General features: G+C 33.1%; 1 protein-coding gene across 1 annotated transcript; it reads left to right on the forward strand.

The window, feature by feature from the left end:
- Positions 1–5,876: 5,876 nt before the first annotated feature.
- LOC129218537 (rho GTPase-activating protein 100F-like) lies at positions 5,877–108,236 on the forward strand. The gene is given in 11 exon segments (XM_054852831.1): positions 5,877–5,966; positions 41,669–42,118; positions 50,505–50,825; positions 55,623–55,757; positions 57,824–58,131; positions 69,763–70,148; positions 74,926–75,095; positions 82,602–83,535; positions 93,673–93,833; positions 105,362–105,560; positions 107,160–108,236. Coding segments are annotated over 11 exon segments (3,303 nt in total). The 3' UTR covers positions 107,309–108,236.
- Positions 108,237–132,117: the final 23,881 nt, after the last annotated feature.

Raw genomic sequence — 132,117 nt, forward strand, 5'->3', positions numbered from 1 at the left:
CTATAAATATATAACCGTGGGAAGGTAAAGCGCAGCGACTGCAAGTGTATCATTTTTCTTTCCTTTCCTTTTCTTTTTTTCTTTCTTTCTTTTTTTTTGCATTCTTGTAATCTATTTTACTTCAGCTTTACTGTACAAGTCTGCTTATTTGGTTTGAAAATAAAGCACGAAACAAACGTCAAATTCCAACATTTCTCTATTTTTAGTACGGAATCCAAAACACGTTTCTTCAAATATCTCAAAACCTCCTTCCTGCAGATACTGAAACCTTCCCACGGCAGTATACTCCTCCACAGCACACTTGGATGCTCATCACGCCACTTGATTGCAATTATTACAAATGGCTTCTGTACTGATATCGATCGATACCACCTTCACCAGCACATCCTCACCATAACTCAAACCGGGCCCCCTCAAAATACGGAAGGTTGGTATGCCGCACCTTGTATATACAGGTTGGTTACCAAATAACATGAGGTCCCCAGAGCCCTCCAAAGAATTAGATGAAACATAGCCAAATCCCACAGACGTACATAATAGACCATAAGATTTTGATTTCTAAAATAAAAAAAATGTATCAAAAGTAGCTACCAGAGGAAATTTTTCAGCTATAAAACTGTTCTACTGTGAGTACTTAAAGGTTAAATGATAAAGTACGTATCAATTTTATTAACCACAAATGATTGTTACTCAGAAACGAAATTCAATGTGATCATTACCATGATGCCCCCCATAAGATACAAGACACTTTTCGCTGCGACTCCCACCATGTCCGAATGAATTTGTCTCACCAATAACGTTATTTAATTTTGCAAAGATGCGAAATCGAGAACAAGTCCTCTATAGACAACATCTTAAAGAACTAAGTCCCCTGAACCAGAAGTCACAAGGATTGAGATTGCGCGAACCCGCTAGCCATGCCATAAGTAGTACGCAACTCACTCTGCTACAGAGAAATATTACCGTTATCCATATTGTATTTTATGTCCAATACGGGGTCGTGCATCTTCCTACATGATTTATGATCAAATCGAGACAGCGTCGATACCGCGCGGATTTTTTTTTTTTTTTTTCTGCTGCGACTTATGGTTCGGATTTTAGTGTAGTGGTTATATTGAACCTCACTGGTAAGCAACAATTATTTGTTGCTAATAAAATTGATGTGTTTTACAACCTTTGGCATTTATCCATTCAGTATTCACAGTAATACACTTTTGCAGTGCCGAAATTCCTCTTTTGGTGGACTTTTGTAAACTAAAAATTGCTGACTTTTAGTACTACTTTTTCAATTTACAAATTGGAAGCCCATGGACTGCTAGGTATGTTCATGATATATGGTTGTGTTCCGTACAGTGCGTCCAATGCTTTAATCGTTCAAAGGCTTTGAACACCTAATATTATATACATTTTATAACCACCATATATATATATATATATATATATATATATATATATATATATATATATATATATATATATATATATATATATATATATATATATATATATATAATATCCGTTTTTACACAGAGCTGGAGCTGAAATGGATGTTGATTACAATTCCAACGAAAAATTAGATCCTGATTACGGCTGTATTGTACGAAAACGTAATCTAGTACAGTCAATTACAATCACTAGTTGAAATTATTCTAAACTGAATGCACTGCCTTTGAAAAGCATTTTAAGCAGTTCAGTAAAGGAACATTTTGTGTTTTAATGAACTCAAAACAGCATTTAACAAACATGTGTTAAACACTCCCACGAGTAATTTTGAAATGACCGAAAATACTATGTTTAAGTTTATGAAAACGTCAAAAACTTTGTTTCGAAACAGGAGAAGCAGACTGACGCAAAGTAATTAAAAGTACAAGAAAGAAGAAAAGAGACATAATTTATTTTTTTCCCCCTTTTCATTTGTACTTTTCATTATTTAGTGTCATTTTGCTTCTCACTCCATCTGCGAGTAAGTACTTGAAAAAATTGTTTTAATCTGTAATTGCTGATCTTTTTAAAAGTATTCCTTAAGATTAAAGTTTCTTGTTAAAATATATAATTTTCCTTGCCATTCTTCGTCGAGTAAAAATAACTATTCCACTAATGAGTACAAAAGGGTTACATTTCGTTGTCCAGGGAATGAAGTATCTTCACCATTAGAGTGGCTCAAAAATACATGTAAAAAAAGTTTCTACTAGATAACTGGATACCCCTCAATATTTTTAGACTTGTCGATAGTAATATACTGGAAGAATTTCAGCTTCTTATTTCAACTGAAAGAGGGTGCTCAACACCCTTCACCAAATTTCATACGTATGGGGATGGGCGGGGGTTAAAAAAGTACATTGAACTGAAAAAACGATGCTACATATTATAATATACACGAGTAATGTGCAATTTCATTGCAAGAAAATAATTGTTTAAAAAAAAAAAAAGCTGAGAAACTAAATGGCCCTAAATGCTTGACATTTTCTATGCTACGACTAATTTTAAATTAAGGAGTCATTGAACACCCTCTTAAAATTTGAGTAAGAATCTAAAACTTTTGCAGCATAATACTATTAGTAAGTCTAAAAAAACTACACTGTAAAAAAAACTGTAAATTTTGAAGAAGTTATCCGTATTTTTTACAGAAAAAAACTGTTCGTAATAAAATACAGGATTTCTCTGTTTTTTTGAATCTGTAACCGGTTATATTTTGTTTTTCTTCGAATCTTCGAAATTTCGCCCGCGTGTTTGGATTTTGGTTCTCGTGTTCGAGTTTTTGATCTTATATTTATTTAAAGCGAGTAAGTCTTAAATCGTTTGCAACTTCCATTTCATTGCATCCTAATCAATATTTCATTATTATGTTTTTTTGTCATCTGTTACAGAGGCATATTCGGAAATTTACCTTTGTATACATGTATTTCGTAGTAGTATAATAAATATTGAAATGGATTTATGAAAGTATAGTTTCATTTTTTAATCTTCATAAAATAATAAATCAGCTTGAACAAATAATAAAAATACGGAAGATTTCTGTAAAATAAACGGAAGAAAACTGGCGTCCTGGCTGACAGTTTTTTTCTGTAAATTTTACAGATTTTTTTTACAGTGTAGTGGGTGTTCTGGACTTTAGCTAGAAAAAAAATTTAACCACCCCATTCACCATAGAATATAATTATAAATTAGTAGTTTTGTTCCCCTGAATGTACAGATTAATATTAAAAAAAACATGTCAAGCAGTGAAAACATCTTTAAGTCCGATAAGTACGTGTTATAAGAACACGGATAAGGATAATTGATTCAGATATATTGAATGGAGGGACAAGTTTAGTTGAAGTGCGCTGCATTATAAATTGTTATACTAATAATGACTAGTAATGAAAAGGAAGAAAATTCTCACTTCTTCAAAACGGGCCATTCCTCCCCCTCCCCGGCTGAACGTATGCAATATGATTGATTAACCATGAAGAATACTGAGAGCAATGTAAGAAAAATATCACTAACATGAAAAACTTGGATTCTATCATGTTTCCTAATTTTAATAGGAGGTTTTATGTATTTTTTAGAGTTGAATCCGAAAATAATTTTCAAAATTTCCGGCACCTAAAAAAAAATTTAACCACCCTATTCACCATAGAATATAATTATAAATTAGTAGTTTTGTTCGACTGAATGTACAGATTAATATTAAAAAAAACATGTCAAGCAGTGAAAACATCTTTAAGTCCGATAAGTACGTGTTATAAGAACACTGATAAGGATAATTGATTCAGATATATTGAATGGAGGGACAAGTTCAGTCGAAGTGCGCTGCATTATAAATTGTTATACTAATAATGACTAGTAATGAAAAGGAAGAAAATTCTCACTTCTTCAAAACGGGCCATTCCTCCCCCTCCCCGGCTGAACGTATGCAATATGATTGATTAACCATGAAGAATACTGAGAGCAATGTAAGAAAAATATCACTAACATGAAAAACTTGGATTCTATCATGTTTCCTAATTTTAATAGGAGGTTTTATGTATTTTTTAGAGTTGAATCCGAAAATAATTTTCAAAATTTCCGGCACCTAAAAAAAAATTTAACCACCCTATTCACCATAGAATATAATTATAAATTAGTAGTTTTGTTCCCCTGAATGTACAGATTAATATTAAAAATAACATGTCAAGCAGTGAAAACATCTTTAAGTCCGATAAGTACGTGTTATAAGAACACTGATAAGGATAATTGATTCAGATATAGTGAATGGAGGGACAAGTTCTGTTGAAGTGCGCTGCATTATAAATTGTTATACTAATAATGACTAGTAATGAAAAGGAAGAAAATTCTCACTTCTTCAAAACGGCCCATTCCTCCCCCTCCCCGGCTGAACGTATGCAATATGATTGATTAACCATGAAGAATACTGAGAGCAATGTAAGAAAAATATCACTAACATGAAAAACTTGGATTCTATCATGTTTCCTAATTTTAATAGGAGGTTTTATGTATTTTTTAGAGTTGAATCCGAAAATAATTTTCAAAATTTCCGGCACCTAAAGATTTTTCCTAATTTCAAAACATGTAAAATATGAAAAAAAATTACGACTTCAAAGTTGCCTAAATGAGTGAGGAGTTTGAAGTAAACGGAGAAGGACATATTGATTCGTTAGTTTTCAATGAAAATTGCAAAAAAAGAGCCTATATTTCTTTTCTTTCCTTGATTTTTTTCAAAGTTGTAGTTGTTATGACCTAAAAAAACTTGAAATTTTTTCAAAACACATTTCAGTTATTTCATTTCTGTAAAGGTATTTTCAAAGCAAAATATTTAACATTTTCAGTGTGAGAGATTTTAAAATGTTTTTTACACTCATAAGTAAGGCGATCAAATATGTCGAATGGTGTTAAATTCTTTCACTCTGTTTCCAGAGTCAACACTAAAAGGAGCACCCGAAATTCGACTAACGAAACCCAACTATTGTAGTTCAGTGTAATGCATAATAACTAATTAATACATAATAAGCTGAAAAAGATAATTAAAGCAGAATAATTAATTTCAAAAGACGGATATATTCAGTGTATTTTTAAAAATCCGCTCTTTCGGAAAAATCCTGCGGTTACCAGATGAATGGAACGAATGAGACGCTAAGGAAGAACATCCTACTAATACATTTCAATAAATATCTCTTATTAACAGATACGTAAATAAATTAATATATAAAGGTGTAAATGCATAATTAGTTGCGTACCTGATTAATATGTATGAGAAAATTATAAAGAAATTGCGAGAAATTAAGAGGGAAATGTGTCGTAAATTTATGCTGGACTTAAAAGAGGTGTTGGCGGGAGTCTTCACCTCAAGAGAGGCATCAAAAGAGAAGAAAATAATCGCTATCTATAAGGATAGGTAACATTAATGTCTCACAGCTTAATTCTATTTTATGTTGTAAATACGAAAATAATGCACGTGTTTTCAATAAGTTTGTACATTAAAAGAAAATTTAAATTACAATTCTTGTTCAATCAAAAATTAATTTGGAGACCGTTCAAATCAAACTTGATAAAAATGGTATTTTGATAGGGATCAACGTGAAAACTAATTAATTGTTGAAAACGGTGTCATTATTCACAATTTAGGCTGCAATTTGTGAATAATAATAAGAGGTAAAGTTTATAATCATAATGAATATATTACATAAATTAAGCAATACTTTTTGTTGTGGATATGGATTGGGTCCAATATCGACCTCAGAACTCCATAAATTGAAAATGTTAATTAACAAAATAATAATAATTATTATATATGTTGAAAATTTTTCAAGTCGAGAAAAAATATATTAGTTACCTGTTTATTAAATAACCTCATTTTCTTTAGGTTTTGAATTGCAAGTTACCACTAGACTGCCCACATGTCCACCTCCATTGGTCATCCCCCGCGTCTACGAAACAAGGTGAAGCATATACTCAGCTCAACTATGCTCTGTTGTGGTCGAAAGAAAGTAAGTGCATTCATTATTTTTTTAATGTTTCATATTAAATCTGCTAAACATTTAAGTATGAAAATGAATAATCCTTACCTCTCCCTTTTAACAGTATTTTGAAACGCGATAGCTTACGAAATTATGAATGTTTAACCACCAATTTAAGGAAACTTTCACTTATAAGGGTTTTTCTTCTTCTTCTTTTTTTTTTTTTTTTTTGACCACATTTTGGCAATAACATTTCAATATAAGAACCCTGAGGTAAGGTTACTTCCGTACATCAATTAAAGTACTTCTTGCCTTTTTGTTTATAACTTAGTAATTTCAATTATGTTTCTTTACCTTTAGTAAGACATGGTGATTACGAGTAACAGTAATTCTCTGTTACTGAACAGCAGGAACAGTATTTCTCTGTTACTGAACAATAAGGTTATAACTGGATATACTACTTGTCAAGCATTTTGCCATTATTACTTTAAAAACAAGTGAGATTACTTACTTGTTTAACTCTTAACCTTGAAATATACGCTTGATATAAATCGTTAAACCTCCAACCTATATGAACATTTAATCAACTGTTGGTTCAACATTTGTGTTTCGCATTGCTTATACTGATATTGTGGTTTGAACGGTTAAATAGAGTAAATTTGCATAAGGCAAATCCACGGTAGCGGACGCATCAATTTTGCACAAAACACCTTACAAAAACTCCGAATACGTTAGGAAGGTTTCTCGTCGCACGAACTGTTTGAAGAACATGAACTGTACTTCTATAAAACGCACTTAAATTTCAAAGATTCTCAGAAACAATATTTAAATATCATTTTAATCTCATTAACAAATGTATTTCATACGATACGTCAGTCACTGATTAAAAAAATAACATTTGAAAGTTATTTCCGGAAACATTCAAAAATATACTGCATAATATAAAAGTAGGGTCTTAGTTCCTCATAGAGTTCGGGGGTTAAGACAACTATCCAACGCTTTTGGAGTTAATAGGGTGCTTTGTGCAGCCAATGACACTTTTATTAAAATTAAATTGCCCAAATCAAACTTCAAGATTAGGGTCAAGAGATTAAAAAGACTGGAGACTCAATTAAAAACTTAAATCTTAGCTTTAACATTAAGGACAAATGCTCTATATTCCCGTAAACTAGGGCATTTCAGAATATCTTGTCATTAAAATCCATAGGCCATCCTAAAAGCAACATTCACTTTTGCCAGTTTCAAAAAAAAAATAACCGTCAACCCTTTCATTTAAAAGAGTGTTTGTATTTTAGAGCAAAAGCGTTGTCACGTTTTGAATCATAGAATATTAAAGTGCCCCCTTTTCTTTTCTCTCGCTCTCTTTTAGCATTTCTCATGCTCAACTGTTCATTTACAAAACGCACACATTTCTCCAAGGAAAAATGTCAAAGAAAACCTTTCTAGTTAAAATGGACTGCTTTTTGTAAAAAACGTTATTCTTCCTTTCATGTATTTCTGACAGATGGAGAAAAAAAATATTCATTTTCAAATAATGTACGTTGAACAAATCTCAAAAAATTCTCTAAACCACTTGAATGGTAGAAAAATAACCTGAAAGTGTTCATTTATTTTTCTGTAAATTCGGGCATTTCAGATTATTTCGTCATTAAAATCCAATGGCTATTCAAAAAGAATCATTCCTTTTTACCATTTTCAAAATAATATTTCTCTACCCTTTTATTTAAAAGAGTAATTTAATTTAGTATTTTTTAGTATAAGTGTTGTCACTGCCAATGAAGAAAAATAACTCTAAGTGTTCACTTCGGTGCAAAAGAAGAAGAAAAGAACTGCCAATAAAGTGATTTTTCTGGTTAGGTGAAATCTGGAAAGAAAAGTTCAATGTTGCGAGAAAAAGCTGAAGTTGAAGAAAAGCAAAATCGTTTCTTGGAGAGATAAAGCACGAAATGCTGCTATGCTCAAACACTTGGTTATAAGTTATAGTCAAAAAGGTCATTTTCTTCTTCACTTTTTCCTGCAATGCAACTTCTTACAGCTTTTTTCTTATAACTTATAAAATATTCGTTGGAGATGTGTCTTCCTCGTAAAAAATTAAAGAGTTTTCTTCGTATATTTGAATGTAAAACAAAACCGGCAAATAAGGGAGATGTTCCCTTCTTACACCGAGACCTTTAACTTGAATAAGCTTCTTCTATTGACAGTAAGCTGTTATCTAAAACTTATTTATAGTGTCCGTATATTGCGTGCACGACTTACGTTACATGTTGACATGATACTCACATCCTAATTATTGATTTCATTCAAATATAATTCATAGAAATTTTTTAGTGCGTACATAAGCACACGCACTTTATTTTTTTTTCTGCATTATATATCATTGAATTTCCGTATTTCAAAGCTTGCTAATGATCAACTAGTCATTTTGGAAGTGCATATTTGATCGAAAACAATTATCATGAGTTTGTTCATGGTCAAAACAAAACATGGCCAAAATTTAAAATCATGCGCTAATTCGAGATCACATATAGGATTATTTTAAACTCTATTACCATGAAAATCTTACCATGGAGTCATACTTCTAATTTAGTGCAAAATAAATTATCTCGAGTCAATTAGTATCATCAGATGACGGAATAAAGAATACTTCGTCGGTGTTCAAGCAAAAGACGCGAAGTTCACAAATCATATTTCGCGTACTACTGTTGTCGATTAGAATTTAGAACTTGTGATTTCTTGACGTGAACTAATTTCATAGATCTAAAGTTATATCAGAAAACCCAATGTAGGAGCCAGTTCAGTCTATATAATTATTATTACTATTTTTCATAATGATTCAAAAGTTAAAATACTTACTGATGAGGAAGAGTTTTTCAGTTCCAAACTTCTTTGGATTTTCGTTTTCCTTTTTTTTTTTTTTTCATTTTTTAAAATAAATGATTTGTTCATTATTATTAAATTCAAATCTGTTTGAAACCTCAATTTCAACATTTCTTCTTTTAAGGTTTTCTTAACATCTCATTTGTACCTTTATCTTTTGCTTTCACTTAAAATCTTTTTCTCGGCGATATTTTTGTTTCACAATAGTTCAAGATAGTTGATGTTTATAGCTGCGATCATTATAACGGCTCAGGTTAGAGCAAGATGATTTCCTATTGCGTGTTAGTTTTATAAATACATGTTTTATTGCAATGATCAAAATAAAACAGAAATAATATTCGGGATATACTTTTCAGTTTTACATTATCAGCCTCTAAACCCATTTTAAAAAATACAATAATGCATTTTTTATCTTTTGTTTCTTTAATTTAAATTATGCAATTTAATAAGGGCAATTCCACCGGTAACTGACTGACATTTTTAGAGCAAAATAGTGTGTACTTAGCAACATTCAACGCAAAATATGCGATGAGCAAACGATATTTTCTCCTGTATTACTGTATTTTTTAAGCTGAATTTAATGGTTTAATTAAATTCTTGAATTACATTTTGGTTAATTTTTAAAAATTTCTTAAAAAGACGGTAATTGACTGACATTTTAAACAGCAGCATGTCCGTCAGTTACCATGCTTTTGATATTATTTCTAAAATTATCCAAAATGTATTTCAAGAATTCAATTATATCAATAAATTCAGCTTAAAAAAATACAGGTTTTACTATAATACAGGAGAGAAGATCGTTTGCACAAAGTATATTTTGCGTTCAATGTTGCAAAATACACACTTTTTGCTCTAAAAATGTGAGTCAGTCACCCGTGGAATTGCCCATAGATTATTTTTGCAACCAAAAGAAAAAAGCTAATATAAAGCTTAAGGAAACGTGCAGAAAGAATAGTTTCCATCAAAAAATCTTATAATTTGTAAACTAGAAAGTACTTAAAAAAAGTCCAAAGCATTTTTTTCTACGACATGGATCTTAAAACAGAATCAATCAGTATAATATAAAACTCTATTTTGTCTGAAACTATTTTACCCGATCTCTTTTGTAAACAATTTACGAGATTACTAAATTTCGAGGGAATGTTTTTTAAAATTTATTTGTGCCTCGAAGTATATTTTTTTCATTTATAAGGAACGTGATTCCGCCATTCATTGAAAAAGTGCCTCTTATATTTACAATAAAAGCATAAGATAGTTTTTTTTTAAATAAGTTATAAAAATTGTTCCAAACAATCAAACCTCGTATCATTTTCATTGCACCTAAAATCATGACTTCGAAGGAAAATCACACAAAATTATATTTCTCGACAGCCTAACCCTGTAAATTACGTTTCTTGGTTACATTAGTCGGAACGCAGTGCTGCTGAATTGCAGTTCTGCCATTTAAATCAAGGAAAACAGCTGCCTCCCAGCTCAGGGGGGAAAAAGCATGATCTTTTGAAATTACTGTTAATTGTTGCAGAATTAGATTTTTTTAAATTAGACTGTATTTTTTGCGTCGTAGCAATAAGTGACCGCTTCTACAACTTTTCAAATGAATCGGTTATTTCAGAAAGGGCGTAAGTCCAATGGATTATCGTAGGACTTGCGCTCTTTCTGAAATAATCGATTCAAATATGAAAATAGGACAGGATTTCTTGAACAAAACTATAGGGTAGGTTGTTTCGTACTTTATAGTTTGTCGTTGACGGTTTCTAACAGGAATAATATCACTGGTAAATCCAACCCAGAGTTTACATAACTGTAGTGAAAGAGAGGCTTAATATTTTTTTGGAAACCAAAAGTAGTACTTTTAGAGTATGTACTCTAGACTGAATCACATACACATGTACAGCAAAAATAAAATAACTTGACGCTGTGCGTTTCTTCATTATTTTGACCGAAGATCTAATATAATTTGTAGGGCTCTTAAGAGCAAATTCAAACATGGAGCTAAAACACTCTAGAAAGAGGTTTTTAAAAATGTCTTTAATGATTGTGTGCTGCAATAATTTCATTCAAAGCAACAGATAAAAGATTGTGATCTCTTCAAAGCAGCCTATCTTTCGGTGAGTTACCAAACGTGAATACTTAACTATTTAGTTAATCTCGGTTAATAGACAGACAAAGCGGAGGCTAAAAGTTTTCAAGCTTTATTCCGTCTTGTCACGCAATTTCATTCAACTCTCATTCCCACGGCTTGTTATTTATTCAGGAAGTTTTGGTGTTAAAAACCTCATTCTGATTACTTTCTTTTTTATTTGCTGTCGGTGAACAAACTATTTTCCCCACTTGATCTGCATAAGTAATTATTATTTACGTTGGAAATACTCACTAAAAACTTTTTATATTATCCTAGGAGAACGTTTTTAACACTAATTAGTTTAAGTACGCTGCTCTGCATTGCGATCATTTACCGAAACATAAGAGGATTATTTCAAAGTTTGTTCCTAACATTTAAGACAGTTAACATATTTAGCCCTTAACTATATGCACGATTAATGAAGTTCATGATCTTTAGTTGGTCAACTAAAACTCTTTCAGTTTCTTTCATTATATGTTTCTATTGTATTTTTTTTTTCTTTCTTTCTTTTTCTTTTTGAAATTCTCAATTTATTGATATCTTGCTTGACCCGTAAACTTCGGTCATTTTGAAAGAGATAGTAAGCAGCCATTCATAAGTATGCCCATCAAAAGGCTGGTTTTGCAAAAGAGGCGGACGTCACTTTCAGTTGCAAGAAAAAGAAACAATAGACGACATTTTAGTGTTAAAAAATAATCCGAATATTATGAGGCATATTTCACGGTCATAGGATAATTATTATTGTTTGTTTTCATCTTTTTAAGAACAAGATAATTGACATTTAACAGTGCTAAATAATACTTATTTATGTGGAGGCTTACTATACGTACTAAAATGTCATTATCATCCACTGTTTCTAACCAAACTTTCGGTCTTTAATAATCTGCTTAGACAAAATAATAATAATAACTAAAACAAATCTCTAAAATGGATTTCTACGATGCTACAAGTATCTAATTTGAAACCAAGTTTCTTTTTGCTTGATTGCATAGATTGATATGTTTCTTACGTACGTAAAACTTGTCCGCAGAATTTTGTGTCATTACCATCCAACATTTTTTACAAGCTAACCACTACGTGCGATTGGCAGTTGAAATAACTTTCAGTTTTATTAAGAGCCATCATAACTTCGTTAGCAACATACGAATTTTGTGTGTAGAAATTTCTAAGCTTCTTGATTAAGTGTATTAATCCCAAAGTATATAAGAAAAATATACGTCAATCTTACCATCCTCGCTCATAATGAGTTAGTTTTAACACTATTGTTCAATTTTGTTCCTTTTATGCTTAAAAATAGTGATTCTTAGTTAGAAATTTATGAACAGTTAAGGAAGGTAGCCATACTTTATGTCTTGTCAAGTTAAATAAATTAAAGTGCCATTAACAAACCAGTGCAAAAATTATACATGCGGGTGGTAAAGATAGACTGTGGATAAAGTGATACTAAGTGCATTATTTCCATTAATTCAGATTATTGAAGTTTTGAAAGTTACTTTTTTAAACTACGGACGTTTAATTCCTTAAGTTTGATCGGAGCTCATTTGAAAAATTGATTATGAATATTTTTTAAAATCTTCAATACTTTAGTATTTTTAGTGTCTTTGTTTTGATTGTAGATAAAAAATTTAATGAAGTATTAATTAATCATTTGATTCATGAACCAAAATCAATGAAAACTTAGAAATAAAATTGAATTTATTAAATTTTCCAAAGTTACAAATTTAACTTTACATCTCCGAGAATGAAGATGCTTTGTGAACTTTTACAGTTTAACAAAGCCACATAGGTTGGCTTTCTCAAAAAAAAAAAAAAAAAAAAAAAAAAAAACGGCATTCCTTGCAGAAAGTGGAAAAATTGGTAAAAATCGAAAACTCGCCTAAATCCTTTACGCAGACGATACACTAAATATAAAATATAATTGGCGTGAGAGATTTAATGTTTGATTAAATTGTATCATGTTAAATGATATTAGGGGTGTTCAAATGAAAAGGTACCCCCAAACGTCACAAAAACTTAACCTTTAACATATTTGCGATGCCGCTATGGGAGAATGTAGCGAGACATCTAGGGATGGGATTGAAGTATCCAGCGTAGATCGGAATGATGCTCAGGATACCTGAAATTTTTTTTCAGATTTTACGCTAACACGGAACTATTTTCAAATGTGTGTATAAAATATTAAGATAAAATTAACTTAGGGTACACCGGGGCACGTTTACGCGGATTTTTTGCAATGAATTTTCTAAATTTTGTGCTTTAATTTAGAAAATTTTAGACATTGCCTTTTAATGAAGCAGTTAATGGAGTCAAAATTGGTATATTCAGTTGTTGCTCACCAGTTTGTGTTTTTAACCGTTAAAAAAATTATTTTAGAGCCCAAATCGGTTGCGTGAACTTGCCCCAGACACGGGGCACGTTTACACATATTTATTTTGACACCTAACATAGTTCTGTTAGTGTTTTAAACATAGTCTTATCATCGTTAAAATAAAGCAAATTTATTACAGTCTGAATAGTGAATAAAGTAAAAGCTGAACGGGCATGAAGACAGCACTACATGTTTTTAAGCTATAATATACGAATTTATAACTCAATTAAAAAGTAAATAGTGATTTTCAAAACTAAATAGCCTGAAAATACTAAAAAGGTTTGAGACAGTTCGGAGCGAAAAAAGCGTCAGGGCATGTTTAGCAGTAAGACACAGAAAGTACGTACGTAAAGGTATATTCAGACGCCAATGCGTAAACTTGCCCCGTCCCCAAATTTGGATTTATTTTGAACGTGCAAAAAATGTAATTACATTTCAGTTCGTACAAATACAATTCTGAAAAAAAAAGGATAAAATTCTGCTAATTTTCATATGTTTGTTCTTTTTTAACTAAGTATTATTTATTCACAATAAGCTTCAAAACGTTCAACTCAAAATTTACTCGACTTGGTAAGAAACAGATTATTCTTTCTGCATCCTAGATCGAAGCTTGACTGATGCCCAAAAACTTGTGAGGATATTTGCTAGGGAGCAGCATCAACCTGTTATGACTGTTGGCTCTCCAGTTATAATTCGTTTTGAAAAAATCGCATTGCGTAAACGTACTCGGTCTACCCCATTGTGAATGTCTCTAAAAATTTTGTTAAAATTCTCTGGAAATTTTTGAGGCAAAACTAAATTTTCAAAACTATCTTGAGATTTCTGCAGAATTTCTCAAAGAAGTGGCATTTTCTAGATAAAATTTTGAAATCATTTTTAGTGGAGTTCCACAACATCCCGAGTTCCCCCCTCGGGAGAAGGAGAAGTAAAAAATCGATTGCTAAAAATATCATCTACGCATTTTTTTGCTATGCGTAATTTTTTAAACACATTCCATGTATTTCCAAAGAATTTTATTTCTGATTTACTGACGTCTTTTTTAAATTGATACTGATAACCATGCCAGAGTGAGACTTCTGCATGCAAAATGGCAAAACAAGCGTATTTAATATTCAAATTCAACGCAGTCGTTTCTTGTGTCCTGTGGCAGAACGCATTCATCAATTGTCTGAAAGTGCTAAAATGAATAAAGATACTTAGGAAATATTATTAAACATTCTTATCTTCTATTATTTGTCTTTTTAACGAGCTCCGATTGTCCTTAATAACGAAAACTGGTAAAGTTTAGCTCAAGATCGACTTTTAATTAAGCTTTTAAAGATACTTGGAATAAGTAACTGCGTAACTTACATGCCTACTTCCAATTTTACATTTTAGTGAGATCAATTTTACATATTAGTGCACGCATTTAATAACCAAAATTGTTGAAACTTTGAAATCATTTCTTAAGAAACTTCAAGTTCCTAAATAAAAGTTTAGAACTAAAAGAGCACAGACCGAAATATTTTTCAGAATAACATTTATTATTCTAACTGGTCGACTTTTCAGATTATTACAGTATTTCTTCAGGTGACACAAGAAATGTATATTATTCATTGAATAGCAAGCTATACAATAACTAAAAACTTTCTCTAAGACGAAATAAGGCATAAAAAGTTTAAAGTAAATATTAGACTTTTCAATGTTAAAGAGTACGTGCTGAATTCTTTGATACAGGAGAATAGATACATGTGAATAAATACAGTCTGTAAGAAAATACAAACTCAAAAGAAGCATAGAAAATACTTATTTCAAGCAGATTTTTTTTCACCTTCTTTGTGGCTATTTTTCGTTTTGGTTTCGCATTTCAGTTGAACTTGGATTTCATATAAAATCTTGTTTTGAATCTAACGTATGTTGGGTTATAATTTTGTTGTCTAGTTTTACTCCAGACATGTTCGTTATATTCGGTTTCAGAACTCTGAATCATCTTTAAGAAATCTTCAGAAAAGTAAACTAATATGACTTTTGCGAAACCAAACTTCAAAAGCTCTGAGCATCATTCGCCAAAGCTGGCAACAAAGTGGACAGAATTTTTGAACTAAATAAAAACTTCAACATGATAAAAATTCTTGTAAAAGCAAATAACAGTATTTGAAATGTGTATAAAAATTAAACAAGAAAAAAAAAGCACTTTAAAATTAAATTTCTTAATTGCGTTAAAAAACTATAATAAAATCATTACACTATTTGCTTGCAAGTTCTTTATCTACAAAACACAAGCGCTCATTTATTAATCTTCAGTACATATACTTTTGTCTCAGTTGGAGGGGTAAACTTACAAGCTAAGTTTACGAAAACAAACTATACACAATCAAAAGAAACTTGCTCAATCCTTTGTAATAAGTTGTAAATAACGTCACATATGAAAGAAGGTAGTTCGTTTTTTCATATTCATTTTCCCATTCATACCGCAACTTTTTTTTGTATTTACAACAATCATTCGTAATGAGTAACGATCGTACAAATCTGTCGACAGAACCCAAGAGCTCCATTTGTTAATCTTCAGTACCCATACATATGTTTTAGTAAAATAGGTAAATTTGTAAGTTGCGTTTATGAAAACAAACAATTCAGAATCAAAAGAAATTTGATCCAGTCATTGTAAAAAGCTTTTAAATCATGTCACATATGAAATGTAACTCAATGTTGTTTTCAGTTCATTATCATTGATACTTCAATAATCTGCTCATTTACAACAATCATTCGTAAAGATTAACGATCGCATTAATTTGTAGACAAAACCCAAGAGCTCATTTATCAATTTACAGTACCAAGACAAATGTGTCAGCAATACAGGTGAATTCATAGTTTAAGTTTATGAAAATAAACAGCACATAAGAAAGAATCTCCCTCAATTCTTCGCAAAAAAAACCCCCAGTAAATGCAATGTATATATGAAATTTAGCTCATTTTGCTATTTTAATTCTCTTTTCTATTGATACTTCAGTAATCTGTGTACTTACAATAATCATCCATAATGATTAACGGTCGCATAAATTTGTCGACAAAATCCAAGAGCTCATTTATCAATTTACAGTACCAAGACAAATGTGTCAGCAATACAGGTAAATTCATAGTTTAAATTTATGAAAATAAACAATGCTTAAGAATGAATCTCCCTCAATTCGTCACAAAAAAAAAATAGTAAATCACGTTACATATGAAATATAGCTCATTTTGCTTTCTTAATTCCCTTTTTTTTATTGATACTTCAGTAATCTGTGTATTTACAACAATCATCCATAATGATTAACGGTCGCATAAATTTGTCACTAAAGGACATACAATAGCTAGGACATATTAGTCACCGCATGCTCTAAACAATCGAAAGCCTCTTCGCATCGAAAAAAAAACCATCATTTAAAATCGAATCCCGTCTCATGAATAATGCATCGGTTGCTCCCCGGTGGGTTTCAACGACACTAACGTCGCTTTTATTTATTCGAAGCCGTGCCTGTGTCAGCCTCCGGGTTTGCTAATATCACTTAAACCGCAAGGAATTGTTTATATTTAGCGCCGCCCACCGCGGAATAGGGTGGTTTTCGAGAATCCTATTTTTAGTCGCTCGGGGTTGATTATTCTTATGAAATACAAGTCGGCTCATTTTAATTCAAATTGAAAAGGTTGATTTAGCATTTCGACGGGTTAAGCAAGCTCTGTTTAACATTTTGTATTTCAACTTTGAGTTGACAGTCGCTGCATTGATTTTTACTTCCTTTTACAAAAAAAGGAAGTATTGTATTCGCGAAAACATTTTCATTCAAAAATCGGCCTTAATTTCCATTTTTCTCACCCCCGAATGAATGTTGAGTTTTTTTTTTTTTTTTTCGACCCGACCACACGTGGATATATGCCTAGGAACCTACAGACACCCGAAACATCCATTTTGACGACCTCCGAGTTAATTACAACGAATTTTCTCGTGACGTCTGTATGTACGTATGTATGTGCGTATGTGTGTATGTATCTCGCATAACTCAAAAACGGTATGCCCTAGAAAGTTGAAATTTGGTACGTAGACTCCTAGTGGGGCCTAGTTGTGCACCTTCCCTTTTGGTTGCGTTCGGATGTTACTAAGGGGGTCTTTTGCCCCTTTTTAAGAGGAAATCATTATTAATTTCGATGTAAACTCAAGGGGTGTTATAATTTGTCGCACACTTGGCGATATAACGCCAGTCTTTTGGTCGCCAAGTTTTGTCGCTAACTTGGCGACAAATTTTGCAATGATTTTTTTTTTTTTTTTTTTAATATTTGGTTTCAATATGGCCACTGTTGGTGATATTTAGAGAGTAAACAATTGAACCACATTAAAATTGCCAGTAATGGGGAAATGACATTAAATTGGAGTAAAAGGAAGTCATGTGATGCACACATAAGCTCGTTTTTTTCCTTTTTGAATGAAACTGAATGTGAAAGACTGAGAAACGAGACAAGAAAAGTTGAAACTATGGAGTAAGGAGCAGATGCCTTTGTGAGGCAATAAGGCTCTAGAGGTGTATGATGCCACTGACAAAGTGCATTGTGGGAGCTCAGGGCGTACATTTCTCAAATTTTGAGTTGTTGAATTATCCTTCAACCATGATTGCTTTTTTTTAACTTTTTGCGTAATACTGTTAAAAATAAGTGTTTTCATCTCGGCAAGATAAAATATTAATATTTAATCTAACAGTCAGTAAATAATTACATTTAAAACTAAACGCACACGCTATAGACGTATACATGTACAGATCACCTTCGTACGAATGTGTGTGTGTACATACGTACGTATATTTAAGTACACTCATACTATATAAAGTAACAGTACGTATGGTACGTATGTACCATGGTACATACGTACGGCATGGGTACATATGGGTACATATACGTACATGGTACGTATGTACCATGTATGTACGTACCATGTACGTACATACATGGTTTGCGTGTTAATACGCATAGGTATAGTCTGCACACTTGGCGAACAGTTTTGTATGTCTTACGCACATTTCTTATGTGTGCTTCTTCATTCAAAGCTAGTTAAGATGGGGAGAGAAAGGGAATGTATCTGAGAATTCAAAAAAGATTTTGTGCATCTTAAAAGTATTTTATGTTGAATAACACACCGTTTCTTTAAATACAGTATAAATTTTGTTCTTTAGGTAGAAAACAGTAATATATAGTTAAGAAGTGGTATAAATACTCTTTTTCACAACGCACAAAATTTTGACTTCTAGGGGGAGGGAGTCATGGTACGTATCCAAGACCCGTAAGTCAAGAAATATCTGAATTGTAAGTCAAGAGTCTGATCGCGTAAGTCAACAGTTTTCTGAATATATCGTGACCTCAAAGCAACAGTAGGAAATCTTACTGTTATTCCTGGGAAGAGATGTCCTTAATACATTATATCATTCATGGAAATAGATCAGTAATTTAAAAAAATAAGGCTCCTTAAAATTTATTAACTTACTCGATTTAAAACGACGTTCTGAAAACAAGTTTCACTTTTAAAACTATATTTTTATGTGTTTGAGACATTTTCAGTAAAAGCATTTATGTTTATTAAACACAAGCTCTGTATCTTGTTCATTTAATCGTTTCCCCAAAACTTACCAGGACTGATTACATGCAATCTACAGAATCTGAATCGTGAACATGTAGTATGGAAATTTATTAGCCAAAACGGATAAAGATAAAGCTTAAGTGCAAAACAGACACGAGTCAGCGATGTAAAGGACGTTATCTGCAAACAGGTAGCAAAACAAAAACCACGTTCTTTACTCCTACTGAGGCAAAAGAGGATAAATGAGTAACTTTCATCAAACGATACAGAACATTAAGCTTCAGAAAATGTTTCTCTGGAATTGGTCTCATTTGAGTAAACTTTCTGATGCATATAGTAAAGCTAGAAATGATCCACGGAAGTTAAAATGTGCACGTAGAAAGGAGCCACGGATAAAAAAATCCAGTTATGTTGTAAAAAATATTACACAAAATGTGCACGTAGAAAGGAGCCACGGATAAAAAAATCCAGTTATGTTGTAAAACATATTACACAAAATGTGCACGTAGAAAGGAGCCACGGATAAAAAAATCCATTTATGTTGTAAAAAATATTACACAAAATGTGCACGTAGAAAGGAGCCACGGATAAAAAAATCCAGTTATGTTGTAAAACATATTACACAAAATGTGCACGTAGAAAGGAGCCACGGATAAAAAAATCCAGTTATGTTGTAAAAAATATTACACAAAATGTGCACGTAGAAAGGAGCCACGGATAAAAAAATCCAGTTATGTTGTAAAAAATATTACACAAAATGTGCACGTAGAAAGGAGCCACGGATAAAAAAATCCAGTTATGTTGTAAAAAATATTACACAAAATGTGCACGTAGAAAGGAGCCACGGATAAAAAAAATCCAGTTATGTTGTAAAAAATATTACACAAAATGTGCACGTAGAAAGGAGCCACGGATAAAAAAAATCCAGTTATGTTGTAAAAAATATTACACTACATGCGCTACAATTTAACAGTCGAATCAAATGGCAAAAATATGTTGCTTTTAGAATTACAATTTAATTTTTATTATTTCAACTAAAAAATATTAAATATTCCTAAAAAGTTCCAATTGGTATTGTGGAGTCAAAATTTATTTTTCATATGTTTATTTTCTATTAACAAAGTACTCATCTGAATACGGAATTATTCAACTTGAATTCTTCTCGTAAGTGTACAGTAAACTAATTTGCTGTTTGTTAAAAGGTCTTTCGTGGAACAAAACTGCTCGTAAAAGTTATGAGGCTATATGTCTTTCTGTCCTAACTTATCTGTAAGCAAAATGTCTTGTCATATGTAGATTCAGTCATCCCACATAGTGCGCAATTAATCATAAGCGAATATTTTTTAATTAAAAACATCAAACATGAATGCATGAATTTTGTTAAGTTGAAAACAGAGTTTTTTTTCTGAGCAAGTTCAACTTTTTAATATATTTTCACACACACACCTTCCGTTGTTTTCATTCTATACGAGCTGTTCAATTACCAATTGCAAGGAAAAGTACACCAAATAAAGACTCACAGTGAGTAAGAACACTAAAAGACAGGGGTTCTCAACCTTTCAGGCTCTGTACTCCCCTTTGAACATTGATGTGAAGTCACACTCGCCCCCTCACCATTACCATATGCTTTCTATTAAAAAACAGTACACTCGGAATGTGATACTGAAGCTGGTTATTAATGTAAATTAAATAATTTCGTATGCAAAATTTGACATTACAAAAACAAATTCATTCTGAACATATTATTACTGGAACATACAAAATTGACGAATCAAGGAACTAAATGGGTGATTCTTCAAAACCCTAGCAATATCATATCCGAGAAGGAAAACACAAAAATTGTTTAACTCAGAAAGTTTTTATTTTTTAACTCCTTTTATATTGTAAAAACAGTATTGCAATCGTAGTCCCCCCCCCTCAGATTTTGGCCTAAATTTTCATTTTACTTGCCCCCGGATGAATGCTGATTAATTTTCTCCGCTCATCCGCACGTGCAAACGTATCTAAGAGCGTAAAGACAGCCGAAATATTCATTTTGATTCTTCCCGAGTTAATTATTACGAGTTTTCTCGTGACGTCTGTGTGTGCGCATGTATGTACGTATGTATGCATCTCGTATAACGCAAAACCGATATACCAAAGAAGGTTGAAAGTTTATATGCAGACTATGGGTGGGGAGAGCTAGTAGTGTACCTCCAATTTTGGTTGCCTTCGAAACTTCTAAAAGAGATCTTTTACACTTTTGGGGGCAAAGGAGCGATAATTTCATTGAAAATTTCAGTGTAGAATAATTTACCGATACTTGGAAACATACAGCCAAGCTTTTGGTCGCCAAGTTATAGTCATCAACATGGCGATATATCACCAAAACTTCTGAGGGACACCCCACTCCCACCCCCAAGTACCTCCACTATTGTCTCTACCTCCTTAAGAAATACTACTTACAGAAAAGGTTAAGACAGAAAAATATATCGACTCAAGATTTTGTGTGAAATATTAATACCATGCATAAGACACAACTTCAAGCCGTTTCAATCTTTTTATAGTTTCAAATGAATTAAATCTTTTAGTGCATGAAGAAATCTTTTATTCAGACACATTTTATTCTAATATCACATAAAATATAACGCTAATTATATTAAAGTTAATTATGTTTAAATATGTATATGCTTCTCTACTCGTTAAAATTTCTTTTTGCATAATATTAACGCGAATTTTGTACAGTGATAATAAACATAATTTCTTTTTGTAAAATATTCAAAAGCATATTATAGAAAGAAACAAAAGTTTTATTTGACTGAAACTAATGCACTTAGATAATCATGTACGAATAGGTTTTGTGCCTGATGAATGTTGAAGTTTTAAAAATTTATGACCGAGGAAAAATGTTTTCTTTTATCCTAAAGTGAAATTACAATAGAAATACACTTTGTCATCTCGCTTGATTCAATTTTGTACACCAAAAATGTACCCATATTTGAAGCTGTTTTCCATACATTTTCAAAAGTTACCTCTATTTATTGTATTTTAACCATCTTTCTCTATTTTCTTCATTTCCAGAAAATTTCTGATTCCATCCAATAACTGAACGTTACGTCACGCTGACTTTGGATGCATTTTTAAAAATTGTTAAGAATTGGAAGTCCAATAAATAATGAATTCATATCCATCTCACATTAGTTATTAAAACTCATTCTTATCAAATACTTTTTAGAAAAAAAGATAGTCAAATCATATTATTCAATTGAAATTTCTACAAAAAATGGCGATGCGTTTGAAATATGATTCACTTTTAGAACAATAAAAGGTACACGGGAATAATAAATAAGTTATAAGTGTTTAACCAAACTCTTTTTCAATATAACTCAGAAGAACGACACGATATATGATAATGAAGATATTAGCCATTTATTTTCTAAGAGGAAATGTCCATTTGTAATAAAAAGGGTGATAACGATAATTATAGATCAAACTTAGTATGATATTCTCTTTCGTAACAATTTAGAGATTAAAAAAAAAACCTGAAAGCAGGATTGGCAAGGTTTTTCCCACCCTCGGTAAATACCATGGTAAAAACCGGTATTTACAGTCTTGGGGGAAATACTATGTTTTTCCCACATGGGAAAAACTGATTTTCAGAAACATAAATATAAATTCAAAACAATCTTTAAAAATATCTAAATTGAGTTCTAAGTAAATAACAGCTTGAAAGATTGAAAAAAATTAGAAAATTTACAGAACTGGACAATGAAGCGGATTCATTTACAAATATTTACCCAATACACAGATTACAAATCATAATCCTATTCATATTCTTCGTCTTCTACTTCCACATTGGATTTTAAAATCATGTAACAAAACACATTGCTTTTTGCAAACCCAGTCTATCTCTAATGTTGTTTTGGATGAATGAAATTTTTTTAAAAATACATTCAGCAGATGCTTTTAATGCAGGATGGACATCCCTTAAGATTTTTCATTAATTGCAGAAACCTTACTTAAATTCTTTCACCATAGTGCTGATGAAATAGTGTTTGTAATGCCTTCAGAGAAAAATGTCTTCGGCTGATTTTTCAAACATTCCATTTGAGTAAGCAAAAAATCTGGCATTAACTGTTACTGATGATGCAAAAGAACATTTTGTGTAAATATCACTCAAAACCTAAATTAAAAAAAAAATCTGCTTAATAGGTCTACTTAAAATGTAATAAAAATTTGATTTAAATTAAACAAACTACCTATTGCTTCTCTTGATAACCCTGGTATTTTTAAGTTAAATTTTTTTTTTTTAATATTTTCTAAAATATTTATTTAGGAAATTAATTATTGTTATTGTGAGCAAATTTTATGTTTTACGCAATATAATTCTTATTTATTTATATCCCTTTCCTACAGAATAATTTTAAACCCAAGGGAATTTTGCAATAACTATTTATTTTTAACTTCCATTTAAAAGATTCAGAAAGCCAAATATTCCTCACATATTGTTATTTAGAAGTTTTTACCAGTTATTACCATTTTTTCCCGGTATTTACCACTTTTTCCCAGCGGGATGGGAAAAACAAGTTTTGGACGGGAAAAAACCAATCCTGCCTCAAAATCCTAATATTTGGTAGATGGAAGTTTTAGCTCTTCATTATAAAAACTAATTACTAATACGTTTTACCTTTAACATTTCGCAATAACAAAAATAGATTTCCTCCACATTTAAAACGAACGGTTCACATTACGTTACTATGAAAAAGTACGTGTGACAGTTTACTGTAGTACATAGGGCCGCCATTTTCAGAAGCAGTGCCGCCTTACTGGGCATTTAAGATAAATGCCGCCTTCTGGGTGCTAAAAGATTAATCGTTTTTATAGCGGCAACTGATAAGTGGGAAAATATTGATAAATGGATCTGCAGTAGGGCGAAACAATAATTGAACCTTTTTGAAATACTTTTATCCAACAGATTGCAATAGATTCGTGAATGTCTTCTATGGTTGGTCAAGATAATAGCTTTTATAATCCTCCAGCCATCAGCTACTGAAACACATGAGGGAGCAAATACATAAAAACACATTTTTTGATGAATTTTGAAAAAAATGAAGGAAAAGTAGCATCAAGGCTTGAAATGATTTGTTCATTTGACTCTCTGGCTGTTTATTTCTTGATTTCCATGGGCAAGTTAAATGAAAAGAAGAAAATACTCAAACCAAGATTTAAACGATTTTTCTCGTATATTTAAAAAATTATCCCTCAATTTCGTTGATCACAAATTTTTTGAAGTATCTAGAATGACAGTTCGTGTTTTGAAAACCATATACCTTCTGTCTCAATCAACAGTCAGGCAGACAATGAGCTGTTTTTTTTGTTCTCAAAAAAAAAAAAAAGGAAAGAAAGAAAGAAAAGAAAAGCAGCATCAAGACTTTGAAATGATCTACTGGTTTGACTCTCTGGCTGATTACACCGCTATTTCCATTCGCAACATAAATGTCACCCTTAGATTTCCACGTGCATGAGTTTTTCCCGTAGATTTAAAAAATTATCCCGCTATTTCATTGTTTAAAAAATGTTTTTAAAATAACAGTTCATCATTTTGAAAACCACATACTTTCTTTCTCATTCAAGAGTCACGCAGACAGTGTGTTCCATTTTTCGCCAATAAATAACTAAATAAGTAAAGAGAGCAAAGAAAGGAGGAAAATACTGAAACTGGAAAAAAATTGCAAAGAAACTTGACTTTAGAAAAGTACACGAAGCAAGACTACGATTTAAACTTAAGTTTTGAGATTCATCTTACTAAGCGCAAATTTCAACTGAATTTAGTTGAGTAATACATATTATTAGTAATCCACATGCTTTTACATTAGCTTTATCTGAAAAATATGCATCATTTGAAGCAAACTTCGATAAAAAAAAAATTGAGCAGTCAGAGGGTTAACCTATGAAATAAAATGAGTTAAGTTTATGAATACATCCATTTCAGGGAGTTCTAAAATTTTTCAGCAAAATTTTTATTCGATTGCAGAATTTAGCCGCTACCATGTCAATGCAAGCTGTATTGAAACTAACCGGGAAGTTGTTCCACATAGCTGAATACTGAACTGCTATATTGAGATATAGCAATATAAAGATATTGATCTGCTTAAATAAAAAAAAAATAGTTATTTGTATTTTTACTGCTCACTGTTTTTTTTTTAATCTTTGAAATAGAGACGGCTAATTCACTTTCTGATGCAAAATAATTCTCGATTCCAAAATCAAAGCGCAGTCCTTAGATTAAACTCTAAACTTCTCAACTGAAAATATATAGAATCGACTTTATCTCCCAGCAGTGCATTTTTTAAGGGAGACCAAATTAAGCAGACCTAACAGACAATCGATTGAACCTTAAATTCGTATGAGCAAGTTATTTAACCAGTTAAAATTGCCACATGGAAAATGCAATACACCCCACTGGAAAAACTGTAAAGTCTGTTTGGATAAACAGACTTTTTACTGTCTTCCGATTGAAGTTTAAGCTTTATTGAAGAAAGCAGAATAACCCTCTTCAAAATCGAGTTTGAAACTTAGTGAGGGAAAACAAGTTAAACAGAGTTTATGTCGCTTTCTGCTTTAGTTTAGATTTTTCTGAGAAGAGGTGGCTAAAGGGACTTCATTTTTGTTTTTCCTTTGCCTTACTTTCTGTCTAGTATGTTTTTCGGGAGTACTTTCAGCTTCTGCGTAAATCCCATTCCAACACACTTTCTTAGAAGTTAAAAAAAAAAAGATGCGTAATAAAATTAAATTAAGGTCGTAGTTTTTAACCCACTAACAAGAAATTGACTTTTTAATGGAAATTTAATAAACTGTTGCATAGTTGAATTTACATATCAGTGAAAATTATAATGCCCTTCACAACGAACGCCTATCAGTCCCGATTTAATTTCTACTAACATTGCTTGAATTATATTACAATAAATTTTCTGTTACAAAGCACAAAATTTGAGGTTCCTTGACGTTCGTTGTAATGAGATTTCACAGTATAGACAAAATGTTTAGTAAATACTGTTAAACTTACCATCTTACTTTTCAGAAAAATATGTTATTAACAACCTTTAATTGATGAAAGAAAAAATTGATAAAGTGAAAACACATAATTTTTAAAGTTACTAAAAACTCCAACAGCTATTAAAAGGGCATTATAATATTAAATAATGATGATAATTGATGTAACCCGATGCCTAGATCTGTTTGGAACCTCTTAAGAATGTCATCTTTCCAGGTTCCATTCCAAATCCTCTTCATAGCCGATAGATCTTAGCAATTGCCACCCATCATATTCCTAACACTTCTATATCTCTTTATCCTCTTTCACTAATTCCTATTTTTTTTTCAGCTAATATCTTTCATTCTGAACATAAGATGGCTTATCTTCATTTTCTTCTTTCGCGTATCATTTTGACGTTCCTAAGTTGCTAAAACAACATTTTTTAAAAAAATCTTTCGAGACAGCTTGAAATAAAGAGACTTTATCTCGATTTTCAGAAGTAGCGTATTGAAAAGAGCAAACGAAATTCTCTGTGAAAGATGACAAGGAAAGAAAGAAATATAGAATATTCACAGTACGTCATCGTTTTGAAAAGTCATGAGAAAATAAAGGGACTTTATAAACTGCATTTTTGAAAAGCTTGCATCCGTCTTGATTTTGTACCATCAGATTTCGTTGTCTCCAAGTTTCCAAAAAGAAATATCCTAAAAATCCCGAATGTAAATTAAGCGTGAAAAAATTAGTAGGGAACAAGCACCATACTTGTACTTAACCATAAGGTTTACTGTTATCTATTTTATTTATTTTTTTTTTACCACGGAGTTATTGAAAATTGAATTTTTCATCTCTTAAAGAAATTTTACTTTTGGCAACCTAAAACTACAAAAAGATGACAACCTTAAAGATTAAATTTGTAATTCAAGCTGAAAAAAAAATCATTTTTGAAGCGTATGGCTGCAAAAGTAGGAATCTCTAAAAAAAACCTTTTAAAGAAAAATTCCCAACGCACTACAAAAATAGTATAACAGTTACAATAACTATTCCTGTTTTGTTTTACCACTTAATGCAGCGTTTCTTAAGTTGTGTTCCATGTAACCGCATTTTTAATTTATGAATTGACTTTGTCAGTACTACAATATAAAACTTTTATTGAAATAACATCTGATTTGTCATTTTAACATAAATTTAAAGCAATGCCATTATTTCAATTCCGATGCAACTTAAAATGTGAATATTCTCAATAGTCACGAGAGGCCGTGTTGGCAGTTCTACCATTTGCAACGACATATCATTTATAGGAAACGGAATATTCAACTTATGTAACAACAAAAAATAAATACTGCAACAGACTTGATGCAAAAGCTGACATGAGAGTTCAACTTTAATCCGTAAAGTCTGATATTAAACATCATTATCTGCAATAATAAAAATAGATGACATTCATCTCATTAAAACCTGGATTTTAAAATTTTGTTTTAATGTACTGTTTAGAGTATTTTTAAGAAATTTTCTGTTCCGTTTTTGAAATTAATATTTCATACTGATAAATATTTAATTCAAATAATTTTCGTTTTCATTGCAACTAACCCATTCCCATAATGATGCGTTTAAGCTATACTATTTATGAAAATCCTGAGATTCCACGGAAAAAATGGAGATTAGAAAGGGCTCTATTCAAGGTAAAAATGAAACGCTAATTTAGAAGACCACTTTGAAACTCTGCGGTTGCCTGAGGTTGTTGGCCTACCTGTGTATTGCAGTTAAAAGTCTAAAACAAAAAAATTATTTGCAAAAAAATAATAATAATAATAATAAATGGAATAAAATTGGAGATTTGCAGCAACACGTTTTATTCAAAAAGTGTCTGAAGTAGTCAGCGATTGCTAGTTGCCACAAATTTCATAAAGATTGATGTTTTGAAACTTAAGTCGTAATAGTTGTCGCAGAGGGAAAATATTTGTCCAATTTCATATTATTTTCAATTTAATGCTTATTCTTTGGCATGACTACATCACGTGCTGACACATACAATCATAAATCATAGTATTATAGCAACCAAAAACGTGTCATAATTGTTGTTTTTCTCGACTGAACTATGCTAGTAACTATGGATAAAGCTATGTACCTATTCAAATGTTAACACAAGTGATAAATTTATTTTCCTCACACGCGAGTCACAACTAATTTACTCATGAAAAAGGAACTCTGAGCGTCAAGAGCCGACCTTCGTGATTGCATTAATGAAAATTATTGTTAGTTGCATTCATCTCGGCCTATCAAAAACCGCAGCTGCCTCCCGGGAAAAGTATTCGCTTCCCAACAAATCATTCTCACCACAATAAAGACTGGAGATTTCTTGTTTTAAATTGCTTTTGGGACTCTTGCTTTTATATCATCAAAGTCTTCTTATCTTCCGCGACCAGAAGTGGCGCTCGTATTTAAATCGAAGGACATTTCAACGAGACTGGAATAATTCTATTAACGATGGTTGCTTCACTCTCAACATATCAGCTGAGCGTTGTTTTCTATTAGCAACGCGTTTAATCTGCAGAGCACACGTATTTTTACTTGCTCATACGAATGAACTATTGTATTCACGAAAGATCTTCTACTCGAGTGTCTAGTATTAAAATTTCCCTATTTAATTTACCTCCGAATAAATGTGAACTAGTTTTTTCTCCACGATGTCTTTGCATGTGTATCTTCGAACGTTTAGCCGACCGAAATGTTCATTTTGCCATCTTAGAGTTAATTTTAACGAGTTTTCTTGTGTCGTTAATGTGTAGGGGAATGTGGGGCAAAGTGAAATGGTAAAACATTTGCTCTGCTTTTAGTGCCACAGATCTATTAATGTTTTAACTATGCAAAAACATACGTAGTCTATTCCAGTCAAGAGCAAATTACCTCTGATAGTCAAAAAACATGATAGTACCACAGATCTATTAATGTTTTAACTATGCAAAAACACACGTAGTCTATTCCAGTCAAGAGCAAATTACCTCTGATAATCAAAAAACATGATAGTGCCACAGATCTATTAATGTTTTAACTATGCAAAAACACACGTAGTCTATTCCAGTCAAGAGCAAATTACCTCTGATAATCAAAAAACATGATAGTGCCACAGATCTATTAATGTTTTAACTATGCAAAAACACACGTAGTCTATTCCAGTCAAGAGCAAATTACCTCTGATAATCAAAAAACATGATAGTGCCACAGATCTATTAATGTTTTAACTATGCAAAAACACACGTAGTCTATTCCAGTCAAGAGCAAATTACCTCTGATAATCAAAAAACATGATAGTGCCACAGATCTATTAATGTTTTAACTATGCAAAAACACACGTAGTCTATTCCAGTCAAGAGCAAATTACCTCTGATAATCAAAAAACATGATAGTGCCACAGATCTATTAATGTTTTAACTATGCAAAAACACACGTAGTCTATTCCAGTCAAGAGCAAATTACCTCTGATAATCAAAAAACATGATAGTGCCACAGATCTATTAATGTTTTAACTATGCAAAAACACACGTAGTCTATTCCAGTCAAGAGCAAATTACCTCTGATAATCAAAAAACATGATAGTGCCACAGATCTATTAATGTTTTAACTATGCAAAAACACACGTAGTCTATTCCAGTCAAGAGCAAATTACCTCTGATAATCATAAAACATGATAATACAAGCAATTTTTAAATAATTAGACTCATATTGTAATATTTTGTTGTGAGTCAAAATTATTTTTGTTATTATTATATGATAAAGTTTTTGTTATTAAAATTTTCAATATTAATTGAGACATACTAATAATCGGTGCAGTATTTATTTGTTTAATATTTTGCTTAGTTGTATTTTTAATGCTTTGTATACCGTTAGTCATGTGCATGCGGGAAACGTGGATGGGGTAAAGTGAGATAGTTCATTTCATTTAATTATTCAATCTTTTGTCAAACCACTTACGTATTCATTTATTAATTTATTCATTTACATCCCATCATTTAAAAATCCCTTTATTTATTCATTCTTGCATCATTTTATAAACTGACTTTTTTTCTCATTTCTTAACTCATTAATTCATTAACTCATTTATTTATTTATTTGTTTTAAGTTTCACTTTCATTTCATTCATTCATTAATACTTTTATTTACTCATTGATTTTATCAGAAATACATTTAACAATCGACTAAAAATATTTTATTAGAAAAATATTTAATCTTTCACTTTGCCCCATGAAAAAAGTAAAAAATTTCCACCTATTTTTGGAGGAAAAAATTTACAGCCGAAAATAAAAAAGAATGTTTCAATGCAAGTTTTATTATAAAATATATTGTCCTTTTTTGTGCATCGTAATTTTCAGAACAAATTTCCAACTTGTTCATTTTGAAAAATGTAAGTTATCACTTTGCCCCCACATTCCCCTACGTATGCGCCTGGCATAACTGAAAAACGGCATGCCGCAGAATGTTGAAACTTCATATGAGTGGCTCTTGTATGGGATCTAGTAATGAGCCTCCTTTTTTAGTTGCAATTGGTAGCTCAAAAAGTATTTTAACTCGACAAACCAATATTAGATTCAAGTTTGCGACAAACCAATATTAGTTTTACTGCAAAATAAAATGGCGTCATAAAGTGGGAAAAAAATGGCGATAGATTGCTAAATTGTTATCTCCAATTCTTTGTTGCCAAATTCGTGATTGCCAAATTCCAAAAAAAAAAAAAAGCGCTGAATTTAGCGTTAGGTTGACAATATTCATCAATATTCCCTTTAAACCAATGTTAAAATAGTCAATATTTGTTACACAAATCATTGTAAAGCCGTTTATTCTACATCAATTGACAACAAACAAGGGGTACTAAAGGTTTTAAATGTTTCTCTGCTAAGGAAATATTTTATCGTAGTTTCGTTACACGCTGCACTTAACCCTTTTTTGCTACAATATCAGATCTCAAACGCCATCAAAAAAAACATTCAGATCCGATTTCGTTACATTTAAAAAAAATCAGGGTTTTTTTTCAATTTCAGGTCTTGGACTCCAACAAAAACATTAAATTTATTCAAGTTTGAAAGATATGGATGCCATTTTTGAGATCACAGACATCAACAAGAACACTAAAATTTCTTTTGTTTGAAAGTGCGATCTTCTATATTTACCATATTTTTATAGGGCGTTTAAAATATTACGCGTTTAAGAAGTATTACTTCCAACGCGCAAAGTAGTGCAGACTTCGCATCAAATTTCATCTATAAAATAAGGGTTTTTGAAATACAACCATCAAGTCAAGCGAAAATGAAGGCAATTATTTTCGTGAGGATATGCAGGCATTTATACATTTGTTTAGACTCCTAATTAAATGCTACGCGTTCCCAAAAACTTTTTTCAGGAATAATCAGTGCATGATATTGGTCATTTTAACTTCTTGATAAATGTTGGCAAGAGTTTTGATTCAAAAAAATTTTGAAAAAAAATTGAACCGACTTCAAAATTGCTCTAAAAAGTGAAAAATAATTTTATTCTTTAAACACCATCGATAATACTTTGAAACATAATTTTTGAAGTTGGCGCAAAAACGATCGATAAAATCATTCACAGCCATAACTCAACCACAAGTATAAATTTAACCAGGTCCAGTTTCTTCACTACCAAATGCATTACGCATTGATGACAGCATATTTGAGTAACGATATAAATGTTTCGTTCCTAACTTTGGATGATTTTTTGATAAAAATATGAACGAAGCATGGTTACAATGGATTTTACTTTTTGTTTTTGCGCCAACTTCAAAAATTATGTTTAAAAGTATTATCGATGGTGTTTAAAGAATAAAATTATTTTTCACTTTTTAGAGCAATTTTGAAGTCGGTTCTATTTTTTTTCAAAATTTTTTTATTTCATTCTTTTAAGTGTAAATGTAGATATTTCAGTAAAAGTAAGAAGTTACCTAGTAAGAAGTTCGGCCCTATATCACTGTATTGCTTTAGAAAAACCTTTATTCAAAATTATCATTACAATTACTATTAATGTTACTCTTATATGGCACCAAACTTTTATAACAATGAGTTTCATGTTGTCGCGTAGATGAAGATAGCGAAGACAATGTGAAAGCCAAATGAAGCGAATACTCAAGCGCCTTGGAAAGATACATAAATTAATAGAACATTCGAGAAAATACGGGAAACAGTAGAAACGAAATTTTAGTAAAATTCACTTTGACCTAGTCGGGATTTGAACCCGGGTCGCTCGTGTGGGAGGCGAGAATTCTACCACTGAGCCACCGTTATCCACGGATGAAAAGTGCGAAGTTCGCTACAATTTAATAGGGAAATTGCATAAAGTTTACTGTTTTTTCCCCATAACTTTTTTCTAAAGAACAAATATGGTCAAAGTAATGGGACCTAAGTTGAGCCATCCCCTATCCATCAAAAAAAGAATCATCAAAATCGGTTCACTAGGTGAGACGCTATGAGTGGAAAAACAAAATAAAAAACATACATACGGTATGAACTGATAACCGCCTCCTTTTTGAAGTCGGTTAATAAAAATCGATTTAATCCGAATGGAAAGCATCACTTTGAAAAATAAAAACGATCTATCATCATCTGAGAAAATCATTTTACATAACTGCACAGCTATTGAACAGTTTGATGAAAGCAAAATTAGTGCGTGAAAGTGTTATTGAACGTTTACATGCTTTGTCTTCACGACGCATATCGACCAATATCAATAAAACCACTACCGTAAGTTTTATTTATAGCGATGCGATCCAAAATATTACGCTTAAAATTTTATCTGGATTTTTCTAGGGAGAAAAGGCAAAACATTAATGAACTCATCTCAATGGGTATAAACGTGTGTGTTCAAGTAAATAATCGTAAAATTCAGATGTATATTTATTTTAGCAATAGATTGATTACTAATAGTTATTTTAAATTTTCGAATAGTTTTTTGGTCCTCATTAGCCTTTCCACTTTTTTTTCATCAAACATACGTTTAAATATTTTTTTACTGATTAACATGAACAAGCACAACTTGAATATTAATTCAGAATAATCTGAGAAAACTGGTTAATCCAAAGAAAAACACTTATTATAACATTATAAAAGTACATACAGATTATTCAAGCAAAAAATGATCGTTGGCAGACTATTTTTAATTGTTACATTCATATTTGCTATTTTTTTTGGTCCAGTGTAACTACATCTAATTTTTTTATTTAGTTGTATGTCAACAAGTATCATTATTTCGGAATGTAAGAAATGTGGCTACAGATTCAATCCCGTTGTGATTGCTTACACGGCTGATACATCGCATCGAATTGACAAGACAAAAAGCGTTGGAGAAAATAAAGGTTTTAGGCAATAGTAGTTTTGATTTATTTAGTCTCAAATATTACAATTTGCGCAAAAAAAAAAGATGTAACGTTTACTGGTTAGGTTTTGCTGTCTAAATTAATAATACAACTCAAAGTTGGAAAGGGATCATTCCACGAAAAAAGCAAACCGCTTGTCCCGCACGTGACGGTTCATATATTTCATTAAAAAATAATAATTTTAAAGGGTAATGACGAAATTTTTTGCTTAAGAAATCGCACATAAGTTTCTTATTTGTTAAGCAGAAAAAATTGCTCATTAATATTTTTAAGTATTATTTTTAATGAGGCGTCACGTGCGGGACAAAATGACCGTTTCCCAAAGTCTTTCTTCTAACTTATAAAATTTTAATAATGTGTCACTATTGATTCTATCGTTTTTACGCCACCACACACCAGCTATGCAATGTAACTTCGCACCACGTTTGTGGCAAGAAAGAGCCTTTAATTTAGATTTTTACTCAATAGGTAGTACGTTTTCCCAAAGTTTGAGTTTTGGTCGGGGTGCGATTTTATGGATTTTTAAAACTTGAACAGAAACATGGATTTCGAGTGCAAAATATCATGTCGACGATCATTTCAACTGCAAACTCGAATGTTTTTACTCTGAATCTACACTACACATTTATGTATGAAAGTTGATTTTGTCTCTCAGTCTGAATTTCTGATTGATTGACGGAATGAGAGTTAAACCCCTCATTAATTTTATATGTAGGTTAAGAGTAAAATGATATCTAGAGATTGAAAGCACATTTACAATCCATGCATAAAATAACTCGTGCGCTAAAAGGGAAAGCAACATTATAATGAAATGCAGGGGAGTGTGGGGCAAAGTAAAAGGGTTAAGGTGACTGAGTTTTTTCAAAATGAACAAATAGGAGATTTGTTTTGAAAATTACAGTACGTAAAGAAAGAACATAGTATTTTACAAAAAAATTTGAGTTAAAACAGTATTTTTGACTTAATTAGAGCTTTCAAAAAAATGTGGAAATTTTTCACGTTTTTTTTTCGTGGGGCAAAGTGAAAAATAAAATATTTTTCTAATGAAATACTTTCTATTCGATTATAAAACATATTTTTGATCAAAAAAGCAGTTAATAAAAGGTTTAATGAATAAATGAAAAGATAATGAAACAATAAACGAATAATTAAATGAATAAATCAATTAATATATGAAGGAAAATAAATGTACAAGTAAAAGAATGTATCAATAAGAAAATTAGTAAATGAATGAATGAATAAGTAAATTACTAAATGAAGGAATGTAATTGAATTAATTAATAAATGAAAACGTAATTGATTCATATTGAATGATTGAATGAGTAAATGAAACAAACTATCATTTTGCCGCCTATGCACTTAACTAATTGTATAATTTATTTAAAATACAAATAAGCTAACTAAAACATTAACTAAATTAATGCTGCATTGGATATTAGGAGGTCTCAATTAATATTTAAAATGTTAATAACAATAACTTGATCATCTCATAGCTACAAAAATATGTTTTACTTACAACAAAATATTACAATATGAGTATCATTTTTTAAAAATTACCTGTATTATCAAACGCTTTAATCGTCAGCGATATTTTTTTCCTTACTGGAATAGACTACATATGGTACTATATAGTTAAAATAATACCAGATAGGTTGAGCTAAAGGCAGAGAAAATATTCCACCATTTCACTTAACCCCGATAGTTCACTTTGCCCAAAGTTCCCCTACTACTAAACGTATTTAAAATAGTTCGTGCAATGAAAGTGAAAGCATATTTGGTTCTTCTAAAGAAACGTATCTAAAGCAATGAGTGCAATGAGAGTGAAAATACTTTTAGTTATTCAGAAGAAACGTATCTAAAGTAATTTGTGCATTGATAGTAGTTGGGGTTGTTTTAAAGAAACCTATCTAAAGCAATATGTGCTGTGAGAGTAAGAGCAATTTCGTTTGTTTGAAAGAAATGTATTTAAAGTAATTTGCAATGAGAGTGAAAACAATGTCAGTTGCTCTAAAGAAACGTATCTAAAGCAATGAGTGCAATGAGAGTGAAAGTACTTTTGGTTATTCAGAAGAAGCGTATCTAAAGTAATTTGTGCATTCAGAGTGAAAACGATTTCTGTCGTTCTAAAGAAACTTACTACACGTTTGCTTCCATCAAAACTATTCGTATTCTATGGTATACTATTCGTATTCAATAGTATTAAGAAAATAATAGTATATACAGATGGAGAGCTAGTTACTGATTCGCAAACTCGATGCAAAAATGAATAATTCTTCAAAAAAAAAAAAAAGCATTTAACTATGATGGTTGATCAGAAAAGAGAACAGCAAGCTGCTGAGTTTGTGCCAAGAGCTCGACATAATCTTCACAAGCGTGTAAATATTGTTTATGGGTTTGTGAAAACCGACTCAAAGAAATGATACAACGGCGCCATGAGATTTGAAATCAAGCCAAACAGTCTTCGGTATCATTATTCAAAACACGCTTCAGCATTTAATCAAAATTCTTAATAAAAATAAATAAATGCAACAGCATTGCAGTTATTTGAGACAAGCGTAATGAGAGAGTCCGATTCTTACGCAGATTCCTTATTATGATAAATTGTCATTTGGTTGTTTTTAAAAGAAACTCGTTTATAATCGCTTGAGAGAACAATTTTCAAAGCAAGTATTACTAATGACTTGCAATAGCATGTAAAGACGTTCAAAAAGTACACATGTACTCTAGCACTAGACATTCAATAAATACTAGTACAAGTACCTCAGCTTTGAAATAAATTCTGTCCTTAAAAACTTTACCGCATCCTTCAAAACTTAAATGAAGGGGAAAACCTAAATTTGCCGAAGGGTGGTGACTCTCCAGCAGCGGTGCGACATCGTTGAAAAACATCGATGTTTCAAAGCATCGATGGGATCGATACATCGACTCAAAAACATCGATGTTTTGAAACATCGATGTCGTGAAACATCGAGCTTTTCAATGTACCTCTCAATGAAACCTCAATATAAGTAGTCAATTGGATAAGTGGTCACTCATTTCAAGTCGTCAATTTAATTTAGCCCCGACAAGGACTCATTCACAGTAATGTAAAATGATCCTCCTTTACTAGTCACTAAATTTAATTTTACTCCGTTTAACAAGTCACACAAATTTTTTTTTTTTTCTAAAACTCTCAATAGTGTAGACGTTTTTCTTGATCGCTTCTGAGTGACTTCATTTTATAACGAGAAAGTCAAACTAAACTATAAAGATTAAGCCAAGCTATTTTTTCTCTTGAAAGCTTCGTATTTCGATTAAGATTTTAGCATGTCAGGAAAAATAAAGCTTATCTCTTTATCTTTTAAAGAAAAAAAGTAAGCCTTGTTTTTTGAGTTTTTAAAAGACAAACAGAGTAGTTAAATTGAAGATAGCGATGTCGAGAATATAACTAAAACTACACCCAGCAAGAAGGACAAAATGTACAGTAATTGCATTGCAATAATATGTTATTAATATTATTTAATGTAAGTAAGAGAAAATAAAACATGGTAACTATTACGAGTGGGTTTTTTTTTTTTTTTTTTGTTTTATTCCTTTTTAAGTGTCCACTACTTTATAGATATTGACTTCATAAGCTATTATTTTTCTCACTGAATTCTACAGCTATTCGTGAAAATATTTCAGTAATTTTTTAAACCGTTTTATTTTTTTATTCTTCAATTTCACACTCCACATAAATAGGCACTCCGCATAAGTGGTGAAACATTTTTAGCCCCTTAAATGACGACTTAACTAGGTTTTATTATATATTCCTGCCTAATAAACTCTATAAAATGTTTTAGTGCTAGAACTAAATTCACAGTACCTAATATATTTATAAATTGAAAAAATTTTTGAACTGTCAAGGAAAAGTTAATAACAGTAATAATAATCAATGAGTAACATTCCAAATTAAGTAATGAAAAGGGTTACATAGTTTTAACACTTAAAATACGAAAAACTGAAGCATTAATACAAATGAATTGGAATAGCTTTGTAACCTCTTTTAAATATTTACCTAAATAATACAAAAGTTGAAAGAACTAAGTTGCTTAATTATTAATGCGGATATACTATAGAAATGTGTACAATTTTTCAAAGTTGACATCATGCACACGCGAAAAGAAAGTGAAGAAAAGAAAAAGAAGTATAATACGTAATACAGTCGAACCCGTTTAGTGGAACAGCCGTTTTGCTACGACAAAATATTCTAATAAGCGGGGTATTCCATTAACCGGGATTAAAATAACACATTACACTGGTTTGGTACATTGAAAATGAACTATATTAAGCAAGAAATTCTTTTAACCGATATTCTAATAAGCGGGCTCGACTGTAAATGATTGTCCTATAGTTGGGGAAAACCTATTCTCATAGCGTCATAATTCTGTGACTAGAATCAGCGACAATCCAATCAGTGTAGGTTTTCCCTAACTATAGAATACTTACTCCCGATGGAATTACCCGAAGAATTGTACAAATTATATTTGTAACTCAAATTACAAAAATTTCAAAAGATTATAAAAATTTGTAGCGATTGGAAATGCATACTAAGCATAAATTTAAGGTTAAATTATAGCATTTTAAATAAACGACTTATTGAGAGCGGAGAACAATAGTATAGAATCATACGTATCCTAGAGAGAAAATATAAATAAAAAACGCTCTAAATAAAAACTCCTTAACAAAGAAAAATGTTTATATTTAAGGAAAACATTTAAAACGCTCGATATTATTTTTAACGGTGCGCAAAAGGAGCGGTCTCTTATAAGTCTACTTCTACTGACAGTTAGCAGTAGAAAACTGTTTCCGATGTGATAGATCTTGCCAATAACTACTTAAAAATAAAGCTTTCATCATAACCGTACCCATGTTCACATTTTTGAGGATATTTTCGGTTCAATTATAAAACATCGATATCGAAAAACATCGGACGCAAAGCAGTGATATTAAAAAACATCGATCCTCAACTATGATAAAAACATCGATGTTTCAAAAACATCGATATTGATGTCGCACCAACCCAGTAATGGGAACTTTCAAGTCCCGTTATTATTATTTCAAAAGTATTGTTAAGAAAACATTTCCTTATTCATTTACTTTGTAAGTATGACTTCACAAAATTACAGATGTTGTTCAAAACGAAATTACTTCAAATATTATTGATTTTGGTATTAAATGTATCTTATTATTCTTAACGAAGTTTATTGGGCATTTTTTAAATACAGACGAATGATTAATTAAAACATAATCAAGAACATTATAATTTATTGAGTTATCAGTTATTCTACTTTTCGCATGTTATTTAAAAAAAAAAAAAAACAAACAAAGAAACAAATATGGTATTTCACTGGAGAAACATAATTTGAACCCTGTCTTTCAGTTTTTCGTTCTTACTATCATTTAAGGATTTTAGCTAAGAAAAACGTTCCTGAATGCCATAGAGTATCTACAGAATGTGTAGGCATGATTTAATTGTTTTTATGTAAATACACCTAGTTTTGTTTGTTATAAGAATATTGAACTGTAGGAGAAGTTTGAACGTATTTTGGCTTTATTTGTTAAAAAGTTTCCCTGCCGACCCCTTCAAGGATTCCTGAAATTTAAAAAATAAATTGAAATCGAATTATTTTGTTTAAATCTTATGAAATATTACGTCATTTTTAATTACTGAAGAATACTGTGAAGCCTAATTATTTCAATAAAACTAAGTTTTCCTTACCCATTCCCTTCCTCACCATACTTTATTGAATTAATCATCATGCGATACTTGTTTTCCACAATATAATATTGACTTTTTGCACATTGTAACATGTAAAATGTATACAAAACCACATTCAAATATACATTTAGATAAATATATCCTAATGATTAAAGTATTTTTGTAGAAATGAAAAGAAGATAAAACATTTTTTTTCCAAAGGAAAATTCTGAAATACCAGCTGCAAAAAATAATTAATCCAAATTGTGGAGTAAAATGATAGGATATTGTTATGATTTTGTTTAAATATATTATAAAATATTTTAAATTTTGCGTATGTTCTAGTATTTGAGAATAGATCAGATGAGTCATTTTCAAAGTATTTATACATATACTGTCTCACATAAGAAAAAAAAAAGATACTCATATTATTCTATTTGAAACTAACTGTAAATCTTATTTTTTTTAGGGTACACTACACAACGTTTACCTAATATAAAATGTATCCTTTGCATACTTCACCTTAAAGATACAGACTTCTGTATCTAGTAGGCGAAAAATATAACTCCCTCATCCATAATTTATAATTCAGTAATATTTTTTAAATTTATTTTTTACTGTGACAGGAAACTAATTAGAACATTTTAAGAGGTAAATCGCCATTATTTTAAACTTCTGAGATAACTGCTGAAAAAAGAAAAAAAAAATCAGGATATTTTACGATGAAAAACCATATTTGGTCACAAAATTGCATTGAATTATTTATAAGACATTGAGAAAAATAAAAAAAATTTCGTATCATTTCTTACGAAAGAACTTGATCCACTGCCTTCTGCTTTAAGCACGGGTGGAACTTGAATAAATGAATCAACCACGATTTCGCAAATGATTAACATTAATATATCGAACTAAAATCGAATGTCTAGCTTATTTATAATTACGTTCTTACTATCATAATTAAAAATTATCTACGTCAACATGGAATTTGAAACAAGGCTACAAATTTTATCCGGATAATCCGGATCAAAGAGGGCAAGATAAACGAGGTACTATTGTATTAAATTAAACCGTTTATTTCAAAAATCAGTCAAGCACCAAATTTAAAAGCTTCGTAAAATTCTCAATCCATTTGCCCAGGCGTGATATTTTTACGCATATATTTGCACTTTATTCTCAGAATTTTAAACTTTGGCTTTTAACTCTGATATATTCGAATATTAGGAACCATTATATTTTATAATATGAAGCATTTTCACTTCCTGAAAGAAAATTTTGTGCTTGAAAAATAATGATCTTTATGTGTCTTCGGATGTGACCATACCAACCCACACGCAACATACACAAATCATAAAATTTTAAATAAAAAATATGTTTTTAACGAGCTGATGTGCGCATCACATGACTTCCTTTTACTCCAATTTAATGTCATTTCCCCATTATTGACAATTTTAATGTGATTCAATTATTTACTCTCTAAATATCACCAACACTGGCCAAATTGAAACCAAATAAAAAAAATCGCCAAATTTGTCGCCAAGTTGGCGACAAAACTTGGCGAGCAAAAAACTGGAGATATATTGCCAAGTGTCCGACAAATCATAACACCACTTCAGTTTACATCGAAATTAACAATGATTTCCCCCCAAAAAGGGGCAAAAGACCCTCTTAGGAACATCCGAATGCAAATAAAAGGGAAGGTGCACAACTAGGCCCCACTAGAAGCCTACGTACCAAATTTCAACTTTCTAGGACATACCGTTTTTGAGTTATGCGAGATACATACACACATACGCACATACATACGGACGTCAAGAGAAAATTCGTTGTAATTAATTCGGGGGTCGTCAAAATGGATATTTCGGGTGTCTGTAGGTTCCTAGGCATATATCCACGTGTGGTCGGGTCGAAAAAAAAAACTCAACATTCATTCGGGGCTGAGAAAAATGGAAATTAAGGCCGATTTTTGAGTGAAATTTTTTTCGCGAATACAATACTTCCTTTTTTGTTAAAGGAAGTAAAAAATGGATACTTCATATTATGATGCAAAACATTTCATTATATTTGAATATTTCAGGAATAAAAGCCAACGTTTAAATTCTGGGAATGACGAGAAAATATAAATGTCTCATTTCTGCTAACAGATTCAAGAAAAAGCATTTTTATCATGAAATATATTTTTTCGAAAATGTTTACAGCATTTTGACGTCAAAGGAATACACATTTAGGTTTAATTTTGTCAGTAAAAAGCTGCGTATTCTCTATTAAACAATTTAATAGGATGATGTCAGTTTCCCTTGATGTTAGAATTTTTGGTGTCTGAAATAAATGACGGAATGTATTCGAGTGAAAAAAGATGAGCACCTCGGATTGTTTGAGGCATTTCTGCTAATAGATTCAGCAAAAAGCATTTTTATCATCAAATATATTTTTTCGAAAATGTTTACAGCATTTTGAAGCCAAAGGAATACACATTTAGATCTAATTCTGTCAGTAAAAAGCTGCGTAGTCTCTATTAAACAATTTAATAGGATGATGTCATTTTCCCTTGATGTTAGAATTTTTGGTGTCTGAAATAAATGACGGAATGTATTCGAGTGAAAAAAGATAAGCAGCTCGGATTGTTTGAGGCTGCTCTTGAGAGCGTCTCGTGATTATCTGTTTTGTGTTGGCAGGAGACTCGAGAAGTGGAGTCGCAGGCGATGTGTGAGGAGGCGCCCCGGCGCCCGCTCTTGCGCGGGGGCGGCGCCCGACTCATGCCCGAGATGGTGGTGCAGAGCGACTTCCGGAAGGTGAGCGGCATCTCGACCGAGATCTTCCGCCAGATCGAGGCCGTCGAGAAGGACTTCGACCCGCGGGCCGCAGAGGCCGTCGAGAAGCGGGGCGAGATGATCATCCGGCTCCTGGATCCGGCCTCGCTCGGACGGGTCGGCGCCGAGGCCTGCCGCCGCTACCTGCGATTGGCCGACGCCGGCCACGTGGTGCAGTTCGTCGAGATCGTCAAGCGGCCCGGACAGACGCTCGGACTATACATCCGGGAGGGCGATCTCCTCACCCAGAGCGATGGCGTCTTCATCTCCCGGATCGCCCTCGAGAGCGCCGTCTACAGCAGTGGCCTCCTCAAGGTCAGTGCCTTTATGTCACGCTTTTTCCGTTTCAGAAACTTCGGCCGACTTCAACGTCCCGTCTAGGAATGGACCCCACTACTAGACTCATGTCCATGTTGCTAATGCATTGTTACTACGTCAATGTCGTTCGTGTACTCACTAGCGAAAATATCATCTTCTTCAGGGCTGCGGAGTGAAAGAGAATATGATCGACTCTGACTCTTGAAACTTTAGACCCCCCCCCCCCCCCCCGACTACCAGATCCCAGAATGAGTCTGACTCCACAACTCAGGTTCTTATTCCGCAGCCCTGGCAGAGCTACGGAGTCGGTGGAAAAATGATCGACTCCGACTCTTGGAATTTTTAAGTTTTCCATTCTTGACTCCGACTCCATTACCCTAAAATCAGTCTGACTTCACGACTCTGACTCCGCAGCTCTGACTTCCATATACCTCGAGTAACAGAGTTTCCTCCAGGCCTGAGAATACAGTGAAATGGTCGACAAACTTTTTTTCAACTGCAATTTTGGAGTTTTCGTGTCACATTTCATCAAAATGGGAGTTCGTTGGAATTAATGAGTGAATTCTATGGACATAATGGTTCGTTTTCTGAACGCGTCACATTTCATTGACAATACAATGTGCGTATTGAAGAAAATTATTTTTTTTTTCGACAAGTTAAGAATAATATATACGTGCTGAGTTTGTGAACAAACAGAAATTTTCAAACATAGGAATTTAAATATTTATTCTAGACGAAAGAAAATAAAAAACTACAAATTGTGATGTCGAACATTTCCACTTCTAAACCTGAGTTTTCACTAGAAAAGCAGCATTTTGTGACCATTATTGGATGTAAAAACAAGTAAGTCACACACTGAAATATAAAACTTCAAAAAAGTTGTGCAAGTGCATATTTAAATGCAAAACATTTAGCACATTATTAGTACTATCGTTTTCAATTTTATCGTAACGTTTTTTAAACGAATATTTTAGTCTTATTAAGCCTATGCTCTAACTGCATTTAGTTCTTTGGCTCTTAAATATTGAGAAGCAACACAAAGGCTTTGTGGCCCAAACGCCTGGCGTTTGGAGAAATTAAACAAAATTTTGTCGAGCAAAACTTGAAACTCTTATTTTGAAGTTTTACGTCCAATTGTATTGTAATGAAATCAGCTTATGAGTAAAGAACACCACATTAAACTAATTTAAAAATATATGCCACACTCTGAAATTTCATTGATATTGAACAGTTGTTTAGAATCCATGAATAATGTAAATAATAGAATTGAGATAGGTTCATTCAAAAATACTAGATTTAGTCACGAAAAGAGGACGTCGGATCTTTTACATAAATTTCCCTATCATAAGAAATATTTCGTTACTTTTTAAGCTTAAAGGACTGTATTTAAAATGTTTAACATTTTCATTAAAAATTTAATTACAATCTCAAAGCTCCATCATAGTGTGGCCGTTGATAACACTGTTGTCATGTTTCTTTCTTCATTTTGAAAAGAGTCTACTTGCACATTGTTGGGGTGCTTAGTCCTGATTAACAGAACCTGCAACTGCGAATCAGTAGTTATCTGTCTTTTGGACGAAAAAAAGGTCCTAACCTAAAGTCCTACCCGCTTTAGGGCTAGGCTTAGTATCAAGTAGCCATCCCCTGTTGAAGGAAAATTTGACAAATTCGCTTCGGCAAATATGACGTTGATATGAGATGGGATTCAATGCTTCCTCAACAATGTAGTAGAGAGCAGGTATGGCAAGGGCATTAATACGAGCTGCTAAAGTGAGAACAGAAACACGGAGACCAGAATAGTGTTCTTATGAAAAAAAATAGATAGATGTTTAAGATTTGAAGTAACATAAGCTGTACTTTAAAACAGCATTACTTTAATATGAACGGAAAATTGAAGTCTTTGCTTTCAAACTGCTCATTAAAGGTTTCTGTGATGAGCCATCCCATTTCCAATTAGGCAGGGCGTGTCACATGACCATCACAGATTTTTTTTTTTTTTTTTTGGAAAAATTAGAGTTCTTAAAACAAACTAAACGGATTTTTAAAGATTTTTTTCCTCCAGTTGCAGTTTGTCAAAATTCTGCACAAAATCGGCTATTTTGAAAAAAAATCAGCAAAACACTCTTTGAAATGGACACTATTTTAAAAGTATTTAACATTTTCAAATAATTCTTTTTTCTACGATAAACAAAAACCAATATAGTATCTAGACATCCTTTTTGAAAATTTAGTTCAATTTATTGATATTTTTAAGTTATTATAAAAGTTTTTTTTTTTTTTACTAAACAGAGATGGCAGTCTGAAACCTTCGCGTGGTAGCCTATTTCGTTGTAATCTTTAGATGCACACTGCCTATAAAATCAAAAATTTGAAATTTTGAAAAAATAACTGATTTATTCAAAGAGCTCATTTTTTTTTAAATCTAAGAAATGGCTCATTTGAACCCATTTCAATATTGAACTCAATCAACAAGTGCACCAAATCCCCTGCTTTTTTTTTTTCAGAAGACGTGTTATGATTTTTAAAAGTGATATTATTGCCCATGACGTGCATGTAAAGTGAAAAAAAAATCCCAATAATATCAGTAACTGAAATTCCTCTGGATTTCTTCCAAACGTAAAAAGGATTTGGCCTGCAAAAGATTTTTTGAAATGTGGATATTGTTGCGATATCAATCATAAATAAAACACTAAGGAAACATAAAATGAATCGCTATGTTTTAGTTTGTGTTCGGAACTCAGTGATTTGAACATCTCTTTCGTTGAACGTTAATTTTTGGTGCACAAGTTCATTTTAAAATGTTATTTATCAGTTAAATATCAACATTGTACAACCTTAAAGAGACTAAAAACTGAGGCAAGGACCGAATGGAACAAAGATTATATGCTAATAACAATCAGTGTTATCAGAAAATTACATTGGCAAAAATCGCATCTATTAAAAGGCTTAAAATATCTATTCTGACCCACTAATATCTGCAATCAAATAAATATTTCACAGAAAGTGTGTTCTCTTCATGCACTAACTGAATAAGTGTAGGCTGGAAGGATTAAAGGAAAACAGAAATTAAGCTAACGAAAGCTCTGCAATTTAAGTATTAATTTTATAAATAATCCTTTTTGTAAAATAACGGGCGTAATGGTACCTATCGAAACGAGAGAATTTTACCATCCATCTTACGGCTTAAAATCCACTGGGAGCGTCCGACAGAGTTAAGTTAATAACCAAGTTCCGCTGTTAGTAGAGAAACAAAAAAATCCTCATATTACTTGTTTAGATCAGAGAAATACTCATAATATATTATACTCCAGATGGCGTCTAATGAAGCCAAAAAAGTTTTTTCTCAAGCTTTTGCAAGCTTAAGCAAGCAATAAAAATAAATCATTTTAAACTTCTTTTGGTATGTCTATATCAGGTTGTAGTTAGTTCTTTGAGAAAAAAAAAAGAAGATCAACTGTTTTACAAAGGAGATTTTTTTTTTTTTTTGAAAGAACCTAGTTAAAGACATGTACTACTATCTTTTTTATTATTATTATTTCGATTTTTTTTTTTACTTTTTTAAAAATAATCATTAAAATATGCGCAGTTGCTGATTCTTTTGTATCCGCTAAAGCGCTTTATTTCACAACTGACGATAGCTCTTAACAGCAGTAGACTAATTTTCTCGTTAAAGAAAAACAAGGTTGAAAATCAATGCCCTTGTTGTCTTGTGTCGTACCAAGATTTTAATTTCCAAATGATCCTGAAACAGTTAAGTTTATTAAAAGATAATAATTTACGATCCTATCTATACATATAATAAAATAAGATGTTTGTGTGTGTGTGTGTGTGGCGCGCTTCCCGGGAAAACGGTAAGGATTAGAAAGATGAAATTTGGTATACAGATACAGTTTTTGCCGAAAATGTGCACCTCGGGCTTCGATTTTTGATATTTTAATTAGAAAAAAATTATTTAATGGTTTATGTGTTTTTTTGCACTTTTTAGTGTTTTTTACCTCACAGAACCCGAACCATGCGCACCACACAAATATTTTTTGTACTATACTGTAGAAAATTTAATTTTAAATATGATGAATGAAAAAAATTTTGAAGATAGAGCAATTTTTGTATTTTTTATGAATTTTTGAAAAAATCTTTAATTTGCATTTTTTCCTGGGTTTTATTTATTTTTTTCTAATATCATCCTGCGAGAAGTATCAAAGCCTCATTTCTAAAATTTAAGTTGATAATAGTGAAATTATTTCGCCCTCTTCAAAAGAAAAAAGTTCTTAAAAATACGTAATAGTTTTTTTTTTTTTTTACAATTTTTTTAATGCTGAACACATTTTTCCTACGCATCGGTCGAAAAAAAAGCGTTCTTCAATCTTTTATGCTTCTGACGTCACTACTTGGATTTCGATTCGATATTTACGATGAATCTTAATCGCAAACAAATGTTAATCTTTTAACAAATGTTTTTTTTTTTTTTTTTTTTCATTTTATGACGTGATGACCACGTGTTTTTCCGGCAGCGCTTGCTTTTTTTCTTTCCTTTTTTTGTTTTATTTAGTTATTGCATTTATTTCTTTTTCCATTCCTCCCCCCCCCCAAGCTGGACGTTTTGCTGTATCAATATTAGGTTACATTTCATAGTTGTGCGCATTTAGTTCAATAAAAACAGCGAGAATTTTTTTCTTTGTCAAACGCTACGTTTTGCACACTACGGGGAATTTAGGAGAGATTTTTTTTTTTTTTTTGCTCTACTTAAATAAAAAAAACCGGTATTTTTCGAGTGATCTTTGTTTTTATTAGGAAACGGGCGGGGAGGTTAAAATAAATAGAGATGGATATGAAAATTAAGAGATAGATCGTAAAGGTAGATAGCCGCCGAAGGCGGCAATCTTGGCGTAAAAATGTGAATGGCACAAAAAAAGATAAAGATGGATTGATTAATACTGCTGCCAAATTTATTTAAACAGCCGCCGAAGGCGGCAAACTTGAAGTAAAAGGTAAATGACAAGTTAGCCAAACAGCCGCCGTAGGTGGCTACTTACATAGAAAGGTGAATGGCGTAAGAAGGCGAACCAGCTGGTCGCCGCAGGCGGCTAGTTTTCAATAAAATGTGTTTATCAGTTATTAAAACCTATCGGAGGAGACAATTAGCTTTGACTTTTGTAGGATGGGTTTCTTGTAACCCCGAAACACGTGTCTGCAGTAATCTACACTTTGTGCTAATATTTGTTGTTTTTTCTTATTTTACTCTTCAAGCACAAAAGTATTTATTTAATATTATTTAGAATTTTGTTATAAGATTGACCTTAAAATTTTTATGCGTTTGGAATTCACTTTTATATATTTTTATATGATTCACTGAGGTTAACATAAGAAAATGTTATAGACGTCAGTGACAATATTTTCAACTTCAGCTCAATTGTTCAACAGAAATTATAAGTAATATGGATTAGATTTTACACATAGAACAAAAAATTGGAAATGCTGTATTAAGATGCTAGTTAAATTTTACGAATCTCTCGATTGCTGACTATGCGCTCTTTCCTGAATAATTCAATGATTAAAATTAACTCCGTGGCGAACCAACCCATGAGACCAAAGCCTACTTTGCCCATCTCAGTTTACGAGACCGAGGGCTCTGGCAAGGCCTCGGCTCTGGTGTGAAAGGTAGATGCTTCGGTTAGGAGGGCCAACTGAACGCGGAAACCCCAGGATTTAGTTCCGAAGCACTATTGGTACTCATTTTATCTGCGTACAGAAAGAATGACAGGTTGAGTCGACCATGCCCAATCGAAACCAGGTTTGCGGCTTGAAAGCGCGAAGCGCACCTTCACAGTTGATTTCGAGGAGTAAAGTTCACATAAGAAAATACAGAAAGTTTTAGGAAAAGTGAAATAGTAATTGAAAAGTTTTAAAAATCATTATTTTTTCTGGTGCGTTAAAGCAATGAAATGAAGTCTTTCCTAAGCACATATTGGGAATTTCAACGAAAAAGCTGACATTTTGTCCTGCACATGATAGCTCTATACTTCAATACAATGGAAAGATATGTGTGACTACTGCGCCAGATACCGTCCAATCAATGAACTAGTTTTCTAAGTCGGTGTAAAAAACTTCCAGCCTTGTCAAACCAACATAATCAGTTGTGTTTCAGCTTTGTCCGTTCATTCTTTTCTTGTGTCATTATACAGCCTCTTTCACACACTTCTTTTACACACTTTTTCATTTCTCAAAAATTTCTTTTTTCTTTTTTTTTACTATGTCATAAAAAAAGTCTTGAACTGTGAAGTAATATGGCACAAACCACATATTCATACGACAATTGGCTAATTTTCTATGAATTTGTAAAATGTGTCAAGGACTTTTCGGATGCCCTGTACTTCATTGGTTTTAGCGTATTTTAAGATTCCGAAAAAAATCGGATAATTGAGCGATTTTTAACTGCACAGATATCCACATTCAGACAGTTGGAAACTCAGATTGACTTTTTAACGATTAGCATCCAGTCATGTCGCTTGTATTTTCCTCCTTTTTTTTGCTTCATTGTGTAGCCTCCGCTTAGAATTACATTATTATTTTACTTATCAACTATCTACCATTCACTCAACTCTCTTAAAATGACTACAAACCTTTTTCTCTTTCTTTAATTCCTTTCTTCCTATCTTTGAAAGCCATTCTGTTTTAGCTTTACCTTTGATTCCTTTGATGACCTTTCGGGTGCGGGTACTGTTTCTTCTATAATGATCGAAACTCGGATTTCTTTTTAACCATTTTCTTCTCTTATCGTTCCATTAGCGTCGTTTGCTGAGCATGTTCCCTTTTTGGAACACTATCTTTCGTCTACAAAAGGATATCGACATGACACCGCATATCATTATTTTTCACATTCCTATTCCTCAATGCGCAAAGTTTACTATACACTTATCTCTTCCTATTACAGTTGGACCTTAGTTTTACCAACCTCCATTTCTATAACTCTTCCTCGGATGTACGCATATTTTTCATATCTTCCTTGGAACATTCAAATTTTATCTAGCGAAATTTTATCTCGCTATAAAACATTTTTTCACGCGATTTCTCAGAATATTGAACTGAAAGTGGTTTTCGAAAAATTTCATTTTTCAGAAATTGTTAATATAGCTTTAGCGATTTCTCAACCCTTCTGTTCAAATATAATATGACAGTATTTATTCACAAAGGATGGGCTGTCACTGAAATAAGTGTCGAATAGCACGTATTCTTAAAATGCCAGTTTTTATTAACTCAGTGTTACTAAAAACTATTTAAAATTAAAAAAACGTTTTCTGAACACATTTTTTCAATTAAAAACGAAGCAGGTTTTTCAGTTAAAAGTTATTACAGCAATCTCTGTGGACTTACAATATCACCTTGATTCTTCCTTACGTATTTTTATAAATAGAATTACAGTAAAATCCCTCTAATGCGGACACTAACATAACAATTTTTTTTGTCCGCAATAAAGAGGTGTCCGCAAGACAGGGATTTAATAATGATATTTGCATTGGAACTGGGGAATTAAAAATTGTCCGCATAAGAGGGGTGTCCGTTAGGAGGGGTTTTACTGTACTCACAAATGGAGAAAATATTTTTTTAAATATTATTTAATGCGTTTTGCATCATAATTAGTTTTCTTCAATTTAAAGTAAATTTATAGATATTATCGCATTACAAAATGAGAATATCTAATTACAAAATTTTTAGTGCAATAAAAATTATTGCCAGGCTTTTTGAGGTTTGTCTAACTATTCGTTTCGCGTGTCATTTTTAACATTTTTCAATACGCCGTAAAGTTTTAGGTAAATAAGGATGATTCATGCGAAATACACGTGTCCTTAAACACAAAAGAAAGACTTTAGCGCCTTTACATGATCTAAGACAATATATTTCCCAGTTTTTGTTTTAAACGTTTCGACTTCGTCCAGTAAGTATGGTCGCACTTGTCTGAATGTAGAATCGGACAATCAAAAACTGTTCTCTTGCCTAGAAGTCAAACTTGAAATTCAAAACTACATTCTGAATGATATTACCTAACAAGCAAAAATGGCATCGGAAGAACTAATTCTTTTTTAATAAAGTGTGGTCCGAAAGTTAGGTTAAGCACTCCAATTTGAAAGTATTCCATAAACAGTAACATGATCGTTTGGATGAAAACCATTTCATATATTTTTTCGTAATTATTTAATACATTTCGAATAAAATCAATGCAAAGACCCTTAAAGGACTTTAAGATATATCATAAAGCATAGAAAAAGACATGTATAGGGAATAGTCATTTCAGAAGGCATCAGAGAATATTTCTTGAAGTTAAAGGGTATTGAAAAATTGCGTATAAAAGATTGCAATGGCTTCAATGTTGTATTCCTTCAAATAGGTAGAGGATGAGATCCTAGCTGTAAATCTGGTCGATGTCCGGCATGTGAGCCTGGATGACGTTGTCATCATCATGTCCATCCCTCGTCGTCTTGTATTGACCATTCGGTCTCGCATCAGTGGCCGAATGACTGCTGCCATGGCGGCTCGACCAGCTCTGGATGAAGTTCGACCCCCCGTGGTGGTGGTAAAGAAAGAATTCGTCGAGGAGCCGAATGATGATTACAATGCACCGAATGACTGGATGCGAGTGCCGCCTGCTAGGACACAAGTCATGCTGGAATCTCATCATCAAGTACCAAATCAAAGGCAGCAACCTGATGTAAGTTCCCTTTTTGTGAACATCTATTTTTAACTAAAACTATCACTTTTTTGATGGGAATTTTACTTCATAAGACAAAGGTTGTTGATAAGACAAAGGTTGTTGACATATCAAGAAAATCTTTAAAGTTCTGGAACAAGTAAAATATGAAAATAATAAGTTTGGAAATACTATTTCATGTAATTTCTCAGTTTGAAAATGAATGTTTTGAAATCATTTTTCCTTAGATTTTGCATTACTTCAATGAGATTTCTTTCATTTTGTTTCACTCGTAATTCGCCGGAATAAATAGTTAAAACAGCAGATTTTTTTTTTCACGCCGTTCTTTTTTTATGTGGTATTTGCAGTCTTGCATGTCGCTTACATATTAGGAAATATACTATTCATTTGTTTTGAAATTCAAAAGCAAGAAAATTTTCAAACACAGTTGAAGTTCAAAGTGCAAATTAGTGATATTAATTTTATTTTATATTTAACCCGTTGAAAACTTTTTTATAACTCATTTTTGTGTACAAATATTAGAACAATTTCTTACATTATGAACTTGCATGTGAAGTTACTCATTTACTTTCAAACAAAATCTCTGACGTAAATCAATTTAAAATATATGAAATGAATCTATTCTTGAGACCAGAGCTTCTGTGGTTCAAAACTTGTAGTGACGTATTCGAAATTTAGTAACAACCATTTCAAAGTGGTTATAAATATTAATGAAAATGGAATAATGTTCTTTGATTATTAAAGTTCTTAACTCTGTTATAAATAATTATGTATTTAATTCCAGGAAAAAATTATATCCGTTTCACATTTGCAAGTCAAGTTGTTTTAGTAAAATAAATATATGATACATCTTAGGAACACGAAATTTTTACTTTGTTTAAATGTAACAAATAAATAACATCAATTATGTATTTGGATACATAATTGATGTTATTTATTTGTTACATTTCAATATCAATATACAGTCTCTGCGATTCACTCCTTGCTCGAAGTTTGTTTAGTAACAGTATTTGTCACTTTTATGGTGTACCCCAAATGCAAAAATGCTTTAAAGTAGATCCACTCCGTGCACAAAGTTTGTCTGGTAACGAATGGTGCACTTTTATGGTGTACCAAAAAGAAAATGTTAGAAATATTTCAATTTCAATGCATACAAGGAATGTATAGTAAAATAAACACTATACAACACAAATAGGCGAATGAAGTTGTAAAACTTGGATATTATTTTAATCTTGTTATAACTACATTTGTTAACCACCAAAAGATAAAATATTTTACTTCAAGTGGAGACATGTTTTGAAAATATTTTATGTAAACGTTACCACGTAATTATTCTTTTTTTTCTTTTTGTAGATTGAATTTAACTCTCCAATGATACATTACTACTAACTGTTCTTTACATCTCTTTCCGATTTTCTCGTTTCTATAAATATTAGAGATAATCAGCGATATCGATCTCATTGCCTAAAAACCAGCATACTTGAAAAATAAGATCTCGCGTATTTTTTAGAATTTTTGTGGACAATGTCTGTAACCAAAACGCGGCTCATTAGAATATCTTAAATGAAAAATGATCAAGATGCTTTGTTCTAAAAGATGACATAAATAAAAAAAGAAGTAAATAAAATAAATTAATACTTCATATTATGATAAATAATAGTGCCTTACTATCGAATGCATCCCAATTAAAAGTCAAAGTTTGAAATTCCGGGAATAAAAAGTGCAAATATGTGATTAAAAATTTCATTCGTGAAAATACATTGAGCATAATTAATAAATAGAGTAAAAATCCATAAAGCACCCTTTAGCATACAAAATTTATGAAATTACGTTATTATTGTTTAAGTCCTAGGCTGTGAGCTAAGAATTTTTCATGTAGGGTATAGGGTCAATGACTCATCATGGGTTAAGGGGTTTGTTGTTTGTTATTTTCTTTAAATTTGGATTGTTGTAGAAATGTGATGTTGAAGTTTTAGTTCATGGAAAAACTAATTCTTACGGTATTAGAGCTCAGGAGTTTCACTTTTATAAAGTGAAATTTTCATTCATTTTCAGCTATGATTTATAAATATTTCTTGACATAAATTGGGATACACTGGTTTAACCAGCTATGGGCATACTAAAAACTCATTATGGTCTTGCTGGCTAAATTCATTTATTTTCAAGAAATACACAAAATAAATAAATAAATAAATAAATAAAAACGTATTCAACCATGTCGAAAAATTATTGTTCTTACAATATAATCAAAATTCAACTTATCGATTTTAGCAACAATAAAATTATTAAATGGATAACTGACAAATCGCTTTTGAAAGCTTTGTTTGAACAACAACAAAAATATATAAATAAATAAAATAATTAGAACTATTTTACTGCTGCATTTTTATTTATTTTTTGCCAAATTTAACTTACGTTTTATCATCAACTCTAAACAATAAAATCAAAGCAAGAATGGCCAAAAAATCAGTTATGGTCCTATGTGCCCACAACTTAGTTACGGGCACATTAGCCTAAAAGGATCTTAAGTATCTTAATCAATGGAAAACACACAAATATGATAGAAAAAAAGCCAAGGAATGAGTAGGTACCTATAAAATAGTGATCTGATAAGAAACAGCACTATCAGGTCCTTAAGAACAGAACCTTTCAAAAACTTAAATTCAAAGAAAATTCACAATTAGTGATTGAAAAGCATTAAAATATTGAATTACACTGCACATAGATAAAAACTTATGTTTTGAAAAAATGTGGTGGAAAAGTTCTTGAAAGGTGCTATTTTGAGAATCCACTGAAGGTGTCCCCGGAATATCGATTACAAACATGATATTGAAAACGCAAGACAAACCTGCCCATTACTATTATTTCCTCTATCTAGGTTTCCTTGTAAAAAAAACTCCCTCTAGCGAGTTTCGCCCCCTTATAACGACAAACTTTTTAATTTGAATAGTTTTCACAATTCGTTCATATGGCAATGTGTCTTCCTACAACGAAGTTTCTCTTTTCAACTTTTGACTTAGAACATTTCGAACTTCTCCGACCGTTCGTCAAGACCTAACATAAAGCAAAAACATGTCGTTTTTGGGGATACAACTCTCACGAAGAAATTGGCATGTAAGCTTTATTCTTGAAACCATCTTCAACTGCAAAAAAATGGAAGAAATGGAAGAGAAACATTTGATCAACTAGTTCCCGAAATTTTGGCAATGCATACAGGATTTTTAACTCATTCTTATTCTACGGATGAAAATATTTGAAGCTTTTAAACTCATGAAAAAAGTGATAGCGAGTGAAAAAATAAAAACTAGGGGCGTGGTACAGCCAAAATCCAAAACGCATGGAAATGATAACAACATTAGAAGTCATTAAGTGAGTTATGAACCCAACAAACTCACCGGTTAGTATTTAAACTCGCTTTTGAAAACATGACTTTCTATCAACACATAAAACCACCAATTGCAAGGCAGCGTAACATAATAAACTTTTCAAATCAAACATGTGAAAACATAAGCACCTTAGTATTCTTTCAATTTACGAATTGTATCTCGCTTAATCCATTTTCACCAATGCGACATTTTTGCGCATATACTGGCTAGTAGTTCGGCGTTGCACGGTCTATCTCGAAAATAGAAATTGTGTCAAGTGAGGCATTTTCAACTATCAGGTTCAAACAAAAGAAAACATACATTGTAAAATTTCACGTCAACATGTAGAAAGAAGCAGTTATATGACTCAAAACTTTTTAGATTTTTTCAACATTCTAAAAATTCAGTCGTTGTTATTGTTAGGCGTTAACACTCCATTTATATTCTGGCAAAAAACTTCTAAGGGAGGCTTCTCCCCCTTCCCCCAAAGGGGGAAACCTCCTTATGTGAAATCCTGATCATCACAGGATCTCTGTGCTAAATTTGGCAAAGATCCGACGTTAAACTGTGAATTTGCAAAGAAAAATCCCTTAGGAGGGGGTGTTGCCCCCCATAAGAAGGTGAAAAACTCCTATGTGAGCTCATGAGCATCAAAGGACCTCTCTGTGCTAAATTTGGCAAAAATCCGACTTAAACTGGATTTGCATAAGGCGCACACACACATACATACATAGAACCATTTTTACACATATAGATTTGCACTTGATTTCCGGAGTTTTAAGCTTTGGCTTTTAATTTTCATGTCTTCGAATACAAGGAACCATTATGTAAATAAATATGGAGTACTAGCTTTTGAAGATTAGTATTTTTCTAAAATGTTATCTTAGATTTAAGAAATAATGAATTGAACGTGTCGCGGGCGTCATGATATAGTCGTTTCCGCAACGCGTATTAATCATGCTGATTTTTTAAAACTAGCTCCGCCTTCTTCTCTACCTAAAGAGGGTAACGATAATAACTATATTTTTACCTCTGAATGTCCGGCCCTTTAAGGACTAGAGGGATGAGACGCGGCGGAATGGCTTCCCCTGGATATCCTGCTTTCAACGGTGCCAGTATTGATCTGGTAGAAATCGACAGTCAGTAGGGGATAGTGTTACAGACACACAGACAGAAGCTCACAGGTTTTAATGGTATAGATAAGAAAATGTTCGAAAAGTTGCTAATTCATAATGGTTCTGTATATTCGAATATATGAAAATTAAAAGCCTGTCGTTGAAAAATGCGAATGCGAAGTGTCTCAGCTGAGTTGCGGCTGATTTTTGATTTTAAGTCATCATTAACTACTCGTGGAGGCGAAGGTTTTAGTATTTACCTTATTATACAATTTCGTTCTAAGTGAGCTTCACTTACGTGAAATTCGTTCTTTCAGGTGGCACCTTACTACTCACAGCTAAGCCACATGGGGACTCCGAAACCGCACGAGATCTGGGGAGATCCGCAAGCCGTACTCACCAGGCAGCCCAAGCCACAGCCCAACTTTCCAACTACACTAGCTGAACATACGGTAAATACCAAATACTCCCGAAAATTGTTCGATATTTTTATAAATTATTCAAATAAATCACTGATTAGGGGTCTTATTGGTTACATTTCGATATCAGACATATTTGTTTTCAACATAAATCCACTCACATTGGTATCAAACTTGATTACTTCCTGATCAACAGAACAAAAAATATTTACGGTTTTAAGGACCGTCGTATTTTTTAAACTACTTTACAGGTCGAGTTCTATGAAACAATGAAACCAAGATGTTTTCTGAAAACGTTGACAGATATATTACATGTTAAAATAAAGTAAGTTTTCAAATTCATCCTCAAGAAAAACTGTCTTTGTTGAAACTACTTTCAGCAAACAGATAAAAAAATTTGGAAAGAAAAAAAAGGAAGGTTTATTACATATGAGGCAGTGAGAAGCAAAGGGATGCAAGTGGACATTTTGAAGTTTTGAATAAAACGCGTTTAAAGATCAGATCCTAGGTAGATTTTCATTGAATTTTTTTTCTAAATCAAGCTGCATACCGGAACCTACCAGGGCTACTTGTATTATATCTTGCCTTATGATATAGGAGGGGTTCACCTACCATGTGTACCGGTTATCTCCAAATTTTTAATTTTGCCACTTGCATCCCTTTGCTTCTCACTGCCTCATATTAGGAGCAGTCAATGAAGGACGAGTCACAGGCAATTCCACAGTAATTATTTATTAAAACACAAAAGTATTGTGTTCAGGCGTTTAGGCATTTTTATCCCATCGTGACACTAATCGTATAATGCCGTTCTCGTAGAAATCTTTTGGTTGCTGTTTGAAACATTGTGCACTCACTCCTTGACTTAATCATCCGTTTAAATTCAGTGTCACCGCAGTGAGTTTTTGATTTCACCAAAGATGTGGAAGTCACATGGGGCTTAAGACTTCCGACTTGAACTTCTGCAGGGTAGCATTCCTGAAAAAAGTTTCACAATACCGCTGAGCATTGACAGTAGCTCCATACTCCAGGAAATCGCCAAAGAGAGGTCCCTTACGATGGAAGAAGAGCAAATATAGAAACTCGCCTACACTAGTGCGGAGGGTCTTGAATTTCTTTGGCGGAGCTACCCCCCACCCTATAGTCCAGATCTGTTCCCATATAACTTCAACATCTTCCGTTAACTAAGAAAAGTTCTGCGAGGTCACGGGTTTTAAACGGACGGTTAATCAAGGAGTGTGCGCACAATTGGTTCAAATAGCAACCAAAGGATTTACGAGCACAGTATTATACGATTGGTATCTCAATGAGATATGTGCCCTAAACCCCTATGGACAATACTTTTGAGTTTTTTGAGTTTTATCATATTAAATAATTACTGCGAAATTGCTTCTGACTCGTTATTAATTGACTGCTTCTAATATAATTTAGTGTCAGGAACGATTTAATTGTATAGGATTTAAATTCTAGTAGGAATAATCTTGCATTTTGCCTAAGATACTAACAAGAGGCACCTTTTTTTTGCGATGCGTGTCTTCTTGCCCTGTTTGAGGAGTATACTTAACGTAAACTACAATTTCACTATCCCTCGTTTAAGGAAAATCCACATGTAATAATTATTTACTCAAAATTTTATGGAATAAAATCAATTTCTCTTTCGTCCATTTTGAAAGTAGGATTGGAGGAGTCTATTTCGGGGCCCAAATGCTCATCATTACATTTTCTTTGCGCTTATCCATTTCTTATCCAAAACTCAGCAAATTTTAATCGGTAAAATGAAACATGTTTTGAAAATATCTTTTCCCTGGACCATTTGTTGACTCATCGAAATAAATTTAGACATCGTCACTTTAATATCAAATAATATAAAACTATGATATCAGGAGTACTTTACATTTAATTTTGTTCATATGTCTAAATGAATGAACGTTTGAACCTAAGCTCCGACAACCTAGCGGTATATCTTTTTTTTTTTTTTTTCAAGTTCCCAAAGTAAGCTGTTTTAAAAGCAAAATTTTTTGGAAGATTGTTTGGCATTGGAGCTGTCACATTTTAGAATAGCTATTTCTCTTTTGCTGTATTTCTAATTTCAACATCTGAAGAAATCTGTTTCCATGCTTTAGGTCCATACGTTCCATGCGGAAGCCACTGATCCTCGTCGGTTGTTCTTCCCGCCGCACCAACAGCAAGTCCATCCTCGGAGTGAACGCAACTTACCGGAACGGTACCGGTACCTTGAAGACCCATCTTTGAGGACTCGGTCCACGAGGTTGCTGAGAACCGAAAGCGAGCAACGTATTTCCACACTCGGTTCAGATGCCTATGACCGGTACTACTCGCTTGGAAGACCTCTGAGGAGATCTGGTTCTGGATTGTCTGTCACGATGCAACGCCGTGGAAGACCTAGAAGGTTGGTCCATTTCGCGTAGCTTCACGATCAATGTCTCTAAGAGATAGTTTTTCATCAGGAACAGTCATGGAAAACATATTCCAGTGAAACTTACTTAAATTCTTAATCATATATCTCTACCTGGCAAGCAAAAGGCACTAGATCCAGTTTTTTCAAAATCAAAATTTAGAGATCATTTTATTCAACTTTTTATACTTTATTCAAAGGTACAAAGCATAAAGATTGTCAAAAAGAAATTTTTATTCTTTAAGCCCATAAGTCACAATCCATTAATACAAACTATCAAAAAAGAAGTTTAAACTTATGTCCAGGATTTTTTTTTTTTTTTTTTTTTTTTTTTTTTGTGGCTTAGTGCCCTTTACCTCTCAGGTACGAAAATGATGCTGAATGATTAAGAAAAAGGAAAAATCACAGAATTTCACAGCAATGCAGAAAAATCAACAACGCCACATTCACATTCAAACTTATTGTGGTCACAAAAAGAAATTTGCAGGCATAAAAACAACAGACATCACTTTCTACAAGATTCTGCTGCACCGTACAGTGCGACTCTGGTTTGAGCAATGAACTTGAAAACATTTACCTCTGGGAAAGTTCAGTGAAAAGAGGACGTCGTTAATGGGGCAAATTTGAGTCGGAATATATTCTCAAACCTGCTATACGAAAGTTAGTCGACTCAATTCAGCGGCAATGACTCGTCCCTATTTCCCCAAAAAGAAGTAAGCGCTGTCAAGGTCATGGCTCCACTTATCAGAGCCACAGTACAAAATATTTTCGAAGCTCTATCTATCCTTTGGCTCCTCAAATGGCTAAAAATATGCGATGCTACAACGTTGGAGGCTAGAACCAAACCAACATTATAAATTTCTCGGAATGAAACTGTGCTTCAGTATTCATTTACAGGTCACAGACAAGTTACTGCACGGCAGAGATAATTCCTTTCCGAATCCTCAGAGTGGTATCGGAAGCAAAGCCAGATTGAGGTATTGGAAGCCAGATTGAGGAATTGTTCATGCAATTGAGTTGGACAAAATTCAATTGCATGAACAATTAAAGATTAACAATTGATTAATTGATAAACGTTACCACAGCAACTAACAATTGACCAATTGTAATTGTGGAAAATTACAATTAACGATTAATTAATTGTTAATTGTAGTTTACTACAGTTAACAATTAATTAACTGTTATTTTTAGTTTGCTACAATTAACAATTATCAATTGTTTTGTGAATTTTAATTAAAACTAACTCTTAAAAAAATTACTGGTTTTGTATAATATACTGTGCAGGCGACAGGTCTACCTGGGACGTGGACGCTGGACGGGTACCATATTATTATCTATTTAAATACACATGTTAGCAATTAATAAAAGATCAATGCTCAACAGTAACTTTATTACGAGCAATAAATTATTTACTGCAGCATATGACTTTTCCCAAAAATTCTTATGGCTCCATCGAAATTTCCTCAGAAAAGGTATATATTCCAATTAAAAATTCAAAAACATTTTTTTCCTATTTTGTTTTACTAATAAAAGTCTTAATAACATCTGAGAGAAATTTCAGAAATGTATCTTAATTATGTACATGATTTAAATTTTTTTTTAAAAAAACAGAGCGGTCTCTGAGACCTCACGTCCCCTGTTATGTCCTTCTTTCACACCTCCCCTGTTGTGGGTTAAACTAAAACAATGATTTACACAAACTTAAAACACTTAATTAAAACATAAACATTTACGTGTGGAAAAAGCTTGCCTAGACGAGATTAGTTCACGCGGCGAGCAAGAAATCACCACTGAACGAAAGTGCGAAATTGAATAATACTTTTGACTCTGTACTCTGCGCTATACCTATTGATACATAAAGTTAATTGTTAGTTTTAATTGTTTCATAAAAAAAATTAAAAAATTAAATGCAATTATTCTAATTGTGAGAAACGACTAACGTACACTAATCCAATTAAATTAATTGCAAAGTGCAATTAATTGCTTAATTGCAATGAATTTAATTGCAATTACTTTTTTAATCAATTAACAAGGCAATTGAAAAAAATAATTGATTAATGCCCAGCACAGATTGGAAGGCCCTAGGCCAAACATTTTTTCGGGGCCCCCTGCATTCAAACCTTACAATTTTACCCTTATTAGATCGTTGACTAAAGCAATTTTAACAATTAAAGCCCTTAAAAAAGCGGTGGTCCTAGGCCGAGGCCTAGTTGGCCAATTCAGTAATCAGGCCTTGATCGGAAGTCATCATTCCGAAAATCCTTCAGCATTTAGTGCTGGAAAGTCAGTGCTTTCCCTAATAACCAGTTCAATTCGGTAAACATGCTTCTTCAGGTAGTTCAACATTTCCCCGAGGATCACTTTTGCTTCATCACTCCGCGGCATCGTGCCATTGTATACCGTCTTTTCTTCCTTCTCCGAGATTAATTTCAGACGTAATACGAGTAAGAAAGCGGAGAAGTTCGGAATTAAGAAAAAGTTCCCGTCTTTCATTTCATTTAAGAATGTGTTTCCTCGGTCTCCAGTTTCTACTAAGAGACCTTTTATTAAAAGTCTTTCCCTATCTCCGAATTCTTGCCCAACCGATGTGTTCCTCCGGATTTGAACGCCGGCCGGTTCTTGGCATAGAGCCAAAAACATGGCTTAAATTCGCATCGATTTTCGGAGCTGAAGAAAAGAAAGAGGGTCAGGAGATAAATCTTCTCATTTTTAATGTATTTCGTGTTTTGGGAATGAAAGCAATAAAAACGCTATTTCTTTCTTATTTTCTTTTCCCAAAACTATTTTCTGTTTTCCGGAAAATTTTCAAATAGATTAGGATCTCCGAGCGCAGATAAAAATGGAAATACATAAATGAATATTAACTTAAAACTGCTGTAATGAAGACGTCAATCAATCGATGCAGATTACTTAATAGCTTCTGAAGGAAAACGTTTAAGGAGTGGTATAACATTTTGTTGGATTATTTTAATTAACATACTCATCCATTAATATTGCCTTCATTATTCTGATTAGTGTTTTAAATTCGCTATCGTATTGGAAAAATGTTTGAGCATACATCTTGCCTATTAAGCCTTATCCTGGACCATCATTTCGAATTTTTCCAGAAAGGAGGGGGGGGGAGGGAATAGCTTGTGTACTCAATGTAAATTTGATCCAAAAACTACCGAAACCACACTCACTTTTATATAAATCTACTGCTTACGTCAGATCTTTACTAAATTTTGCACAGTGGTTCTTCGATGCTCAGGAAATCACATAGTGAGAGTTTCGCCAGATAGTCCATGAAACGGAATATTTGCGCTTTTTAGTAAAAATGATTGACTTCTTGGAATTTTGAGCAAATCCGTAGAGGTCAAAGGCTGGATTTTGAGACATAAAATTCCTCTTTTCTACGCGTTGACGGGAAAATTATGCATTATTATTTTTTTCTTTTATTTAAGTCTGATTACTGAACTTGTGTCACTTGACACGACTTTTAATTTTGAGGCAGACCGTGACGAGACTTAAGGATTCAACCTAAACCAGAACCATAGAATATAAGTTAGATTTCCAATCCTAGTACAGTGATGTTGGCCCGTAAGGCCATTAAATTGTTTTGCCTCAAAACATTAGAAACAGATTTACATCGCAGATATGTTCTCTTGTTTATGCAACATCATTGAAATTAATATCATGAAATCATCCTTTTTACTTCCTTTCACAAAAAAGGAAGTATTGTATTCACGAAAATTTTCACTCAAAAATCGGCCTTAATTTCCATTTTGCTCACCTCCGAATGAATGTTGAGTTTATTTTTCAACTCGACCACACGTGGATATATGCCTAGGAGCGTACAGACACCCGAAATATCCATTTTGACGATCCCCGAGTTAATTACAACGAATTTTCTCGTGACGTCTGTATGTACGTATGTGTGTATGTATGTCACATAACTCAAGAAAGGAATGTCCTAGAAAGTTGACATTTGGTACTCAGACTCCTAGTGGGGTCTAGTTGTGCACCTCTCTTTTTGGTTGCATTTGGATGCTCCAAAGGAGGTCTTTTGCCCCTTTTTGAGAGGAAATCATTGTTAATTTCGATGTAAGCTCGAGTTGTGTTATAATTTGGCGGACACCTGACGATATATCGCCAGTCTTTTGGTCGCCAAGTTTTGTCGCCAGCTTGGCGACAAATTTGGCGATTTTTTTTAAAAATCTGGTTTTAATTGGGCCACTGTTGGTGATATTTATAGAGTAAACTATTGAATTACATTAAAACTGCCAATAATGAGAAAATGACTTTAAATTTGAGTAAAAGGAAGTCATGTGATGCACATATCAGCTCGTTTGTACCATTTTAGGGTTTTGTTGCGTTTCTTTAGAAGGTACGAAAACCTCTTGTAGTGTTATAAACCAAATAATATTACGAATGTTGCTACTTCCTTTTTTAAAAAACTTTATTTGATGAAGTCCTGTTTAGTTAAAATAAAACACCAAATCAACTTTTTAAAAACACCTGCTAATTTTTAAAAAATCTGATTATCAGATGATAAATGATTCAATCACAAAAAGAAAATTCTGTCAGTGTTCGTCAGTCAAACTCTGTAATCTGATTATAGAGCTGAACTACTTCATTTTGTGATGCCCATTATACCAAGATATCTACTGAGAAGTAAAATAGCCAAAACAAATATAATTCTTCACTGGATAAGAGCTGAATTATTTAAGTTTCTCATACATCCTATAATATCCAAAAATCTTTTTTCCTTCATACGAAATAAATCAGATAATCGTCTTCAATATTTTCCGCCGCGCAAAAACTTTTTATATGCGTTATCAATATGAACTGGATTCATTCTTCGTACTTAGATCCTTTTTTTCCGCTAACTTTTTGTGACACTATCTTGTTGTTCTGCTTTTTGTCTAACTCGTTATTTTTTCTCCCTATCTATTTTCATTGCACCATTACCGTGTTTCCCTTTCCTATCTTTTCTTGCTTCTTTTGCTTTGTTAGTTCATTTTCGCACTTGTTTCTTTGCTATTTTGGCGGAAGTCCTTTCGTATGTATTTGGGTCATTCTCCAGAAAATGTAACTTTTGAACGCAAATATTTTTCAATTTCGAACCCTTTTGTTTTCTTTTTTTTTTTTTTCATTCTTACGAGAAAATGTTACCTACTAGAAGCAACCATAAACAATGGCCCATCTAAGTTCCAATTATTTCACTCATAAATAAATTTTTAAAAAATGCCTTGTGTTCACGGAAATAAAAAAAGAAAATCTTTTAACATTCAAAATCGAGGTCAATTTAGTACCAAAGTAGTCGTTTTGTTAATTGTGCGAACAATCAGCTATTTTAATGATTAGTGGGAATATAATATTAAGCTCTCTTAATTAAAGTACGGATAAATAAGTAGTTTCAAATGTATGTTAAAAACTAGTATTTAGTAAATTGGAAGTTATACTGGCAATTTATAACATTGATATATGCCTATTAATGATGTATTTCCCCCTCCATCATTTATTTTCACCTCAGAAATAATAACATTGATGAGGCCTGTCACAGAGGTGAGGAATTTTCCATTAATATAGGGCTAATAGATACATTTTTCAGGGAAATTGTTTTTCTTCGTTGCTACAATCTGCACATGTTAAGCATATGAAAACATGTTCACTTCTTTTTTTACATTAATTTACATCCCTGAAGTTCAAGTTCTCGGGGGTGAGAAGTCAGAATAACCCAATGAGTTTTTAAAGTAAAATCTATTTTCTTGTTACCCGACTGCGCGTGCGCGACGCAAAGGAGGGTAATGTGTTTATCAGTCTATGTATGTATGTCCGTTTCTATGTGGCGTTCTAGGGGCTAAACGCCTTGGTCAATTTTGGTAATTCTTACGTCAATCGATTTGTTTTAACCTTGGGAGTGTCACTAAACACATGACAGTAATCAAAATTCACCATATCAACAACCAGTTGACAAAATATGGCAGTTCGGGATCGGTGCACGTTTGGTGTTGCACACTGTGTCGCACGCTACTTGCGTGCGACAAATGCAGGTAGTTTTCGCTGCCTGAATTTTTTTGTTTACTAAGTCTACTAATTGGGGTTTCAATGGCCAGTGGTATTAAGCGATTGCTTCTCCCACTTGAGGCGGTGTGTCAAGACACCCTCGATCCGGATGTACTTTCCCCTTCTTCTGATGTGAATTCTTTTATGTGTCCTTTATTTGTATTCTGTTCTGTAATAAAAAGTATATTATGCGTAACGAAGGCAAGACACTCAGATTGTAGTCCTCATCAAAAAAAAAAACAAAAAAACCTTGCAATAGGCACCGAAAGAAAGAAAGTCTACTAATTCGATTTTCATCTCTAAAATGTTGCATTTGTTTTTGCCTTGATTCAAGGGACTGAGTTTCGTGACGTGTACTTTCTCGATAGGCTTTTTTAGTTTTGCGAGAAAGATTTGACTGACGGGGGGGGGGGGAGACCTTTCCGATTGCACGTCATCGTGAGTTATACAGGCTGTTTATATAGCTGTGCTGTGGTTAACTTAAGGTCGCTCATTTTTGTCGAAGGCCAAGCACATGTAGCTTTAAGCCGAGTTAGGTCCCTAGAGGGACTAATTATCAGTAGTTTAGACCACCGCAAGTTACTTAATAGATCTCACGATACAAACAAAATCTTTCAATGAAATGACAAGATTGCGAAATGTACCGTATCATAATCATAATAAATAAGTCAATGAAAATTAACTAAAAAGTGTCAAATAAAAAAATTATTAAATAAAAACAAAAAACCCAACTGCATAAAAACCAAAAAAAAAAACTAAAAAGAAAAATATATAAGCCCAGTAGTTTAGAATGTTATTAAGTACTACTGAATAACTACACCGTTGAAATAGTTTTATAACCGTACACAGATAAGACAAATCATAAATTCAAAAGCAGAATAGAAGGATCAACAGTCGGGGCCCATTCAAATTTTACGGGTTTCTTTGAATCAGAAAGGAATGAGCCTCGACTGTTGATCCTTCTATTCTGCTTTTGAACTTATGATTTGTCTTATCTGTATACGGTTATAAAACTATTTCAACGGTGCAGTTATTCAGTAGTACTTAATAACATTCTAAACTACTGGGCTTATATATTTTTCTTTTTAGTTTTTTTGGTTTTTACGCAGTCGGGTTTTTTGTTTTTATTTAATAATTTTTTTTTCGACAAAAATCTCATAACTTCAATTATGGCTGAAAATAAACCAGGGGGCTGAAAATAAACAACCCTTGTATCATGGAAAATAAAATGTGATGTCATTACTGCTACGTGTTAATGATGAATGACATTTTGTGTTTATGTAACGGAGGCGAGAATTTATTGTGCAACATGACTTCTTATCCTACTAAAACGAACTAAAACACAATATTAAAAAAATAAATATACTTAAACAATTAGTATTTGAGACACTTGAGAAAGAAATAATAAATAAATAAGTATATACTTTTAATTAAAAAAGTTATTAAGCAACATAAACAGTCACACAAGGTGTGTGACATGCCACGGAGGTGAGAATTCACATGTTATGAACCAAAAATGCACTAAAACAAAAATTATTATTAAAAAACTGTTGCCAGGTTTGAATAGGTATATTTTTGATGAAATTAAAAATAATTGTTAAATGAATTGTTCCTTAACGTTTTTACTGTAAAAGGCGTGTGACAGAAAAGTTACACTTTTTGAAGAATGACACATTTCACACATTTTTCTTGATAATCAGAGTCTGCTGTACTTGATAAAATTTCAAGCACTTTCACTGCTCTGTTAAGAATTTCAATCTGCTAAGAATTTTCAAAAAAATGCTTTTACATTGGCAGTTCGTTTTCATTCTATTAGAGTTGGCGGTACCCGCCAAATACAGTAAAGATCTCAATATTCTTTTTTCATCTTTTGACGATTGTAAAAAGTAATGAGTCGTCAAGGTTGTAAAGGCAAACTTTAATAACGTTCAACTTTTATGTATAATCGCTACGTATCTCGTTAGATATGTCCGTTGCTAAGCCAAAGCACGCTCTACACTGTTAAAAATTCAGGAAGATTTTCTGGTAATTGTTACTGTAAAATGGCTGGCTAACGCATCGCCGATTTTCACGGTAATTTTTACCGGAGAAATAAGCGATCCCAGCGCCAATTGGTTGCTGCGGCCTACCAAGGAAACCGTAAAATTTTACAGTAACATTTGATTTTTACGGTAATAGTTACTGGCAACATGGATGCCAGTAACAATTACCGTAAATTTTCCGGAAAATTTTTAACAGTGTATTCATTGTTTCTGGAAATCTTGAAACTTTAATTGCATTATCTTGAAGTAGAGCCCGTGCTCTTCATAAATTTCGTGCAATGAAGCAAGGATATAATACATTTGGAATATTTGTACGGTATTTTCTGCAACACTTAATGCGTCTTTTACAGCAGAATAATTGTCCTACTGCTTCCATTTTCACAGCTTACACGAGGAATCTGCTGTAGAAAGCGGGCTGTTAGGAAAGTATCCGACTTTTTTCAGTAAACCTGATGGATATGAATCAAGCGTGCTTGCATAAGCTGACTTTAAACCTTTTTGCGTATACAGGATTTTTTTTTCCCTCTGTCAATAGCATCAATCACTGGTTAACAGAGTTAGACAGAGTTTTAGAATGTAAGGCTGCATTTGGAAGCAGTTCACCGGGTTACACCGCGTGGTTGGGTCAGGTTGCGATTAGGACGTCACTGGTAGTTTTTTTGTTGATCCCGGTAAAGCAGCTGTGTTTCCGAACACTCGTGGTTACAGCGCGGTTATTTCTAGTTCAGCAGCAGACGACACTGCAATCAAAGGGGGTGTAAAACTAGACACACGACCAGATTGGCCATAATATACCATGTGATCTTGCTAACCACGTCGAGACTGTAGTGAGAGTAGTTGCAACCGTGTCGACCAACAGAGAAAGACAGCAAACGTTTCCGAACGTTGTCTGGCCATGACTAAGAACAGCTGATTGCCGTTTACGAACGCTTGCGGTAGCACCAGTGTGATCGATCTCTGTTTCCGAACGTCCCCTTGGGCACTCAGTGGGGGTTTTTTTTTAATTTCAAGAAAAATGGCGAACCGACTGAGGCTGTGCGAGCGACTGCATCAATTTTTGTCAGAAACTGGGCGACAGCCAATTATAAACCATTCGAAAAGTACAGAAAGCTTTCAGTAACGATTTCTCGGCATATGTATCGCACTTGGTTTCCACGTTTTTGGCGAAAACTAGACACTTGTAGCGCAAAAGACTCCTTACTCTCTTGATATGGCCCCCTTGATTTCTGGCTGTTTCCCAAGCTCAAGAGAAGATTGAAAGATTAGTGCTGTAGTAATCGTTTTGGTCATTTTACTTAAAATGAAAAAAAATCTCATGAGGGTACTACACTTTACGTCAGTCAAATTCTGTTTGCCAGTGACTGACGCTATTGACAGACGATAAAAAATTCACGCATGCGCAGAAAGGTTCCAAAACACTCATGTAAGCGTGCTGGATTCCTATCCATCGGGTTTTCATACAAAAAATAAGGTCGGATTCTTTTTGAACCAGCCCTCGGATATGTTAGAAAGGTTTGGCAATGAACCTCTCCCTCCTCGTTTGGATATGGCCCTTCTCACCTCAAATATATAGTTTCTAGACACATGTTTAACATTTTCAAGCATTTCGAAGTACTTTAGAGCAATAAACTTCAAACTTTAATTTCTTCACGGGAAAGGAACTTCTTTTTCAGCTAAAGTTCGAGACAAAATGACATGCTCGTCACTTACAGTTCAGCACTTTAAAACTAAGTTTTTCTTGCACACAGAAAAGAATAAAACATTTTACAGATCAATGCTTTCAAGTACTTTCCATTTTTCTCCTTCAGAAACTAAGAAAAAAAAAGGGTTTAATGTATCGAAAGAAAACGTTCACCCAATACTTAAACTGTTTAAATATCTTCTCAGCTTTGTCCCAGACGATGATGGGCTTTCAAATCCTCTTAAAACAGAGAGGAAGATGGATCTTGAAAGGAAATCCTACTTTTCCTTATATGTTTAAAGGCTTTGATTTCTAAACACAAGATAAATCTTTCCTATGTCGCATTATACAAAACGTATAGTAAAATTAATGGGGAAAAAGGTAAACTATGCGTGCTTCATAACGTAAATAAGAACTTCCAGTGCTAGTCAAATTTATTGAACTCTATGAACAAAAAAAAAAAATATATATATATATACATATATATATTATTTCTACAGAAAATTCTGTTTACGAATAGCAATGATCCATAGCTATGTTTTATATACATTTTACAATGTCGATGATTGGTCACATTTGTTTACTAAATACCGAACTGCTCATTTACGCCATCCAGATACTGCAATTTCTCACTTAATTGTGATCGCCAGTCTGGAATAGCTATTTAAAAATAGAGCCGAAGGCTAAATATCTTTCATAGAAGCTGAGGTTATCTTCACATTGGTAGATAAATTTATTTCAGTCCACCTCTCAGAGGTCTGCAAACAAGGTGGGGATATACCTCTGCAAAAATAGAAATTAGGGTAAGGAACTACAAGTCACACCGCCCAACAGCCGAGATAAGGCAGAACTGCAAACAAATATCATAGAGCTTGTTTCAGTATTCAGACTGACGATCGCAAACAAGGATAAAATTGCAGTATCTGGATGCCATGCATTTGCTTTAAAAACAATGTTTAAAATATGAACAAATGCTTAATAGGAAACTACGTGAATAGTGTAAAAATGAAAAAGGTTTAAATTGGTAGCAATTGAAGGAGTATATTGAGACATTTTGTGACGCAAAAATTGTTTGCCTTCTCCCCCCCCCCCTCCTCTCCCGTTATCGAGACATAAAGTCCTAAAGTCTGTCAAAATTTTAAAAAACACGCCAAATTTAAAAACTGGACGAGAAATTCAAGGTACAAAGTGATTTCACCATCTGCATTTAGCAGGACATCCTTTTGCGAAGTGCGTGAAAAACGTTATCCATTGCTCACCGAAACTCAAAAGCTTTTGCGACGTTTCTTGAAATTTCGGCAGACGTTAGGACCCCATATTCCGATAACAGGGACACGAGGGCAAGCAATGTATGAGTCCAAAAGACGTTTTATACTCTACTAGTGGTACCCGCACGACTTTGCCCGTAGTTGAACATTAAAACTTCATTTGGTTCGCCTGTATATTTACAAAGAATGGATGACGAATTTCTCGCCAATTTGCTGTGTTCATTTGCTCGTCCATGTTACGGTTCCACGTTATGATAATTTCGTATTTTACTCTTCCACGTTGTGATAATTTGCTCGGTAAAATGTTCTTAAAATTGGAATAGAAAAAGAACAAAATTGAATTTTCGAAAAATCGCTTCAAGGTGCACACTCCCATGCTACAGACTAACCTTGTGCCAAATTTCGTGAAAATCGGCCAAGCGGTCTAAGCGCTGTGCGCGTTACAGAGATCCAGACAGAGAGACTTTCAGCTTTATTATTAGTAAAGATTTCAATTGCTACTTATTAAAAAAAAAAATTTCATCTTTCGCAAGTTTTCCTTCTTAGTGGTGTCTCAGCGAATGACCTTAATGTCTTTTCTTTCCAGAGCTGCCGATGAGATTAGCCAGCCCCTGCAGCCCCAGTCGGTAGCCAACCTGAGCAACCGGCGCAGGACCCATTTAGAAGGCAGCGCATCCGACACGGAAGCAACCGAAGGCGGCAAAGGCAGCATGGCTCAGCGGCAGCGGGGCATCGCGCGGCCCGCTTTCCCGCCACCAAGGGCCTACGGCACCCCCCAAGCAGCACGGAGCAACTCCCTGCCCCGGGTTCGTATGTCCGAGATGGACTTCCGGAGATTCCAGCAAATAACTCAGCAGCAGCAACCTCAGTCTGCAGCCGTTCGGCTCCTGCCCTACGATTCGCAATCGGATAGCGATGGGGCGCTCTCGGCCCCCGAACTGCCCGCCACCCGGAGTGGACGAAGAGACAGAGGTAATTCCAAAATAGATCTTCATAGCTTAATTTCGACGAGCTCGACCGGTAGGGACCGGTTGGTTGGTCACGTGACAGCTAATGATCACGTGTTCCAATCAACCAATCAGCTTAAAATGGTCACCGGTTGATCATAGAACGCTGCGTTCAGTACCGGTTTGTCACGGGTCGACCGGTTACGTTCGTCGAACTCAACCATAGAAAGTATTACAGTAGAGAGAATAAAGCCCCTAAAATTATTTTACCCTGATACCACGGACCCGTGGGACCGTTCGTTTATCAGGCCATGTTTATAAGAAGTAGCACAGTGTGCGGCAAATTAACCTCCCGGATTTGGAGAGGGCGCTGTGTGAGTTACGAATTTGGTCGATATGATCTTATTCCAGATAGGAAAAACTCATGTTAGGTTATCAAACCTTATAGTCACAGGTGCTGCATTGAAAACAAAAACGCCTGGATGACTACAGACCGATTCAATACTGAAAAATGTGACACATGTCATAGCGTCAGTTCAGGGATTTCTAAAGTGTTGCACTTTAGTATGCAGCTGCCCAGCAATTTTCTAATAGGAATGAAAGAAAAATCCTGGACAGCGTGAAAATCATTTTTCAACGTGAATCGTTTTCTGGCCGAACAGGATTATTTCGGCCGAATTGGAACGGAGTACAAAATTCTTGCTGAGTAGCAATCAAAAAACTACTATTTCGAAAATGCTCCTCTCACAACACATGTGACGCGCACCATTCAATGCCATTGCCATACTGCAAATGGCACGCATATTGCTATCTACCGATACCACTTCCACCACAGTCTCCCCACCACGACTCACACAGCGCCCTCTCCAAAAACGGGAGGATGCCGCACCCTGCACTGTAAAAAAATTCCGAAACGTTCCTGAGTGTTTCCGTGTAACGTTTCGGGATTTCAATGGTTTTTATCCACTTCCTGGAAATATCAAGTATCATTGTCAAAAAGTTTCCTGAATTGCTACAAGTTGTCCAAATGCAGACTTCTCTGCGTTGTGAAAAACATTTTTAGCTCCCAGTTTAAAGATTAACTAAGAGTATTTAAAAGGCGTATCAGCTTCCGTTCGATTTGGGCGTGTCCATGCTAATTAAACTCCCAAAGGGAGCAAATAAGTATGGACTACGTAGCCTTGCAAGAATTGCAATCAAGCGAGATGCTTAATACTTGCAATTCTGGCTTAGATGTGGCCATTTTCGCAAAACTACTTTTGCAACTGTCTTGATTCGTCAGGAAGGTGCCAAGCTGTTATATTATCTCTACCTATGGTTACTCTAAAATTCCGGAGACACGACTTGCTTTAAATGGGAAGATTTCTGGATTTTTCAGAAAGGTTACTGAATTTTATAGGAAAAAGGTCCTGTTTTTTGCGAGATATGTTACTGGCAGAAATTGGGTACATCAGCTGCCTATTATTTTCCAGGAACGTTTCTGAATCTTTTTTACAGTGTGTAATATTATTAATGCTACAATTTATGCAGTGTGTAATAAATGTTAGGACCTGGCTATTAATCTGTAAATCAATAATGAAAGCAATTAAATAAAATTTTACTAAGTTATAAGATAATTGCTGAAAAAAAATATTTCTCTGCACAGTGCATTTGACACAAACTCGATTGTCCGCACCGGCCTAAAATAACTCAAATTAAAGTAGGAGAAATTAAGTGTTTCTTTATTTTTTTTAAATCATCGTCATCATTTCTGTAATTATTCCAAACTTCTGTGAATGTACGCTATTTTTAAATATGTACATATTTAAAAGCACAGATAAATAAAAAATGCAGAGTTTAATTTATGGCGGTTATGTTTATTTATAGTTTCGACCATCTCATTACATATTTTATTATTCTTTACTACCTTATTCTTTCAAAAGTAGCGAATACAATTTTAAGATCTAACCATCGAATTAAATGTGAGTTGATTCTTTAATTACTTATGGCTTATTAAAATCTCACTTATTAATTAAAAAAAATGATAAACTCACGTTCAGACTGATGTATATAGTACCGTTTATAGTATAATCTTGTCTTTATTATTTTTTCAATTCAATAAAAATTGTCGAATGGGTGGCTTAACGATTAGGCATTATTCTAGTACGCCTTTGGTCGCGGGTTCTGCACCCAGGGTTAAAGTGGGTGGTAGCCAGTGGAGTTTCGAGATACAAAATATCGTAAGCGCTCATATCTTATAATTATGCAGCATGTTAATGATCCCTTTAGTGACTATTTGGCCCAAGCGTTCTCGGCTATATTAAAAACTTAGCACAATTATGCATTGCGAGTAGAATCAAGATGCGCCTAACTGTTGGGAAACTCATTTTTTATACAGAAAGAATAAGTATTAGCAAGAAAGAGCAATATTTATAATGGATGACACTATGAAGAAAGGGGACTGTTGTGGCCAGATCGGTAAGGTGTAGATATCGTGAATGGAGGGCTCCAAGTTCTATGCCAGCCGGTTCAAAGATCCTCCATGCTCGCTAACAGTGATTGGGGCATGTTAAATGTATCGTGGACTCAAAGTCCTGTACGTTCTGAATACAAATCAATACCTCGGTTGGTGCTAGATTTGGGCTTGCTTGGCTCCTGATCTGGATCCAAAAACTGAGCAGTCTTCATGGCCCAACCGGTTAAACCACATATAGTAGAAGGTAGGGGACCCTGGAGTGTAATTTAATGTATAGGTGAAAAAAATAATGCAACAGGAGAAAGTTTCAGAAAAAAAAGGAAAATTTTTAGCTTAATTAAAGTATTATTATTTTAGTACACAACCTAATGCAATATATATATATATATATATATATATATATATATATTCAGTACGTCTCGAGAATTGTATCTCGCGCTGACACTGCATAAACTATAATTATGAAACAATCTACATGCATGGAACCATTTCCCTCCGATCTACTAACAATCGTCTAACACCGTTACTATAAGCTTATAACTTTAAGTTTCCTTTGAGCTACTTAAGAAGCGGATTGTTCGAGGAACTAAGAATTGGTGAAATGGGCAATCACACCCTAGGTTCTCGGTAGTTATCTCAGTTCCTAGTAATCTGATTGGTCGCTCTTAGCTGCGGAAAGTAATCACAGTCGGAAAAGTAATTGCTAGGAAGGGAGTGCCTTCGTCCACGCTTCAATCACTACTTGGAGAAAAGAAAAAAAAAGTCCATCCGCTTTGGATTCCGTTATGGTAGTTGATGATGATTTGATCAACGCAGTTTTGGACCATAAAAGTTTCGGAACGTGATTTTAGACAACAAGTAGAAACATTCGCATCATTTTATTTCTATTAAAAATATTCCCAGTCGTAGGGTTGACCGGGCTAATTGTGAATGGTTTTTGATATTTTCATGCAAAATAATTAATTAATAAAAAGTGTTTGAAAATATCACATTTTAGAATTTATATTAAAACTTTTTTGTAGTTTCGGTTATACAACAAAAACTGCATTCGGTAAATTTTAGCAAAAAATGATTTGATCAGTTATAAATTGAAGATTCATTTCTTCTATCCGTATATATAGATCTTTGTTTAAGCATTCGTTAAAATCAAAAAAATTTAATAGTCTCGAATATATTCAGATTAATCATTGTAAGTACTTAGGTAAAGTAATCAAGTTCAATCCAATGTTCTAAAATGCTGTTAGAAAATGACTCTAAGAAAAAACGCAAACGTATCCAATATTATAGTTTCTGTGGTAACTTATATATAGAATATTGAAACAAAAATGGCATTCACTCATTTGGAAGTTACCAAATTTTTCTGATTTATTTTATTCATTCTTTTCACTGAAGAAAATTTGCAAGCTATCATTTCCATGATATATGTAACTTTGATTTTGATCAATAATATATTTTAGTAAATTACGAATCATCTTAGTGGTAATTCATCAAGAGCCCATTCTAGTCATCTTCCATTAGCTTGGTGCCAGTCTAAAAGAATGCATCCCGCTGCGAAGGTCAAGTTTCGAGGTTCGTAACATGTACAGCGATTCGCGTTCCGGTCGAACTTCTTCCTATGTCGTTTTCGACCAGTCACGTGAACAAAACCAAGTACAATTCACCGATCAAGTTTTCATCACGTGGCTGAGTTGAAAACCATATCATATCGAAGTTATTTCGAGACTTACGAAAAATCAGACTGATGGTGTGGGTTTACTCGACACAATTAGTGCGTCACAAACTGGAAAAAAAAATTTATTTGAATTTTGACATCTTAATTTCAAATTATGTTTTTCGCAATCACGAGTGTGTGTATGTAGGCGTGTGTCTTTGTGTGTAGAGGGTATGTGTGTGTAGGCATGTGTGTTTGTGTCTGTGTGCTGGCATAAGTGTGTGGGTAGTTGTGTGTATGAATGTGTGTGTGGGGGGGTATGTGTATGTGTGTGTAGGCATATGTGTTTGAGTCTGTGTGCAGGCATGAATGTGTGGGTAGTTGTGTGTATGTGTTTGTGTGTGTGTTTGTGTGTGTTTGCGCGTGCATGTGTGTGTGTGTATGTATGTGCGTGTGTGTTGGACATGGATGCAACCTGGAGACGGCTTTCGCTATAGGAGCAGCATCGTGAAGATCCGGTCGATGGTGATGGTGCGGAGGGTGGCGGTGGGAAAATAAAATGATAGGACGCCAAAAACAGTCAAATGAAAGCAATAAGCAATCGTGATTGCTCAAAAAAAAAAAACATGGCGTCACACTAATGGAAAAATATCAACTTCTATTGTTGTCGATCAATTCCTTTTGTTTTCTCCCCAGCTCGACGTATGACTTCACCAATTTTCACATCTGCGGAGTATAGCCAATGGTTGACTCGGGCACCTTCCACATCGGCCCTCTACGACCGAACTCGAAGAACTCCTGGAGTAAGATCTCAACTGCCAAGAAGCGCTCACAGTGCTGAATCCCTTTTAGATAGACTGAAACAGGTACTTTTCAAATTAACTGCTACAACTATCAAATTTCAGCTTCTCGAAAAATACGCATTTACTCTTCCGAACTCTTACTTCGACTTTCTTCTCCTTACACTCTTAAAATCGTCATATCTGTAACTCAGAGCCAGACTAACGTAAGTCACACATCGCTATTTTACAGGACAGAGGAAAAACGTTTGACGCATGTAAAGGATGGAACGCACGCTGCTTTAACACGAGTAAAAAATTACAAAGGATTTTGTATTTTTTACGTTCACATGACTCGATGCGGAATAGGATCCAACATACAATGCACACATAAAAAGAAAATGGCAATTTTTGGATTTACGTTTGTCTGGCTCTGTGGTTCAGATACAATCTCATTGATTTTATAATCAGTTTAGCAGATCATATAAATTAAGTTAGTCAAAAGTACAACTGTTACAGTAAATTTTCGTTAAATGTAAGTGATTTTAGTTCCTAGACATTCAGTTTAAAATAAAATTACGCATTTCGAACGAGTAAACAATTAAACTGCAAACGTTAAACGTTTGTTCTGAAAACATAAGGTTGGGGTAATAGGGAGGGGTAATTGGCGATGGAGTTGATTCTGGGTACATTTGTCGTAGTTTTGCAAAACTATACCAACTCAAATCCGCACCAAAACCGCGTTTTTTCTCTCCCTAAAAAGAAGTAAACATTGTCAAGGTCATAGCTCAACGTATCACGGTCTCATTTAGAGCTGAAAAGCACATCCGACAGTAAACAAATGTATATATTCATGCATATATCTATGTATGTCGAACCATCTCCTCATGAGCTGCATGAAGATTCCAAAGAAGTCATCTCGCACGGGCTTAGCTCTGTGAGGCTTTATTAGCAGAGGTGTTAATTGAAAAACCACAAAACAGACCCTACTTTGATCCTGTTATTTTTATGCGTCAACCTTTACGTCAAAGAGTAGTAAATTCTGTCGCGGAAACACGTGAAATAAAGTATTTTTATGAATAAAATCATTTAAAACTAATTATTATTATTATTATTGTATATTTCAACACGGCGGCAAATGCATCATTGGTGTGCGTGAAACTCGTTTAAAAAGTTAGAGCACTGTACACTTTGATCAAATAATTTTTTGACAAAAAATCATTCAAATAAAGTCTAAAAGGTAAAAACACTTCGTCAAAATTACTTTGCAAGATTTTAAATGATTTTCTTGTTAGAAAAATAAATGAAAGTGAGAAAACGATTGTATTTCGTTTGCACGTAGTTTTAGCAAAGCACTCGGCGCATCAGAAAATCAAAGAATTGAATTTGGTCCCCTCACCTCTTTAAAATTACTATAGCTTCTAAGAATGTATGCAAAGCATCCCCTTCAACATCTGTTTTCGAACAAGAGAAGTCTAAAAATGAATTCTTTTCCTTTCATTTCCGACGGCTGGTGCAAGCTCTGTTCCATAAAGTCTGGGAAAAGATGCACGAAATGTTTCTTTCTTTTGAACCATCTGCGACATTTCGATTCTTTAGAAGCAAATAATTCGAGGGAAATGTTTCATTAAATCTTCGTCTTATATGCACCAATCCCAAGATAGTGTGTTATTGAAATTCGATGAAGAATTTTCGTGAACGTTTTCGGGAGAAATTTTGTTGAAAACGGTAACGAAAATAAACACTAAGAAAGAGCTTTTTTCAAAAAAAAAACTCGTACTTAAAAAAAAGATTTTTTTCAATAAAAACCGTTGTGTTATGTGTAAAAAAATTTTAATTCTTGGAAAATGATTCCTCATGGGTTGTAAATTAATGCGTAATGATGAATGCCATCACACGACCGTAGCCTAGGGTAGGGTTGCAGACAAATCAGGGAGGTCATTTCAAGCTCGCCAGCTTGCGAGATCGAGATTTTCGCTCACGTGATAGGTTGTGACGTAGAAATGTCGCAAAGTAGCATTTTAATCTACTCGAACTGAGCTTGCGGCTAGGTTCGAGTAGATTAGAATACTACTTTGCGACATTTCTACGTCACAACCGATCACGTGAGCGAGAATCTCGATCTCGCAAGCTGACGAGCTTGGAATGGCCGCCCAGGTGTGCTTTGTTTTAAAAGTTAAGATTAAGATGAGTGGTAAAGTTAAATAAATACCTTTGTGCTTGAAAAGCAAACGAGCTGATGTGCACATCACATGGCTTCCTTTTACACCAATTCAATGATAATAGTGCCTTGGTATAAGCAAGGCAACACTTTAAATATTTTCATCCCTAGTTCGTCACGAATCGATGCAAAAAAAAAAGCGTTTTACAGAGATTAATTTTCCCAATATCGACAATTTTAACGTGATTCAATGGATAACTCTCTAAATATCGCCGTGCGGTAAATTTTAATCTTTATTGTTGTTCTCATTATAAAGCTGGCTTTAAATTTTGTTCATTAATTTTTACACAAATACGTATAATAAATAATAAAATACTAGGCATTCTTAGATAAGATAAATAAATGCCTCTGTGCTGAAAAGCACAGAGGCATAACAGTAAGAAATAACAACGTCAAAAAGCACAAATTGAAGATAACTGCATGAACGTGTTTCAGCGTTACAAGGAACGTCTTTTTCGTTGCAAAAGAAATGAGCTTATGGATGAAACGACATCGTCTATGTATACGAAAATCATTAAAATCACTGAAAAATCCACTAAACAAATTCTTTTTAAAGATAATTTTTCATTTGCGTTGTCGGTCCAAAATTTTCGGAATTTTTAGATTACAAACACCCCTACCTTGAACAAAAAAAAAACGACATCGGTTCATTAACATTCGTATCGTAACATTCAACATGACAACAAACCGAATCAATTTGACGGGCCTCATATGACCCGCGATCCGCGAGTTGCATATCAATATTGCGGGCCTCATATGACCGGCGGACCCTCAATAACGAAAAGATGGTGAACACCTGGACCAAGTCATGCTTCAGTCGAAAAAAAAAAATCAGCAACCGTTGGTAAAGCTGGGTCAAGCAGAAATGGCGGATAACCTTGAAAAGGAAACATGATTTGTATCATTTGTAAATAGTAGAATCAGCCAGAAAGTGCCGAGTAGTAAGAGGTGCGTTCTCGCTGATCCTATCTAATATAGTATAATAACATACAACCTCTTTCAAATACAATTGATGCTTCCGCTACCAGATCATCCGCCATCTCTTTTCAAATGTAAAATTTAACATAACAGCTAGGCACAAGGATCAACCTCAAAAGCCCCATGTGGCCCGTCGACCGTAGGTTGGTCATCCGCATCTAATAACACTCTCAATTAAATCCCTGTAATAATAACACGCCTAATCGATCAGCTTCATGGGCCACACATTGCCCTCAGGTCATAGATTCGATTAAACAGGCTAATACTTTCGATCGAGCACCTAGTCCATCAAAAAAAAAAAAAAAATCAAGATTCGTGCATTTATTTCAATTCGCAACGTTGAATATGACAAGCCACAAACATCACGGGTCTGTGACGCGGATCTCATATGAACAACGGACTGTAGGTTGTGCCTCAGTAACTAAAAACAATCTTATTCAAGTCACATTTCAAAGCCTTAGCACTGGATATAGGGCGGTAACTTACTGAAAATATAACTACGGGTCTCATATGGGGCGGACTGGATCTCCCAAGAGGGTGCCAACCTAGATTCCCAAAGGGTGTACATCGAAAACGCAAAAAGTTTGACGGCACAAAAAAAAGAAAAAAAAAAGGCACATTACAAAACCCGAAAGTGCACAAGTTTGAGTGCAAATAGGAAATAAATAAAAGAAAAAAAAAAGGAAACACATTGGCTCGAGAGCGCAAAAGAAAATAAAATTTAAAAAAAAGAAAATAAAGTAAAGATAAAAATAAAACTAAAACCAAATAAATAAAATAAATAAAAATGCAGAATTAAAAAACAAAGCCGTACAAGTTCAAGGACGCCCCCCCCCCCCGTGGTGCGCCCCCACCTACCCCGCGTACCGATGGTCCGTGGGTAGGGAGGAGCAATGGTTGGGAAAGACACGCCGACGCACATTAAACTATTAGCCCTCTTTTTGTGCCAGTAGTTTAAAAATTAAAATGTAAGGAAATTGACGTCAGTTAAACGAGCTCAAGGTTACAAGAGTTTCGAATTATCGAGGTTCTACTATACTTCCTAAAAAGGAGAATCTACTTTTCTAAATGAGCATGTAATTCAAGGCAAATAAAATATGATAAATGTAAAGATTCTACTTGAAATTGAAAAGCTGTAATTTTGACGAAAACCCCAGATCAGGGATGAAAAGCATAAACAAAATTTGCTCAATGTGGCAACTTTTGGGAGGTCATAGAGACCTTCCGTGACCTCCCATCGGTTTCTTCGGAATATAGCTTCTAAAATTATTTTTATGTTCAAAAGTTTCAATAGTACTAGTGCATTATACCTGAAGTAAAACTTTGATTTCCTGCTGACGCAAATATGAAACTTTTAAAGACAAATGTTTCGTGTTTGTGTCTTTAGATTCTTATGTTTTACTAGTTTTTTTTTTTTTTTTTGGAGAGCTTCATTGATGTTTTTTTTTTTTTTTATGTATTATTTTAACTATGATAAATAAGTATGAAGGCTGGCTCCAGAATTTAGAGTCATTCAGACTTCAGAGTGTTATATTTCCAGAGTGTTCTGCTCAACATTATTCAGCATGACACGTACAAATAGTATCAGTAAACTTGTTAGTGTTTGCATATGTCTCCTCTCACGCTTTTATTTTATTTATTTATTTATTTATTTTTATTCATCGCATTATGTACAGTATTTAAAAATTACTTACGCTATCTGACGTTTGGTATTGTAAAGTTTATCATTAAGATGGTCAAATACAAATTATTAATGAATTCAAAACTGAACACAAGAAAAAAACAGAAAGAAAGAAGTTAATCATGATACGTTAAAAATATGCTAGAAAACATAAGGATTTAAATTTTAAGTACTGACACCCTATGTAACACAAAATATAATCGTAAGCAAAGCCTAATGTTGTTCTAATTAAATAACTTTAAATAAGATCAAGGAAGGAGTCGACTGCCTTTTAAATCTAATTAGAGCGCAGAAAAATGTTTCAAAACTATCATACGCAAAAAAAATACACTAAATCTCATCAACTACTCGGATTTTTGCAACAAAGCAATCACAACAACTTTGCAACTAAAATAAATTGAAAAGCCAAAATCCACGAATGTTGCGATATAAACTACGATGTCAAAATAAACGCCGTTATTTTACACACATTACAGATGATAAAAAAAAGTAACATTTTAAGGGAAAGTGAATGAATAAGTATGACTAGTACTTGCCTTTTACTTGAATTATTTAAATTAACTGTCCAGCCTCAGTAAACAAAAAATCAACAAAAATGGCTGTCGACACCTTGAATTCATTTGATTTGATTTGACAACACACATTGCTTGCGTTCGACGAACCTCACCGGTCGACCGGTGAGTAACCGGTTGCTAACCGCAGCGTTCTTGAGAGCTACCGGTTAACTGGTTGCTTCCGATGTCGTTTTATGAGCCTCACTGGTTGAGCTACCGGTCGACCGCAACTATTGAGGTCTTTAGCTATTCTCAGCGGAGAAACTTTATACCTCCAATAATCCACTACTTTTTTCCAAATTTTATTCTCATGACAATACAAATGAAAGATTTACAATACATGAGAATGGAAGAACACCCAGGGCGAGGTGGGAATCAAACCCACACCTCTGGCTTAGAAGACACAGCTTCTAAAACAGCGCAGCCGAGGCTTCATTGTTTGAAAGTTCCCAATGTAAAACAGTTTTACAGTATTTCTCTGTTATTTAACAGAGCAGTATTAAACTGTCAGAAAAAACAGTATATTACCATAAAAAGAACAATTATTTTTTGCAATGCATGTGACCGAAGCTTGCCACGGACTTATCGCATGGCTGTGATTTTGTCGATCAATCGAATTATTTTTCAATGGAGAATTTTCCCTAAATATAAGTTAGGGAGCCTGGGGGTCGTGTAAAAAGTTAAATTTTGTATTTTTTGAATCATTTTAATGTTTTCTTCAAACTTTCAATATCTTAACTCTGCATCTGATTTTGAACATTTTTGCAATTGGAGGTATACATCTAGGACTAACAGTTGCGAAAATAAAGGTCTTGCAGGTTAAAACGGAACACCCTGTATACATTCATCTATATACATACATATATATATATATATATATATATATATATATATATATATATATATATATATATATATATATATATGTGTGTGTGTGTGTGTGTGTGTGTAATCATTAAGGCTGAAAAATGTGTATTGCGCATTCTTGTCTTAAAGCATTCTCGAATGCCTATTGCGTATAATTAAGAAACAAATAGGCATTTGATTTATCTGCCTGGAAGCATTTAATTCTTTCTGTCTCTCTGAATAAGTCTGTTCATATATAAGCATAAAATCTGACAATAAGCGAAAGAAGACAAACTCGATTTTTTCTGTCTGGAACTACAACCTTTTTATTGATTACAATCGATCCCTTGCCCATTACTTCTCCTGTGGTAGCTAACAGTCACGTCTGAGGTGCCACTTACTGAAACCCCGAACGCACTGACTTGCGTGTTTGAGACCAAAACAAAGCCCGAATCGGAGAAATTAAGACAGAAAGATACATGCCAGTGAGTAATTCTAAAAGAGCGTTTTGCTATTTCTGTATGTATCAAAGTTAGAAATAATATCTTAGCATTCTATACGCGTAAAAGTTAAGATTAAGATCTGAACCAACAGACTTTGTCAATCTTTTCCAAGGATGTATTTCCCCCACCTTCCATTTTAATGATTAAATATTTAATTCATAAAAATAAATATAGTATTTAAAACATATAGCAAAGTAAGAGATAATAGTTCTACGTTAATACGCACACGTAGTACAGACACGGGTTTTTGGGTGACAAAGAGCTACTAAAGAGTAATTTATAAATATAAATTTTGAGTCATAAGATTTTTTTTCAATTTTCTGAAGAAAATTACAAATGTTAGGCCTCCTGCTGGACACCTAAATATTTTTTTTATTTGGGTAAATATTTTTGTGGTACATGTGGGGCTATAGGGGCAACATTTTATCAACATGAAATTTCGAACTTTCGAAAGAAAAAAAATGATTCTGGCTATTACACAGTGCTCGTTCACACTTTCAGGAGCAAGTCAGCATGGGTTGCCGTTGCTCAAGTTGCATGAAACGTTTTGTACAATTGTTTGAACTAAAAGGAAAAATATAAGAGGGTGTGCGACTTGAAAAATTGACTTCAATTTTGTTTGGGACACCCTAATGTATATATATATATATATATATATATATATATATATATATATATATATATATATATATATATATATCGTATGGTAATGATAATTGTTAGAAAGAAAGTCTCCCAAGTAACGAGGAGCTTGAACTCATTAGTGTTATTTCTCTTTTGAAAATTATTAATGGGTTTTTCTTTGTATAGGAGGAGGAACGAGGTCTCGGCCTTCCTACATCAATATCAACATTGTACACTAGAAGACCTATGCTGCGATCAGCAACTGATCTCGCATCAGAACTGGGTCGTCACACCATTCCTCATCAGCCTACTCATCAGACGCTACTCAGTCACCCTTATATACTGGAATACCTGCGGCAAATCCCCAACCCTACTCCCGTCAAGCCATCAGAGGAGCGCCTGCATCTGCTAACACTCAATCCTCGAGAGTTTCTCAAGTACCGACCCGAAAAGGATTCGGAAACAGTATTGGGAGGCGACGGGTTCAGTGGATTACTGTGGGTTCACTTGCTGGCCGGCCGTGGACTGCGATCGACAAGTCACAGTGATCACTTCCGGGATCTATACTGCGTCATCGAGTGTGACCGCGTTCACAAAGCTCGCACGGTTGTCCGAACGGGAGAGCACAGTTTCGATTGGGATGAAGTCTTCGAGCTGGAGCTGGTGGACAACACCGAAGTCGCCTTTCTCCTGTACAGTTGGGATCCACAGTTGCGCCACAAACTTTGCTACAAGGGATCGGTTCATCTGTTGACGATTCTGCGCGAGTCTCCCTCGCACAGTTTAGCTCTGAAGATGGAACCGAGGGGTACGCTCTATCTAAAGCTGCGCTACAGAGATCCCCGACAGACATTCCAACGTCTACCGGCTCAAAACCCAAATTCATTGTTTGGAGTTGATTTGGAGTCGGTGGTTATTCGAGAGAACTCCGGGTTCTCTGTTCCTTTAATAGTCAAACGATGTGCAGAAGAAGTGGAAAGGAGAGGATTAGACATTGTGGGAATCTACCGACTCTGTGGATCGGCAGTGCGAAAGAAAACCTTGAGGGATGCTTTTGAAAGAAATTCTCACAATGTTGATCTTTCTGTGGACCACGTGCCAGATATCAATGTAATAACTAGTAAGTACACTAATGTTCATCATTTTCACTTTTTTACGAAATTTAAAGCAATAGAATTGAGGAAGTGAGAAGCAAAGGGATGTAAGTGGACATTTTTAAGTTTGGAGTAAAACAAGTTCAAAGATAACATCCTAGGTAGGCTTTCATTGAAAAGTTTTTCCCTTTAATGCAGTATAGCAAGACCTACCAGGGCTACTAGCACTATCTCTTGCTCCAAAACAGAGGAGAAGTTCTCTTACCATTTGTACTAGTTAGCTCCAAAATTTTAATTTTGGCACTTACATCCCTTTGCTTCTCACTGTCTCAATTGAAAAGTGATATTATGGGTCTTTTCAAAGATCCTAACTACAAAGTTGAGAAAGCAACCTTTGAATTCTAAATATGAGGCAGGGCGGATACAGAAATAACTTTGGATACGTTCCGGAAATTGAAAAAAGCCCCCCCCCCCCTCCCCCATACAATATTTCATGAAAAAGTTTTCATGAAATAAAAATGTTTTTTTAGGATTACCAATTAATTTACTTTTAAGTACATAAAAAATACACTAATATTCTTTAAATGTGGGAGTAAAATATCTTTAAGGGAGAGGTGGGTTTTCAGCGTCAAAAAATTCACTTTTTTACGAATTTCTTTTAAGAAACTGACATGATGAAATTTATTAAAACCTTTTGTGCAGTATTATGTACGGTTTTAAGAATATTCTCTAAATTTTTGATCAAAAAATATCCACAGACAAGCCGGTGACAGAGCTTTTCCCAGAGAACCTTTGAAGGAAGATGATTTGCAGTGTTCACTGTATCTCAGGTGACATTTATCTGAAATAAAATTCTACTTGAATTTAGTCAAAGTATTAATTAATCCTCCCCCCTACGTTCTCAGATTTTTTTTTTTTTTTTTTTTTTTTTTTTTTGACTTTAAAATTTTTGGTGGCCATTTGAACTAAAAAATGCCATTTTTCACGAAAATTTCCGCTATTTTGTTAGTAAAAAACCCATTAAAAAAAGCAAAAAAAACTCAAACTCAACGTAGGGCAGAGGTTTTTTATATGCAGAATGTGTGTACTAAATTTGAAATGAATTGGTCAATTGGTTTTAAAATAGGAGTGAACACAGATTTTGAAAAAGTGGTTCTGAGAAAAACGCGTTTAAAGATTTAGAAGCTAAAAAGCATCTATTCCAGCTCCATAGAGTACAGACCCTGTAGCAGCTTCGAGTTCCTCTGCCTCTCCTTTTTTCATTGTTTTTTTTTATAGTATAGTTAACTAACCCGCAAGCAAGCAGCATTGACATTCTGAGCGTCTGCAGCTGTCAGAACTGCTACATTCTTCGGCAGTTGTCGGAGATACAGTTTGAAGGAACGGAGACTGAATATTTGATAACCTTGAGAATTTTGCTCGAAGCGACTTGAAATTTTGGGAATGTAGTTTTGAAATGTTTAACTACAAGACGAATCAAAAAAAGGAAAAATCTTTTTTTTGAAACTGCAAAACCCTACCACCTCTCCCCCCCCCCCCTTAATGTTTCAAGCCAATTAAATCATAAACCTTCTTTAATTTCACTGAAATGCTATAAAATGAGCGGTTTTAATTAGGAACATTGTCATAATGAATGCAACACGAAAGTAAGTTTATTCAATAAACCCGCACCCCATTTGAGTTTTTATTGATTCATTTATATATCAACTAATAAATGTTATGTAAATAAGACAGCTTCATAACACATATTTTATTAAAGAATTCAGAAACTATTGTCTGCAAATTTCAAAGCAGTTGCTGATTTGTTCTTAAAACCATGGTACAGTTGATGCATCAAAGAAGTGGAGATCAAAGGAAGTGTAGGGGTTAGGGTGCTTGGCCTCTGAAGCGAAGCTTTACTTATTTATTTATTTATTTTATTTATTTATTTATTTGAGCTATATTATTCTGGCTTTTTATATTACTGATTAAATAACTTCTAAAAATGTGAAATAAGGCATCAAAAATCGGGACGGATGGCCACAGTAACTTTCCCCTTCCATTTCAAAACTCTATTCTTATGAAATAAGATGAGAAAAGTCCATTCATTTAGAATTTTTAGTTTTTAACCTCGTGAAATATATTAATCCATCCAAAATAATAATTTTACAATCGATTATTAACTTTTAACTCTAAAAAATAAAAGAACAAGGCCTCTTTACTTTTAGAAGTGAGGGGGCAGTCCCCCCTTCCCCCTTACGAGTCGCTTATTAAAGTTGAGATAACATTTTGACACTACATGCCGTATCTATAAAAATTATGTTTTTGCCAAGAAACTACCATATGATTTTTTTTCTATTTTAATCTATGCTAATAATATAAAGAAGAAGAGTTTGTTTGAACGCGCTAATCTCAGGAACTACTGGTTTGAATTGAAAAAATCTTTTTGTGTTGAATAGTCCATTTATTGAGGAAGGCTATAGGCTGTTTTTACTTCCTTTTACAAAAAAGGAAGTCTTGTATTCGCAAAAAAATTTTCACTCAAAAATCGACCTTAATTTTCATTTTGCTCACCCCCGAATGAATGCTGAGATTTGTTTTCGACCCGACCACACGTGGATATATGCCTAGGACCGTACAGACACCCGAAATATCCATTTTGACGATCCCCGAGTTAATACAACGAGTTTTCTCGTGACGTCCGTATGTACATATGTATGTGTGTATGTACGTATGTATCTCGCATAACTCAAAAACGGTATGTCCTAGAAAGTTGAAATTTGGTACGTTGACTCCTAGTGGGGTCTAGTTGTGCACCTTCCCTTTTGGTTGCATTCGGATGTTCCTAAGAGGGTCTTTTGCACCTATTTGGTGGAAATCATTGTTAATTTAAATGCTAACTCACGTGGTGTTATAATTTGTCTAACACTTGGCGATATATCGCCAAGCTTTTGGCCGCCAAGTTTTGTCTCCCACTTGGCGAAAAATTTGGCGATTTTTTTTTTTAATTTTTAAATCAGATTTTAATTCGGACAATGTAGGTGATATTTAAAAAGTTAACCACTGAATCACATTAAAATTGCCAATAATGGGGAAATAAATCTGTGTTTAAAAAAATTTTTTTTTTCTTTTTTTTTTTTTTTTTTTTGCTTCAGTTCGCAAGAAACTAGGGGTGAAAATATTTAGTGTTTCCTTGCTTACTCCAAGGCGCTATTATCATTAAATTAGCGTAAAAGGATATCATCTGAGCTATTTTTTTTTTTTTTTAATTGGATTGACAGAAATATTTGTAATTGAAAATTAAGTGTTTAATTTATTGTTTAGTTCTCTCTTCTTTAGTTTCCGAATTCCTAATAGATGGCGGGGTAAGTTAATCATAGAGAGAGTGCTGGCCGACAGTGTCGATAGCTGCGAGGAACCATGCCGCGCGGCCCAGACGCGTGGTCGGCGACGTTACCAAACACAATTACAATACATCTTCATAGCGGCAACACTCTTCTCTTTTTGTGAAACGCCCAAGTCATAACCACCGAATAAGAAGTAATATTAAACACAGTGAAGGGTTTTTATTGGCAGCTCATTCAGAGATACCTTCATCACTGTTTTTCCAAAATGTGATTTTAGTCAATAAAGAGAGAACTATAATAAACAACGAAGTAGCTTCAATGATAATTTCTTTCTTTTTTTTTTTTTTTTAATTGCTGTTCACAAATGTCAGCATTAAAGATAACTTTGAGTCAAATACGCACTTTTCTTTTCACTTGGCTTTTTATTTTTTTTTTCCTCCAATGGGTGAGTTTTAACCCGTAAAACCCTCCCCTTGAACACGAGACCCTGCGTACTTATACCCTAAAAAAGAGGAGAATTTATCCTACCATTTGTACTGATTATTTCCAAATTTTCAATTTTGGCGCTTACATCCTTTTCCTTCTCACTGCCTCATATGATTAAGGAGATTTTGAAATTCCCGAGGAAACAATTAGGAAAAAATTGGTGACTAGAAACTTGAACAGCTTTTGTACTATTTATTTGAATCATGCACAGTTCAAGATATAGCAAATTTTGCTATTATCGCCAAGCTTTTGACTGCCAAGTTTTGTCGCCAACTTGGCAAAAAATTTGGCGATTTTTTTTTTTTTTTTTTAAATCTGATTTTAATTCGGCCAATGTTGGTGATATTTAAAAGGTTAACCACTGAATCACATTAAAATTGCCAATACTGGGGAAATAAATCTGTGTAAAACATTTTTATTTTTGCTTCAGTTCCCAAGAAACTAGGGGTGAAAATATTTAGTGTTTCCTTGCTTACTCCAATGTTTCCTTGCTTACTTCCGTTTTATATTGATAAAACGAGTGGGGCGAAGCAGATTGTAACTCGGGTTAGTATTCCTGCAATTAATACTCACACTATTTTACATTACCTTCAATCTTTTTATCATCAAGCCTTTTCACCATATCGTGTGCGTACTACAACTGGGTAACTACAAAGTTGGCAAAATAGAATGTTCACATTGGTTGAAAAGTTTTGTTCGAAAAAAGACAAACAGGGTGAGCAAAAAGGTCTCACACGCTTTCAAATTTTTACTACAGTAACACAAAATAAAACACACAAAAACTTTTTGCATCCAGTTAAAGTAGCATTCATTCAGTATCTTTACAATAAACAATTCGGAGCAATTCCACTGCTTACGTTATTAACGAGCTTGAGACTCTTCAAATACATCACCAACAGAACGTTCGTTTCCATTGACATTTCCTGCTATATCTATCGAATTTCATTTTTGAGTTTTCTCAAATTGGGGATTTTATAGCTATGATATATAATTACACAAAATAGTCAAGCGAGTTCAGATCTGAAGAGTTGAGGGTCCTCTGCTCTTGGAGGGCAAAAAGTCAGCTAAATATTTGCTGCATCACTCCTGAAGCACACATGCGTTGAGAAAAGGGGCACCGTCTTGTTGGAAACAGAAATATTCTGCTCCATGGCACTCTGGACGTTTAGAAGTAAAACCTTTTCCCATCCTTAGTAAAATATTAGTTGTATACCACTAAACATTCATTTTTATTTCCTTTTTAATGGAAGTTAATGAGGGTTTTTCTCTTTTTGAAATAGCCCCCGTAACCTTCACAGACAAAGCATTTTGATTTGTGGAACATGATGCTGACTCTCAGGCATGTTATCAATAGATGCTGACCATAATGTATCATTTTGGGGTTGAAACTTTGTTGCAAATTGAATGGTTTTTATAATGAAAAGAAAAACTAACTCCCAGTGTGCCAAGACAGTTTTTCTTCCACCCTCTGCTTCCTTTCCATTGCAGTTAGAGTCTGAAACTCTGAATTTTGCTTTTTCTATTAGTTTTGCATCCTAGGTCCATTCTCGGAATGTTTAATTTTTTTCAGTTATCTTGTAAGTTTTATAACAGATTTTTGTGTGTCTTGTACTAATATTTCCAGCCCCTTTTTATAGGCTCTTTTGCTCCAATGGATCGTGGTGCGCCAAATCTTCTTCTGTCATTGACAGAAGACATCTAATTTTACCTTCCGATAGTTTTGTAAATGAAATTTCACTTCTTCAAGTCTCCGAACATTTTTACCGACTGTTCTCCTTTGATGAATTTATTCATCACAATTTCTCTAAATTTATTAATTTATTCCAAGTAAAGAAGAAATATAATTAATGCAATATTTTAAATCTTGTAATAGTTTTAAATTATGTACCTAATACTAAATTGCCAGAGAAGAATTGGATCTAGAATAACACACATAACTTTTAACGTGCTTCCAAATGTTGTATGAGAACCTATTAGTCACTCTGTAAATACTTCGAGCCTGCATTATCACTTTGAATAAAATATACAAACTAAAAGGAGTAGCTAAACAAAATTGTTGTCACTAAAATTGTATATTTGGTTCTTTACACAACATAATTGTTATATCAGCGACCTTTACATATTCTTTGAAGAAAAATGGAAGAAGAAAAAGAAATGGTGGTACACGAGGGCTGCTGTTAAAATTGTATGTTCTTCAAAGTATTTAATTATATACACCCTTAAGTAGAATTAGCTTGCTCTTCAGAAAGAACATTTATTTGCTCAAGCTGAAAAACAAATAAAGCTTTTGGAGAACATCTCTAATTAAGCATTTGTAATTAAAACCGAGGTGGCATATTTAAGAGTCCAATCTTAAGTAAATGGGACAATTCTATGGACTCAAAAACGAGATTACTGCAGCTGTGTTTTTAAAGTTAATTTCACTTTTCATTTTATTCATATATTTTCTTTTTCTAAGATAAAGTTATTTTAATTGAAAATAAGCTTTTTTATCCTTATATTTTGATATTATTTAAAGCAAGAAGATTTAAATTCATCGATAAATAATAATTTAATTGCTTAAAACATTGCAGTATGATCAGCAAGTGTGTGGTTCTTTTTTTTTTTTTTTTCGTTTTTTCATTGCTCACTCATCACGTATTTGACTCTGTATTATTCAATTCTTTCTAACATTTATTTTAGTTAAGATATAAACGAATAAATGCTTCTCAGCTGGGAAGATGCAGTGGACCTTCAAAATGTGCCCATGGTTGCTAAATATTTCACTTTGTGCAGTTGTCACCAGCGCTGTGACGCACAAACTTGAAAAATACATTGCATACTCTAGTTTTGGGGTCACAGGGAACCCCTTTATCAATACGTACTGTCCAATATTTTAACGCGAAACCTTATTCGAATTTGCGCATGCGTCAGGTCTCTTCCGATTTTATCAAAACTGGGGTGATAGCAAGAAGGAAGTAACGAGCAAGCAAAAACTGAATGCATTGGGAAGTGCGCATTCCTTAAACCATCACCCCTTTTTCAATTGGAACCATTCGCAGCTGCTAGTCGTGGAATTCGAGAACAGACAGTAAAACTGTGAGCTTCGAGATGTAAACAAAATTAGTTTAAGCAATTTGTTTTCCCATGTATGAAATTTATTTTGTATGTTCATTATTGTCAACATTGCTTTCTTCTGCATTCAGCTAAATCCCATTAAAAAACAGTCCGACTTAACCCTTTGGCACATTTTCTGCGGAAATTCAAAGTAATACTTCATAAATTGATTTTTTTTAAATAAATTAATTTATTTATTTGACTTTTATTGCGAAATATAGAGTTTGACACTTACAAATATAAAGAATTGTTATATTTTGGTTTGCGTCAGATATTCAAATTTTGAAGGAAAACATTGTACTATTTTGTAAGAAAGGATGTTTGTAATAACTACAAAAAAATAAAAATAAAATCTGCAGATAAAGCACTTCGTTTGTACAATTCTTCAATAATAATTTTTCAAATGAAATTGAAATACATAAGTAAATAAATAAATAAATAAAATAGTAAGAATATTTTTTTCAGGAAAAAGATTAGGGAAAGGGAGACACATGTGAACTTTTTTATTTTCATTTCTTAATTTCTCAAAAAATATTATCAATTTCTCAGAGCAAAAATGTCACCATGATTAAATAGTCTTTTTTTTTGTGGCCTGGAATTTTTTTAGTTTTTTTTTTTTTTTTTTTTTTGTAATATTTTTTTACTTTATGGAATTTTTTAAAAATGTCTTCAATTGTTCACATGTGCTCTTATAGGGGGGTACATATGAGCAAGCCTGGGGCACATATAAACACGATTGAAAAATGCAGGACAAGCATCATATTTCAACGATAAACACTTTCATATGAAACATACACGTATATACTTCAATGTAAATACATTGAAGAGTTTATAACCTTTACTGATTCAATTTAAATTGTAAAGAAACTGTCTATAAGCAAGTATTTTTTTCTAATTATATAACTCTGCTAACTGTCAAATTTTAAGCTTTCGTATCACTGGATCGAGAAGAAAAAAATATGAGACTAAACAATGCAAAGAATATTTTATTGGGAAAAGTTTTCTTGTTATATATTGCGTTTAAGTTTGTTTTTTATGATTTTTGAGTGAAAATTGTCTTGCGAATACAATACTTCCTATTTTGTAAAAGGGAGAAAAAAGGTCAAGTTAACTGGGACAATCGCTGAGTTGTGTTTGTCGAAGTATAATGACAAAGTGTGATTGAATAATTTTGCTTTACCGAAGACTCTGTAAAGGAAGTGATAAGTGCTTTTATTGCCCGCTATACAAACTCCCACCGTAAATAACTGAATAGTTTCTTATTTCTTTGTGAAAGCATTGTTAGATCATGCTTCTGAAAATGAAACGATGCCCCTCCCTCCCCAAAATCAAAGTCTTTTTAAGCTAAAAAGAAACGCAGCTGCAAGAAGGAAATGATCACTTTTGTTGATAAAAGAACATTTTCACGCAAAACGATATGAAGTTATTCACAGATAAAAAAAAATTTTGAGATTTTCCTTTTTCGATTTAAGAATAAACTACAGTGTTAGGTGCTACAGACAAATTAAATAAACGGGCTTTCACAGGATTTTTATGGGCATAAACCACGTTTTTCTACATTGCATAAGATGCTTTTATATTTGTTCTAATGCTTTGAGATAACAATTTGAAAAATCGCCGGAAAGCAGATAAGAGACAATCAAAGAGTTAATCCTAATTCCCTCCAGTATTTTGAACTTTCATAAATTAAAAAAAATAAATAAATAAAACGAATACAGCGAAAAAAAAAAGGAACATTTGGAAGAATACAGAAACAATGTCAAGATTTATTTGCATATCTTAAAGGTGTGTTCTTGTGAACTCTTAGTCATACGACATTCATTAACACAATAGTCCAGTTCCAGGCCAGATTTATGAATGCCAACTAGGCTAATCAAGGGCTCTCCACTTTAAAAGGGTCCCTAAATTGCTAAAATGACTTCATCCAATGACTAAAATTGTAAGGTTTGACTACAGAGGGACCTCGAAAAACTGATTTAGCATAGGGCCTCCCAATATCTTAATCGGGCCCTGCTCACTTGACTCAACATAGTAGGTAGGGGAATGTGTGGCAACCTGAAATAGCTGGGTAAAGTGAAATAGGGAAATATTTACTCTGCTTTTAGCATCACCTATCTAGTACTATTTTAACTAAATAGTAGCACATTTAATCTATTCCAGTCAAGAAAAAAATAACACCGAAGATTAAAGCATATGATAAAACAGGCAATTTTCAAAAATTGATACTCAAATTGTAATATTTTGTAGCAAGTCAAAAATTATTTGTTATTTTAAAATGATAAAGTTCTTGTTATTAACATTTTAAAAATTAATCGAAACCTTTTAATACTCCGTGAAATATTTATTTAGTTAATATTAAGCTCATTTGTATTTTTAATATTTTCTACAATCAGCCAAGTGCATGCGGGGCAAAGTAAAATAGTTTATTTTGTTTATTCGCTTTGTTTACTCGATCATTTACTCAATCACTTCCGTGTTCATTTATTAATTTGCATTCCTCCATTTGATAATTCACTATTTTTTTTTTATTTATTCAGTCTTTTGCTTGTTAATTATTTTTCTTCATATATTAATTAACTAATTTAATTCTCAGTTTATTGTTTTTCATTTATTCATTAAACCTTTTATTTACTGATACAATTGCTCAAAAATATTTTCTATTATTGAATAGAAAATATTTCACTAGAAAAATATTTTATTTTTCACTTTGCCTCATGGAAAAAAAGGTGAAAATTTGCCACTTTTTTTTTTTGAAGACAGAAATTAACTGCCAAACATAAAAAAATACTGTCGTATTGCAAGTTAATTAACAGAACGTTCTTTCTTTATGTAATGTAAATTTTCAAAATAAATTTCCAATTTGTTCATTTTGAAAAAGCTCAGTATCTTAACTATTTCACTTTGCCTCACATTCCCCTACTATCAACATTATTGACGTCATGTGTTCTGCCGTGGACAAGTAAAAGACAGTAACTGCACATTTTTAATTTCTTTTTTTTTTTCACTTTTTTCATCTATTGTACGTTAGCTTCATTGTACAATCTTGCATACTTAGTTTTCACTGAAAAAAAGCAAATGAATTTTTTGAAAATTTACTATTAGTCAAAATCACAGCTCATGCTCATCTGCTTTATTAACACTTAACTTTAGTTCATTAAAATTATTTTCATAGTGTGCATAGATGTTGACATTGAAAATATTTAGTATTGAGTGTTATGTAACTGGAAGAATATATTGGATTTACTTTCTACCTAGGTGTTTTAAAGGATTATCTACGAGAACTACCAGAGCCTTTGTTCACTAAAGGTCTATTCGACATGCTCGTAGATGGATTTAGTGTCTGTCTGCCAGACGATCCCGAAGGAAATGCCAAACTCATGTTCAGCATTTTAGACTGCTTGCCCAAGGTCAATAGGGTAAGTGTTTTTTTATTATTATTTAATTTTTACACTTTATGAATCTAGTGAAAATTAGAGACGCAAAAAAGATTGGTTTAAGATACTGTCCATTCTAAATTAAACACTGTTTTGTTTTTCGTTTCCTACAGCAGCCGAGTGAAATATGAAAATAAAGATTTTAAATCAATAGGGGATGATTCTGTTTGCGCATTTACTATGAACATTCCTGAAAAGAAACACTTTGCCATAATTTTTGTAGTTTTAAACAAAATGCTTTTCTTTTCATCTCTTGTTCATGTGTCAACGCGTCACTTTCGACCATGCTATATAAAATATAATACGGTAGGTAGCTGTAATTTAACTAGTTGTAACTAGGGATGTGTCGTTCATGAACGAACGGGTCAAAAAGAACGAATCCTTAAAATGAACGGATCCGTTCGTTCACCTAAAAAATGAACGACAGTTCTTTTTAACGGTGAACAGTTTGAACACTGTAGTATTGATGCATTTTATAAAGTGTAACCTAAAGTACACTTTCAAAAATGTTTTCGTTTCATTTTTACCTGTGGCCATACTGCACTTGGAGATATGAATGCACTATATGACTAAAAGTATTGGGACACTTCCAAAAGTTCACATTTTTACGAATTTCTCGAAGAATAAGAGACCAATTGCTCTGTATTTTTTTCCACACAAAAGGCATACTCCAGTTGTCATTTTCCAATAAAAATTGAATCTACTATTCATTTAGGAAACCAGCAACAATTTGAGAAAACAAAAAAAAAAATTTGATCATCCTTCGTTCGAAATAGCTATAAATTGCATAAATAAATTAACAAACTATGCAGTATTTATCTTTATATTTTCGTGGAAATATCTCTCATACCCACGGAGATATAGGCATTTCTTTCAAAAATACAAATTTTGTTCGAAGGTTTTCATCTCATAACGTCTCGTTTTCCGTCAAACGTTTCTAAACTTTCAGAATATTGGACAGCATCATGAGAGACATAAAAATAAAATTTGAAGTTAAAACATTGAAAATTTGATGAAAGATGAACGTTTATAGCAATTGAATTTTCAAAGCGCATGCGCGAATGATAGCAGTTTATAATCTTCATAATACAAAGCGTAAGTAGATCCTAAAACTCATAATAAAATTCCAGCTCGATATCTTTAAAATTTAAAAAGTTATCAGTGATCTTAAATGAGCCGAATTTCAATGATTTTTTTATAGGCAACGAATCGTAAGGGGTTGTTTGCAAACTAGCAACACTTTCCTGTTTTCGTGCAGAGTGATTCATGATAAAACGGATAATTTGCGAACGATCCCTCACAATTCGTCGCCTATCCAAGAATAATTGAAATTCGGCTGTTTTAGATCGCTGATAACTTTTTAATAATTATATATCCAGCTGAAATTTTATTATGAGTTGCAGGATTTATCTGGGCTTTGGTTGATGCAGGTTATAAATTGCTATCTTTCGCGCATGCGCTGTAAAAAATTAATTGCTTTAAAACCTTCATATTTCTTTAAATTTTTAATCTTTAAGTTTTAAATTTTACTTTTAGGTTTCTTCAGTGTCAAATATCCTGAAAGCTAAGAAACGTTTAACAGAAATCTCTGCGTGTTATGAGACGAAAACCTTCTACTAAAATTTGTAGTTTTGAAAGAAATACTTATATCGTCGTGGGTATAAGAGATATTTTCACGAAAATATAAAAATAAATTCTGCATAATTTTTTAACTTATTTCTGAAACGTATTGCTCATTCCCAGCTATTTTCAGTGAAGGGTGATCAAAAAACTATTTTTGTTTTCTCAAGTCGTTGCTGGTCCTCTAAATGTATAGCAGATTCCATTTTTATTGGAAAATGACAGCTGGAGTATGCCTTTTATGTAAAAAAGATTACAGAGCAATTGGTCTCTTAATTTCTCAAGAAATTCGAAAAAAAAAGTCACTTTTTGAAAGTGTCCCAATATTTTTGGTCATATAATGTATTTCTATTTAGAATTAGTGCACTATTCACAAGTTCAATTTTGAAAATTTTCTGACTTCACGAACAGTTTATTTACTTTCTTTGTATAGTAAACTTTAGTAACTTAATTGCGTGAAATTTTGAAATGGAACTTGCAACTTTTTGAATGGAAAACATATCTTACCATTCAAAAACTGAGAAATATCTTACGAAATGAAACATAATTGCTTTATACATCTAAACCTGAATTAAAAAAAAAATTTGATTCATTTTTGATAGGCATATTTTCTTACTTTTAGAAGATTTTAGCTATTTTTAACCGACTTCAAAAAGGAGGCGGTTATCAGTTCATACCGTATGTATGTTTTTTTTTTTTTTTTTGCCCACTCACAGCGTCTCACCTAGTGGACCGATTTTGATGATTCTTCTTTTAATGGATAGGGGATGGCTCAACTTAGGTCCCATTACTTTGTTTGACCATATTTGTTCGTTAGAAATAAAGTTATGGTCAAAAAACAGTAAATTTCATGCAATTTCCCTATTAAATGATTAAACATAAAACCCATTGTTTCAACAATTTGGTGCCATACAACAATAATATTAATAGTAATTGTGGTGATAATTTTGAATGGAGGCTTCTCTGAAGCAAGCATCAAGTTTCTTCAGTGTCATTGCTCTATAGTGGGGTTAAACCTAACGTGGAAGCGAGGTTTATGCAGTGATTAGGATCTGCTTAGACTTCACAATGCTACTAGGTTAGGTTTGCTTCAACTATAGTAGTATTTTTATCGTTATCAAGTATGTCAATAACAGATGATTCGGGCTGAGTAAGGAGATACAGGATTGCACAAAAAGCAACTATGCTGTGAAATGTAAATTAGTTAGGGAAAACGTAATATTTAAATGGTTATAATTAAATTAACACACAAATGAATTCCAGCGAGGAACAAAGATAAATTTTTATTGTCAATCGCTTAAAGTTTAAGGCGTGTTTTTATTTTTTTAGTATGGAGCATTTTTATGAAAAAAATAAGGTAAAGTTTCGTTATGGTAACTTCTTAATATTTCTGCAATACATTTACACTAAAAAGAATAAAATAAAAAAATTTAAAAAAATAAAAATAGAACCAACTTTAAAATTGCTCTAAAAAGTGAAAAATAATTTTATTCTTTAAACACCATCGATAATACTTTTAAACATAATTTTTGAAGTTGGCGCAAAAACGATCGATAAAATCATTCACAGCCATAACTCAGTTACAACTATAAATTAAATCAGGCCCAGTTTCTTTACTACCACATGCATTACGCATTAATGACAGCATATTTGAGTAACGATATAAATGTTTCGATCCTAACTTTGGATGATTTTTTGATAACAACATGAACGAAGCATGGTTACAATGGATTTTACTTTTTGTTTTTGCGCCAACTTCAAAAATTATGTTTAAAAGTATTATCGATGGTGTTTAAAGAATAAAATTATTTTTCACTTTTTAGAGCAATTTTGAAGTCGGTTCTATTTTTTTTTTAAATTTTTTTCCTTCAAAGAACATTACTGATCAATTGAAACATTTCGAATGGACGTGAGTACGTCGTGTAGAGAGATCACCTGCAACTTTTTGATATGAACAAAATCGTTCAAATGAACGAGTTGAATGAACGGATCAAAAGAATGAACGTTGCTACGATGAACGGATCATTAAAAAGAACGACATTGCCCACCTCTAGTTGTAACTAGTGATGTGCCGGATCGTAAAAAAAGTAGATCCGCGGATCCGGATCCGGATCCAAATCATTAATGTCAAGATCCGCGGATACGGATACCGACCTTTTTTTATTACCCAAATCAACTACCCAAGTGTAAAATTTGCTAGGGAAGGTATTCCCGTCAGGGTAATGGCACTGTTTCTTCAAAAAATGTCATCTACGGCGAAAACATAATCAAGACTGATTTACTCTTTAAAGAAATCTCCGTCAAAATTGAGGGAGAGTTGGAAGGAATGGGTCAGCTTTGCATTAATGCTTAGATAGAATGTGAAAAATTATTTTTAGCTTGCTCGTCAAATGTAGGATACAGGAGCAAGAGTGTAAAGCTGCTTCTGGACATGATAGAAATAATTTTTCGCATTTTATTTCAGCATAAATGCAGCACTGACCCATTCCAACCGACCGAAGAAATAACAGAGCCGGGAACACCTTTACAATCAGTAAATAAAGAATTTAGTATCACTTTTTTTGAAGGATGCCGAGAAAAATCAAAATGAAAAATAACACAAACCCCAAATACATAACAAAACCAATATGAAATTATAAATTTAAAAAAAAAAAAAAAAACATGTCCCCGAGGGCCGACCTCATATGAAGATGAATTTCGCAGGTCAGAGCACATATTGTTAACGAATATGAACTTACAGAAGATAGAAATTTTAAATCATTGAGCTTTTTCGTCGAATTTCCCGACTATGAAATCGTTACCAATCAAGCGTATAAAGGTTTAGAATTGCATTTAGAATTTACTTAACAAGATTATAGCTTCTTCTGTATATAACATGGAAGTTCCAAATAAATACAAAACGCAGAAAACTTCGTTCTTTCAATTAGCTCCAATATTTTTAACGTACGGGTAAGTTTTTACTACCATAATTGTGAAAAACCTTAAGTCGGCTTTTAACTGTCTCTGGCTCTCCGGTAATTAAAGTTTTACAAAACGAGGCTAATCTAAGTACACTTTCGATCATGTCACCTTTTGAAAGAAAAAATGAACTATCAAAATCGGTTTATCTGTTTAGGAGCTATGCCACAAATAAACACACATATACACAGTTTTAAAACTTATTATCCCTTTCTTTTTGCGACGGGGAGTACAAATTGGCCTCGGAAATGATACCTTATAATTTAAATAGGGAATAAAACCTAATTGAAACGGAATTTAATAGTCTTTTATTCAAATATATAAGAATTTTTAGAATAGAAAAGATCCGTTTAAGATCCGTCAAAAAAGTAACGGATACGGATACAGATCTTTATTTTCCCTCGGATATCCGCGGATACAGATACGGATACGGATATCCGGAACATCACTAGTTGTAACGCGCTTAAAGTTTATGGAATCACTGTGTCAAATTTTCTATACAAATCTGGATTCGCATTTTTCATATCACAGTAGAATCCAGAAAACTCGACTTAATGAGGACCGAAAACTGGTCGAGCTAGTGAAATTCCAGGTTATCGGAAATGCGCGAGTAACAACTATTTTTGCGTGTGATTTCTTCTTCCTGCTAGAACGTGGCCGAGTTTTCTGGATTCGGCCAAGTTATCGAGTGCCCAGTTTTCGAAACTCTACTGTATGCTACATAAAATTTAGAATAAACTAGTATTATGCCGCAGTTGCTTTTCCATTCAGTATTTAAATTTAAAAATGTCAGCTCAGTGATTAAAACTGTGGAAAAATTAAAATTTAAAAATACATTAACAATGGCAATACGTTCAATATTTTGATATACATATTGTTCGTCTGAGGTTCGTATCACAATAATCTTGCCCTAGACATTGGTTTAAACATAGAAGAACTAAAATATAAAAAATGTGGAAAAAATACAGAAAATTCTCAAATATAGGCGACAAAGAGGAATATTATCGTAGCTCCAAATACCAAAGTTATGATAGCTTTCATTCGCTTTTTATTACAATGTTTCCGCATTTTTTTTATATATACCCAAAACCGATTATGTACTTTGGTAGTGATCTTCGAAATGTCCTCCCGCGAAAGTCGTTACCATATCATCTCTGTCCCAGTGCGATAAAGCTCCCATTAAGAAAACATTGTGTAATCCGATTACTTATAAAGCCTGGATCCACGTTACTATATACTTAATCCAAAAAAATCGGATTGCCTCAGAACTTTGTCATAAAACGTTTAGCAGCTGGGAAGGATTTGGATAGAAAAAAATTGCAATTATTGTGAGAATGTTTTGTATACGAAACCGTGTTCTGATACAAAACATAATTGTTTTTATTTACAACTAGAGAACCGTCCCGACCTAGTTCGGGTTAAAAAATACTATCTATCTTAAATAAATATTATAAAGGTACTTTTTAATTTCAAAATTAATAGTAAGCAACATTTTGTTGTTTCGTTTTTATGAGATTTGAAACATCATTTGATTTACCTCATTTCCTGATCAAGAGAGACCAACACATAATTCTCTCTGAACAATACCATCTTCCAGTATTTAACGTTGGGCTACGTATCGTATAGTTGTACCTTTGATGATGGTGATGGCATAAGAAATTTTCATTATATATTGTGATCACTTAATTGGAAAAGGAAATGTAGAGGGACCATGGGGATGGAAGGATTATGAGCCAACTGATCTGCTGCTGGTGCTGTAATATTGAGAACAATACTCGAAATCGTATTATTCCGTAGTGAATAAATTGATGTTTAATTATATTGAATAGATTAAACAAATTAAAGTTGCGCAATAAAATTATTGGGATATCGCCTTTAATTTTAAAAGCATGAAGAGAAGTCCCGAGGAGTACCCTATTGAAGAAATTCTCAAAATTGCCTTTGTTTTCTTGTTAAACATACAGAGTCTTTCTGGAGGAGATATTCGAAGTAGTTTAAATGTGGAGTGGTTAGTTTTTATACTTCTATGTCAAGTCCCGACAGTTCCGTAAAAAACGTCGCAAAAGCCTGTTGTTTGATTTTTGGATAGTGTTAATGTTGAATTTATTAATGTTTTTCCAGTTCCACCGGGTCTGCCGATCAACATTTATTTACGTTCCTGGTTTTTATGTACCAATCATGTTTTAATAGATTTTTTTTTTCGTTGGTTCTCTGCAGTGGTGGCAAACAAAAACCTCCTTTTGAGCGTCCGCTTTATTCACAAATTTTGCCTTTAATTTTTATATCGCTTGACATTGAACGACAATAAAAGCATTTCTGCTGACGCTATCCTTGCAATATGTCGTCAGAGATCTTTTTTAAATGTTTGCCATGAAGCAATAGGATCTAAAAGTTAAAATAGTCGTAAAAAATTCTCTGAGTTTAGGAGCGGAGTCAGAAAGTTACATGTATCAACTAAGGTTAGTTTCCAAGGTTTGTCATTGTCTTTAAAGCCGAGTTCTTTACATGCTGCTTGATAGATTGGCAGGTTCTTTAAGAGTTAAACAGCTTCGGAAATATTTAGGACTACGTAAATGTTCCAAATGAATTCTTATGTGACAAAATTCAGATTAGCTGTTAGGATGAATAGTGTTAAGGGGTGAGTCTTTCTCAATCTCGGAATGCTTCTCAACTTCTTGTGCTCGTTTTCTTCGGGAAATTTGCCTTTTTCATGTGCCTCCATTTTTATTTATTTATTTATTTATTTATTTTTTAGCAATTTCTCTCTGACAGGATACTTGTGAGCTATATTAGTTTATTATATCGTTTTTAAATGCTTTAATACTGTCATCATGAAGTTTAGTTCTACAAATAATTTTTATTTTTTTCTCTTCTTTGTCAAATTCTTTCCTATCCAATGTTTTTTGTTCGTTGTTGTTTTAACTCTTAACTTTTAAAGTACGATAATTGTGCAATTACTCTTTCAGTTAAGAGTTTTCTAAGCTAAATGTAATTAGTTGAATTCATTAGCAGATGGCTCTCATTTCGATTTTAGTATGAATCAAAAACCTTAAAGGATTGCCCGAAATGCCTGTAAAATTACAACTTTTAGAAAGACGGGTTATTACCGTCTATCGACACTACTTGAATTCAAAAATCAATTTGCCCGAAGCGAATCTCAGTTATATTTCATTTAATTAAATTTTGAAGCGTAAGCAATCAGCGACTCTATATGGTTTTCAATGCCCCAGCCTAATAGAACGCTAGCTTTTGGCGGTTCTCATGCTGGCATCGTGATGTTTTTTTTTTTTTTTCATTCACGTGTTCCTATCCTTCAGCATTCAGTTCGAAAAGAGCCGTCAACCATTCCGTCATTGCGGATGCGGGGAAATCGAGATTCGTTTTTACGTATATAGGAACAAAAAAGTACGAAACAGAAATTGGTAGTAAAAGACAAACTATTGGTTTTAAAAAGTTCATGAATACATATATATGCATAAATTATGGCCTATGTCACTCAGTAAGAATGCACCTTTCATATAGTGAAAGAATTTTTCAAACAGTAGCAGTGGTAACGGAGATTACCTCGAACATATAAACATACAAAAATCTGCTCTCTCTCTCTCTCTCTCTCTTTATAATATAAGTATAGATAAATCAGTTTCATTTCATAATAATAAAAAATACTCAACTCTTAACTAGCTAACAGATCGTAGTGACGTAATTCTGTGCGACATTTTCCTATGAAATTAAACTAAATGGTTAAGCTTTTTATGCCCAAAACACCTAATATCTTCGATTTCAGTGAAGCGCCTTACAGGGCCGTTCTACGTAATTAATGAGACAAGTTTAAAGAAATTTTTAACTCCATTAGATATGAATGTACAAATCAACACACATATTACATTCTACTTTTCTAATTAAATTTGTTGTAAACAGGAGTAATATTTTCACACGTCCTAAATTAATTATTTTGTTGGATATAATTTGCACGGAAAACCGTGGCAAGCGAGTCGGACATTTATACGTCCAAAATTTCGTCATAATACTGGTGGGAGTCTCTAGTACCTGCACCAGAGGTAACTGCTACCACTCGATCCCAGGACCTTCGAATCCATGGATTTTACGAACACGTACTCCGCGCGTACTCAGTAGGCGTTTGGCGGCGTCAGACTCCGAGCCCTCCGGCTCCGATTGTTTTTTTTTTTTTTTCTTTTCAAATCCCTTGTCAACGCAGACTAAATTAGTGACCACTTGGTGATCTATCACCAAGCTTTAAATTGGCAAATTTATTTTCGTCAACTCGACAATAGTTCGCAAACTTTCGTTCGTCCTTCTTTTACGACTGATGTTATCTTAATAAAATTATTCATCCTCCAAAACTGATGTAAATATGAATGTTCCTCGTCTGTAATTTCTGAGATAATAACTAAGCATGCACCCAAATTTTTTCAAAAAAAAATATTTTACCTTAAAACAAATATGTGTGGCTCAAACTTGTAAAAAATGTATTTTTCTTCCAAATAAATATTTTTTCCTACGAACACACGTTTTTCTTTGGATCTAGTTAATTCTACAATGATTTAAAATGAGGAAAGCCACTTTGGCCCAAAGTAACCAAAACGTAAGGGTAACATTGGCCCAAATGAAAAACAATTAAAAATGGTAATAATACCCTGAAACAAAGTCATCAGCATTCAAAAATTAAGATATTTTCAGATGCGTAAAAAAGTTTCCTCAGCTTGGAAATATGAATAGTTACAAATCAATTGAGAAAAGTTTCAAAATGTAGGCAAAAGTAACCCGCGTTTACGGTATAGATGTAACCATGAACTAATCAATGGGAAGTCGACGGAGAGAAGTGCTTTTGGTAAAAACTTTCTCGATCTCAAGTTTACAGCAAAATCGATTAAGTCACAGTTTCAGCAAAATTTTGAATGCTTGTGGATCAAGTTTAACTTTCAACAATATCAGTGTCTTATATGAAAAGCTTTGAAATCTGCCCGCAGGTTCGAATTTTAAATTTTTAAAAATGCTTAAATGTAGCTTTGAAGTGTTTTAAAGCGCGAAGAGTTCTTTCTAATAGAGTTAGTCTGAAACAAATCCGCCGATTTTATTGGGAATTGTAAACGATTCGATTCGTTAAGTCTATAAGTGTTTTTCTTTCTGTATCTCCCTTCTTTTTTTTCTTTTAAAGAAAAGTAACACAAATGGGAAAAATGAAAAATAGAACTGAGATAACTTGAATATCTTCCGAGCAAAGAAATGTGGAATCGTAAAGATACTTCAAAAGTTAATTTAAGAGGGAAGAACAGATGGACTAACCGACACACATTGTTTCATCCCGTCTTTCATAAATCCGTTTTCAAGCAAATCTATCAAACCATTATGTGAATAAATAAATAAGAAATACAGCAATGTTACATCTCAACTAATTCTACAAAGTAGCGACTAAAAAAGCAATACCATATTCCGACATTAATGGCCTCGATTTGAGGCAAAATATGGCATACAAATAGCCAAAGTTCGCTTCGTTGACCAACTAAAAAACTTTAAAAACAAATCACCTTTGAATGAGGTGAAACTTAGGCAAGCGGTGGTGAAGAAAACTCACGTTGCCCCTCTCCCCCTCTGATTGCACTCGAAGTGTCGCATATTAAAGTTTTGACTTAAAGAAACATATTAAATGCATTTGCTTAACATGAAAGGAAATTTTATTCTTCAGAATGAAATCTGAGAAAAAAATTTACCGTCTGTACTGCAACTATCTGCAACAAACAATATGAAGTCGCTGCTTCGCTTACCTTTGATTTAAAACCACATTCGCTTACATGTGCAGGATACATAGTTCTGATCTACGAAATACCTTGGACCGTGTAGAACCATAATTTTAGTCACAAAGGGACTGTAAACATCTTTTTTTTTTTTTCTCGTAATGTAAAATTACATGCGTAAATATTCGAATGATATAACTAACTAAAAAATAGTATAATACATGCACTACCGGGGGAAGATTACAAAAACGCAAATATATACATAAATATATATATATATATATATATATATATATATATATATATATATATATATATATATATATATATATATATATATATATATATATATATATATATATATATATATATATATAATATATATACATATATATATATATATATATATAATATATATACATATACATATATATATATATATATATATATATATATATATATATATATATATATATATATATATATATATATATATATATATATATATATACGTTTTTGTAATCTGTTGTATTTAAGTTCTATTGTGCAAGCTTGCTATTTCGTTACCGCAAAAAAACAAATCACGAAAAAAACGTGAAATTCCAACATTTTCCTATAGTTAGTATGGAACTCAAAACACATTTCTTCAAGTATATCTCAAAACCTCATTTCTGCAGACACTGCGCATTATCTTCCCACGGCGGTGTGGCTGTCTAATACTGGAGCTCCTAAAACTATTTTTTTGTAGTATTATTTAAATTTATTATGTAACTACATAATTTCAGTATTACATTAATATGAAAAGTACTTAGTCATTTACACTCATAGAGGACTTGTAACTCAAAAGATGAAGCGTTTACGGAGTTGAATTAAGCTGCGTTGCCTTCGCAGTAGCAAGACCTAACAAATCAAACTCTAATTCGAGCCAATTTCTTATGCCTTAATTTCCTTTCTTCAAGTTCAAATTTGAAGTCATTGTGACCAGTAGTTCTTTTAGTACAACATTTTGAAAGTGGGACCTGAATTATTATTACCATTATTTACAAAATCGATTTTTTAGGGAGGTAAAAAAAGAAGAAAAACATTTCGTTCAAATGTTTTGTTTGTTATATGTGATTTTTATGATTTTTTTTCATTTATGTGTATTTATTTCAAGTGTTTTTTTTTTTCTTCTTTTAGTGTACTGTGTTATATTTAATGGACCATCTAAAATTAGTAACTGGACACAGCGACCGCAACAAAATGAGCAGCCAAAGTCTGGCGATTTGCTTTGGACCAGTTGTTATGTGCCATACTGAAACAGGCGCACCAGTAGCAGATCTTCGAAAACCTATCGAAGTTTTTAAATATCTATTAGAGATCTGGCCAGCAAAGAGGCGTAAGTTTTTTTTCAATTGATTTATTTTATTTATTTTTTTAAAACCTGTGATGGAGCTTACCACTGGGGTCATCTTGTGTCGCACTCCCCCTAAATATTTTAGCTCTTTTAAATTTTGAATAAGTTTAATGTGATTAAATCAATTTTTAACTGATTTAACTACACTTTACTTATTTGGTGTAACGAAAGTTTGAAACTAGTACGTAGTGGGCAACATGAAACTGTCTTCTATATAACTGCTCGGTACTTAGTGCGACTGCCAAGATTTAGTGTCTTGGTGGCATTTAAAATTTACGTATTACGGCGGTACACTGTATTGCCAGGGAGGAAATTCTAGTTTGTGTATTATGACTACCAAGTTGGCGTAGTTCGATGTATTGGCAGCAGTGCACATTAAACAATGCCGTTATATCGTATTAAGCTGAATAACGGTTCTGCTCAACGAGGAAACGTTCATTTGCATTCCCTGCTCTGAAGCAATTGGCACCAAAACGAATCAGCACCTGTTGCCATTGAGGTTCACCTGCATAATTTTTAAATAATTGCATTATCTCTTGAGACATGGCAGCCACGCTTTATTGGAATAAATTTCGATTTCTCCACTTTCCTTGGAATAAATTTCTTTTGCGCCACATCTCTTGAAGCGATTTGAGTGAAACTAATCCCCGCTCATATTAAAACACTGTACTAAATTTCGTTTGGTTCCACGCTTTACGCTTCGAGATAGAGCTGCCACAAAAAAGTATTCACATACAGACAGATATTTCCCCCAACCGACTATTCCTCGAAAATGGTCTAAATTGATTTAACAGTCAACTAAAAGGTGAAAATCCTGCAAAAGTTGAAAAACTTCATGAATCCAATATTTTTGCTGTGAATTTTAAATGTAATAGAAGAAAGCAATGATGTTAAGCCTATTGAAATTCGATCAAAACATTATCAATCAAACGCTTAGTAGCAAACACATTTTGTCATATGTAGACCCATGCCATTTAACTTCCCCCCATTGATGGGTCCCAGGCCCGTATCTGCGTACTCGCAGTGAGGGGGGGAGGCATGTCCTAAAGAGGCCCGGCAACCCAAGAATTTTTTTAATGAAAAAAGCTAGAAGTAAGACTTATTAAAGTTGCAAATATACACTGCTGGCCTTGGGGGGGGGGGGGGCGTACAGAATTTGTTGCAGAGGGGGGGTTCAAAATTTATAGATCCAAGCCTGATGAGTTCCCAGCCAGTTTGTAAGACCAATGCCTTTAAAAGGGTTCAAAAAAAGTAGTGAAATAATTGAAAGCAGAGCAGAACACATGTTAGCTCTCTGACAAGAGAAAAAAAGTCCCTCAACCCCAGGAGCGCAACCAGAAGGTGATTTAGAGTTAACCACCCACATATTAGCGGAATTTCTTTCACAATTTTTTATATCCCAGTACTGATTTCTATTTCAAATAAAGTTTTCCTTGGTGTTTGTATATCTTTAAAGTTTGAATCACTTTGAAGTAAATATTGAAAATGTATAGTTGTATGCCTACCTTAGAAGAAGAAATACGTACATCATGATGTTTCAAACAAATAAGTTGATGAAAGTATTGTATTCACTTTTTCCAGCAATTCCGCCGGGGAGTGGAAGCAGCAATTCGAGTGGCTCGAACGGAGTTCCTGAAGACCGAACGCAAAGTGGAGGAGGAAGAGGAGCACCTCCAAAGAAACCAATGGCTTGGGTCGGACAAAGACCCCTTCCAGAGTCTTCTTGCTGACAAAGAGCTCAAGACTTAAATGTGATTAATCCCAGATAAATTATAATGTTGGAGAATCAAGAATTGCGAGTTTAAATGGTGGGAAGAACAAAGTTTGATTTTAGTCCATGGTCCATATTTCGAAGCTTTAGTTTAAATGTTATTAATCGGAGGTATTGTGACTATCGCAGTCTACGTTATGTCTTGAAAACTTAGATTAGTGATGCACAATCTAGAGGGCAAAGGTACTTTGCATTGTGGAAAAACAAATCGTGATTATCGCTTTACATCTTTTATATAAAAATCATTTTAATACGCCCAAAAGAGCAATCATTCCATTTCAATATTATCCTCAATATTTTTTGACCTTGCAGATGTATATTAATCCACGTTACCTATTCACAACTTGAGTGGGGAGGATTAGACGTGAAGCGTAATACGAATTTGGATATTTAATTGTAGACCGTAGATTGCTGTAACTCATCAAATGAAATGCAAATATCATTTGCTGCTCTAAACAAAAGGGATTTCAGAGCATAAAATCAGACCTGTGTGAAAAGATTCCGATTATTTTTTGATAGAAATGTATCATTCTGCTTGAGTGAAAGTGCATATCATACGTAGAAAGTCTCACAAACCTGAAACTGTGTTGAATAGACTCAGCAGAATGTTCACTTAGATTCGAGATTTATGGTGCTGATACGTTTTTAGTTTGTAAATATGTATAAGAAGTGAAGTACATGGACTCGGTGCTCTGTTCTTCCCACGGGTAGCAGCCACCGATTTCGGTGGCAAAAGCTGGTTGTTCTTTTTTTGTTCTATCTAGAAGCAGTTTTCCCGAGAGAGCAGAACTATATTGGTGTGTCTGTGCCCTTTTCCTCCCCTTTATGCAAAGACAGACGAAAAATGTTTACTGTATGATCCGTTAATAAAGTATCCATATGACCACTATGGTGCTAGATGGAATTTGTGTTTTCATTTCACTAAACAGTTCAAAATGCAGCGAAATACCACATCCATATTTGCCTTTAGTACCACTTCTAAAAAGCCCCTAACCTTTGTTACAGCGCTGCATAACATAATAACTTGACCACCCATGTCATATTCTAAAAAGTTCCTTCTGTTTTACCTCAGTGATGGATTTAGATTTTCAATGGGGAAAAGGTGGCCTCTTTGAGGTGAACTATGAGGCACTGACTGATTACTAACAGCCGCTGCTGCATTACTCATGCGTCACGACCTATGGATTCGGGGACATATCGCACCAATTTTTCTTATGAAAGGTAAAAAGAAAATATCTTGCATCATTTTCTAACTTGACCACTACGTGATAAGCAACTTATCTGTATTGTTATTGAATCAAACAGGGCTCCAACTTTTAATGTTATGTGAACATTCTAATGAAAGAATACATACACAGTACAGTTTAATTTGTCTTTGTCCATCCGCGTCAGGGTCGATGGGGACTCGAGAACGCACCCTTCCTACTGATGTTTCAACATGGATCATAATGCTCTCCATCTACCTCTCTCTCTCTCTTTCACTCTCTTTATATACAGAGTGTTCCGTTTTAACCTGCAAGACCTTTATTTTCGCAACCGTTAGTCCTAGATGTATACTTCCAATTGCAAAAATGTTCAAAATCAGATGCTAAGTTAAGATATTGAAAGTTTGAAGTAAATATAAAATAATGTCAAAAAAATACAAAATTTAACTTTTATACGGGCCCAAGGTACCCTAACTTATATTTAGGGAAGTAATCTCCATTGAAAAAGAATTCTAACACAAAAGGTTTGAAATTAATATGACCAATATTCACAGAGATATGAAATGCAGCTTTTTGTGACTTACACCACTTTTCACTCGTCGTCAATAACACTATTTTTTGGGGGGGGGGAGGGGAAATATAGCGGTTAACAAGTGGTTGAAAATTTGTGTGCATAGAGTGTGGTTTTTCTAATTGTTCCAGATTTTATAGTGTGTTTTTGCGTACTAAGGCATGAAATTTGCATTTATTTTTTGAATAACAACGAAAAATATAAATACAGTAAAACCTGTAAAGTTACCACCCTTTTAAGTTAACCACCTGTCTAAGATAGCTGTTATTTTCAGGCAAAGAATTGGATCTATATCATATAATTCAACCTCTATAAGTTGACCACTAAAATAGGGCACCGCAAGTGGTCAACTTTCACAGGTTTCACTGTACCTTGTTTTTCTTATTTGACGACCTGTCATTCTTCTAAAAACGCGATAAGTTCCAATCTCATCTTCTGTATGGTCCCTTAAAACTTTGAAATGGAACATCTAATTGAGTTTTAGTCGCACAAAAGTCAAGTTTTTTGTATCAGTAATAGTTGTCAATGGAGATTATTTCTCTAAATATTAGTTAGGGGATCTGGGACCTGTATAAAAGTTACAAATACAAATAAAGTGACGACCAGCAACAGGCTCTGGGCCCAGCTAGGCTGGTCCTAGTCCATTTACAATCCCCAGTAAAGTTCAATGGCCCTCTTAAAACTAACTCTTGCTCATTACCACCTCTTCCGGTAAGCTGTTCCAAGGTTCCACTACCCTGCTAAAATAGTAATTTTTCCTAATATCCATGTTTGCCTGAGATTTAAATAGCTTAAAACAGTGACCCCTTGTCCTGTTTTCAGTGCTAAACTTTAGCCCCGTAACATTTTTCATTTTAATAAATTTAAACCCCTCGGTCTCTTCTTTGCTCAAGACTGTACAATTTTAGCATTCTAAGCCTGGAATCGTAGTCTAAATGAGAAAGATCCAATATTGATTACCCAAGCATCTTATTGGCTTTGTTACTAGCTATGCTGCACTGTTGATTAATCTTCAAATCCTGACTTATTAAGACGCCCAGATCAGTAACTTTTTCTGCCTAACTAATGATTGAACCTTACAAATAATAACTTGTACACTTATTTCCATGCCCTAAATATAGCACTTGACATTTCCCAACATTAACAGCCATACCCCATTTATCAGCCCACTCCGTAATATGATCTCGATCCTCTAGCAGATGATTTGCTTGTTCTTCATTTTCTACAATTCCCATAACTTTGGCATCATCAGCAAAACAATTCATGTTCCCAGAAATTTTTTTATGGATATCGTTCATAAAAACAAGAAACAAAACTGGCCCTAACACTGATCCCTGAGGAACCCCGCTTAAAACCTCACTCCATTTAGTATAATTTCCCATTATACCCTTTATTTCCTTCCGGTCAGCCAGTTTTTTACCCAAATGAAAATTTTCCCTCCTATTCCTATGTCAGACAATTTGCTAAGTAGAGCAACATGCGGTACCTTATCGAAGGCTTTCTGAAAGTAATGTAAACAACATCTACAGGCTTCTTATTGTCTAAAGCCATGGTAACTTTGTCATAGAAATGTAATAAGTTAGTTGCACAAGATTTACCTTTCCTGAAACCGTACTGAAAACTAGTCAATAGATTATTAGTCTCTAAAAAATGTACTATCTTAATCTTTATCAATGTTTCAAAAATTTTGCAAACCACCGAAGTTATACTCACAGGTCTATAATTTCCCGCACTCCCTTTAGACCCTTTCTTGAAGAGCGGTGTAATGTTAGCCAGCTTCCAATCCTCTGGCACTGTCCCCGAGTTATAAGACGCATTGAAAATATTTACAATTACATCTGTTAATTCCTCTGCGCATTCAACTAAAATCTTTGGATAAATATCATCTGGTCCAGGAGCCTTAGTCTCTTTAATTTTTTTCAAATGAAGTAAAACGTCATCCCTAGAAAATACAAAGTCCTCAAGCTGTACTATAGATTGTGTCTTGCTGGTGTCAACTGTTGAGATACAGTCATCGTTTAAAAAACTCGAAAAAAAGTTATTAAGAACATTAGCAATATCACTATCGTCCTGAATTAAAATTCCGTGCTCCTCGACCAGTGGCCCAATATGACTATTTCGAACTTTCCCCGAATTAGCGTACGCAAAAAACCTCTTAGGATTACTGTCTATGTTATCTGCCAGTCTTTGCTCCAACTCTCTTTTCTGAATCCGTACCAAATACTTAAAATTACGCCTTGCCTTACAATATTGGAGCCTATCTGCACATTGACCAGTTTCTTTAAACCTATGAAAAGCGGCTTGCTTGTAATTAAAAGCGTCTTTAGTTTCCCTGGAGAACCACATCGGCCAAATTTCAGAGCCGGACTAACATCTATTTACGCCCTAGGCCAAACTTAGAGATTGCACCCCACCTCAATGTGCAAACTCTATCGAAATCGTATCCCCCCCCCCCCCATTCCCAGAGGCGTAGCAGGTGACAAGTGAAGATTTCGCGCTCTTCCCAGTTGGAAAAAATAAGGGATGGGTTTCTCTTTCTCTGTTTTACATCGATGACGTTCAAAAGTGTGTGTGTGGGGGGGGGGGGGGATTTTTTGAAATATAAGTGTTAGAAAAACAATTTTTCAGCATCTAAGGCGATTTAGCGGGAAGTACTGGTATTTGGAATTCGTTTCGGAAAGTTTTTGAAACTGAAGTCCTTATGTTACATTTGATGATGTTAAAGAAAGGGATGAGTTCGGGGATTCTTACCTCCCTCCTCCCCCAGAGAAATTACAGTCGTGAAAACGAAATTTTTGCTGGAGAATGGTGGGAGACAGAAGAGATCGTCTGGAATTTTTTTGAAATTGAGGTCCTGAAGCGAAATTTTAAACAACCCCATTTTTTTATGCGAGTACAATTTGGTGATTCTAGCGAGAAAACTTTTCGAAATTGAAGACAAAAACAAATTGTAGGACATCTTTTATGACGTCCGGGAAATAGATGGGGTTTAACCCTTCTTCCCCAGAAGACTTTCGAAATCGAAGACTTAAATTCGCGATTGGAAACCATCTCGGATGACATTAGGCGAAGGGATAGGGTTCGGTAACTCTCTTCCGTAGGTGTTTCGAAAATGAAGTCGTAACAAAAAAATTTTGACCGATTTTATTAATGTTGGAGAAGGGTTGAAGTCGAGGGTGCTCTCGGGAAAAAGTTCCAGAATAGAGGTTCTAAAAACGAAATCTTAGATGATTTTCAAAGAGGTGAGAGAGGAGGACTGAAACTAGGGTCACTCTTCAGAAAAGTTTTCGAACTTTAAGTCCTAACAACGAAATTTTAGAAGATCTGCTATGATGTGAAGGCGGAGCGTTAGATATCTTTCCCCTCAAATAAAACATCGAAATGAAAACTCTAAATGTGCATTAGCAGGTCCTCTAAATGCGCTCCTGCACAAATGTTTAGAACTTGACGCCCCGTAAACGAAATTGTTTGCCACCTTCGGTGATGTCAAGGAGAAAAATAGTGTTAAGACTCTCATCACAAATTTTTCGATATTTAAGTTCTAAATGCGAAATTAAATATAATTTTTGATGACGTTATGAGAAGCAATGGGTAGATGGGTTTCGTTGAATCTCACTCGGAATTTTTTTGAAATTGACGTTCCAAAAATATTTAACTGTTTTAGTTTTTCCATAATGGACTTTTGAGATTTCCACCTCAAATTTATGTCCGAGAAAAACCAATATTTTTAGAACAAGAAAAAAAAAAAAAAAAAAAAAACTTTTGACGCTTTGGGCTGAGGTGATACTTTGCAGCGATATCTTATGTAATTGTTCCCTTTTTATTTAAACTTAAATATCATGGCTCTTGAGTTTCTTGATGCACTTTTGTTTTCCATTTTTTTTTTTTTTTTTTTTTTGCCTTAGAAAGATTTAGAACTGCTGGTGTATCTTTGTTACAATCTTTTAAATCTCTTTTTCGGTCTCTATTTTAATTTTTCTTCTATTTAAAACAAGTTTCGGGGCATCCCATGTATTTTTATCAACTTCATTGTGATCTTCGTGATGAAACTTTGAATAAAAATATTCAAAAAAGAAAAAAACGTTGAATGCAAATCCCGATAACAGACTTTATTAAAAGTAGAAATACATAAAATTGTGTATAATAAATTATTTATTACGAACTTGCGTGCAATGCATGTGTGTGTTAATGTCTATGTTAAAAATTTTGTGCACAGCAAAGGTGACATGATTGGCAGAGCACCCCGATGGGGGGGGGAGGAGGTCACGAGAGGTCACTGTGACATTCCCAATCTTTGCTTATTTGACAAGAAATGTCTGACAATTCGGAAAATTTGGAGACATTATAACTTTTTTTTTTTTTTGTAAGAATGTTGAATTTCTCTTTTTTTTATATGTTGGTACGTGTGCATGCTCATATATTGTCAGTCGGTAAGATTTGAAGTTTTATTCAGTAAATTGATAATTTTCCCCTCCCCCCAAATTTTAATTTTGGGCACCCCTGTGGCAGTCATAAATAAATATGAATTAATAAATGATTAATTGCAAAACGCATACTTACTGACGCAATTTAGAAACATCAAGAGAGAGAGAAAAGTAGTTTCAGTAACAAGTTTTTTAACTGAACATTTTCTAGATCACGGTTTTTACTTATTTTCCTGTGTGTGACTTACCTCTTAAGTTTTTTACTTCGGCAAAGACAGGAGCGAACTGGCCTATTGGCCCGCGGGCCGGTGTGCCCTCGAATCTGTGCGCTTCAGTTTTCTTTTTTCGCCCTTGAACTCGTGTGACTTCGTCTCCCCCCCCCCCCCGCCCTCGAACCTGTGGGACTCTGGGTTTTTATTATTTTTTCTTTTGATGCCATCGAACTTGTGCAACTTCGTGGGTTTTTTCTTTACAATTTCGCCCTTGAACCCGGGCAATTTCGTGGGGTTTTTTTCTTTTTGCGCTCAAAAACCTGTGTGCCCTTTGGGAGTCAAGGTAATCGCCCTTTTGGAGGACCCAGTTCGCCCCTGGGCAAAGCTATATTTCGAAGAAATGCTTGTTCAAATCAAATATATTAAAAATTGTCTGCTTTGTATTGGAGAAGGACCTCAACTGAAGCATTATGCCCCTTGTTATACCTCTCCTCCAATTGCTTTTTTCCTGCCTAGCAGGCTGGTTGCAATCTATTCTAGCTGAATTTTGCTTCTCCATATACTAGCACCAAACTTTTTTTTTTCAACAAGCTGATAATTTTTTTTCCCTCTGTAGAATGCACCCTTTTCGGCTTGCGCTCCTAGTCCAGGACCTAGGATGGCCTATTGGGTAACCCGGGCTTGCCAAATTTTAGTGTTGACACCCTTTCTCCTAAAAGGAACATGGTCCCGACCCGTTTTCACTAGATTTTACTTAAATTCTGCTCACTGAAGATTCACATCGCTATTGTCCAATCCGGAAGAAAAAACTGCTTTCAAACTCTGCCTAAGTGCCACAAAATTAGTATTTCTGAAATTGGGCACAAACCTGAAATTCTCTACTTTGTGCATATCAAATTTAATCCCAAACATTTTATATTTTTTGATCCTTTTTTATTTTTGTTTCAAACTTTCAATATCTTAACTCTGCATCTGATTTTGAAAATTTTTTCAATTGAAAGTATACATCTAGGACTAATGGTTGCGAAAACAAAGGTCTTGCAGGTTAAAACGGAATACCCTGTATACACCAATCTATCTGTCTAGCTATTTACCTATCGATCGATCTACCTTTCTACCAGTTCAACTGTCTAGATAAATAGATATTAAATTGGTAGATATAGATAGATAGATAAATAAATATGTAATGCAATATGATATAAATTAATTAAAGAACACAAGAAAAAAAATCAGTAATATGCTAAACAGTGTATTGTTTTCAAAGGGAAGAAAAATGAATAAATACAAAATGAAACATAAATAAATGAACACATACAACCATCTGCATTACAAAAAAGTATGAAAATGAAAATATCAGAGACTTCAAATCTTTTTTTAAATCAAAAGAAATTTTGCCAGTGTTCATTCACTGATTTCGTTATTTTTCGTAACCAGTAACTGAAATTCCTTCTACCTGAGAATCTATGCATTCGGCAGTGACTGAAGCAATTTAAGTCATAGCCTAAATACGCATACTAAATTTATCTTTTGTAAAATGAAAAAATAAAATTTATGCATGCAATTAATACTTATCAAAGTATTGCATGCACAAAAACAGCTTTATTATTTTAGTAGAGAAGTGATGCACGGTCGTAAACATTCTATATTTTTTTCTGGATAAAAATACGTGACCAAAGTAACCAATCAAGTGTCAGATAGCTTAGAATGTAAATAAAGGAAGCTATTGTAGTGAATATATTTAGAAAAACTGTTTTGGAAGCTTATTTTTAAAACATTTTACGAGTTTGTTCATTCAGTGGGTAGTGTTCATTCACTGGTCGGTCTACCCTACTTGGAAATTGTTGGTACTTGTGCATAAAATATGGTTACAATTGTAGAGGGACCATTGTGCAAGCTTGACAATGAAGTTGACGTAATATAGATGACAGAAATGCAACAACATAAAGACGAAAAAAATGCAGTTACTGCCCTTTACCTGCCTACAGCAGTATAGCACAATTTAAAAAATTTGGAAATACATAAAATAAAATCATCATATCATTTAAAGGGGGAATTCTCAAATTACTTAGGTGATATATTGAATTAATAATCGAAAATCTATTCACTACAGTGGAGATAACGATGACGAAAAACATATATTAACATGTTGAAGAACGACTGCTGAGGAGTGACCAAAATGTAGTCTAGTGACGGTATGGTATTCAATGTGTTAATAAAAACAGGTTCTCTGCTATGTTTTAATCATCAGTAAAGAACTAAAAGAAAATATTACTAAAAATCAAAACAAAAATAATATTCAATTTTCTAAACAGAAAAGCATTCTAACCCAAAAGTCTACAGGGTCAGCAAGAAATAAGTTGCCCACTTCAAGAGGTCTGTAGAATTTGGACAATCTATTGCTCCAAATGAGACAACATTTTAATGACAGATATTTCAAATGATGCTGCATGACATTTATAAAATAAAACTTCACAGAAGCACTTTACAGAAAAAAAAATTTAAAGTGCTATAAATATTAAATAATCTAACAAAGTCAACATGAAATTTCTCCACATGGTCCACATACTATCAACTCAGTCTGACCTAGAGGAAATCATTCTGCGCCATGACATTCAAATTTTAACAGACAAACTATGGTCGGCAAAAGAGAAGACTGTTCTTTGATCAGGGAACATTGCTGAATGGACCAAGGATAACATTGAGAAGTTTTTATCTTGATTTTTTAAAAATAGTTTTATATTTCTAATGCATTGAATGTTTTCTGAGTATAGCACCACCTATCGGTAGTGTTTTCAATTTAAAAAAAACTTAATGTCATTTGAATTTTCTGTAGTTTAAAAATCATCTCATTCAGGCCAATAAAAGATTCTAGAGCCCTCTGAAAAGAGCAACTTACTTCTTGCTGTGCTGACCCAGTATTTAAATTACATAAAAATGATTTTCAACACATTCTAACACCATCATCATAGGGTTAAAAGCGGAGTTGAACTAAGTACTTAGCTCTGACAAACCTGCAGTGCTTAAAGCCGAAAAGGGTGACTGAAAACACCATTAATGAAACAAAGCTTTGAATACAATATTTTATTACAGAAAAATAGTGACAAAACATATTTCAGGACAGCTGTAATCTTCTCATGTACTGATTTTTAATCCACTAATTACAGAGGTCTGAACTAAAATTTTTGGGAGGGCGGAAATTCTCAATTTGTTGCATGAAACTCTGAACTTCGCCGAATGATAAAACACAGGTAAGCGCACATTAGAACATCTAATCAAAAGGGACATTCAGACATTTTTAATTGCAATATTACAATTATGTCACCAAATTTGACGAATCACAAAATTTGCGGAATAAAGAAATTTTTGGGAGGTCACAGTAACCTCCCATTGGGGTGCCCTTGACTATCTGCCTTTGTTTAAAAATGTCTGCCCGGATAACTTCTATTGTCTAACAGTCTGGTTACATTCAAACTATATACAGGGGTAGAAGCGATCGACTTGTCACATATAGGACATTTTCCACAAAAAATATAGGACAAATATAGGAAACGTTATATGAATAATTTTGCTATGAAAAAAGAAATAATATATATCATATATTATTAAGTTATTCTTATCAATGATTCTGTTGAAAAAACCTCAAACAAAATATTTTACATCTATAATGACTTTCCTGTAGTTGAAAGAATAATTTTTGAAAAAAGTGTACTTTATAGACTAAATAACTAAACAAAATTTGAAGAAAGATAATTTTTTTTTTCCCTCACTCATGACCTAAGTACTGGTTCCACTGCTCTTAGATTTTATATCTAAACTGAACCCTTTACCACTTGTATTAAGAACAAACAGAGCTTGAGAAGGATCCTTCTGACGTTTTTCAGAGTTTTCTTTATGCTTGAATGTTTTAGCATGCTGCCGCAATTGCGAAAATCCACTATTGCTTATGGGCACTGAACAGTTGCAAAAATGACAAAAAGTGATAAAATCATCTTTTCCTTTAGAGCACCATGCACCAAAATTTGTAGAATTAATGTCCTCCTGGTTCAACAACTCCACACGAAATGTTGTTAAGCGATGCGATTTCGCCATTATAATTCCACTTATTACAACAAACTACGTTTTAACATCATAAAGAACTAATTATTCCACGATCCCAAAATTCCACAAAAATAATTGCAAAAAGAAAATTAGAACATTCCGATCAGAAAATGCACTGAACGCAAAAATATACCAACGAAAACCATGATGGAAAACAAAACAAACGGTTGTTGCCCCCCCCCCCTTCCCCAAATGCAAATTCTAAAATCAACTTCAGCATTAGTTCTCGAAACTCCACCCACTATAGAGTGACGTCACATTGCTGTAGCTAATGAGAGAAGATGCCTGTTGCAGAATTTAGTCAGTTGAGTTTAATTTGAAATTCGTTTGGGCACGTACTTTCAGCAAAAAATCCGATGTCAGAAAGTTTATTTTCTGTTCTTTTTAAAAGATATATATGGTATAAAACGGAAATATAGGAAATATAAGACATTTTTGAAAAATATAGGAAATATAGGACGATTTTGATGCTTTTTTTGAAAATATAGGAAATATAGGGTATATAGGACTACTTCGACCCCTGTATATGTTGTTTAGACAATATTTGATTGTTTTGAAAAAAAATCACTTCACTTTTGTAAAAGAATAATAATTTCAACTAAAAGACATCAGGCTATATAAAAAAACAGTAAGAAACAGACTGCAATCTTTAAATTACATATTTATGTATATAATTTCATTATCATTAAAAATCAAACAAATTATATAATGCTAACAGCTCTGTTTGGTAAAAACAAAAACTTCCATTGCAGACAAATTTCCCATTTTTTCACTGGTTGTTAACAAACAAAGCACAGAATTTACACTCCTTGCCACACACAATATTGTCTCATAAAAAGAACAAAATTATACTGTCAGGAGTACTAAATATATTTCTAGTGCTGAGTAAGGTACGTAAAACACCAAAATCTTCAAATGGGGATTGTGGCAGACAATGGGTTAATACATTAGTGGCCAACTTTTATTTTTACCGGAGGGTTAAATGTCATATTAAAATGACTCTCCCGGGAAAGAACACATAAAAATTATAATATAGCTTTTTTCTTATATACAAGGGAAAGCACAGAAAAAGGCAAATTACAAACAAGAATTATTGTCATCATTATTATATGCTAATTTTATCAAAATGAATTCTCCACCTGCTTTTTAGAAATCAATGTCTAAAATTTCGACTCCAAATTTGTAGCAATAATTCTTACTACAGAACAAAGATGATTGTTTGTTTTAGAAGTTTCCAGAACAAAGTAGTCAACGCCTAAATATTCGCTATATAAGAAAATTTTCAATGATAAACAAAAATCAAATGCTCATGTTGGTTTCACAGGAATAAATAACTGATGATTAAATTATATCACATCACTTATATGCATCTTGCTCTGTTTTCTCTTAAAAATAAAAAGGTCATAGCCACATCGTTAGAAACAAGAAACAATGGCCCATTCAAATCACAAGTGGGTGATTTGCACTGATTCAAGGAGTTCAGTGGATGCTATCACCCGCTGCAACAACAATAGCTACCCTCTGGTTATTCGAACTTACATGTTATACAATAGTCTACAACAAAATAATTTTGAAGTTTTCTTTTGTTGGATCTCTGGTCATATAGACATTGCATAAAATGTGGCAGGTGATGCAGCTACCAAGGCTGCACGTGCTCAGGTTGATGAACCCCTTTTTTTCTTTGTGATAAAATTAAAAATTCCATCATGAACTGACTGCCTTGAGAATTATTTGGCAGCGGCACTGGAATGGTGAATAGCAAAATAAATTACACCCCACAACAAATGGCTACAAACCATTACAGATCACCAGTGGAAACCTAGTTGTTATCGCCAGTCTTTTGAGTTGGACAGGCTAGGTACACCCATAAGCATCTCTTTTCCCACAAAACAGCTAATGTATGCAGCACATGTAACACCAATGAGATAGTGCTGCATATCCTCTCTCCGATCATCCAATTTTCAATCATATTCCTTTTAAAGTTTTTAATAAGTTTCATCCATCTTTGAAGGAAATACTAGGAGACACCCCTCATCCCAAATTGTTCCTTTTCCTTCAGGAGATAGGTATTTAATAACTTTCATCCATCTTTGAAGGAACTATTAGGAGACACCCCTCATCCCAAATTGTTCTTTTTCCTTCAGGAGGTAGGTTTTATGTCCTTAATTTAATGTTAGTCCCTTTATCGTTTTTGTCTGGTCTTTGTTTTGTTATATGTATTTTCTGTTATTCAAAATTGTTTTTCAGTTTCTTTTCATTTGAGTTTTAAAATTGAAAACTTCATTCTTGTTATTATTTCAGCAATTTTTTTCTAAATTACAAAAGTTATATGTCCTTTATAATTTAAGTAATTTTTCACTTTTGGCAACTTTAGTGAGGATCTTGTGCCATTAAGAACAAGAACCAACCAACCAGAACATAGTTTTTGCCTCCTAATACTGAGCAGACTGTCCATATGTGTAGCTTGGGCACCACTGGGTTAAAACATCTCTATGATACATATACTGATAATATTACCTTGGGAAAAATGGACCATGCATTGTAAAAAATTCCATTTTCACTACTAATGTGTTAGTTTAAGAATATTGCATAGTTTTTAGTAGTTGTGTTAAAAAGGAATTTACTTGTACCTTATTTGAAGTAACACAAAATACATGGGAGTTGAGGGGGAGGGGTGTTGAGAATAGTAACCAGATTCATTCTGAGTGACTGATTTATCAATGTCGGTTCAAGATGGCAGATGTTAATGCCAAGTAACTATAAGCTTATTAGAGACCCTTAATTTTTTTTTTTAAGATTTGAGTTGAACTGTATAACTTTAAAGCCCTAAACCTAAAAAAATACATATATAAATACATGACATTAGGAAAAACAGTTACTAAAAATGTCTATGCAAGACCATTTTGGATTAGAGAATTCGTTGCATGCTCATCGCTCAAAAAACACATAAAAAATTTGAATGGTAAATTAAAATGAAATAATTAGATTTAATGAAAGAACAAAATTGTGAGTCATAGACACAGAAACAAATCTAAATACTTATAATAGAAACTTACAAGAAAAAAATATTTACATTGTTCTTTGGCTATCACAGATATATAAATGATAATAACTAAAGTAAACATTAAATGTTAATGAGTCTCTTCCAATACTTGATTTATGAGATTGTTTAAAAATATTATGAAAATTGGCCAGCTATACATTTAGTACTCAAATGTAATTGTGCAAATAAATATGTAATTACTTAAGAAAACCATATGAAACAGTGTATATTCAGTAAGATTTTTGCTTTTATCAAACCAAAATCACGTTACTAAAATATAGCATAAAATGATTAGTGAGTAGCTAAAGAGAGAATTTTTAACAATGAATTATTACAAATATAAAACTTCAACAATACTACCTGAAATCATTTGCAAAAACTTAAATAACTGTACAGGTGCCCTGCAGAAAAGATTTTAATGTAATAAATGAATATCTTAAGTAAGAAAAATGATAAGAAACAAACGAAACATAACATAAAATAAAATATGCTGCATTATCATTCAGATAGAGTTAAATGATAAGAAAAAAATTTCCAACCTGACATTTCATGATAAAACAAAAACCATTTTATATTTACTTTTCCAGCAAATATCTTCCTTCTAAAATAAAATTAAAAAATATGTATATACAAAAAGTGTTTCCAAATTCTACAATTTAATGTATGGTTAATATAATGATATCTTTTTCTAATAAAAAGAAATGACATTAGATTTAAAGCCAGAGGTGTTTTAACATGTTATCATAATAACACTTCTACAAACAATAATTTTTGAACCAAAACCAACAGTTTCAGTACACTTAAAATTTCTAAGATAGATTCAGTGCTAAACCTGTTTAGAGTAACACTGCTGAATTAATTATGTGAGAAAAATTAAGGTGTGTTTAACATTGTTTCAGACAAATGACAAATTTGCATAAAAACTATAATTTACTTCTTCAGCTATAGAAATAAACATAAAACACATTAAGTAAGAATATATAAGCAAAATTTAAGATAATTTTCCTGAAAGTAACAAATGTATCTATTTAAAAGTGGGTGCAAGAAAACGCTTTCATATCTATTGTTACAAATCCTGTAAATAGTAATTATTGTAGTAACGTAACCTATAAATAGTTTCCTGTAATGAATATACAACCCCCTTAACATATGGCTAAAGTATACGACCCCCCTATTTCTTTTTTTGTTCATTGATAAAATTTGATAACGGTCTACTATTTTCCAGAAGCGTTTGGAATATTTGAGAGATTTCTTTCGGTGTGTATATAAACCGTTACGCTGGATAAAGAGTGAGTTTCGATTGAGATTTCAAACTAAGAGCGTATTTGCTCTGTTTATTGCGAGGCATTTCGCTGTGTTGTTTTCATATTTGGAAGTAAATACGTGTGTAAACGTTGAGTTTACGGTGTTGTGTGATAATTGCTTAATTGTTGATGAATAATTTAGCAGTTGATGATCTTTCCTGTACATAGTGTAAATAAAGCTCCTGTGTTTTTATCAAGAACTGTGTCTTCATTTCAAGAAAGTGGAAGTCGCACCGAATCCGTTACACTATTTAGACAGAAAAGGTTTTTGCTGGAAAATGTGCCAAATAGTGTTATGCAAAAAACTAGCTGTGCAATCGTAACTACCTTGCAGTTCTTGACGAGATCTCCTCTATTGAAGATGTAACTTTGAGGTTGCTCAAATACAGGGTGGGAAAAAAAAGCCTCTTTAAGCTAACCAATCAAGCAATGTTCATCTGCTCATATAAATAGAAGTGGAGGGGGGTTCATCTTTATTTTAAAAGGGGTGACTGAACAACAGCTATAAGGAAAACAGATAAACTCCTTAGTTAATTAGCAATGCCTACAATTAAGCATTTTGTAAGCCACAATAGAAATAATCTAAAAATAATAAAAATAATAAAAAAGGCTTCAAAGAAATCTTTATTCTGCAAAATCAACTCCAAGGAAGCAACAAAATAAAGGTCATTGTATCAATGCATTACACAAAATTTGAACTAGCTATGTTCAAAAACAATTACCTAGCACTCTTGCATAAAATTGCTCACATGCAATAATCTGATTCCATGAGCAGTGGCAGGACCAACGGATAGAAATGTTAAGTGATGAAAAACATTGAAGATGTAAGTATGGGCCATATGAGTGATTCAATTTTTGGCACAATCTGCAAGCACAAACAGACAAGAGACGAAGATGTCAACTTGGTGGCTGTGCAGTATTGAGATGTAGAACATTTGGATGCAATAAAAATAAACCACTGGCATGTATACATCATAGAATGGAAGCAAATGAAGAGTTAAAGACATATTTAAAAAATATCTTTTAGACAAAGATCTTATAACATGTAAACAGAACTGGACTTTTCAGCCAGAAATTGCTACTTCAAACTCTGCATTTTTAACTAAGCAATGTGCAATTGTTAGCTTCTTAATATTTTAAAACATGTGTAATGAAAAACCTGTACAATGACTTCAGCCCTTAACATGATAGAAAATGTCTTGGAAATGATGGCTGATATAGCCTGCCCATAGTAGCAATATTTTTTTTTTTTTTTAGAACAAAGTAGTTGACTAGAGCCTATTTCTGTTTCCAAAAAATTTATCAGTTCATTTTAATTTTTGTAAATAAATGTATATTTTGTCACTCACCAGACATTCTGCTCCAAAAGTAAAATAAAATTTTTGGCTTTTAACTGGAAAACCTTTTTAAAGAATACATATAGACTTTGCAGAATGTTAAGGATAAACATTTTTTAATTGTTGAAGATTCCTATTCTAAATAGATTGAAGTATTTCTGGCAAGTAGCATTGATTCAAAATTGATGATATTGCATTTTAAAAAATATTTGCTTGTTTTTGCTTACCAAATGAGGTGATAATGCTAAGCAATTTAAACCTGAGTTATTTTTAAGTTTGTATTAAGAAATCTAATGGAATTAATGCAATAAATTCGCCACCTTATCATCCAAATTCCCACAGGGTAGATGAAAATTTAGTGTCTACTGTGAAAAACATGTTAAAGACAGACATTTTCTGATGGTAAGCATGACAATTTTCAACATAGATTGGATTCAGCACTTTTAATTTACAAGAATGCTCCTTCATCAGTTACGATAAAAACTCCTGCTGAGTTAATATTTGGGTATTTGCCCTAAATTGTCATTACAAAGGTTGGAAATAATCATTTGTTAAAAGAGAAGAAGTATCAGGATTATAAAAAATAATTAATCTGAAAGCCACTAAAATAGCCTGGTTTAAGTTAATGAGAGGGTGTGGGGATGATATGCTTAAATGATACCATGGCAAGTTTACCAAGGTTATAAGCCTGAACAGTCAATATAAATATCAATAACATAACTTGTTATGTTTACTCTGATCATCTTAGAAAGTCTGAAATAGACACAGAAGATTCTGTTCTTTTCTTCTTAATTTGAGCAATATGGACAGAAATGTTAGGATTGCTATTGTACCTGCAATAGAAATTTCCAACAAACATAAAAAAAATTGATCAAAATAATTTTACAGATGAAACATCATCCAATGCAGAACTATCAATAGTTAAGTCAGAATATTCTTTGAATGCTGAATCCAAAAAATCACCGATAAGTTCTACCAGACCAAAGTGAAACATTAGACCCCCTAAAAGATATCACGATGAATGATAAATGTATATATTTTCCAATAATTTATTTTGCATGTCATTATGTCTTAGTGTTTAATTTTAGTGTTATTTGTTTCATCATCTTACAAATAAGGAGGAGAGTGTCATATCTGGCAACAGTAAAAGTGATGTGAATCAATTAAGAAATGAATCAAATCTATTATTACACTTTTTTTTAGCTAACTGGTTCGCCATGTTGAAACTTACGTGAATGTCCTGCCTGAGTTTTTGAATTAGTGCTCCTATTTTATATTCCTATTTTAATAAAAAAGAAGTTATTGTAAGGTTTCATCTTTCTTTACACACATCTGTCATTTCTGTACTAGATATAAAAGCGGTTGCATTAAACACTTACTAGTACTAATTTGGATGTTACTTTTACATAACTTTTAGGGTATCTTTGCCTAATTCAAGTTGATGTCATTGGTTCAAATAAGGGTTTTATAGAAAGCTGAATTCAAATAATTATGATAAAAATTGTGTTCAAATAAATGTGAAACGAAATTTATACAATGTAAATTTTCTTAATCCATGTTTCAGCAAGTTTACTTAAATCTCCTTTTTCTTTAGTGAATATACTTTCTCCAGTTATTGCTTACCACAAAAAGTTGCATTTTTACATTTTAAGCAAACAAAAATAAAATTTATGAAGCATCTAAAAAACTTTAAACACACCTTATTTTGACCACCAGAGAAAGCCATTTAAATACTTTTGAATATCAAAAAGTGTAGTTTTGCTTCTTGAAAAGTATGATGGCACACTCATCACATACACTACCACTTAATCAAAATTTAGATTTCAGAGAAAACCTTTAAGTTTTTGGTCGTAGTTCTATACTAATAATAAAATGCTTAAAATACTTGAAATTTTCCAGCATGAAGTCAAATGCAATGAAAACAAATTGACATCCTTTTTACTCAATATTTGAGACAAATAATTGTCCAAATCAATTCATTAAATTTTATGTACAAAATAATGTTAAAATCAGTAAGAACAATGTCATGACTAGGTGATATTTAAATTAAGAATACCAATTTACAACAATTTTATAACAAGTCTGCAACTTAAGAAGAAAATATACTTGAAAAATACTAAGAAATAAATAGATAAATATTTAAAATCTAAACATATTTCTGCTGTGCTAAGCACAAAAGTTGTATCTACAGGAGAGTTCAAAATAAGAAATTGTTATTTCAAGTTTTGTGCCTCCCTGTATTTGGTTCAGATGCAACTTTTTCAGAGTTTTTAAAAAAATATTTCCCATTGGCAAATGACCAAAAAACATTGAATTTAGGTGAAATATGAGACTGAAAACCACCTGGTAACCATAACTCAATGTTGATGAAAAGTGTAGATACGACTTTTGTGCTTAGCACAGTTTATTTTTACTAATAAATAACTAATATTATACATAAGAACTACTGCTCCTGAAAATAACAATGTCATACAACGTTATCTTCATTCTCAAAATGTAACTTCTCATTTACAATCATTTGTACTTTAAATAAATTGATTTTAAAATTGAACTAGACAAACAAAACAACATAAAACATGGACACTTTTCAGAAAAGTTATTTCACATAATATCATCCTGAGTAAAATCTCGGCTGTTTATAATAAAATACAAGCATAAAAGACAATCATTAACCCTAAAAAATCACTCATTGTGAAACTAAGAAATACACAAAAACAATGCAATGCATAGAGAGGTAGAAGGAGCATTGTTTTCATGTTTCATAACAGGGGTCTTCAACCTACAGCCCGTGTACCAAATCTGGCCCGTAGGCAGCTTTTTTCCCACCAGTGGGAAACTTACAAACTGATATTTCTTTTTGATGACATATTTTTTGAAAGCATTATTAAAGAAAATTATACTCAGAAAATCTTAACCCACTACCGAGCATTTATTTCAAAAAAAAAAGGAAAAGTTGTGTGTGCATGGAGGGGATAGGGCTAACTAAACCATTTGAACTGAAATAATGTTGGGTTGTTGGCCCACTTAGAATTCAAAAATTTACAATGTGACGAGTAAAAAAGGTTGGAGACTCCTGTTTAATAAGATCAAAATTGATTACCTGCAAGGAATAAAACTTGAATAAAGGGCTTATTATATAAATAGATGAACCTCGTTATCATATCACCTTTGTCTACAAAGTGTCATCATATAACAAAATCACAGATTTCATAAAATAATTAATAATTTGATGTTTTTAGTTAGATTCAACTGACGAAATTTACAATAAAATTGACACATTAATAAATTAATTAATAATTTGATGTTTACAATTAAAATCAAATAATGTAGTTTTGAATTATTGGTGGACAAGGCTAAAATCGTAAGAAAAAATAATATTTCACTGATTTTTTTTTGATTCTGAAATACTTTACAATAAGGGTGCAATCAATTTTTGAATAACATTTTTAACCTCTGTACTTTCCTCGAAGTTGAGTTTTAAGTGAAAAAAGTTTCTTATTTGCGAGAACAAGACCAATTAAAGGACTCTTCCCTTTTGTCCACAATCAGATGAGATATTGACATTTACAATACACACATCAAGAAATTTAGTACAAAAAATGAAGGTTAAAAGTTGGGGTGTAAACTTCCTCGAGAGGCAGAATTTCCAAAAATATTTTCTTGAACATTTCTTGGGAGGGGGGGGGGAACTCAAATAGAGGAACATTTTCTGATGTTAGTCAAATTCAAAGAAGCAAATGTTCATACATTCTGCTGTAATTTTAGATTGTCTAACTCGGAAATAAGAAAAAAAAGAGTTACACTAAAAGACAAATTACGCCAAAAGAAGGGAAGCTGCCGGATTCAAATTTTCCCTACCGTTGAAATGGAAAAACGTTTTCAAATTTTTTTTATACCTTCAAGTTGTGTGTTCTTTGTCAATCTAACAAGGGGCTCTAATCTCATTATGATATGGGAGAAGTTTGTAATGCACAACTACAGCTCTGAAGCTAAGGTTTTCTTCTTCCTGCTACTTCACTAATTCTATTTTAAAATTTATCTGCCTTGCAATCCTTTCCACTGTTCTTCATGCCAAAAACTAAAATTTATCGCTTTCAGAACCTGTGTATATGCTCCCCCATTCTTCAGGTATCAAGCAAGGGCTATAACAACATGGGTTTGTTATTGCTTTTCAGAAATTCCTACAATAAACTTTTCCAGGTGTTTTCATTATTTTACTGAAAATGCTGCAATCATGAAGAAAAATTTGATCTTGCCTCAGCAGCTTAAAGTGTCGTGGTAACTCAAGTTTCACCACAAAACAGTCGTAAAATTTGACTTGACATCCAGTGTCCAGAAATTTGAGTATTGCAAATGTGAGGTCTGACTGTATTTAAACGCAGTTGTCAACTGTTATAATGACCCCAAGTGGCCCAAAAAAAATTGGTTGCTATAAAGCAAGATATTGCATGTATTTTTGTCATTGTTAATAGTAATGGAATAACTTTAACACTTCATTTGAAGAGAAAAACAAGAAACAAATAACATAATGTGTAATTGGGGGTACAAAATAATATATACAACACATAAATTACATATAATTTTAAAAAAGCATTTAACGACAAATACAATGAAAATAAACAAGTTATTTTTAACGCAGAGATGACGGTGATCTTCAACTTTGTTTGAGATATTTCTTTTTTAATGTTTAGTTTTTCCTCTTATTTAGACATTCTAAATGCTTTCCAACTTTTTCCACTTTTTACAAAAACATATTCATAATGTTTATCGTTTGTGTATGGTTCTCATCAATTCTTTGACACTTTCATTGTCAAAAAACTCCTTTCAATGGAAATAGTTTACTTTTAGAAATGTAAAATTGTTAAATATTAGTTTTTGAAAACAGTCTTGAAAATTACAAATTAGAATAAGTGATTCAGTTGGGACATTCTACTAGACGTTAAAATAACACTGCATCTATGAAATTAGACTTATTGCATTGGTTACTATAACAGAAGAGTTGCAGTAAAGGGAGGTGGTTCTAAAGAGCGCTGACCGTATAAAGTGATTGTATTCTAATTAAATGCATTATGTTTCTCATTTTACAATTGCAATAATCATGTATGAGAATAAGAAAAATTCCAAAAGAAAAAAGGGACAAAAAAGAAAATCAAATGATAATAGAAATCACAGGTTAAGATACTTGATGAAACATAATTTAGATTAGAAGATGCCCCACATGGATTCCCTATATAGAATTTAATCTATCATAATTTACTTGGAACTGATGAGACCTTATTACACTAAGAAAAAAAAATCACCAAGAACTTTGCAAGGCATTCAAACAATAAGCATCTGATCAGCAATGGCTGAACCTCTTTACTAACCTTTTGATTTGTTTAGTAGGGTCTCTCGCACTTAATTATAGCTATAATCTATTGTTTAAAAAATTAATGCAATATTTATCATGTTGCCTCTGGTTCCCATAGAGCTTTTTGCAATTATGCAATGAATTGCTTTCGTTTCTCTTCCTTTCTTGAGAAATTTGACCCGTAAAACTGTGATGGCTGGTAATTATGAAGACTTATGAAGGTTATTCCTGAAGTTCATTTTTTCTATTTTCTAAAGGGGACATTAGTGTATGATTTACTTTAATTCCATAAAACAGAAATGAATTTATAAGCTAAAAACCTGCTCAAATGTCAATTGCAAGTTCCTGTCTGCAGCAGGCGTTTAACATACAGGAAAAACTAATTCCACTACATTTTTAAAACAAAAAAATTCTTTGAAATTTGCCACTTTTATCCCTAGCACTTGCTATATGTTATTTTAATTTGAAAATAATATGTAATAATAAATACATAAAATAATAGCAGTAAATGAAGAAAATTTTAACAATATACAAAATTAATAATTGTTACAGGAGAAGTTTAAAGTCAAGATTGTAAATAAATATTCAACACTCAAAAAATCCTACACGATAAAACAAAATAAAAACAATGGAGAAGCAGTTCTGAAGTATTAGAAATCAGAAGTTGGGACTAGCATTTTTTTAAAAATTCATTCCAATTAACAGATATTGCATTGTTTGTACACTTGCACAGCAATTATTCAATTTGGTAACAAATTATACCAATACTTAAAAAAATATGTACAATATATTTCTATGAAATGATTTAACTCTCAAAAAATAATTTCCTTTTAAATGCTATGTATTAGTTTTAGCTCCAAAATTGCATAGTAAAAGATAATGAAGATGTTGATATGAAACATGAGCATGAATTACATACATGTGTGATTAAAGTGGAAAACCAACGTACAGTGTTCCCCCTCCATCTTGCAAATAAAATTCAAGAACTTTTCTAGGCCTTTTTAAGGATATGATAAACTTTTCTCAAGGACTTAAAACTCTAATGAAGGGTATGCAAAAAAAATCAAGATTTGCTTCAAGAATGAAGTTATCAATGTACTGTTCAGATTTGATGAGCAATACATTTTGTAAGTTTAAAAAATGAAATGTTTTGAAATAAAGATAAAAGTTTTGCATTAGTATGAAAAAGAAATTTCTAAAAGAATGTACATTCAAGTGAAATGTTCAATATTTTGGCTTATTCAAACTTGAATTCAAAATAGTACTGTATAAGAAGCTGGATGGTTAGACTAGATTTTCAGTAGAAAATATTGTATTATTGTAACAGAACCAAATCAAAATAGCTAAAAAAGAAAATTTGCTGTCCATGGAAGGGACACTTATCAATTTAAAAGTTTTATCAATGAAGTAATTAAATAATTTGTAGCCATTATTGATACACGATCAGGGGTGTATACAAGGGGAGGGTCATGACCCCCTAAATCATTCACAACAGTATACATCCATAATGTAAACAATTCAGTAGCATTTTCAATTCATTAATCATTTTTGAAAGTAAATATCCACCCCCCCCCCCTTTTTTTTTGTAAATTATAATAAGTACAGAATCATTTTTTAAGAGTAAATTATGAACGACAAGATTTTATGAAATAATTGTTGGGCTTTTAGCACCAATTTTTACTACATTCATGAAAAAAAAAATAATAAATAAATTTACAGATTGCATTTTAAAAGCTATAAAAATGCATTTTGGAAAACTTAAGTGAAAATAGGATTCTATTTTTTTATTTTTGCAAAATAAATAGATAAGCAAATAGATGAGAAGACAGCAGCAAACTGCATTTTAGATGAAATAGTTTTAGTTTATCGCAAAACCTCTCAAGTAGTGAAGATCAAATACAATTTTTCTGATAAAATTTCAATTTTACAAAAAATAACTAATAAAAAAATACATGATTTCTAGTCCTTTTTATAAAATATTCAGTATTTTCACTGAAATAGGCATCCAATTCTGTTTTTGGAAACTTAAGCAATTTATAATCTTCTCTGCTTCTATCTTGCAAATGACCAAACATGGCGACTACGCGAAAAATTTAAGATAGTAGATTTTTGATTTTGTTGCATAACAGTAATTATAAATAATTAAAAACCCTCAAAAAAACAATAATTGAGATGAAAGTGTCAGTTTTTAGCACATTAGTGTCCAAAGCAATAAGGATAAAATAATATTCCGGAGATAAAATTTGATAATTTGGAGGAAAAAATTTTGCATTTTTCAAGAAAAAAATTAATTATTCAGGGGAAAAATACGGTACATTTTGTGGAAAGTTCCATAGTTTGCAATAGATATCCTATTCTGTTTTTGGAAACTTATGTACTCAAAGAATCTTGTCTACTTCCATCCTGGAAGTGACCAAATATGGCGACTGCGATTAAAAATTAAAATTTTGGTTTTTGAATTTGTAGTACAAAAATAATTATAAAATAAAAAACCTAATTTAACACCAATTTAATTTGAACTGTAATTAATAGCTTTTAAAACACATTAGCATCCAATGCAATACAAATAAAATGAACTCATAAATACAAAATTTTAAATTTCTCAAGAAAACTATTTTAAGTAATCGAAAAATGTATATATTTATAGATACATAAAATGCTTTACAGCACATTTTATGCTATTTTCATTAGTTTGCATTTACATAAATATGAAATTCTGCTCTGTTTTTGGAAATTTAAGCATTTAAGTATCTTGCCTACTTCCATTTTGTGAGTGATTGAAAATGGCGTCTATGTTTCACACGTAACTGATAAGTATTGCCGTTCTGATCAAAAAACGATCTTCCTTGATGTGCTTATCCTCAAGCGCATGCTTTCTAAGCAATATATTTTCTTCAACCCTCTTGAGTTAGTGCATAATTCCTGTTCATCCCAAGATATTTTCTCTTAGGAACAAAAGGGGGGAAATGGCAATGGACATTTTTTTAGGTCATCCCTTTACAAACAAAGTCTGACCTTCACTGGCTTACCCTGCTGGAATGTGAAAAATGTGCTTCACCGCACAAGAGGGGAATTCTTTTGTGGAAATCATAGTTTTCAAGGACTTTTCAAAATTTTCAAGTACTTTTGGGGGCCCTTGAAACTCAAAATGATATTCAAGGACTTTTCAAGGATTTTTCAAGGCCGCGGGAACCCTGAAAGTAAATAAAGCACAAATTATGAAG

The sequence above is a fragment of the Uloborus diversus genome, chromosome 3 (assembly GCF_026930045.1).
Source record: "Uloborus diversus isolate 005 chromosome 3, Udiv.v.3.1, whole genome shotgun sequence".
NCBI lineage: Eukaryota > Metazoa > Arthropoda > Arachnida > Araneae > Uloboridae > Uloborus > Uloborus diversus.